Below are 130787 nucleotides of genomic sequence, written 5' to 3'. Positions count from 1 at the left end.
CTTCCTTTTTTATTTTTTCATGATTTACATTAATTTGAAAGGATATGGTATTTCTTGAAAAACATGCCAAGTGAAAAGAGCTTGGCACAAAAAGCCACATATTGTTTTATTCTGTTTATATGAAATACCCAGAATAGGCAAATCCATCAAGACAGAAATCAGATTAACGGTTGCTAGGGCCTGGGGAGGGGAGGTAATACTGGGAAGTGACTGGTTAATGGATGCCGATTTCCTTTTGGTGATGAAAATGTCCTAGAACAAGATAGTGTTGACAATTGCAGAACATTGTCACTGTATTAAATGCCGCTGAATTGTACAACTGTGACAGAGGAATTGGCTTCACTGTCGATGTTTATTTTTTCACCTTTTACGTTTCCCTTATGATTCCTCATGGCACATCTTGGTTATACTTTTTAAAGGTCCATATTTAATATGCTTAAAAAATTTATATAATTTTCAGGGTTTTTTTTTAATAGTTTTATACTTTGTTCCTTTTAAAAAGCAAATACAATGATGTGTTAGATCTAAGACTAAATAAATTAAACTAATGTATACATTTTGTATTCTTTTGTCTTATGGGCAAAAAAACATGAATCTTGGGATTGGCAGGTACTTTAATGATCATTTAGTTTCTCATTTTATATCTGGAGAAATCAAAGCTAGGTTGTCAACGTGTTCATTTATTCAACAAGCATTTATTAAGCGCTCACGCCAGGCACTGTGTAGTTGATTCTGGAAGGTTGCGACATGCTTAAAGTTACACAGGAATTACTACTTCTTCTTCTTCCTTTTCCCCTTTCCCTAGCCCTCTTCTCCCCTCCTATACCTCCTACTGTATGTCTGGTAACTATGCCAGACACATGGACAAAGGGACCAGTCCCAGAAAAGGAGATGCTTTAGACAGAGATGCACTTTAAATCGTTCTTCACCTAACTCTTCCCTAAACACTAAAGATATGTTCTTTATAGTACAGTAAAATACACATGACCATAAACAGTCCATTATTTGAATGCATTTATTAACAATCAAATTTACGTTCATGACTTTGGAAAAGAAGAAAGTGAAGGTTACCCCTACTGTCCAAAAGTAGAGCGTTCCTATGAAAAATTTGCAAGCTGAAATGGCGTTAAGTAAAGCAATTTACATGGAAAAGTTTTTAAACATTTCCAGACCCCCAAAGTAACCTACCAAATCAAAGCAAATAACACATAAAACCTAAAATAACACTAACATAGTAAAAGCAGGAATAGTGTGACAAATACACAGCTCGAAAAGTGAAAATGTATGTGCAGTTTCAATTATTAAAAAGACTGATTTCTCCTTAAGTGTAAGATGATGGAACACAAAGCCTTGTACACCCATCAATTCACACAAAGCAGTAGACTTTCTGTTTTATTCACTACTGGATGCCGACTAAAAGAATCCACTTTGCTCCTAGCAGAACCAATGGTAACTTTTAACAGCTTTCAAGATTCTTTCTCTGCATGTAAATAATATGAATGGTGGATGCAGGTGAGTTTAACACCTGTACAATATCTTTATTTCATTCACGATGAAAACAATTATATCCTTTCTCACATTAAGTGTAACACCTTTATGAGCTCTCTAGAGATTTTCTGATACCTTAGGACACATCTTGCTAACAGATGCACAAAATAAATCGAGATTAAAGCACAGATGCTCACAGACAATTCAAAGGGATGGGGCTTGATGCTGAGATGCTGAGTGTGGTTCCTGAGGAAGGAGCTTGTGGGGGACACTCACTCTTCGGGGTGCCGCTGCCTCTGTAACTGTGCACAAAACAAATGCCGAACGCTATAATCACCTTTCACCCTTTATTTTTTTTTGTAAGGAACAAAAAACCTTCAGATTTCTTTCAGTTAGCAGAAACAGGTATTGACACAGGTCTGTCATAAAAGCGACAGACCTATGGTGTAACCGACTTTCAAAAAGTGGGGGATACCTGTATTTTAACCCAATTATTTTATACTGTTTCTAAGCAGCTGACTTTGGAAAATTGTTGATTAAAATCAATGTTTAAAAAAGGAAAATCACTTTGCAAATAACTACCTCACATGTCATTTGGGGTACACATGCCAATTAAAGTGTGTATATGCTCCGACTTGAACAACAATAAGTATATTTCAATGGGCCTGATAGAGTGAGGCCGACAGTGTGAACTACACTCTCAGGATAAACAGTGCATAAGGAGAGACTTCCACTCCAATAGCTTTACTTCCTGCAACAGGGTCTAAAGTCAAAGAGAGTGGGGAGAAGGAAAATAATTGTGATAATGTATACGCTAACGAGTTTGTTGTGATTTTTCACTTTGGTGATTTCTTATTCATTTTGTGATATTTCTACAATGGGACTTCCTCCCAAACATATTGTTTGAACCGTATTTTCTTAATCATCACTTCTCCAACACTTTATATTCTTTTATGTCTCTGAGCCTTTATGTACGCTTTTGCCCAGAGTGCCCTCCCCCAACTTCTTTGCCTGGTTATCTTCAGTTAATTGGTGAGGATCTAATTCTGATGTTACCTGTTTGTTCTTTTTTTTTTTTCCCTAGATCATCCTAAGCCAATGAGTTACCCTTGTCTAGGTCCTCCCAACCCCATTTTTTCGATCACACCTTTTTCATTCATCACACTGTATTGCCATTGTCTATGCTGGTATCTGTACATTGCTACCAGGTCGGGGACACCTCTAGAAAAAAACCATGTCTTATTTGGCTTTAGATCCCTGTGCCTAGTAGAGGGCTTTAAACACAAGGCATCCAGTGGGTGTCTGTCAGACTAATCATAAAAACTGAATATTTTTTTAATGCTGTTTTAGTTAGCTTTAGCTACATAACATGCGACCCTAAAACTTTGTGGCTTGAAACAAGCTGGGCTAGTCTGGTCTGGCCTGACTTGGCTGATCTCTGCGTGGTTGACATTCGTGGTCAGCTGATGGGTCAGCTGGAGGTTAGATAATCTAAGACCTAATGACACCTCGGACAGTTGGCAGGCTATTGGCTGGGGTGATGGGAATGATTATGCCCCACGTCTCTCATCATCCATGAGGCTTGCCCAGGCTTATTTACATGGCGACAGCAAGAACAACAAGAGAAGAAGCCCCAGTGCTCAAGCCCTGTCCCGGCCACTACCTGTCACATTTGTTAATGTCCCATTTTCCAAATGGCCAACCCCAGACTCAAGTGATGTAGAAACAGACCTTACCTCTCATTAGGATGACCAGTAAAGTCAGCTTGCAAATGGGTGGGTTTATAGCAATGCGAAAATCATGTCCATTTAAATCTACCACAAATGCCTGGGCAATTGACGAATTTGATAGCCCTTCCTCCTTTCTTTAGATTTTTCTAATAAAAATCCCTGAATATTAAAAACAAGGGCCAATACAAAATCAGAATAACCTGCTGCTTTTTTTTTCTTTTTTAAAATTGGAAAGAGAATAAAAAAGTAATGAATTTTGTTCTCCAGAAAATTTACATAAGAATTTCTTGAGAGAAATTGAGTTGGAATAAAAGAATTATGTTCCTTAAAGTCCTCTACATTTAACTCCTTGAGCTCAAGGTAGTTAGGACCAAGAAGTTATCAGGTCCTGTAGCTTTTCCATAGTGGTCCCGTGTGATGCACAAATGATGGTGAGATTTTCTCTCAAGGATGCTTTCTGGGACAGTATGGGGTGAAAATACAAGGCTTGGAGAAAAGACACCAGAGTTGGACACTGGGGAAAAGTTTGGGAAAGTTCGAGAAAGAGAACTGTGGAGCAAAGAAAAGGTTGTTTTGAGAAGTGTTGATGTAGCTTATATCGTGGAATTTTTGTTGTAAAATTGCTTTGGCTCATGAACCATGCTTCTTTGAATGTAATTCAGAATAGGAAATGAAATACATAGAACACCAATTATGTTCCAGAATAATAACTCTGAGGATATAACATTGATTAATTAGGAGGTTTTGAAGGCATGTGATTAGTTGGAGAATTTTATGACCAAAATTCAAGTGTGGGACTATTTCTCAGTAGCCATGTAGTCTAAACGAGAGAACTTCGTTCCTGTGGGCTGCTTTAGCAGCTGCAAAGGGTGGCAAGCACCACGTGTAAGGACAGAAGTGGGGAGCTACACACATCAGAGAAGCAGCAGGAGAGGTAAGCGTTGCCGTGGAGAAGTGGCTCCTTATTATCCCTGTAATTTTTACAGGATCTGTATTTGTGGCCCATCCTTCATTGCTCATATCAGTAATTCATGTGATTTTTAAAATTTTTTCTTTATTGCCCTCGATAGGGGTTTATGCATTTTTTCAAAGAATCACCTTTAGATTTGTGAATTTTCTCCCTTGTTTGTTTGTTACATATTGTCGATTTTTACCTCTTCTCTTTATTATTTCCTTTGTTTCTACATCGTGTTTAATTAGGTCTTTGTTTACCAGCTTCTTACTGTGGAAACGTAGGTCGTTGATTTTAAATCTTTTTTTCTTTTATAATATAGACATTTAAAGATATAATTTTCCCATTAATCACTGCTTCAGTTGCACCCTACAAATTTCGCTATGTTCTATTTCATTATCATTCAGTTCAAAATATTTTCTGATTCCCCCTCAGATTCCTTCTTTTATTTATTTAGAAGTATGTTATTAAATTCCTAAATTGTGGGGATTTTATAAATAACAGTTGCTATCGATTGCTAATTCCATTGTGTTCAGAGAATATCCTCTGTATGATTTCAAGTTTTTGAAAATTATCATGACTTTTATGTTACGGGCCAACACATGGCCAGTCTTGATGAAAAATCTGTGTGCACTTGGACAGAATGTGGATTCTGCAGTTGGAGCTATAGCATTTAGTAAATCTCATTCAGATGGTACATACCCTACTGATTTCTTTTGTGCTTGTTCTATCAGTGATTAAGAGGAGGTGTTTAAGTCTCCAACTGTAATTGTTGATTCATTTCTGTTTTCAGTTCTGTCGATCTTGCTTTAGGTATTTTGCAACTTGTGATAGGTGTATACTCATTTGTTATTATGTCTTCCTGATGAATTGACTTTTCTCTTTATGAGATATTCTTTATCACTGGTAAAAGATATGCTATGGAAAGGAAATGCTATTGAAAATGAAAACTAGGAAAAGAGGAATCAGAAAGGAGGGGATGAGAGGCATCTTGTAATTTTTAAAAGTGTTATGAGTCAGTCTCCTTAAGAAAATAATATTCGAGCAAAAATGAAAAAATTAGCAAGGTGGCAATTTGGGGGGACAGCATTCCAGGCAGTGGGTAGAGGCAAGTGCAAATGCCCCTAGACAAGAGCGTGCCAACTACCTTCAAGGAATAGCAGGAAAGCCTGTGTGGTCGGAGTGGAGTGAGTGATTGGCAAAACAGTTAAGAGAGGCGAATAGAGAGTGGATCATATAGAGCCCCGAAGGGTTTTTGAGACTGGCTTTCAGTAAAATGGGGAGTCTTTACATGGCTTCGAGTATGACCTACTTCATGTTTTGTACTGAATATAGTTAGTAGTGGAACAAGGGATAGAATCAAGGAAACCTGTTTGTAGACTAGTGCAGTAATCCAAGCACAAGACGGGGATCATTTGAGCCAGGGGTTCACAGGGGAGGTGGCAAAGTACAACAGAAAAAGAGGAGTCGGGGATGACTTAAGATCCTTTGGGATGAATCAGTAGAACTTTTATCCCCATTTTACAAATAGAAAACTGAGACCTAGCTCAGTTCATTAGTAACTCCCCAGGAAATGAGTAGCAGGGAAGGTATCGTTTAGTGAGGCCTCTGTTAAGAAGAGCTGTTGCTGTGTCTGTGACTGTCACCTCGAAAAGGACACAGTGAGTCTTCAGTCAAATGGGATAGAAGCCCTGAAAGGCAGGCTTCAAATGAAGCATTTCATGAGGTGGGCGAAGGCAGCGAAATCGCTAACAAAAAGGGAATTCTTCAGTTAGTAACAAGGATGCTAAAATTATTTGAAACATTGCTTTAAAATCCATACAGATTATACTACCAAAGGGATAATGGAATTTATAAAGAGTCAATCTTGCTGATGCGTTACGGAGAAGCTACATCATGAATAATCTAGATATATTCATGAGAAGTTTTGAAAGTGAACATCATCAAAAATGCATTGTTGATGTGGGAACGTGAGATGAAAATGCTGTTCAAAGGAGATATTTTAAAATGTTAAGAAGATAGCACATGATAAGATAGGAAAATAGATAATACAGATAAAAATGAGAAATATTAGCCTCAAATTTTTATCATCTGGTGGTAATTATGCTTAATAATTTCATTTTTATATTTCTAGATTATTTCTAAACATATATTTTACCCAAAGGATGCTGTTTATAAATATTATTTTGTGAGTTACTTTTTCCTATCAGTGATTTCTATTTTCCATTTCGATAAATTTTTATCCCATCTACTGCCCGACCCATATTCATTTTTTTTCCAGTTATTCTGTACAATGTTCTTTACAGATGGTTTGTTCAATGCAGTATCTAATCTAAGCCCATACATTGCATCTGGTTATTATGTATTATAAGTGTCTTTTAAACTAGCATAATCCTTCTTTATGATACCGACTTATTGAAGAGTCCAGATCAGATTTCTGTGAGAACGATCTCCTCCTGCCTTGTCTGATTGCTTCACCATTTAACTTTTTTCTGTACCCCTTGTACTACCTGAAAACTGAAAGTTAAATCGAGTTAACCATTTTCGACTAAATATTGACAGGTATTGTACTTATGGTACCTTTAATACTTTGTTTTTAAGGTTAAAAAGGTTTCCTTTTTATGGTTTGCTGGGAGTTTTTAAAAATGTTTTTTATCCTTCAATTATAGTTGGCATACAATATTATATTAGTTTCAGCTGTACAACATAGTGATTAGACATTCATAATTTATATAACTTAAAGTGATCACCCCGATAAATCTAGTACCTGATACCGTACATAATTATTACATCCCCTTGACCATTTTGTAACTACTAATTTGTTCTTAATCCCTTCCCCTCGTTATGAAAAATTATATCTCTAGTTAACCCGAGTCTCTCATTTAGTCGTCAGACTCGACTTGACCTTCATGAAAATTTTCACCACAGCAACTCAGGAAAAATGAAAGGTCAATTCGAGTATTATATCCTTTGCTTTTCTTTTTCTTCTCTCTAGTAAAGGTGCATGTAAACAATGAAACGGTAACACCAGGAAGGGGAGAAGAAAAGCAAGAGATTCATGGATCTGTCATTCACAATTCAGATAGAACTCTTAAGTAATATGTACTATTAGGATAATAAACCAAAATAAATTTATTTTGTTATTTAAAATTTCAAAGTATGGGGTGACATTATTGAGAATGTCACAGTAAAGACTTCGAATAACCTTTTCTCTGTAAAAGCAATAAGAATACTGGCAAATAGTCAAAAATGACTTTTTTCAGAACTCGGGAAAATCACCAAAGATTGCAACAATCTAGGAAACATTTATTCAAGAAAAAAAGCTGAATTTCAATAAAAAATAGCAAGCTTCATGGCATTTTAATTTACCCAATTCCAGCTCTTTCTTTGAAATTCCAAGGAAATCTTAAAAACCACCAGCTTGCAATCATGCTGAAAACCAGCAGTTTAGCAGCATACGAAGGGATCAGAATGGGTTTGGAGGTATTTCAAAGACTCATTCTCAGAGAAATGTAATTACTTTACCTATCTGGCAGTTTCCTGGCAAACTCCACTTGCAATGCATGTCTTTATTCGAACCGATTCAGAGCTCACTCAATGTGAAGAGCCTTTACCCAGGGACATCTATTGAAAATAATCAGTGGTAGTTGTTTAACTTTGCAGCTCTGTGAGGCAGTGATAATGGCGGGGGGCAAGCAATAGTCTAGTGAAAAAATATGAAAGAAAAAGCTGAAGAACGCTGCATGCATAGAGGACTTTGTAAAGCTTTGATGTATTATCGGTGATCTGTAAGTCTATGTGCTTAAGTAGGGAGGTAGGCATGCTCAGGAAAGACCTGAGGAAGCCATGCACCCTTACATCTGGCTGACTTTTAGGCTCTATGCAAGAAGACTGTGTTGAAGTTATGTCCCAGCACACCTTTGAGAAAGAACCTAGGCAGTAAATCAAATCCACAAGAAGAAATAAAGAACATTAGTAAGGATATCTACATAGGTAAATATAAAAGATAGTATAAATGTAATTCTTGCTTGTAACTTCTTTTTCCTCTACAAGACAACTATACAAAGCGGTAATTATAAATGTGTTAATGGGTATACAATGTATAAAGACGTTATTTATATAATAATAATGGCATGATGGAAGGGGAGGGAAAGGGCATATGTAAGAAAGAGTACAGCTTTCATATACCCTTAATATTAAGTTGGTATTAATCTGAAGCAGATTGTTATAAATTAAGATTCCGTGTTAGTTTCCTAGGGCTTTCTTATCCAGTCACCACAAAATGAATGGTTTAAGACAAGAGGAATTATTCTCTCTATTCTCTCATAGTTCTGCAGTCTAGAAGTTTGAAATCAAGGTGGGTCATGCTGCCTCTGCAGTCTCCAGGTGAAATCAAGGAGGGTCATGCTGCTTCTGCAGTCTCCAGGGAAGAATGCTTTCTTGCTTCTTCATGGCCTCTGGTGGCTTCTGATTACCCTTGTCATTCCTTAGCTTGCAGCAGCATCACTCTAATCCTCACCTCTGCATCGCATGGCCTTCCTCCCTGTGCCTACTTCTGTGGGTCCTCTGCACTTCTTATAAAGATACCAGTCATTAGGACCCACCTTCATCCAGTCTGGCATCATCTTTGTTAATCAGTGGATAAACAACATGTGGTATGTCTACACAATGGAATGCTATTTGGCAATAAGAAAGAATGAAGTACTGATGCGTTCTATGTGAAAGAAGCCAGGCACAAAAAGCCACTTATTGCATTATTCCATTTATATGAAATGTCCAGAATAGGCAAATCCAGTGAGAAGGAAAATCGATTAGTAATTTCCAAGGGCTAATGTAAAGGGAATATGAGGAGTTACTATTTATGTGCATGGGGTTTCTTTTTGGGGTGGTAAAAAAATTTTGTGAAGGCAGGGAATTTTCCATTTAAGAATGTTATATTTATGGCGTAAGATATATCTCAATTTAAAATATTTATTACATAAAATTCACAGAGTTCAATATCATTAACCTAAATAGGTTTTGAAAGTTTTACTTGTGCTTTATTTTGTCTGCTCTTAATTTGGTCATCAACATTGTGTGTTATTACGAACAGAAATATTCAGAGCATTAATCTCTTTCATGTGCTGCAAAGTAGATCCACCGCTCATAATTTCCTCATCTATCTTTGCTTTCTTCTACATTAAAAATGTATCCGTGTGTAAAATTAAAAATAAAGCAAAACTGACTACAACATCACAACTCGTTAGCTCTCTCAATAATTCATAATAGTGCAACGGTAAATGGTTCAGCGATGATGGTCACCCGTTAACGAGTGGCCACAGAAATAGACTTGGGTTATTTACCACTTTCTTCATACGGACTCTAATATCCCCTCCTTTCTTTCTCACTCAACCAAACATTTCTGGAAAGCCAGCGAGTGGAGAAGATGTTTGCATAAGGATTAACTTTAAATGGTGCATTATTGTCAAACTTTGGATCATCTACACTAGTAGCAAATTAGTTAGAAGAGACACAGGAGCTGAGAACTTAAGGGCAGTGCAAAGTCTTAGGTTACTGAAATATTTATTTGCTAAAAGTGGTATCTCTTTATCGCATTATTGTATTCACATTGCCACTCTCTACCATTCGTTATCCAGCTCTGCTTTCATCGCTAGTCAGCACTTTCTCAGAGCTGCAGGCGACACTTCGGGAATGAGGTATGCGGTGGGCTCTGGGAACTCTTGGTGTTAAGGGTTGTGCGGGGACTTTCAGCTCACTGTTCTCACTGAATGCCGGCAGGGTGCTGCTGAGACCAAGCGGCAAAAAGTACTTTCTAGACGAAAAGCTAAAGGAATGGCGAGCTAATCTCTCTGTATTCCTCAATCGTGTAGAGTATTTCCATCCTTTCATTCTCAGCAAGAAAACCTGCTTCTAATACTATGGAAAACAGAGGCCTCAGCAAGATGACCCAGAATTTTCCTTCTTATATTTCTTTCTTTCTTTTTTTTTTTTTGCATGAGCACTCGTCTTTACTTCCCCTTTTTCTCTTTAAAATACTTATTCCTACCTGATTACAAAGTTAATCACTTGTACCCATTCTCTGGATTCCATCTTTCTCTCCTGCCCCTTAAGGGAAGTACCTTCCATCAATCAACATCGATTGCCCTGTATATTCAAATTCTATCTCCATTCCTGCGTTTTCTTGGCCTGTAAATATAATTATCTTTTACATCTTAAAATAAACAAAAACCTCTACCTGTGTTTCATCGCCTTCTCTTCACTGCCCTCCTCACTCACCTCCATCTTAACATCTCTTGGAACTTCATGTCAAGCCTCTTGAAAAAGTAGCTTCCTCTTACTCCATATTAGCCTACATCTCATTCACTAGCCACTTTGAGCAATTCGATTTACTGCATTAATGGCAAAGAAATCACTCTCAGCAGAGACCTTTTGAATTGCCAATTCTATTGAGATGTTTTTGTATACTTATTTTATTCCAACTCTCTGTGACACTTGAAACTCTTGCTTCCTACATCTTCCCTTATACTACTTCCTCCTACTTTTTCTTTAATTTTTTTTTGGGGGGGTGGGGTGGGGTGCTGACTTCAGCCAGACATTCAAGGACATGGACCACATCTTATTTGTTTTCCCATTACCGAGTTCAGTGCATCATATAGAGAAGACACACAAATATTTGTCAAATGATGACTACATGCCCCTTCTCGGTCTCAAGTTCCTCTTTAACACCAGGGCACACCAGAGTTTCATCCACGGTCCTCTTCTCCACTCATTCTGACCCTCTAACTGGACAATCACGTTTTCTTTTCACCTCAGGCAAACCAAATTTAATGACCTCTGAATCTAAACCTCTTTTAAACTCCACAGTGACTGGCCCAATTCAACTGTCTTCCAGTTAACATTTCCTGGATGGTCTGCAAATACCACTGCTTAACACGAATGAAGCTTTCCTCATCTTCCCTTCCGAAAGCACTCCTTTGTATCTCCTAGAGTGTTGCGATGATCAGTTGTTAGCAGCACAGATGCTGAGGCTACACCAGCACTGTTCCCATTCAGTTTGCCCTTGATGGAATTTGGTGGGGGTGCTTTAGTTCCTTTGGTTCTCAAGACATTCATGAGACAGACAAATCTTTTTCTTACTAATAGAATGCCTTTTCTAGCATAATCTAAATCCTTTCTCTTCTTTGCCAAAGCCTAAGATTTCCTCCTTAAATATTCTAGTTTGAGATAAACTAGAGCCGGAAGCAATCAGTGAGAAAAGTGTGTATGTGTGTGTGTGTGTGTGTGTGTGTGTGTGTGTGTACATACAACATTAAATGAAAAAAAAATTGAGGGGAGAGGATAAAAAAATTTCATTTTGCTACATGTATAAGATAACATAAAAGTAAATATCTATTTAGATACCTATTTGTTTAGAGATACAGATTTATATTGAGAATCAAAAGATTTTATAACTTATCAAGCACAAATGTAGTAAGTTTACATTACAATCACATTGCTAGCTCTGACAATTGACAGTTGCTAAATAATTTTATTTCCTAAAACACATTCAGCTAAATATTGTTAGCTTATCTGCTTGTCTAGAATTGCCTCAGATATTGATTATAAATAACCACTGGTTTAAAACTAACAAATCCAAAGTTTTTACCACTTATATGCTTAAGTAAAAAATAAATTTGTTGACAACTTATAGAATTGTATAATGAACAGGTCAAATATACCCTTGGTCCTAGAATATTTTTGTTCATTCAATGGCTTGCTTTGATACTAAACTCTCAAAGTGCTAAAAATTAAAAGATTAGCAATTATATTACCACATGGATGTATTGTCAAATATGCTTATAATAATGCAAAAAGTGCTCATGTGGTTAGGAGGTCAAGATGAACCAAAACAAAATTAGCTTATGATCTTGCATGCTAGAAATTTGTATCTATTAATTGTCCTGTGAGGTAAGCAGGGAAAGTACTGTGCTACTATCATTGTCTCTATTTTTAAGATGATGCAACTGAATCAACATCAAAGGAGGTGAGAATTCTTCAACTGGAGGTCTCATGAGTAGGCAGTACTCCCCAAAATACTTCAGTGACATTCAACCTTCCTCTGGCTTTCATTTTTGCTATGAGAAATCAGCTGTCAGTTTACTTACCTTTCTTTTGCAGATGACCTTCCTTTTATGTCTGCCCACTTTTAAGGTAAACTCTCTGTCTTCAGTGCTCTTCGTTTTCATTATGCTATACCTAGGTATGGATTTCTTACCTTTCCTGTTTGGGATTCACCTTAATTCTTGAATTTGAAGATTATTATCTCTCCAGAAGACATACTGTAAATAGTACCAAAGAACTGTGAATAGTAAGTAGAGGGAGATGTGAGAAAGAAAGAGGTTTAATTTTATTGTTTTAAGATAGAAGAAATAGTGACCTACGTGATCCAGTAAAGAGAAAATTGGGTGAAGCAGTGGGGAGAGGAGGGAATCGCTCTAGTGATGCTCTTGAGGAGATTGGAGGAGGTGAGATCATGCGGAGATGGAGGCGTTAGCCTTACGCAGGGGGACCGACATGTACTACGAGAGAAGGAAGGCAGAGTGTCTGAGTTCAGGTATGTTTTGCTGGGTGGAGGTAGAGGCGAGAACTTGTAAAATTTCCTTTGTGATTATTTCTATATTTTCAACACAACTTTTTCAAGTTTGCTTCTTCATATGATGCTATGTAGGTTGACATGAAAGAACATTTTATGTCGGAAATTTGTAGGAAGTTTAGAAAAAATGGTACTCATCTAGCATGGTGATTCTCAATGAGGTATGATTTTACTCACCCCCAGGCCCCTGTCGTTTTTTCCACTGACGTGATCTCTTAGTAGCCACTGTTCATACCCACTGTTTACACTCACATCCTTTGGGGCAGATCCTCCCTGCTTTTCCCCTATAACTAAAGTGATCCATCCCTTCTATCTCCAGACCCATTTGTGCTCTTCAATGCGCTTTCTCTCTCTCTCTCTCTCTCTCTCTCTCTCACACACACACACACACACACCCCAAAGCTACATTGAAAGGTCATTATTTATTATCTTTAGTTTATTTTTCTTTTATAATTATTAATCAACACACACATACTGAACAGAGCACATTTTTGCCATTTTTCTTAAAAAAAAAAAAGCTCACTTATTCTCATTTGGATTTGTCAATCCCAAACCTAATGATATTGTCATTTAACCAAATTTAAAAGACATTGAAGATCAAATCTTCACTGATCAGGCATCGAAATGATTTTCCTTTTGCAGAACTATACAATTACATGGACTTTATTACTTTGCAATTTTCAGAAATCAAGAAAAATGCTACCTATCCATTTCTTATTTTAAAGTAATATAAGTTTCTCAGAAATCTATCATTCTTGATTTTGGGATACTAAGTTAATAGTATTGTCCAGAGTTTCCTTTATATGTTATCTTTAGCTTAGCTAGCAATAAAAGAATCATATCTAGAGTCCCAGGAAAGCTATCGTGACATTTTTAATATTTTCCACTGAAGATATGGCTTGTATTACATTTGAGAGCTTATATGTAATTTGACTATTGAAAGTTTTTTTCTTATACAGTAGTATTTAATTTTGTATTTATTCTCAGTTAGGCTAAAGTTCATAATAAGTATAGATCTTTAAAGCATTACCTTTTTTTTCCCCAATAAAGAATCACTTTTAATATGTTGTGAAGAAACAAAAATAGCTAACATGGTTCAGCCATTTCAAAAGGATCATCTAGGAGTTAAAACCTCAGAAAAATTTAGGACAGAGGTTAAGGACATTAGAGGAAAATGGTGATTAACTTATGGAAATTCAACAGAATGAAAAAAAATGGAAGAGAAAAACATTGTTATGCATGATGGGCAATGAGAAGAACAATAAAAAATAATAATTTAAAAAACTATTTTCAATGCATCTTGAGAAGGTTAGGCTATACAGGAGCATTATTCCAATGATTTCAACTTTTCTACCTCAGAATAATATCAAAATCATATAGGATGAGCTAAAAATTCATCTACTAAAGTGAATTTTGTTATAGCAGAAATTGGATGAACTTGAGATGCAACTAGAAAAAAACTTACCTTTGTGGATTCGAGAGCTGAATTTCTTCTACTCGGTTATCTACACTATTGTGTTAATTGATTCATATCTTTTTCTACTTTTTTTACCTTTTTCTAAATTGACATTGTTTAAATCAACTTCCAAGATTGAAATGCAATATTTTCAAATAATATATATTTTTTTACTTCTTAGATTAAGTCAGTTTCTTGGGTGCTTAAATATTAATAATTAAAAAATAGTTTAGTAATATATTTTTAAAGAAGGTGCAGCTTCTTTATAAAAACATGGGCCTTCAAATCTCTACTTAGGTCATTTTGAATTGTTTTCATAACCTAATATCCTTAAGTCTCACCACTGTATTTGCTGTCTTCATTAGTTTAATGTTATGTGAACTGTAGCATCTTTTATGAGGTAGTAAAAAAACGCTGAAACCTCTAAATATTTTATAGAAAGTATAAGGGCTTTGAGTCAAATAGCCAATAGCCTTGAGTTCAAATATCTGCTCAACCACTTACTAACTTGGAATGTAGAAAAATTTACTTACCCCACTTGAGCATCAGTATCTTAACCAATAAATGAAATAATAATTTCTAGTTAATAAAACTAAGGAGACTTTAGATAGTATAACCAAAATTTGAGCTTCGGTGATTACCACAAGGTAGCTCTCATTAAATAGTCTCTTCTATTATTGTTACTAAACTATTTGAGAAAATCTAAGTATTTCCGAGACAGTGAGAATTTTACCAAAACATTTTGCTTTTTTATTCATATTTTTCACTTATGTAAACAATGAGATACATTATAGACTGTTTTATATAAACAAACACTAACCCTGTGAAATTTCTTTGTGTCTAAAATAGTTTTGTTTTGCATATTTCTGCTTGTAGAAAAATTTCACACTTTCAACTTTTCAAGTACAAATTGTCAAACAGGTCCTATGTAAGAGAACTGTTTTCTGAAGACAGTAAATACAAGGAAAGTTAGTAAAATTTTCCCTATATTACTTTCTATCCCATTGTTACACAGCAACCAGCTAAATCTCCTTTGAATACTAAATTACCACTGAGATTTGTGTCTGTTGCTAAATTGAAGATCAACTAACTATATAGTCGCAATTTCCCTAAGGGATACAGTTGAAACCTAGTTAATATTACCTTATTGCCACTAGGAGACCAATGTTTTGCCTATCCTCTTTAGGAATATCATTATGTGCTGTAATTTATGCATTATAAATTCATTATAAGTCTCTGAGACGGGGATTATAAGTGGGAATGTGTCGTGTAGCCAACGACCCCTCTTTAATTCCTGATACGAGCCAGTTCTCCAGCAGCATTCTTTATTCGCTTTGAGAGCATACACAAAAAGCGAGACACGAATAAGGTAACAGAACGATCTGCTTTGCCTGGGATGCATCTGGTTTACTTTTATGGTAAATCAATTAATTAAAACTTAATGATTCGTAACACCTCTTTTCATTCTCAAAATTGACCTGCTTTGAACAATTAATTATATAGCCACCCTGGATTTGAAAAATTTGGAGACGGTCCAGAAGAGGGCCAAGAAAAGAACAACAGGTGTAGGAAATAGCCTTTATGAAGAAATGGCGAAAAGAATTGGGTTTATTTATTTGTTGAAGAAAAGAGAATGCTCAGGGAGACAGCACTGCTTAAACACAGGAGACACTCTAAGAAGAAAAAAAAAGTCTCTGCCTATTTCTCCCAACCAGGGCTGCACAGAATAAAATTTTCACACTAGAGATGATCTGTGTAGGAAGTAGAGATTAGGAAGACGTACACACTGGATTGCACTCCTGGTGAAGGTTATTGTTTCCTATTTTTAATATTCTTGAAAGAACAAATAGAATATAAACAGACTTAATGTTTAGCAATTCTACTTCTAAGTATATACCGGAAAGAAACTAGTGCAAATCTATAGGCTGTTAATAACTTCAATGTTTGTAATAGGACCACAGGGAAAAAACTCATCTATCCATTAACAGTAAAATTTATGGGGTGTTTAAATATTGAAACACGCTGTAAACAAAAATAATTGAACCATATGTAGTTACATGCCACGATATGTATGTATTTCAAAAACATAATGTTGAGTGAAGGACCGGAAGTCACAAAAGAATAATGCGGTATGGTTTCATTTACACAAAATTCAAATAATAAGTAAAACTTATTTTCTTAGTATGTGTGCCCCAAAAGGAGATCCTAAATCAAAGATTCAAGTTCATGTATTAAGTTGAAACATGAAACTACTGATATTCAATCATTCTTGACCTATGACAATGGCAAATACAGTTAAATCAAATAGTTTATTTGGGAAGCAAAGAAAAATAGCAGTGGGGAAATAGATAAGGATGGAAGCATAAAATATATACAGGGTGTGTTTTCAAGCCAGTTACTGCTGTGGATGACTAGAGCTTAATCCATTAGGGAAACTCAAGGGACCAGTAAAAAGCATTCACCAGAATTAACTTATTTAGGTCAAAGAAGTAGAAATATTTAAACACAATTTCTTGTCAGTTTTTGCTGGAGAGCCGGGCCAGTGTTTGCAGAGACTCTGTACATCATTGCGATCCACCTTGCACATCTCTATCATGAGATCAGCTGGCACATATGTTCCCCAAAGCACTGTCACTCGTACAGGCTAGAACTGCTACCAAACCCTTTTTTGTTCTGGGCCGAACCCCAACTGGTAGTTTTACAAGGTACCCAGTGAATGGGTTTGAGGCACTGTTCCCAAGTGTAGTATGTGTTTTCTAAAATCCAAAGAGGCTAATGTCTTGCCTCTTCTTACCTGTAGGAATTGCAAGGTGCAGTAACTTGTCCTTTATTCCCAAGGAGCTATGCTGGCACAGCCCTGACCACTGAATCTCTAAACACTCTATTAGTGTGGCAGGCCCCTGAATCTTTGAAGGAATTATTTCCAACCCTTTGGTGTGCATTTGCTTTATTAAGGCATCCAGAGTGTTGCAACTTTTTGATCCTTGTTTCCAATTATAATGTTATCAAATATAGTGGCTGGATGTGATGTTCTGGGAAATATGCAGATGCTTGCAGTTCCAAGTTCAGGTGAGTTATCGTGGTCCTGGGAATACTGTGATGTAGTCTGCCTGTAATCTTGCATGTCCCATATAGTTTTTGTGAGGGCTGGATTGGTGAATTAAATGGAGATATGATGGAGACATGTCCCTGTGTCTTGTAAACTTTCGAGAGAGATTCTCATCTCTGACATTCCATCCAAGATGAGAGTCTGTCTTGCCTAAAGGGAAGGCAGTTTGAATGACACCCACCATCTCCTACCAACTTTTATAGGATTATGATTTTACCCTATGTGTTAGGGTTCATCAGAGAAAGAGAACCAATAAGATACATAGAGAGGAAGGGATTTATTATGAGAGACTGGCTCATGCAGTTATGGAGGTTGAGAAGTTCCATTGTATCATCTGTGAGGTGGAGATCCAGGAAGCTTGGTGGTGCGATTCAGTCCACATCTAAGGCATAAGAACCAGAAACACCCAGGGCAGGAAATTTTTGCTCCAGCTCAGGCGAGCAGGCAGGAAAGGGCACATTCCTCCTTCCTCTGCCTTTTGTCCCATTCAGGACTGAGGACGTGACCACAGATGATTTGATGGACTTATTGGACCTACTGTGAAATGGACATGAACCAGGACTCTATTTGTCAACTGACCTCTGACTGCCCCTTTTTCATGATATTTTGAGTTCCTGATAGTTCCGAGTCAAATCCTGTATCTAAGAGCCACGAAAAGATATAGATATTCTCCTTTCTGCAGTATGCTATTACTCAGGTATATCCCTTTGGCGAAAGGCTTTGGAAATCCGCATGTAAGAACTTGCTGTGACACTGAAAAGTCCTTCCTTGAGGGGTCATACTTTCCCTTTAATTGAAGGCATATCCACTTCTGATGTCAACGGCCTGGCATCTACTCTTCCAGAATCTTATTTTCCCATTGACAACGGAAAGCTCAGTTCCATAGCAGTGTCTTCCACCATCAGCCCTGGGCTCAAAGAAGAGCTTCCACGGAAGTTTCCAAAAGTGCTGGTGCCTCCCTCAGTAGTGGATTCCTTGTTGTTTTATGAACATTGTCAGCATATTCTAAATACATTCTAGCATGCTCGCCCCAGTAAGTCTTTTGATCCCATCTTTAATATTCTGCCAAAGCAATTCCAACATCTCTCATCTTTCATTATAGGCCATCTTTCTTCCCTAAATTTCAAGGAGCTATCTCAACAATGTACAGAGACTAGCTTCGAGAATCATTGCCAAGATGTTACATCCTAAGTCATAGGAAAGCGTCTTCAAATTAATAAGGCAATCCTTTATCCTGCTTATGTTTTACCCACCCACCCACCCCCCTCATTTTTCAGGCATATCCTTTTAGTTCCTGCTTTTACATATTAATTAGCCAAGCCCTGTAGTACATCTGGTAAATAGCTTGTTTCCTCTCATAAAAGAATAGTTCCTCTCCAATCAGGCTATGTTGAGGCATAATTCTGATAATTGCGTTTAAGCCATGGGAAAGATACGACTATGCTCCTCTCCCGGGTGCATTACTCGGAGAAATAGCTACACGTGGTGGAAGGACTGGGTAAGGAATCACAATTCCTTTTGTGGTGATTAATGACTAGCTTCTGCTCACCTGCTCTTGATATTATAGGTTATACAGGTTAAGCAATATCCTTGTAGGATGCCTGTCAGTTTTACTTATGATAAGCCTATGGCCTGTTAGATATCACCAGAGATCCCTGTAAGAATGGGTCTCTTGGTTGCATGTTTCTCAAACGAGGCTTCTTCATGATCTCTGAGCAAGGAGAGATCACTCTTCACCAGCATGAGGCAGTGGGCCATTTCTGCAGTCCAGAGGCTTCAGGACAGTCTGAAGGGTTAAGATTTTCGAGCACAGAAACCTAGGGGTTCCCACCCCTGGACTCTGGGCTTCACTCCTTCTTTCTTAGGACTCTGCATTTAGCTTGTGAGAATTGCTGGAGCTATGAACTTATCATTCTTTGAAATTCAAATATTTTTACAATTAGATCTTGTGTTTTGTTTTTCAGCAGTCTTCTCTCTTGGCTGTAAGCAATGAGAATCTCTTTCATGCTGTTATAGAAAGCCCCTGACTTTCAAACTGTGTAGTGTGTTGAATTGTGTCTCATAAATATGTTTCAATCCTAACCCCTAGTGCTTGTGAATGGACTTCGTTTGGAATCAGTCTTTGCAGATGCAATCAAGTTAAGATGAGGTCATACTGGATTAAGATGGGTCTTCAATCCAATGACTGGGGTCTTTATGAAAGAAAGGAGAGGGAGATTTAGATACAGACAGATGTGGATGAAAGAAGGCTATGATGGAGTCAAAGATTGGAGTGATGCAGGCCAAGGAATACCATGGTTGTCTGGCAGTCAACAGAAGCTATGAAGAGACCAGGAAGAATCTTCCCCTAGAAACTTCAGTCAGAGCGGGTCCTGCTGACATGTTCATTTTGGACTTTTAGCCTCCAGAACTATGAGAGAATAAATTTCTCTTATTTCTCTTGGTTTAAGCCACCTAATATGTGATATTTTACTATAGAAGGCTTAGGAGTTTAATCTATACCTCTAACTTTAACATTTTGTAATTACTATTGTCCCCATATCCTTCAAATGATGGATATATTACATAAATGTGAAAATGCAATCTATTCACAAGTGGGAGTCAATAAATATACTGCTCTACCACCAGAAATGGGATTCTTCTTGCTCTATGCCCTGGGAGTTATCCAGTTTCAGAATCCCATCCTGAGGAACTGCTTCCGAGAACAATTTACGATATCAATTATGTTAGTTTGGGTTCCCCCACAAAACGACAATGAAATAAGGACTTGAGTGCCTGTAGTGTATTTGGGAGGTAAAGGAAACACTAATGGAGGGGGAGGGGAGGGGAGGTAAGGAAGCCGGCTTCCACTGTGGACAACTAGAATTTAATTCTACTAGACATACTCAGGGAGCCAGTATAAAACAGCTCCCACAGCTATCCTCCTGGAAGGACAACGGAGAGAGGGTATATTTATACCGATTCTCATCAGCCATCATTTGAAGATGCTCCTGGGGTATTTTCCCCAGCACTCTGGAATGGCCTGCTATGGGCAGCAAAGTGGGCCCTGATGGCAAAGAAGTTAGGCACTGACGGCTGGTGTGAGTGGAAGTGGATGGGGCAAGGGGATCTGGGTGGGACACCAATACCCTCTGCCGCACAGCATTGTGGATGTATGAAAAGGAAATAAAACTATAAAGAGAAGTCAGAAAGTGATGATCACAGCACGAGTGTTTTCAATGTTCTTTAATACATATTATGAATTATTTAACTAGCTCTAGGAATAGTCCAGGTTTTCACAAGTAGTTTTTATCTTGGCATCTCAAACTATTGAAGTAGTAGCTGTGTCTTAAGATTAAATGGGACATATTTTCGAATAACCAACTTTCTGATAAACATATGCCAGCTAAGCAATCTGTGAACCTTAGCTAGGCGATAAGGCAATCTCACTTTTAAGCCCTTGTGTTTTAAATAGACTTCATTACTCATTCTTATAGCCATGCCTCCGTTTAATGTAGCACATTTATTTCTGAATTCTGAAAATATCTGGCTTATAATCCATATTATTGACAGGTCTTTCCTTCCATTACCATCATAACCTTTATAATGAAGGGACAACTTAATGAGCTTTATTTGCCAAGAAGATTTGTGTGAACCAATTGTTCTCTTTCTTAATGAAAATGTAAAATATATATACATATATATACGTATATATATGCATGTATGGTGTGTGTGTGTGTGTGTGTGTGTGTGTGTATAAATTCTTGAAAACAACCAAGTCCTTAAATCCTTAATGGTGATGGTAATAATGAAGATGATAATATTTACTTAGTGTTTATTATCTGCCAGGCACTATTCTAACTACTTTCCCATACAGTACCTCATATAATCTCCACACCAATCCAGTGAAGTAGGTTCATTTTTGTTTCCAATTTACAAGTGAAGAAAGTGAGACCTAGAGTTTAAGTGATTTGAATAAGATTATGTAACCAGGGATCATAAGCATAAGGAACCCAAGAAAGAAACTGTAGACAGAAAGGGCGGAAGTGTTGACCTCAGGAATAAATGGATTCACAGTCTTGAATACGGAGATGGTTCTGTCTCTAGTGCTTGCTTCTCTCGATGCATCAGCCTCCTTCTTTCAGACCGATTGTTCCCATGAGGCTGGAAGCTCAGCTGCAGGTAGCTCTTAGTTTTAGTCTTAGGGTCTGATGTTCAAAGAACTTTCCTTTTCCATTTGGGGAAGAAATTTTATGGGTTAACTTTGATCAGGTACCTATATGTTTTATCAAGAGTCATACAACCAGGCACATTCTCTTATGTATTGCCTATGGCTGCACTTTTGCTGCAATGGCTGAGTTAAGTAGTTGTAACAGAAACTACATAGCCTGCAAGGCCTAATATATGTACTATCTGGACCTTTACAGAAAAAGTTTGCTGGCCTTTGCCTTGGATCTATCACTATGGCAACTTGATCATAGCTCTTCGTATCATTGCCACTTCATTTGAAACATGAACTTGACTGTTTCTGTGTACAAGAAAATCAAGAAATCAATAAAGTATAAATTTTATACTAGTAAAGCAAAAGTTTACCTTTGGTGGAAAGACCACGATTTTATATTTCTTCTTTTGTTTTCATTGAAGTAACATTGGTTAATATCATTACAAAAGTTTCTTGCAAATCAGTATCCAAGTGCTTTATGGGACCTGAGCAAGATTGCCACAGGCATGAAGCAGAGCTTTTTTGTTTCTAAGATCTATGCAAAGGGCTTGTTTATCACATGACAAATGATGCAACTAAAGGCAGAAGAATCAGTTATCTATAGACATATAGTTTGATTCCTGGGCTTTCAATTCTAATCTATTGGTCTAGATATCTATCCAGATACTAGTACTGCACTGTCTTCATCATTGTAGCTTTGTATTAAGTTTTGAAATTTGGAGGTATGTATCTTTCGACTTTGCTCTTTTTCAAGATTATTTTGGTTATTGTGGACTCTTTGCATTTCCATATGAATTTTAGAATCAACTTGCCCTTCCTGCAAAATAAGCAGTTAAAGGTTTGATAGGGATTAGATTAAATCTGCCAATCACTTTGAGGACTATTGCCATCTTAAAAATATTAAATCTTCCAATTCTTGAACATAGAAGGTCTTTCCATTTATATAGAGCTTCTTTAATTTCTTTCAACAACGTTTTGTAGTTTTCAGAGTACAAGTCTTGCATGTTTTGGTTAAATTAATGTATAGCAATACAATTGATTTTGTATATTGATCTCACATTCTGAAAATTTGCTGAATTCATTTATTAGCTCTAAATTGTGTGTGTAAAGATGTTTGAAGTTAGGTGGGGGGATTTTTCTCAAGTAAAAGGGTGTGTGTTAGCTGTGCCCTGGCTAGAGAGGTAAGGAAGAGAAGCAAGACCAACTTTGCACTTAGTAGTAGGTCCTTATTGATGGGAAGCTGCTTATCTGGAAGGTAAATAACATATGATGAGGTTAAGGTTGATTTTGGACACATCCCAGGCCACAAAACTTCTTGGAAAATCCCAAAGGGGAGAGTGAGATTCAGAATACTGATGATATATGAAACCATTTACCTTGAAAGAGTAGTAGAAGATATTATGAAAAAGCTCTATAATTCTATTGCTCACGAACCCAAGATATCACTGATATTTATTTTCTTGAAGCAAATCACTCTTCTCAGTCATGAATTGTGCATATTCTGGCGGATGTATCATTGACACTTGAAGTTCCCACATAGTCCTTCAAGAAAAGGGGAAGTGTATCTCTGATAATCCTTTATGTTTTAGGAATCTAGATTTATAGATGAAAACAAATAGATGACAAACTTAAAAAATGGTTTTGTGAGGACATCAGTTTCCTTGTTTATCGAAGACACTGGAATGCCGAGGTCCTTCTGGCTCTTAAGATTCTGCAGTTCCAAATACAGGAGTTCTCTCTGAATTTTCTAGCTCAGGGCAATGTGGTAAACTAACTATATTAAACTGACTGAATATTCAAGGCATTAGTCTGGTAAAATAAATTGCGTTTTCATTTGATCTATGCAGGAATTTCTAAATTGAATCATAGACTCAATTGCTATTCCACCTGAGACAATACGAACTTAAACTACATAATTTTTTTGTTTTTCTGGTGAACTTAGTGGCCCTACAGTGACATTGTCAGAGATGGTCATTTATTGAAAATTAAAGATTCTGGAATAACAAATCCGTTCTCAAAGCAATAATAAATCGCATTTTCTAAAAAGAATGTTTTGCATCCCAAAGACATTTGTTTAAAAGAGCAATCTCATATACTTAATACTTTGAAATGTTTGACGACTGAATGAGATTATTAAATGTATGTTAGCCTTGCCACAACCATGATTGATACTGTTTGCCTGGTAAGCTTGTGGGTAGTGCACTCATAATACTCACTGCTGAAGGCAATGAGCAAACAGATGTAACAATTTACAGTGCACTTAATTTTTGCTGTTGTGAAACAGCATGATCGAGCTCATGTCTTCGTGTTGAATGAAGGCGCGTGAAAATGGTTTACCTTCTGATTTTAATAAGTTTGATATTCTCTCTTTGGACATTAAACGTCCATCCAAGACATTTTTTTTTCTCTTTTATTTTCCATTTCTTCTTAGAACTATCACAACATGCCAGTCACTTTATCCATTGTTTTAATTTCAAATTGTGATATGCGAAACATATAAGCTAAAGTGCATAGTTCGTCTAAAATGTAATTAAATAAGGCAATATAGGTGTTTGTAATATTATTATGTTAGAAAAACAATTTCTGGGATTCTTATACTTTTTTCCTCTCAAATTACTTTACCTTAAATGTGCTCTGAGATTTCCTCCCTCTCTGCCTTTGCCAATGTAGTTCTCTGACTTGAGATATAAGCATCCCCTCACCTCCAACTCTTTTCTGTTTTCCGTTTGTTCCAACTTCTGGTGACCTGATATCAGAGCCAACCCACCCAGGTCCCTGGTGCTCAGACCTCTTCTGACCTTTATGGTGCCGCCTGCCTCTAGTTGTCAGTCATTGCTCCGTGACAAGTAGTTTAGCATTGTCGAATTTAAAAAATTCTTTTCGTGTGCTGTAATTCAACTTGTCATGTGTATTTTCTCCAGCAACTACACTATATATTTGTGGGCAAGAGTTACATATTCGTCTGTGACTTCCATGTCACCTAACTCGATACTGTATACTCCAAAGTATTTGTATGTTAATTGTCAGATGTGAGATAGTCGTCTTTTTTTGAAGGATTCAAAAAAAAATTGAAAAAAGTATTCTTCCCATTCACCACAAAAAAGTGCAAAGCACTACCTTACATATGGTAAAGGGAGCAAATTCTCTTCTAGATTCTTAAGAATTAGGTTCATGTGCGTTTTCCTTTGAAAAGCAGGGGTTCAAAATTCAAATGACTTAACGGGGCCACACAAGCTGGTGTAATAGTCAATTTGCTTTTTTGGGGGGAGGAAATAGTTTTATTGAGATATAATTTATGTACCATACAAGTCACTCATTTAAAGTGTCTGAGTCAATGGTTTTTAATGTATTCACAGATTTCTGCAACCATCACCACAAGTCACTTTTAGGTCATTTTCAACACTCCTCTCCCCACATCTCAACTTTTACCAGCCACTCCCCATTTTCCCCCAATCTTCCCCTACCCTCCAAACTGAGGCAAACACTAATCTACTTTTCATCTTTGTAGATTTGCCTATTGTGGACATTTCATACGAATGGAATCATACAATACGTGGTCTTTTGTGACTGGCATCTTTCACTTAGTGTGGGGTTTTCGTTCAGCCGTGTTATAAAATATATTAGTACTTCATTCCTTTTTAAGGCTGAATAGTATTCCATTGTATGGATGTACCATATTTATCGATCTCATCATCAGTTGGATAGACATTTGGATTGTCACCAATATTTGCTATTATGAATAATGTTGCTTTGAACGTTCATGTACAAGTTTTTATATGGACATGTTTTTATTTCTCATTGAGGAATGGAATTGCTGGATCATATAGTAACCCTTTGTTTAACCTTTTTGAGGACCTGTCAAATTGTTTTCCAAAGTAGCTACACTATTTCACATTCTCACCAACAATAAATGAGGATTTCACTATCTCCACATCCTTGCTACCTTCTTGTTAATGCTATTATGAAAAACTAACAAACGAAAACTCTTGGAGTGTAGGGATAAACATAAACTTGGCCTTAATTTCGGGGAGATGGTTTGGGCCTGGTGGAGACCAGAGTGTCAGGAGTTCAAACCCATATGAAGGAGAGATAGGCTCCAGCTTTAGATTATTGTGCATTTGAGATTGTGGCCCCTTCTTGCCAAATCGTCTGGTTTTTCAAAAGAGGACACAAATTTGCAAGTTCATGTATGCCCGTCAGGTGTGGTCTGTTGTTTTGTGCCCTCTGTCATAGAGAATAACAGTAGTTTCTAAGGTCACAGACTAATGAAATTAAGTCACTGCAGTTACACTTCTTGGAAGGAACAACAGTTGCTGTTGTTACAATACCTCTATCCAGTGTGATACCTCTTTCTCTGCATCGTTCTTTTCCCCATTGGACGACTATAAATTCTGCAAGCCGTTTTTTTTTTTTTTTTTTTTTTTGTGATGCCATAGAGAGAATGGTACCTCACTTCATTTCATTTCATTTCTAGCTGAAATGGAAATAGAATGTGTTAAGTCAGGTCAAGAGAAGTGTTTCCCTCATCATCGTAGCCTTCTCTGGCCTCCTTTCAAGGAAGGAGGTGTTAGAATTTTTGTTTCCTGTTTCACTCATCATTCAGAATTCCCTGAGCTACAGGAAGCCTGTGAGTTTCTGGTGAAGTTCTTACGGAATAAGGTCTTAACAAGGAGGATTCTCCACGTGGCAGACCCCCAAAAGCGGACAATACCGTCACAGCAAATGTACGTAAAATCTAAACCACTGTTCTAAACCTAGTTAGATGCCTTAGTGTTTGTCCCAGCTGATATGTGTAATCTGTTAACCGCGGTAATTTTGTTAAGGGTCTGTCTCAATGAATAAAATATTGAGATTTGCCAAACTGTGTCTAAACAATTATCATTTAACTGTTTTGAAATACTTGGAGTCAGGGCTTTAGCTTATATAATGCCTTTATGGGACCTAGAAGAAGTGAAATATGTCACCTCTCAGCACCCACCACCCCTGTGGCTTTATATAAATTTTTCCCTATGGCACTAGGTTTATCAAGGAGCAAGTATTTTATGAGAAGAAAAAGGCACTAACAAATGAGCCTTTTGCACTCAGAGCAAAAGGCTTTGCAAGTGGAGTGTGGGCGGAGTGTCAGCCCCCACCGACAGCTTTGGTCCAGGGCTTTGTGCAGTACATAAGCTGTATGTACTGTATGCACAGGCCAGTTCCTGGCTGGAGAGGTCATGGGGTCAGACACTCCCGGATGGAAATCCTGATTCTGTCATTTATTAGCTGCATGACCTTAAGCAAATCAGTTAATGTTTCAAAAACCTGGGTCCTTCTATATAATGAAGATCATAACTATGTCATGGAAATAGAGAGAGGAAGAGATAGCTAACACAGTGCCTACGTCATGAGAGAGAGATGCTTGTCATGGGAAGTTTTTACTGTTATTACACATTGTTTAGAAAAAGTATGAAAACTTAGAACTAAGGTGCAAGGTTTATTGCATGTCTAATGGTCTGGAACGTTGTCCACCTAGCCCACTTGAGAATTATTTCATTATCTACAATATTATTCATGCCTTGGTTTATCTTACTATTTATTATTGATTAGGGCCCAACCTCCAAAGTTACATATTAAATCTTGTAGGTGTTTATCTGTTAAACATGCAAATGATTTCTGTCTGGTAGAAGAGATAAACCCAAAGGTTATAATTTTATGGCCCAGTGGTAAATCAATCAGTTTCATATTTAACCTAGTAATTTATTATTCTTCCAATATCTATACATATTATATGTTGAATTCTTTTTGAACCATCTTTACCATCCTGCTCTTTCCCTCAGTAATTTACACGAGTCATTTTGGAAGATTATACTTTGACATCTGTAGTGCATGCTTGAACAAGTACCTATCTTTGAATAAGTGGCTGGTTCCACTAATTAAAATATGAGTACACTCCTTCCTCTTAAACTATTTCTGCATTTCCAGAGATTCTCTAAGTTCCTAGTAAGATTTGGGGGAAGCCCAGGGTCTTTACTCAGCTCCCGATTTGTCCTTTCTTTCCTATTGAAGCTCAAGGGGTTTACACGGCAGGTTTGCCTTTCCAGTTACCACTAACCCTTACTTTCCTCTTTGGGAGCCTTTTTTCCCTCTAGCTGACCAGTAAAAAGAATGTTTTCCAACCAACCTTTTGCCTGACTTTCTCTCTCCAACTCAGAAATAAGCACCCCAAACAGTTTTATGTTTAAAATACTTTTAATATAAACATAGTGAGCGGTTAGGAAAAATAAGCGAAGAGAAAATTACAGAGTTCAAACTCTTAAACAGCTCCTATCAGGTTTGCTTCCCCCCTACTCCTTTCCTCTCCCCCACCTCAGTCTTCATTCTCCATTTAAGTATAAATGAGCCAGCTCTGCTTTCAGCTAACCTCTTTTTTTTTTTTTTTTTTTTTAAATCAAACTCTTTGAAAGTTCCCTCGGGAGTTTCAAATCATCCCTTCTAATCACCACTCTTATTTTGCTAAGGGTTGTGTTATCAAGGCCTCTACCCTCCTGGAGAAAGGTGTTTAACTAGGCTGCCATTCAAGTTGCCCCACACCTGGGAGGATGTTGTTACATCTGAAGGAAGCTCTAAGCTGGTGTCTCTAACCTCCGGGTCTGGCCACCTGGCTTGGCCTTCTACTTTCCCTAGGAAAAGTCAGTTAAGGTCATCGCTAAACAGAAAAGCCAGGTTGATTGACCTGTTGAGTGGAGATTCTCAACTGAGACGTGTGAAGAGATGTGGGCTTTACAATACTGGGTGCGGGGGGGGGCGGGCGGGGGCGGGGAGGATATGTGTGAGGAAAGGCACTAGACGATGCTTTTGAAAAGGCACATGCTTCTGGGTAATTTTATACTTGAAACATTCTTAAAAATTAATATTTAAATATATGGTAGCTGAAGGAAACTGGACTTTGGGTGGTAAACACACAATCGAATATACAGGTGTCAAATTATAATGTACACGTGCAAATTATATAATTGTATTAACCAATGTTACCCCAATAAACTTAATTTAAAAACATTAAAAAATTAATATTTTTATTGTATAAGTCACAGAGAAGGAAGCATGACAAAACTGGCTGTTGGTGATACACTGAAAATGCAGATTCACCATAGCAGGACGGGGTGGGAAGGGAATTACTGGAATCTCATGCAACTAGGAGACTTTTTATATGTATCAAAAAAGGACATGAATTTTTTAAATAGTTGAGAAATGTTGCGGGACTTTTGGACAAAGCCTTAGTACAGCTCCATTCCTTCTATTGCTCCAGATTCTTAAAGGATTTCAAGTAGCCAAACCTACAATTTTCCAATGCAGAGAAGTCAGCGGCAATATGCAAAAGTTTCTACGCCAAATTCAAATTATCTCTGGAAGGTTTTGTTTTGTTTTTTATGCTACAAAATTGGAAATAGTATATGTGACACATTAAACTCCTGGATATATTCTGATAAGTAATAAACTAATGGTCCCTGAAATGTTGGGATGAAATATGGTTTATATCAGTGAGTATATGTAGAAATACACAATATTATGAGGAAATATTTATGATATCTTACTGACGAGTGAAAGATTGCTTCAGAAAACATAAATCACAAGAGACTCAAGTAATAACAGCATTCCCTGAGGGGCTTCAAAAGAATTAATGTTTGAATTGGTATTTTTCAAGAAATATTGCAGTTATATATAAGATAACACTATAAAAATAAAATTCAGGGAAAAAAATTAGTTTGATCTTTAAAAAATATTATCAGAATTATGTTATTCTACTGGGCTGATACATGCTCTAAATTCAGTTCAATAGCATCAAGAATCTGACTTCAAATTGATTTAATAAATAATCCCTTTTAATTAATATCATGATTCCTTGAAATGTAAAAAGAAACCTCACATGGAAAAATCAACCAGGAGAAAGAGCTGGGCCTAAAACAGCTTAATAACTGGTAAAATTCTTCACCTTGGCTTCTTAAATCTGTGTTTCTATTACCAACAGGACAGGCACATAAAGGCATAAAATGACCATTTTTTATGACCTGCGATCAAATGCACTCTAAAAACAAGATATTTATGTCTTTCTGGACTCATCGATTGACTTGGATTGCCACTTATGATTCATCTGTACCATCATTTCTAAGGATGACGTTAATTACAGAAAATAATCATAGGAACTTTGTTATTTATTAAGGCTAAGGGAGATTAACTCATTTAAATATTCTGGGGTTTAGATGCTTTTTGTAAATGATTTTCCTTATCAGAAAGCACATATAATTAAATATTATTTATAAATATATCTTTAACTATAAGCTGAATGAACTTTAGCACTAGCTCTGTCCTTTCCTTGCTGTGGGCTATTTCTTGGACCTTCCTGTATCTATTTCTTCACATATAAAAATGGGGATAACAATAATAGTTACCTCATAGGATTGGTGAGAAAATTAAATGAGATAATGTGAATATGAAAACCATATGCTTGACACATAATAAGGGCTCAGTGACTATTAATTTTCAGAATTAATAAATTCAAATGATTGACAAAGTATGATTGAGACTTTGCAATATGTCCTTAATCCACATTTTGATTTTGCTCTCCTTTCTAGTTGCTTTTTGGTGCACAATGTAGCCATCACATTTGCACTATTTTTAAATCCATGCCATAAAATAAGCTGTTAGATATTTCGTTTAGGGGCTTAATGGGGTATTTCCAATTTCTTTATGAATTGAGTTTTGTTGGTTCGACTAGATTGTTTTTATGTGCGCAGGGAATATTCAAAGTTGGTCTGTTTTGCTTTTGATTTGGACATACTTTAACTGAACTCTCCCCTCTTTACATTCCCTGCCCATAAATTCAGCCTACCCTAAACCCTCAACAGATTAGTTTATAGCTTACTACAGTTTGCATTTCCTGAACTGCAATTTCTCTCCTACTCTTGAATAAAACTCACCTTTTTCGTGATTTTGAGTTTGCCTTGGCTTACCTCTTTATTTAGGTTGATAATGGACAGTACTCTTTGGAAGAGCTGGTGAGAATAATGCCATTTGGAAAGTACGCAACATAGGTAGCATGGCAGAACACAAGAAAATCCTGATTTGTCAGCTCGGGGGGTCCTTGCATGTCCAAATGATTCAATTTTCTAAAATTGGTCCAAGAATATTCTGTAAGAGAAATTTGAATAAATGGACTCACATGCCACTGTGCTTTAATGCCTGCTTTGCTAATGAATCAGCCGTGTTTGGCCAGCCTTAATGTCTTCACATTTTTCTTTGTGTTTATCCTTAAGCTTAGCAACCAACCAACCACTGAGTGGGTCATCAATATTTAAGAGTAAAACATATAAATTTACTGATTACTCTGCAGAAAGACTGAATTTGTATGGTTTACATTTTTGTACTTGTTTTACTTATGATATTCTGTGTGCAATTAAATTTTGGCTTCTTCTCCCTGTATTCATAAGCTTTCAAATATGTGCCTTTGTGTGTCTTTAGGTCACATGAGATTGCTATGTTAAAAGCTGATGAATATACACACATATAACACAAGAACAAGTTTGTTAAAAATTCAAAAATATCAAATATGCAAACAGGACACTTGGTTATCTTATAGCAGTGACAAAAAATTGAAGCTGTCCCCCCAATGTAGTTTTCTTTTGCTCGGATAGCTAAAAATCTTTTTTTTTTTTTTTACACAAAGATGTTTTTAAGTTGAAAAAATAGTGCTGACTTTTATGGAAAGCCGATTTTAAACAAAAGGTCTTATTTTTATGTCATTTAAAAATTATGAATATCGTACAATTACGAAAGAATTCTTCTATCTTGGGAATTTGAAAGTACTTACTCCAAACCCATTTTAGACACATTAAGAAATCTATATCTCTATATCTCTATATAGAGATATAGACCTCTCTCTCTCTATGTGTATGTGTGTGTGTGTGTGTGTGTGTGTGTGTATATATATATATATATATATATTTTTTTTTTTAAAGAAAGTGATCATGTGTCATTTCAGGTGTTGAATTAGACCAGGCGAAGGATAAGTATTGTTTTTGCAAGAGCTCTGGGTTTGTTTGGAATGCTGCAATCAGGGAACCTTTAAGGCCGGCAGGGTCTTTCAACCAGGTCTTACGCCCTCATTTTACAGATAAAGAATCCGAGGCCCAGAGAGAGTAAGTGACCTGTTTAAGGTCCTGAGTTCTCCAGACACCCGGTCCAGGAGCTTCCCCCAACTTCATCACCGAGGCTGCTTGCTATATGCCATTCCCTTTTTCTTAAGGAACCTCATAATTCCCAGTCTTTTGGAAAGAAGACGAGAAAATCGCAGAGCTTATGAAATGTTTTCCTCCCTTCCCAACCCCCGTTTTCCCCTTTCTTTCTTTCGCCGCGTCCCCAGCCGCCCCGCGGAGCCGCAGTGCAGGCAGAGGCGGCTGGGCAGCGGCCCGCCGGCTTCTCCCGGGCAGGCGCGTGGCGGCTCCCGTGACCCCTTCCTGCGGTCACAGGTCCTGGCCCGGCCGAGGCCGCGTGATGCCACCCCCAAAAGGTGCAGCGTCGCACGTGTCCCCGCCGGCGCCCGCGCCTCCCGCGCCGCCGCCCAATCGCTGAGGTCGCCTCGCGCTCGGGCCGCGTCCGCCGGCCGCGGGGACGCGGGGGACCCGGAGCCGCGCCTCCCGCCGCCATGCGGTTCCGGTTCGGGGTGGTGGTGCCGCCGTCGGCGGCCGGGGCCCGGCCGGAGCTGCTGGTCGTGGGGTCGCGGCCGGAGCTGGGGCGCTGGGAGCCGCGCGGGGCGGTGCGCCTGCGGCCGGCGGGCACGGCGGCGGGCGCGGGGGCGCTGGCGCTGCAGGAGCCCGGCCTGTGGCTCGGGGAGGTGGAGCTGGCGCCCGAGGAGGCGGCGCGGGACGGGGCGGAGCCGGGCCGCGTGGACACGTTCTGGTACAAGTTCCTGAAGAGGCAGCCGGGAGGAGAGCTCTCCTGGGAAGGTACTGGGAGCCCGCGCCTGCCCCCAGCGCGCCGCGGGGACCCGGCCCGCGCCCCGGGCCGCCCCTCCTCTGCTGGCCAGGCTGCCGCCGCCGCCGGCCGCGCCCGCCCCTCCCCACCGCGTCCTTGGATGTGCGCCGCGTCCCCGCCCCGCCCTCCGCCCCTCCGCGCCCTGCCACCTCTTTCCCGCCCATCCAGCACCGGAGCGTTTCCTGCCGTGGCCCGTTCCCTTCGTCCAGGACCCCCCGGGCCCGCTCCAGCCTCCCTGTCCTCTTTGCGGCCGGTCCCTGGACTGCCTGGCAGGTCCCGCCTCTCATGAGTTCTTTTCTCAACTCTGCTTTAATTATTCTTGTGCCAGCATTTTCTTGTCCTAGTTCACTAAAAAATGACCCAACCGGCGAAGCTACTCTTTTCGCTAATCCTAGGCTGCACGTACTGTATGAAATCCACTCCCTCTTAGATTTGAATATGAACTAATCTAAAGATGTTGAGTTTTTCTCTCTTTAGATTTTTCTTTATCCCAAGTATATGACAATGGAGGTATGCCCTGGTTTCTTAAAATAGAAAAACAATACATCCGGGTGGTAAAAAATCAGACAAATGTACAATGAGTGTTTCCTCCATACACCTTAAGCCCACACTGCTCACTATCCACTGTATGTATATATGACACCATTGAGTGTCGCTAAATATAGATGTATCTCATCTTTTAAATGGCAGCAAAACATTCCTCGTTTACCTATGTGCGTTTAGGTCGATTTTCGTTTTCCTACGTTATGAACAGCAATATCCTAATCGAACATCTGTATATAGAGTTACCTTTGAGCGTTTGGAAGTTATTTCCGTAGGGTCGATTCTGAGAAGCGAAATCGTTAGGTCAAAGTCTAGCCCTATTTTACATTTCAGTGAGGACTGCCAAATCATACCCTGAAAATGTTGATACCCACGTAGACTGCTGCCAGCGATGTGATTTTAGACAGACATTTCTTTGAATGAAATGTGCGAGGTAAAGGATCGAAGTGTGTTGATACTCAATAGTTGTCTAAAGTCAGTGAAGTGATGTCTCTTTAGAAGTTTATATGATAAAGATGGGTTCTTTAGTCCATAATGTTGCGGAATCAGCAAAGAAGATGAGTATTCTGTAGCATGTTATATATTATCCTCGTCAGGCTTGTGGTACCCCACTGGGTTTTACCCTCTGGTAGCACTTATTGTCCTTTGGAGTTTCCATGCCAGAACTGAAAGGCGCCCTCTTCAGTTTATACCCTTCTTTATTGGACGCCATTATTATCAATAATAGTATATGATTATTTTTATAATAAAATCATATCTGATACTTTTAATAAAAATAAAATGGTTGAAAATCAAGGTCTTCCTACTTCCCCTCCTTTTCTATTTTTAGGTTTTCTTAGTTTCCTTCTAAAGTTCTGAATAATTTGCCATATTGCTATTTCTTAATGTATCAACTTTAACTCTTTTGTTTTTAGATTTTCTGAGTTACCAAATAAATTATATCTGTTTTATTAAACTTAGACAATATCTATTGGTAGCTGGTGCGTACCCATAAAATCAACCTTACTTGCTATGAAATATGAGGGATTTAGCTCAAGTTCATTATCTCCCTTCCTCTGATGATTTTTATATCATTTTTAAATTATAGCTATTACATATATGTTATATATAACATGTTGAATTTTATATAATTTATACTCTGTTTTATAATTGTTACTGTGTCTTTCTGTTTTAGATTGATAGGTTGATTCTAAGAATTCTAAGCTAACAAAGGAGCATTATGAGAAGCAGTGAAACCAATTGTTAAGGAGCAAGAATTCTAGAGCCAGAATGCCTGGGTTTACTATCCTAGTGTTTGACCTTGGGCAAGTCACTTAGCTTAACTGTGCTCTTGTTAAAAGGACTAAACTGGCTAATAAATTTAAAAACCTTAGAATAGGGCATATATTAGGTGTTAAGTATTATTTTACTATGATGATTAGGAAATAATTACAGCAGAACCAAGTAGTTCAATTAGATTCATGAAAAAGGAAATATAAATCTGACATAGAACCCGTGCCACTAGAAGGAAAAATTCTTTTTTTAACCTTATAAATCATGCTCAGATTTTACTTAAAATGATACCAGAATCTGTTTTACTTCATATTAGGATGATAATGTTCTTCTACAACTTGTTTTAAAATTTCTAGTTAATTTTTTTGAACAGGAGAAGCATACCAATCCTCAAAATTTCCTAGCTTAATTGAACTATTTGATGAATGGATGTAAATTGCTTACTTTTTTGAAAACTTTTTTATTATTATTATTTAAAAGATTGAGATTACTATTCCAATTTTCACTTATAGCTTTCTGAGCACAGCTATCTGGAACTTTTTTTTTTTTTTTTTAATCGAACTCCTATGTTGCAGTTTTAGATTCCATTGTTCCTCTTTCTTGACTATCTTAATCATTTTGTTGAATTGTATCCTCAAATAATTTTCAAGACACAGTAAAACATCTGAGTCCTTAAATGCCTGAAAATGCCTTTGTTTTGCTCTCCCACTTGTATGATCATTCGTTAGACTATCCTAGTCTCAAAATAATTTTGCCTTTGAAGGCTTTGCCTCTGTACTTTCTAGCGCCCATTGTAGTTGATAATTCTGATGTAGGCAATCTGTTTTTTTAAATTCTTTTGAAGTTTTTAAACTTTACATTATTTTACTCTGATGTATCTGAGGGTTTTTATTTTGTTTATTTTTTTTTTATTGTTGTTGTTTTGTTCATATCACTAGACAATTGGTTGGCTCTTTCAGTTCCAGGAATAGTTTCTTTCAACTTGAACATTTTCTGTTACATATTTCTTTATTTCCTCCTCTCTGTTTTCTCTTTTCTTTCCCCTGAAACATCCATTAGCCATATAGTATACCTTTTGTTATAAATGTTGAGCATCTCTTAACATTTCTCTTGGATTCTCCATATTTTCTATTGGATGGATTTCTCTGAGTGTGTTTCTCAGATCACTGTCCGTTCTTTTTATAATAGCCATTCCATCATTTAGGCCTTACACGGGACTTTTCATTTCTGGCAACCATATTTTTATTCTCACACATTTTTTTGTTATTCTATGATTTTATGATTTTTTTTTTTTCCCTCCAGAGCTGCTGTTCTTCCTGTATGGATACAATTTATACCTAAATCTTTTTGAGGACATTAAATAGGATTGATTAAAAGTTGTTTTTTGTCTTGTATTACTTTTTTTTTTTCCCCTCTATGGTCAGTTGTTTTTTCATGCTATAGGTTTCCCTCAACCTTGGATGCCGTTCATTTTCCTGAAGGAAGGATGTGTTGATTAGCATAGGCAGCTGCGCTGGTTCTCTGTTGAAGCTGCTGATGTTCATACAAAGTCTCCTCTAACCAGTAGGACACTCACGGCAGATTTCGTGGAGGGTAAAGTTTCTCTCTTTGGAATATGTGGCTGGGGAAGCCAGCTTTAGTTCCCTGTCATTAGCAAAGTTAAAAAACAAAACAACTTTACTATGGGAAGAAATATTTTAGTGTATATTTTTTCCTGAATGGAGCTGGCTTTTTCATTTACCTTCAGTTCTATTGGTTGGGTCTGTAGACGTCTCAGGACCTATTCTGCCTGGATCTCTAGCTCCTACCCTCACACCAGGGCCCTTTCCAGGAAAACCTTTCCTCGCTATGTACAGAACACACTCATTTCATGTAGGGGATGGGGTAGAGGCAGGTGGAAAACCTTTTCTTTAACTCTGTTCTAGGCTGGCATCTCTTTTTTTGTTAGGTCTTCTCTTATATGTTGCACTTTGAGTAGAAGTCTTCGCTAACTACCTTCTTATTCTTTTTTATAGCATCTGCTCCTTTCTTAACACCTCTTATTACAGTTTAAAATCACATTAGTTAATTGGCTCGGACTCTGGTTGCAAGTAATAGCATCTGAGTGTGAACCAGCCTAAAGAAGAAATTATTGTTAACTTATATAACCAAACTAAAAGAAGCATGGGGTCCAACCTCTCTCTCCTCACTTGCTCTCTAACTCTCTCTCCCTTCCCCCTGGGTGTGCTTTACTCAGGTATTTGCTTTATTTTTTCAAACTAACTGACTCTGCCAAGCTAGACTTCCCCACGGGGAGCTCTAGGATTACATACTTAAAGCCTTTTTCAGAATGTAATATAATTAGAACCGCACAGTGTATGATGATATAGACTTTTCAGACTGGCTTATTTCACTTAGCAATTAAGATTTATCCATCTCTTTTTGTAGCTTGTTAATGCATTTATTTTTATTGCTGACTAATATTCCATTATACAGACACACCACAGTTTATTCACCTGTTGAAGGAGATGTTGGTTGCTTCCGGGTTTTGGCAATTATGAATAAAGCTGCTGTAAACATTGGTGTACAAGTTTTGTGTAGGCCTAAGTTTCGTTGGTTAAATACCTAGAATTGGGTTTGCTGGATCATGTGATAAGATTTTTTTAGCTTTGTAAGAAACTACCAGCCACCTTTCAGAATGCCATAGCATTTTTCATTCCTACAGCAATGAATGAGAGTTCCTGTTGCTCCATAGTCTCATCAATGGTTGATATATATATATATTTAATTTTAACTATTGTAACAGATGTATAATGGTATCTCATTGTTTTAATTTGTAATTCCCTAATGATAAATGATGTTCAGCATCTTTTCATATGCTTATTTGCCATCAGCGTATCTTCTTTAAGATGAAGGTATGATATATCCGAGAGCTCAGATTGTTTTCTCCATTTTTAAATTGTGGGGTTTGTTTTCTTATTGCTGACTTTTAAGAGTTCTTTTTATATTTTGGATACAAGTTCTTAAGAGATAGACAATTAGCAAATGTTTCCTCCAAGTCTGTGACTTGTCTTTTCACTGTCTTAATAGTGCTTGTTTCATTGCAAAACTTTTAATTTTAATAAAGTTCAGTTTCCTAATTTTTTCCTTTCATGGATTGTGCTTTTGGCTTTGAATTTTTTTTTTTTTAAAAAACACCTCATCCCCAAATCCAAAGTCACCTAGATTTTCTCCTGTTATTTTCTAGAAGTTTTATAGTTTTGCATTTTACATTTAGGTCACTAATCAGTTTTGTGTTAACTTTTATGTATGGTGTGAGGTCTGTTTCTAGGCTGTGTGTGTGTGTGTGTGTGTGTGTGTGTGTGTACAGATATCCAGTTGTTCCAGTACCATTTATTAAAAATACTTTCCTTCTTTGAATTGCCTTTATGGAAAATCAGTTGTCGCATTGCATGGGTCTGTTTCTGGGCTCTCCATTCATTCCACTGATCTGGGTCTGTTCTTTCACCAATATCACACTGTGTTCATTACTGTAGCTTTAGACTAATCTTGCAATAGTAGAGTGTGTTTCGTTCTCCAAATTTGTTCTTCAGTATTGTGTTGACTCTTCTTGGTACTTCGCCTTTTAATATACATTTTAGAATCAGTTTGTTGCTATCTACAAAAGAGCTCGCTACGATTTTGATTGGGATTGCATTGGATATAGCACGTGCAGATGAATTATCATGTTAATAATATTGAGTCTTTCAATCTATGAATATGGACTATATCTCTAATTAGGTCTTTTTTGATTTCTTTCATTAGTGTTTTTCGCATACAGATCCTGTACGTGTTTTGTTAAACTTATATATTAGGGATCGTGTGTGTGTGTGTGTGTGTGTGTGTGTGTTATTTTAAATGTTATATTGTCTTTAAGTTTCAGTTTTAAATTTAAATTGTTCATTGTTGATGTTTAGTAAATCCAATGATTTTTGTTTAGATGCTGGACATTTTAGTTTTATGTTGTTGCAGAGAGTTTGGAACTTTTCTCTGGCATTTATTTTGGATTAGCTTGTTCCTTTAGGTTTTTCCTGAAGGTTAATAAGGGCAGGTCTATAGTAGCGTTTACTGTAGACCTAGTTTTGTCCTACTACTGAACCATGGTCTTTCTACACTTTCTACTGAATGCTCTGTGTATTAAACAAGGTCTCTGCACTCTGGTGGAAACTCAAATGTGTGCCAGTTCTGTGTGAGCTCTGTTTTTTTCTTGGCATTTCTTCTTTGTATAACTCTGGTGAATTCTACCTTATGCATCTGCAGACTGGGTGCAGCCAAAGCATCTAAGAGACCTTTATACATATCTATGGACCTCTTTCTCTGCATGTCTTTGTCATCTTTGAAATTTGGCCCTAAAATTTCTAGTCACTTTGTTCTCCTCAAATTTAGATTTCTATTTCCTCAATCATGAGTCCATTCCCTGCAGACAGAAATCTCTGGCATTCATACTGTTCACCTTGTTCATTTTCCTTCTCTAAGGGATTATAGTCATACAACCTTTAGTTAGCATCTAACAATCTAACAACGGTTGTTTAATATATTTTGATATTTTTCTGGTTGTTGCTTTTATAAGCAGGAGAAAAAGTAAGTCTCTAACTGATTTTTAAAAGTTTGCAGGTAGCTATTTTTCCAGCATATTCTTATAATTTTTTACAAAGTAATTCCTGATTTTGTTGTTTATTTCTAATATTTTTATGTACATATATATGTGTATATACACACAGACACATAGAATACATATATTGAGTCTAATCTGTATCTTCCTTGCTAAAAGTATGTTTTCTTTGAGAGTATCTTCTTTCATTCTGAAGACCCTTCATTCTCTAATTATAACCTTCCATTAAATCTTGTCCCCTCCCAACAAATCTCTAGATCAGGCTTTATAGTCTTAACTTGCAATGACCAGAGAGCCAATCATCAAATTATTACATTTTTTACTCCACTCTTTTATTCTTTCTGTATAGACTATAATTTATCTTCATACCACCTTTTGCGCAACAACAACGATTGTGTTAGGGTAGAATGGACATGTGAAAATGTTGAATTTTTAAATAATCTATTATTACTTTTTACGAAGATTAAATCAACATACAACTTTATATCTTTAAGATAATATATTAGTTTACTAGAGCTGTGTTGCAAAGTAACACAAAAAATAATACAGAAATTTGTTGTCTCACAGTTCCAATGGCCAGAAATCCAAAATAAAAGTGTCGGCAGAGCTGGATTCCTCCAAGACCTATGGGGGAAGGATTCACTCTGTCTCCTTGACATTGAGATGACTCTCTTCTCCCCAGGTCTTCATATCATCTTCCCTGTATGGCCTCCTTGTCCAAATGTCTTCTTTTTATAAGGACACTAGTCGTATTGAATTAGGGCTCAACCAATGATCGCATTTTAACTAGAGTACTGCTGTAAAAACCCCCTCTCCAAATAAGGTTACATTCTGAAGAACTGAGTATCATGTCTTCAAAATATGAATTTTTACAGTACATAACCAACCCATAACAAATAGTAGATCTTTTTCCAATGTTTATTCCATTCTTAAAATTGTTCTTGACTAAGTTATTATAAGATGCTATTAGTTGTAAGTTATTATAAGATGCTATTAGTTGTCTTTGAGTGGAAAAACTTGCCCTATAACTACGTCATTGTTGTCTGTATTCTAGATAAAAGACATCAATTCTGAGGGTAATATGAAGGGACACCATAGTACAGTTTTATGTAGTTTTATGTAATATTGAACTACTCCATACACTGATCCCAAACTATAGCAATATTTCGAGTATATTCTAGGCCATGCCACAGCCTCCAGGTAAGCACTTGCATTATCCATTTCTGCTTGTGATTCTGCTTTGTGCTACGCCTTGGTGAAGACTGTGTTAGAGTAGAGGATAGATGGACATGTACTGCATAAGGCATATCATCCACATTCTATCCAAATTTTGTAAATATAATATACTCAATTTCAATTAGACAAACTGAGTAGAATAGAGGTCTCCTAAACATGACCTACATCTTTTGTTTTATTTGTGATGAAGTGAGAGTATTTCAAGAACATAGCTGTGAGTATGGTACTCAAAGGAACCATCAAAAACATCATTGGAGAGGTGAGTGAAGACTATTTCAACCAGTCTTTTTCTCTTGACGTTCTCTTAATCCCCCTCACCACTATTTTTCTTCCTAACATTCATTTAAGGTGTTGTTTCAGTGAAAACAGCACAAAGTTTGAGAACATCATTGAGAAGGGCATTCAAATAAAAATGAAAAGCATTATTTTCCCCCTGTTGGATCAAACCACAGTTTGCCATATATCCAAACAAGTTATGCTGAACTAAAATAATACAGGAGTAGATATTATTGCAGTTTCTCATTCCATCTCTCCCAATACCTGATCCTTGTCCTTTGCCAAAAAGTTATAATGGGAGCTGAAATGAAAATGTTTGCTGCTTTTAGATGATTTGTTCCTGTCCCCTAGGAGCGAAATGAGGTTCTAATTTTAGAGAAAATTAAAAATATATATTGTTGCATGCTGACACTGTAAGGAAGGAGAAAAGTTATGAAACACTTTTTTTTTTTTTTTTTTTTCAAAATGTGGTAGAGCAAATACAGTCTTAAGATTGCACCTTGGTGCTCCTATGGAGACAAATAATAAGGTGCATGCGACATTAGTACACAGCAGTATACCATATTCTGTGGCGTTTAGGAAAATAAAATACATGTGGTAGAGCTTTTATACTTTATTCAGGATATTTCTTTTTGTAAAGATAATGTTCATGAGTATTGGGGATTTGAGAATGACTGAAAAAAGATGTTTAAATTGGATTTGTAGGAAGCCAGAGAATGGAGAGCTTAATGAGGTGATAAAAGTCTGAGGAGATTTTAGCTTTCAGGGAAGAGACGAGTTCAGCTGGCAGGTCAGGTCTGACTGGCTGGGCCTTCACCAGGTATGAGAGAAGCTCTCTGTCTGTCACCAATGCTGATGCAAGGGCTTCCGTAACAGTAAGCTCATTCAAATGTTTTGTTATTCCGGCACCATGAAACATTTTGAGTTTTGTTATCTGGAAAATTTTGTCAGTTTTCTGCTCTGATGGGATCCTGGGCTGCGTCCAGCTAGCTCAGGTCTGTAAAACAGCCAGTGTACACTGTAGTGAGAAGCATAACATTTTCAATTCCATGACCTTCATGTTTTTAAATGTTAAATCATAATGTCACATTAACATAGAGCTTTATCCCAAATTTTAGCTAATTAAATCACGGAGAATCAGAAGAATGCTTACTATGGCATTTTCTTTTTCACTTTAGTTGTAGAGGGCTCTACACTGTTTCCATGAGCAAAGATAATTTTTATCATTGTTTGATCTCTTATTGCCACAATTTCTGGATGTTTTATTTGTAGATTTTATGAACTATTTGCAACTTTGGAAAAAGTTAATGTAACATTTACAGTCATTGTTTTTTTTTTTTTTTTTTTTGCCATGAATTACCAATATATTACCTTCTTCACTAATTGAAACCAATAAATATCTCTTTGATGAGTACAACAGTCATTATACAAACCAATTCTAGAATTGGAGCAATGTGGACTCCCATACATGGAAAACTTGGGGGCGGGCGTGGTTACATTTTATTTCCATGATCTTAGATTTGAACCTATTCTAAACACTGACTAGTTCTGAATAATTATGAGGAAGCATAGAGTTAATATATATGAACATTCTTTGTAAACGGGAGTAATAAATATTTTGTATTAAAAAATTGACTAAGGATTTTGTCATTGGATTATTTATGTTTATTATTTTTGATGATACCTTGTTTTATTTGCAATGAAGGGATAGCCCATAAAAATATTTATTAACAAGTACTTTAACCCAGAGCTGTGTATACATCTTTTACACAGACTTCAGTCTTTACTTAGTCTGTTTAGAAATTTGAATGTAAAATTTTCAGTTGATAATGTTTTCTTTTGATTGTGGTTGAAGAGATTTATTTCACACGGAGATATACTTGAGATTCATTAATGAATCAATCTCATAGAGTTCGAAGAAAGTAGAGAGACATAATCCAAATCAAACTTAGCAAGAGTAACTCCTGTAGGTAGTCTGCTGTTAATACAGGAAAAAATGCCCTGAATATTAAAATGTATTAATTTAGTAAAACCTCAAATTATAGTATTGTTTAAAGCCTTATTTTGGTATTAGCCATAGAAAAAGGATTTTTATTACTTTCCCTCTCTCAGTTAAGAAAAAATAAACCCTAACAAATGAGAATCAGTATTTGATTCATTCGTTCAACTCATTTAACAATTTTGAGGTTCAATTATCCACCTGAAATTGTGATGCTTGCTGGGATACAAAGATGAAAAATTCACAAGCTCTGAGTTTAAAACTCTCATATTCTTGCTGAGGAGGAGAAAAAGCATATTTTCAAGTAAGGACTGTAACAGAAATCTGAAAGTCTGTGTGCAGTGTAGTGGATGCAGTTTATCTCGGTGGAAATTCAGGAAGGGGGAAGGATTGGGGAAGGCTTACTAGGGCAGTGTTTTGAATAGGATCTTCTCTCATTGACTTCTTTCTGTAATTATGGAAATAAAAACAAAAACAAAGTTATTTTTCAAAATCTGTATGACATGAATTTAAAAGGAAGTTGACGCTCTGACTTTTACCTTCTACAAGTAGGAGTCATGAGAAAGGCTGGTAGTATTAAAGTGACAAGGAAAGAGCCAAAATCTAAGGGTTCGAGGTGCTCGAGCCTTTTGAGGTGGGGTCCCCTAGGAGTCCCGTGATAGCTTGTGGGGGGCGGGCTGTGTCGGTGAGAGGCCGATGTAGGGGCAGCTGGTGAGGGGGGTGGGGAGGAGGCTGGGGGCCTCCGCGGTGGGGCGGCGAGCGGGACGTTCTTCCTCGAGGCCTTGAGGACTTGGGCAGGGACAGCCTCTCTTGCTGTGTTGCTCCTCTTGAGCCATCTCTTTTGACATCTTTTTCTTCAATTCTCACTCAAGTAACGAGTAAATTTTCTATGTATAGCAGTGATTCCCCAACCTGGTTGTGCATTAGTATCACCCGGGTATTTAAAAACAAATTCTTAATTAAAATATTTTATCAATCGTAGTTGACATACAATATATTAGTTTCAGGTGTACAACATAGTGACTAGATAATTATATGTACCTTATGCCGTGATCACCATGATAAGTATAGTACACATTTGGCACCATAGTTATTTACAATATTATTGATTGTGTTCCCTATGCTGCATTCCTGCATCTATTAAAAATTTTTCTCCAGCTTTATTGAACCATAATAGACAATTAGTTGCTCATATTTACATTGTACAATTCAATGAGGTTTTTTTCAATTATAGTTGGCATACAATAATATACCAGTTTCAGTTATACAGCCTAGTGATCAGAAATCCAAATAACTTGCAAAGCAGTCATCCTACTAAATCTAGTAATCTAGTACCCCTCTTCCCCATACATATTTATTACAACATTATTAACCATCTTCCCCATGCTACACTCTACATCTCCATATCTATTCTACAACTATCCATCTGTATCTCTTAATCCTTTTGCCTTTTTTTTTTTTTGCTGTCCTCCCAACCCCCTCCCATCTAGTAGCCCTCAAAATATTCTCTGTATCTATGAGTTTATTTCCACTTTTGTTGTTGTTCTTGTTGATTTTGTTCTTTAGATTCCACTTGTATGTGAAATTATGTGATATTTATCTTTCTCTATCTGACCCATTTCACTCAGTGCAATATCTTCTAGTTCCATCAAGGCGATATCTTTTTCCATCTCCTTCCTTTTAGTCTGTGTGTGTCTTTTAATCTGCAGTGAGTCTCATGTAGGCAGCATATGTCAGGGTCTTGTTTTCTTATCTATTCAGCCTCCCTATCTTTTGGCTGGAGCAATTAATTCTTTTCCATTTTGAAGTACTTGTTGATAGGAATGTAGTTATTACTATTCTTTATTCATGTTTTTGGTACATGTTTTTTTTCTTTATAGTGGTCTCCCAACATTTCCTGTAATACCATCTTGGTGTTGATAAATTTCTTTAGCTTATTTTTGTCTGGGAAGCTCTTTATCTGTCCTTTGACTCTAAATGATAGCTTTGCTGGATAAAGTATTCTTGGTTGTAGATCCTGGGTTTTCATCACTTTGAATATTTTGTGCCAACCCCTTCTGTCCTGCTTAGTGTCTTTTGAGAAATCAGCTGCCAGTCTTATGGGTGTGCCCTTGTAGGTAACTAACTGCTTTTCTCTTGCTGCTTTTAAGATTCTCTCTTTGTATTTAACCTTTGGCATTTTAATTATCATGTGTCTTGGTGTGGGCCTCTTTGGGTTCCTCTCTCTTGGGACTCTCTGAGCTTCCTGTGGTTGTATGTCCTTCACCAAGTGAGGGAAGTTTTCCATCATTATTTTTTCAAATAGCTCTTCAATGTCTTGTTTCCTTCAGGTACCCTTATGACATGGATATTTTTACATTTAATTGTGTCCTATAGGCTCCTTAAATTATTATTATAGTCTTGGCTTCTTTTTTCTTGCCATTCTGATTGACTTCCCCTTCCTCTATATCGATGGTGGTCTGAGCCTCTTCTTTATCCACTCTGTTAATTCCCACTAATATACGCTTCATCTCAGATAACATGTTCTTCATTGACTAGTTCCCTTTTATTATTTCCATTTCCATTTTTATCTCTTTGTTAAAGGTCTCATGAATTCATATATACTTCCCCTAAGTTCACTTTTCATCTTTATAACAAGTGTTTTGAATTCTGCATCTGTTAGATTGCTCGACTCCATTATTTCTGGATCTCTGTTCCCTCATATGGTTTCTGCTTCTTTGTCTTCCCATTTTGGCTGCCTTTCTGTGTCTGTTTCTATGTACTAAGCAAAGCTCCTAAGTCTCCTGGTTTTATTAGTGTGGCTTTGTGCAGTTGGTGTCCAGTGGCATAGTCCTGAGAGGGGTTCAGCAGCAGGCCAACTTTAGCCCCATCCTGTGCCCCTCTGGGGCCACCTGTTATGATTCAGCCAGAAATCTACATATTGCTTATAGTTGCCTCAAGAAATCACACCAGAAAACGAGGTCAGCTGCGACCATTTTGAGTCTTGGCGCTGCAGAGGACACACCTGGATGTGGTTTGGGTGGGGCCACGAGTTGGGGAGGTGGAGTTTCAGGGAATCCTCTGGGCGGAGCGACCTCTGTTCTCCAGTTTGATGACATCTCAGCTATGGCGGTGCTGTGTCCGCACACTGGGAGCAGGGAGGGCTCAACAGAGGAACACTGGATCCTGCCGACACTTCTGCCAGGGAGCGAGCCTCACCTCTGGTCCTTGCTCCGACAACTCAGTGTCCCTCTGTAAGTCCATGGTGCCCCCCAAGCAGCTGACTGGGCAGTGGTGCTTCAGAGCGAGCAGGTCTGTCACAGCAAAAATCTGCTCGCAGCCCCGGCCCCTTTGAGAGGCGTCTGCAGCTGCCACAGCCTCTGTCCCACTCAGCCGCTGGGCAGGTCTTCATCCCCACCTACCTTCTACCGTTACAGGTTGATTAATTATTTCTTTTCCTAGTTGTAGTGCTTCTGTTCATCTAGGCGCCAGGCAACTTTCCTTGCTCTTTGCTCCACGTTTCTGTCACAACTTTGATGTAGTTGCCAGAGGGATGAACGAAGCCCCTTATCGACTATGCCATTTATTTTCCCTCCCTCCCACGTCTGTTTGTCATAACCGGCAATTTGTACTCAATCCCTTTCGCCTCTTTTACCTATTTTTCCAATCCCATCTGGCAACCATCAGTCTATTCTTTGTATATGTGAGTTTATTTGTTTCTTTGTTTGTTTAAATTCCACATATAAGTGAATTCATATGGCATTTAGCTGGAGGTTCCGGAAAAAACTGAAAATAAAACTATTATATGACCCAGCTTTTCTACTTCTAGGTATTTACCCGAATAAATTCCAAACACTAATTCAAAAAGATATATGCATGCCTCTGTTCATTGCAGCATTATTTATAATAGCCAAGACATGGAAGCAAACTAGCTGTTTATCAATAGATGAATGGATAAGGAAGATGTGGTGCATGTATAAATAGAATATTACTCAGCCGTAAAAAAGAATAAAATCTTGCCAGTGTGACAACATGGATAGACATAGAGGATATTATGCTAAGTGAAATACATCAAACGGAGAGCTTTTTAAATGTATACATTCTTGGGTCAATCATGGACTTACAGAATCTCCATGGGTAAAGCCTAGAAAGTGTGTGTGTGTGTGTTTTAACAGTTTTATTGAGATATAATTCACATACCATGAAATTCACTCCTTTAAAGCATAGAGTTCAGTGTTTTTTATTAAATTCATAAAGTCCTGTAACCACCAACACTAATTCTGCAATGTTTTTACCACTCCAAAGAGAAACACTGTACTCATTACTAATCAATCGCCAGGCTCTGGCAAGCACTAATGTACTTTGTGTCTCTATGGGTTTACTTATTCTGGATATTTTCTATAAATGGAATCATACATTATGTGGCCATTTGTAATTGACTTCTGTCACTTAGCATAATGTTTTTAAGGTTCATACATATTGTAACATGTCTTAGTACTTCATTCACTTTTATTGCTGAGTAATATTTCATTGTATAGATGTGCCACTTTTTCACTTATTCATTCATCAGTTAATGATGAATCACGTATTTATAATGCCGCTGTGAATGTCTGTGTGCATTTTGTGTGGATATGTCTCTTCACTTCCTTTGAGTATATACCTGGAAGTGGAGTTGCTGATGTATGCGTTAACTCCATAGTTTAACTTTTGAAGAACTATTGAACTTTTTACAAAGTGACTGCACCATTTTACATTTCCACCACGAGTGTATGAGAACTTCTGTTTCTTTACATCCTTGATAACAATTGTTATTAACAGTATTTTTTATTTTAGTCACCTCAGAGTACGTGAAGTGCTGTTAATGCGGTTTTGAATTGCATTTCCCTAATGACTGATGATGTTGGATGTTTTTTTATGTGCTTATTGGCCATATGTCAATCAGAAGATACACATATGTATTTGTATCTTCTTGGAAAAATATTTATTCAGATTCTTCGCCCATTTTTAACTGGGTTGTTTGCCTTTCAGTTGTTGAGTTATAAGAGTCCATGTTTTTAAAAAATCTACCTCAGGTGACATTGATACAGATAATTCTTGGATGGGCAATAGGAAACCATAAGGTGGGTAGCTGGCACACCTAACTTGACATTTTTACTCGGAAATGCATGAACTGGTTTGATATAGGGCTTTACTTTGTTGTGAACAAGTAAGGCAATATGGTTCAATGCTAATTTAATGGAATTAGCTGTTGGTACATTTATCCTTCCATGGCCAACCCTATTATTACCAAATTCATCCTTTCTGGGCACTACTATTAAGTGTAAGTGCTCTTTGAGCTTTTTCCCTCAATCACTTCTTATCTCCAGCTACATTCTTTCTTTGGAAGACCTCCTCCCTCCAGTCTTGTGATGGTATAGCTTTAGCTCTAACTTGTTCTGTCATCTATATAAGACTTCTACTGCTTGTCCTGTAAGTGCTTTAAACTCAATATATCCAAACTTCAACTCAAGATCCATCTTCACAAGGCTTTTTCTGTGATCCTGATTTAAAGACACCACAGTTCAGTCACTCAGGTATATGGAAATGTAAGAACTTCTTAGGCTGAATTGCCTGCATCATGAGTGTGTCGTGGGGTATGACACACATTCATAGGCCACAACTTTTGAGATTTTAATTTAATAGTTCTGGGATTAGCCAGGGAATACTAATTTCACAATTTTTACAAAATTTTACAATTTTGTTAATCAACTGGTTTTGGAGACCGCTGTGAGAGATTCTGCAGTGGAAATATTTCACTTCTCCCCACGTCTGCCCCAACCCAGTCACCCCTTTTTATTTTCATCCTGTTGCTCCTGCTGTCGTTTGGGTCCTCGGCATCTCAGTGGTCTTCTACGTGATTCAATTCCTTTGCATCCCTTCTCCATTCATTCCTTCCTCCACGTTGCTGCCAGAGTTACCTTCCTAAAATACAGACTGGCTATGTCACGTGTGAGATTAAAAATTATCTGATGATTCCTTATTTCCTATAAAGTGAGCCTAACCTTTTTAGTACGACCCTTTGAGTTCCTCACAGTCCAGCAGTTAGTTACTTTTGCCTGCACTTCTGCTCTTCCTAAAGGCAATCTAAGCTTCGACCACCTAGACTCTTTATTTTTCCCCATTTCATGCAACTCTTTGTTAATGCTGTGTCTTTTTCTTAAACTTCTGTTAAAATTGTGGCAGTGTTAGACCTGCTATGAAACATACTACATTATTCCATTGGCTTTGGTACAACAGTATGAAACCCAATCAGAGGTAATCTCTTTAAATCTTAAGAAAACCTTCTGACTGATGCACAAGGCTCACACATGCATTTGCACATTTCTTTAGAGTAGGGAACAAGGGATTAGTAGCTTATTTGCCATGGTCCATTAATGGCATTAGAGATAAGATTGCTTTCTTTTTCTCTGGCAGCCAAGTAAGTCATCAGCGTTGATTGGATTCAGTATGAAGGATTTCATCAGAGCCTCTGGTCAGAGACTTACCCTTCTACCTTTAACGTAGGGAAGGATCAACATGCACTCCAGCTGGTACAAGTTCTGCTGAGCTATAAACATAGTATGCAGTTTAGTGAACTCACATATTTTGGTCATGTGGATGATTGGTGCACTTGCTGGCTCCATTGCCCCCACTCACCTGGTTGTGGGTTTTATATACATATAAGTTTGGCAGCCTTGATGTGTTGATCCTGGATATAATTTGTGTACATCTGGCTCTGATACTCCCATCCACCTGGCTATAGTTTTGTGTATATGCACAATAAGCAACCCTGCCATGTTGCTTCAGATAAGATGGAGCATCCTTCACTGGACAGAGGCAGCTCCTGCTGTGTCCAGAATGGCACTTAGAGTCATAATTCATACCTGCAGACGTTAAATACCTTTTCTCTGTCTACTTCTCTAACATATACTCATTTTTATCTCATGTATCTGAAGTCTGTATTCTAGGGTCTCTAGCCTTCTATAATAACACTTTCTGTTAATATTTTTTAAAAATATTGCTTGGATTCTCACCCACATACTGACAAATCTGACCTCTATGTTACTCTTCTTTTCTTAGTATATTTGGAAAAGTTGGGGTGTGGCGTACCATTGCTATTTACCAATATCCATACCCTCTCCCCATGGGAAGATTATTCTTTGCCCTGTCGGAGGAGTAGATCTTTGTCATGTGGCCAGCTTTGGCCAACAAAATGTGAGAGGAAATGTTATGTGTCACTTCCTGAAGCTTTGCCTCACTCTTTTCTGTCTGTCAGTAGATGACTGTTGATGTTCCAAGTATTGATTGCTTTGTCTAAATGTCCCAGCATGAAGATGGTGACCATGTGAAGAAGAGCCCTTAGCCAATCCGTGATACATGCTAGCATGAGAGAGAAAGAAAACTTTGTTCTTCTATGCCACTGATAATTTGGGGTGGTTTCTTATCATCGCATGTCCCAGGACCTAAGATGATGCCTGGCATTTGGGAGGCGTTCATCAAATACTTGATAAATGAATGAACTGGAGCAAGTCACTTTCTTTTTAAGTGTCTCAAACTGGAATACTCATACTCTCCATCCTCCCATCTTCAGTGGTCCTGGGCTAGCAGCGAGTTTGTAGTACAGGGTGAAGTGCACCATTGTTTTAAAGCAGTAATTTTTCTATAAGATATTTGAGGAAAAAACCCCCACATTTTATGATTAAAATAGACGTGTGTATGATACGCGATGGGACATAAATCTTATACATATTTTTAAAGGAAAAATACAGGGCTTCCGAGACTATTTGTGACAGTAGGGCACTGCTTCATGCTATACTCCAAAGACCCCTTGGAAATGTGTGGGAAGACTTGATAATCTCCGAGCCTCTATGAAATACAGTGTTGGACCGGAGCAGAGAGATGTCAAAGACTCTTTAGTGGGGGCGCATGGTGTGAGCAGCAGTGAACTGGGAGCCAGCAGCCTCGGGCTCCAGTTCTTCCCTTAATACTTAATAAAATAAACGTAGAACCCTGTCGCGTCATTTAATCTGCTAGACGCTCAGATTCAGGAAAGGATGGACTCACACTTCTGCCATCTGTCCCATTGGATTGCTTTTTAAGGGATAATATTTTTGAAAGTATTTCGGAAATTATTAAGCTCTATTCCAATTGAAAAGTGATACAAAATTTTTGCCATGTTTTCAAATTTGAAGATTTTGTTTATACTCTAATTCCACTGGGTGGCAGTATTTCACTTGTACTCTAATTTTACAGTTTGTATATAATCTCATAGAAAAACATTTGATCACCATCGCATTCTCTCCCAACCTTGTTTTTCCCCTTCTCTATCTCATGCTCTTTCTGGCTCCCAAAAACAATTCTGAGAAGGTGTTGCCATTAATTTTTTTAAAGAAAGGATTAATGACTTAAATGTGGGGACAGTTTTTCTAAAATTTAGTGATGTATTCAAAATTTCATTAGGGAAGTGTTAAATAGCTCAAATGTGAACAAATTACTTTGATGTAGGTAATTAAAAACAGTTAAAAATCACCTGCAAAATCTTGCCATTGACTTCGCGAATGCTTTAAGAATTATTTTTTCAATAAACTCATGTAGACTTTTTTTTGACTGATAATACTAGTGATGTTTACTTTATCTTATGTATCAAAAGATCATAAAGTTGTTATGCTGAATCCTTTGATGCCTATGACAGGTTTGAGAAACATTTTATCATGGTTCCATATCAGTTTACTTTGTGTCAGAATTTCTTAGAGAATAAATTCTACAAAATGAGTTAAATAAGAAAAGTATACTTGTAAAGCTTTATAAGTAATTCCTTGCTAACTTCTGTTGATATTAAGGCTTCAATATAAGTGACAGCCGAGGTCTATTAGAATAGTCTTGTCCTGTAGCACAGAAAAAGAATTAAAATATTTAGCAACATAATGGATTGCTTGCTTTTACTTGTAAGGAGACTGTCAATGCTATTTTTTAACTGCCATAGTCACTACATTCTATACAAGAGAAAGTAGCAGCTTTGAAAATCAGGCTATTGAAAAGTTGTTTATAAAACTTCCTGTACACAGAGAAATTTTTATTTTTAAATGGCTGACACTTGATAGAAAATTTTAATTGTTTTGTGCTAAATAAATCTTTGCTGTTTTCAGGGAGAATAAGTTTTTTGAAAAATGGGTGTCTGACTTGAATTGGCATGTTAATGAAAATTTAATCTTTTTCTCTTAGTGGTTATAATTATGAACCACATTTCCTCTCTTCTGATATATAGAATAATGATAAGCTGTGTGCACCATTTTAAAAAATTGTGAGAGGATGACCCTTAGTTTCTAACTGATTCTCAAAGAGACTTGTGATTGACATAAAGTAAACAAACAAACAAACAAAAAACCCCGATATTTCATCATCATTTCGTATTTTTGAAGTAGATTTAAAAACTGCTTTAACCTCATCATGTATTAATCCTCATTTGCACAAGGGGTAAAATGGAGGAATAGTGTATCTTAGTTAAAGCAAAGGATTTTAGAAAAATCCCACAATTTTTTTTTGCGCAAATTAAACAGCAACTGGCTGGCTGATTAGTTAGGTGGATTCATTGCAAGTTGAACAACTGAATCTAAAGTGCTCTGATTAATAAACCAGGAAGAACGTGAGGGTGAACGCAAGTGGTGTGTCGAGTCACCTGTCTAGGTGCTTCCCTGCCAAAGCTTTGCATCAGTGAGTGAGGAGGCATGCTTCTCATGTTTGCTGAGAAGAGAGAACTGGGAGAGATAATTGCTATTTTGTCTGAGAGAAGCAACATTTAAAATATTACGTCTCAGTGACAGAAATAAACCAAGGAACTCAAGGAATTAATAGAATTTAGGCCTCGTATTTGCATTAATAAATGATTTTTAAAGAATAGAGAACTAGAGAAATTTGCCTTGAAAACAATTCATAAGAAAAAGATTTTTTGGAATTTTCCCATTAGTTTTGGTTTTAGGGAGAAGTTAGCACAGTTTGGGCAGAGACTGGTCAGAATTTGTAAACTAGGTGAGTTGCTGAAAGAATCAGTGATCTGATCTTTGGAATACACAACTCATGTGAAGTAACTCGTTGTGGTCTTATCTTGAAACATGTAGGTCTGAACAAAGTTGTTTTGTGTACCAGTAGTTTTTTTTTTTTTTTTTTTTTTTTTATGGATGAGAACAGAACTTCATTATATCAATATCCCACAATTTGTTTCTGTATTTTCCTTTGATGGACACTTGTGCTATTTCCATTTTGAGGCTATTATTAATAAAACTATACAAAACAACACCTTGAGTTCTTTTAGTGGTTTACCTGTTTTGCAAGTCAGTGTACAGTTTTGCAAACAGTCTGGAAGGACTAGAAGAATGTAAAAGAAGAATAGTCATAAGGGTTGTTATTGAGTTGTTATTGAACACCAACCACAGCGGGTCCTGTGTTTAATCCTTTAAATAGATTATCTAATTGAATTCCTTCGCAACAACTCTATGAGGTAGGTAGTAGAACCAGGATCCCTTTTCTTCACAAATGAGAAAATGGAGGCACAGGGTTGCTTTAATGATTTTCTATTTACAAGTGGTAAATAGTATAACTTGGAATGGCGTCTGAGTCTGAATGTTGAGTCCATCCATGGGCTACAATATACTGCCTTCCAGGAGAAGAGCGTTATAGAACCAACAGAGAGAAGTTTCAACAGAGAATGGGAATTATTAAATGCTGCAGGCATTAAAGGAAGATGAAAAATGAACGTGACAGTTAGGAGATGAGTTCATTTAAAGATTTTTTTTCCAGTGGAGTGTTGAGGGCAGATGCCAAATTGTAGTGCACCGAAGAATGAAAAGGAAAGTGAGATTGTTTGGTGAGGACAGGGCCAGTTAGAGGAAAGATAAGATTAAAAGAAATGATGATGGGGCAGAGACTATAGGAAAACCAGAAGAGGAAGGATTTGGGGAGGTTTAATGCTAGGAATAAAAGGAGGAGATTCTGTACCATAGCAAAGAGGTTGTTCAAGTCAAACAATCGAGCTTTAGACAAATAACCTCTCTCCGTGTGTCTTTCTGGCAATTTTTCAAGTTTTTAAAGTATGTTCAAATGCTTTTAGTTTTACTGTTGAATGATTTAAAAATAATTTACAATTAATAATTTAATACATCAGGTACTTTTGAATTAAATCACGTAGAGATGTGAAAAACTAAAGAATTGTGGTTTGTCTTCCAAAATGATTTGCTGAAAAAAAATGATGTGTTCAAACCCATCACAACCACTGTCAGTGTGGCCTGGTTAGCATCTGTTCTCCCCATTTTCCCTGGCTAACAGAATCCTGACTTGTTTTGGTAGAGGTGGGATGAATCTTTGTCACTCTAACTAGTATGGCAATCTTACTCCTTGTCTGGCAATTGGTCTAAGGATGTCTATGTCACCTAGTTCTGGCTAATGAGAGGTAAGAAGGCTTTTGTGTGAGGCAAGCTTTCACTTTTCTCATGAAAAGGAACAGAGGCTCTTCAGCCTTCTCCATGGCTCGGACTCCAGACACGATGCCGAGAGGTCACCCTCTGAATGTGAGGCGACATGCATGACAGTAAAGTCAACGTGCGAGGGATGGCAAAGCAGAACAGTTCTGGGCTACCTGGCTTTGCACCTCTCGTATGTGGGTGATAGACCTGTATTGGTGAAGTCACTGTTAGATTTTCTGTTGCTTGCAACCAAACATAGTCCTAACAGAAGGAACATCCTTCGGCTGTTTCTTATGCATATGTAGTTCATAGCTATGGTAAATTTTAAAATAATCCCCCGAATTGACTCTTTTATTTTTATAGCCTATAACGTCTCATTAAAAGGGTTTAAAAGAATCTAGCTTATCAATTTCAGAAACAATTTAGTCTTTAAAAATGATATTTGACTACTCTACCCTCTCTTTTAACCAGTTGGACATTTTTAGTTTCTTTTTAGTAATTAGGGTACTGCCTGCATGACGTTTGCATCAGCCATGTCTCCATTATGTCAATTAAAAAAAAAAAAAATATATATATATATATATTTTTTTTTGTCATGGAAGAAACCAAAGCACGAAGCTGTCAGAGATAGATTTCACATCACAACTAGATCAGCTCAAAGGAATATTTCATTAAAGCACTTAGTCCACATTCTAAAAAACCTTAATAGAAGAGAGATTTCATGCCGAAATGTTTCCTTACTATGAAACTTCTAAAATGTATGTCTGCTGGACTAGTTGGATTAGAATGGAGTTAAGTATAAAATAATCCTCAATATTCTTCAGCGTTCCTGGGATGAATATCGTAATTCTGTGTTCTTTGCATCTAAATGTGGGACACTTGAGATATGGCTACTGGGGAAGGTATCATTTTCTGTCTCAGCATTATATGATCTAAAGTAGACAAAGATAGGTGACATTGTGACATGGGAGCTTTTATTGTGGGACTCAAGGTATGTCAGATGAAGTAGTAAAATCTGTTTAGCGTTATATAGCGAGTCTAATACTACTATAAAAACTTTATCTGTTTTTACAGCGTGACTTGGATTTGTATTCAAATGATAAGACACAATGAAATTTCTAGTCAATTCTGGGAGTACTGTGGAGAGAAAAATGACCTGTCAATTTAACAACAAAGTCTAGACACTACTATAAAAATTGTTCAAGTGACATTAGGAAAGTCAACATTAAAATTGTCAGAGCAATTACATAAAATTTATTGAACACATGAATAAACATTGATGCATGTGACATAGAAAGTAAATGTGGCATCCAGCAAATATACCTAATTATGCAGAGATGGAGCGTTTTAATATGCTGATCTTCTTGTTTAATCCCTTGAGTCATGGCATAATTAGCTACAAAAGGATTTGATCATTTCAAATCAGGTGGTCAAATCATTGGCTTCATTCTAGATTATCCTCACATTGAATGAATTATTAATAATGCAGTCTTAGTGCTTTGAGTCAAGCCTATTAAGAATAATCTAAACTTCGGATTTTCTCTAAAAATTATATAAAAAGGAGGGCTCCATTATTGTATTCAACTTTAAAGGGAAGCGTAATTGCCTGGTAATGCTATTGTTTGGGATGTTTTTAAAGAGAATCTTTATTCTTTGAGATGTTTCCCATTTTGAAATATGTGTGTCATCACCAATCACTAAATGATGTAAGTCTTCTGCACTTAAAAAAAAATCTGGCTTCTTAAAATGGTTAGAGAAATGGTAATTCTGTTCTCTGCTTTTCCAATTTATGAAATCCAGATGTTTAACAGTGCTTCCTTTAGAATTCGGTAAGTTACATGGGTCTCCTATGAGCTCATATTATGTTGTCACTTTACCCACTGAAATAAACAGATTTGTTTTTATCTATTTCCTGCTTTGAATCATACTCATTCATATATTGTTGTGTTTTTGGTTATATATCTAACACATACCCTGTTGTCAGTCACAGCTTGTGACCTACTCCCTCTATCACAAACTCTTTCCCAGTAATTCTAGCTCACACAGGTGCAACCATCTACATTTTGAGTTTCCTACATTTGTGTACACGCTATAAATCTATCATAGTTTTCTTTCCTTGTGAGCCCATTGCTCCTGAAAATACATCTTGATATAGCATTCCAGTCATCATACATTGAAAATGGCATTGAATATGAAACCTGTTTGCAAACTTTGAATAATCTGTTCATTTATCAGTGTCTTATCATAGTTTTAAAATTATTTTTATCATTTAGTTTAATTTTATTTAATTCACTAAGTGCTTTGTGTAACCTTTGTTTACTCAACAAGGGCCCATTTATTGTGGGAATCGTGTTTTAAATTTTATTGGTCCACCTCAGTTTACCACAAGACTGGATATGTAAAAAGCTTTTAATATGTAGTTATTAATTGGATTAAACTCTAGAATATTTCACATATATGAGCGTATTAGTATGATTGGGCCGCTGTAACAAAATAGCATAGACCAGGTCGCTTAAATGACAGGAATTTATTTTCTCATGGTTCTGGAATTTGAAATCCCAGATCAAGGGCTAGCAGATTTGGTTTCTGGTGAGGACTCTTTTCCCAGCTTGCTGATGGCTGCCTTCTCGCTGTGTCTTCACATGACCTTTTCTCTATACCTTCCTGGAGAGAGAGAGAGATCTCGAGTGTGTCTTCCCATTCTTATAAGAACATCAGTCCTATTGGTTTAAGATCGGACCTTTATGATCTCATTTAACCCTAATTATCTAATTACCTAAAGGCCCTATCACCAAACACAGTACAATTGGGAATTGGAGCTTCAGCATGCAAATATGAGGGGAACAAAGTTTAGTTCATAATTTGATATTATTAGTTTTTTAAGAAAAGAACTATTGAATTTGCTTTTCTCACATGGTTTTTTTTCGTATCACATTTCTTCAACTTAGCTGATCTAAGCCTTCATTTCACCCATATCTTTCTCTAATCATGGGAGTTTTTCTTTCTAATATTTTTTGCTCTGTATGGTTTGGCAGGTGTTAATTAAGTCTCCTTAAAATTCTGAGCTGGAAGTGATCAAGGCTCCTCCTGGAGTTTTACCTAAAAGATCCCCTCTAGGGATCTGACAGAGAGTGAATTAAAGGCTAAGCTTTATTAATAACTCCCACTGTTCCCTTTTTCTTTCACCTTTGAGAGGACCAGCACTTCACACCTGGCTACTAAACATCCGTCTGAAGGACTTTTGTTGATTATTTCATAGAGTTTAAAGTATATATGAATGGTCTTAAGTCTGATTATTTATGAGAGGTAATGAAGCCATCCTCATTATGTACAAGGGGATGAGCCCACTGGTAATTCTGTGAAGCAATTGTCTTAGGCCGAGTGGCTTATTTTTGACCAAAAGAGCTGACAAGTTTACATGTTCTGTACAGATGAACAGAAAGGACGATGCTTTCATATCCCACATTTCAACTTACCATTTGCCATAAAAATAGCAATCACTGATAATAATTCATTTTCTACCTTGAAACACAATCGCACATGTATACACATGCATGCACACACATGCATGCAAGCACACACACACATGCACACAGATACACACTTGAGCCAGATGTTTGAGTCATTACCATAATTACCCTGTCATGTTCGATATTTTCTTTTCAGGCTCCAAACTCCAGCCTCCTTAACAAATAATATTATCAGATCTATTGTAGGAAAACCTTATTAACTCTAAATCTAATTTTTCTTTTCAGCCTTGCCAAGTGGGCCACTTATTTGTCTTTGTAGTCATTATTATTATTTTTAATTAAAACCCTTGGAGCTCTTTCCTGAATTTATTGGGCTATTCTCTCTTAGATTTTTCCTAAGAGTTATTTTAGCTCTTACCTGTAGGCATAGCACTCTTAACTATGTAAACCTCCTGTTATTTTAATGTAGTATTGCATAACAGGACCTAGGCTTTGGTCTACCTGAGTCAGTACAGAACTTTCTTTATACCCCTAGGTAGTCATTGATTTTCTAATTTTAATTAGCCAGATTTTATTATTTTTGCCATTAGCATGACATGTCGTGTACTTACATTTTGCATTTAAGGTGCGTATGTTCTTATCATTAAATGAGATAAACTTCTTGTAAATAAAAATGTTTGGTGTGTGTCATGTATTATTTATCATTTTCTTATTAAATCTCATTGCTTGCTTATTATTTTATTCTGGTGTACATATGCAGATTCTGAAAGCTTGTAAAGACTCTAATCGCATAGGTTAAATTTTAACTGTAGCCTTCCTCCTTCTGATATTTACGTGTGTGTGCGCGCGCGCACGCGCACGTGTGTATTTTTTTTTCAGTCCCTGTTCCTGTACATTGGGGAGGATAGAAGCCTCTCTAAGATGCCTGTGTAACAGGGGGAGGTTCATATCCTCATCGTTATCCTTGACGCTGTTTTCCTGCTTCTGCTCTGCTCAGCGCACACCCCTTTGTGTGGCTCTGCTCATGTTGCCCTGTTCTACATCAACTCAACATAGGCAAGGAGTTCAATTTTTAAATAAACTTTCATTAGTGGACCATCTCCTTTCTCTCCACACAAGAAATCTATGTGTGAGTGTAATAGGGTACATTGACGATGGGATAAGAGAGGGCTATTACAGCAGGGTGAACAACTTCGAATTAAGTTTTAAACTGCCGTTAGTTACCTGGTCTTTGGTGGTCTCAGGACCTGGATGTTTTGATTATCCACTTCACCCTAGTAGCTGGCCAGCTGGATTCTCTCTTTCTTCTTCTTTTTCTCCATCTCATCTTTCCTTCTCAATCTTCACACTGTTTTCTCCATCCTCTCCATCCTTCATGGCACCCATGTCCTATAGTCCGTGGTGCAGGAGAGTTCAGCTGGCTCCATCCCTCTTCCGAAACTCAGCAATTTTCTATTGTTGCCTATTCCAGTTTATCAAAGTGCTCAGCCTGAACAGGGTCCACCCTCTCAAAGAGGCAGTTGGTTGAACAAAAATATTTTTTAAAAAATATTTTGTTTTGTTTTTACCATTATAACAATATCAAAATGCCAAAAACTTGGTCATGATTATACCATGTTTGTACAGCTTTACGCACCAATAGTTTCTGATTTTGTAACAGATGGGGCATGAGAGAGATCCAATTTGGGTCAATTAATGTGTTAAAATTAGAAACGAATGTGTTGGGTTCAGAATTTATGTTCATGTGCTAGAAATAAAAACTGTACAGTAATTAAACTCCAAAGAGGATAAATTCAAATAAAATAACCTGAATAATTAGAATTTTAATTTTAAGTCGACTACACTATCCAATAGATATTGCTGTTCAATATAATTTCAAAACTTCTGACTTTATAAAAATAAATTCTTTTTAACCCGAAATTTCAAGCTTACAGAACTATTGTAAATGATACGTTAGTTCTGATTTTTTACATTCTGAGGTTCCTTCTCTGGATTTAATTGGAGTTCCAGAAGCAGATCTTTTATTCCTTCATGTTGACCCGCTTTATTCTAACTTGCCTAACGTGAGTTTTTTTTTAAAAATTATGATTCATTTGGAGATAGTTATGATTCTTGATATAAGTGACTTCCTATTAGAACCTGGACATTTTGGATATTATGTAATGAGACCCTGGATCTTATTTATTCTTTCTGTTTTAACTGGGTTCCTCTGACACTGCAACAGTAGGCAAGCGGGAGGGCCACCTCATCACCCAGGTCCCCCACCCAGGCTCCACTGACAGCTCTATGGATTGTACTTCTTATCACTTCTGACTGGGGTGGGAGTTCCGGCTTTCCAGTAGGCCCCCACCGATGTCTCCCTGGCTGAGAGAGATGCCCCGTGTTACTTCTTCCCACATGACTTGCCCTGATGGCAGGGGTGGGAAGGAGGTGAAAGTCCTGACTTTCTCCTAGGTCTCCTCTGACACATCGGTGGGAAGGGGAGGGTACCTTTTTGCTGCTATTTGTGGGTAGAAGTTCACTTCCCCACCTGGCTTCCACCGGCATTGCCAAGGGCAGTGTTTGAAGTCTTGCCGCCTTTGACACCACCGGCCTGGGGAAGGTAGAAGTCTAGCTTCCTCACTTGGCCTTTGCTTAAGTGGTGTTGAGCTGGGGTAGGGCAGTTATGTTATTGTCTAAAAGTTTTCTGCCTTGCTACGCTGTACCTTTCTCCTTTGTCTAGAAAGAGCTGACCGTTGGGCTTTCTTTTGTTTCTACTTATTGGTGTTACTTGGTTGCCGGCTTTTTCACATCCACGTCTGGGTTATGTTAGGCAAAACAATCAATCAATCTATCAATCAGTCAATCAAACAAACAAAAAAACAACTTAGGGTACTTACCACTGTGTAGTTCCTTAGTCCCAGTGTCCCTGGGTGGTCTGCCTGCTCCTTGCCTTTCAGAGTCTTCTTATGTTTGTGTTTATAGACCAGTGGTTTTTTTTTTTTTTTTTTTTTTTAAGTTGTACTTAGTGGGAGGAATAGGAAAAAGGACATTTACTCCATAATCCCAGATAAAAAAGCCATCAAAAACAAGATTTATTTTATTGTTTATATTTGCTCTTTCTTTAAAGTCAGAAGAAGACAATGACCAACTTTGTAAAGACACTGGAAAACAATTTGCATAACCCAGATTACGATATATGAAAGATTCCTTTAAAAATTGCCTAAAACACATATGTGTAAAAGTGAGTAGTTAAAGAAACTAATTCTAGGAATGAAGAATTCTTAGGAAGTTGATGTTATAGAAGGAATTTTTCTTGAACATTACAATTTATGTATAGTTGATATCCTCAAGAATTATATTTATTTAAATTGTATCATTTAAATTATTATAAGTGGGAGCCATAGATGTTATTCTTTTATTAAACTAAAAAGTATTACATACTTTTTGTAACAGATCCAACGAATTCAGAGTAGGTTCGAGTAAAATAGTACCCCCTTCCCAATTCCGTGTTACAGATGTAGCTACTGTTAATGTCACACACGCATCCATCCGGCTTTTAGTCTGTTTACACTTTGAGTCATGCTCTCCCACCTCCCAGTTTTCCTCCCCAGCTCTCTTTCTATGTCCTTCGTAAGCTCATCCTTCTCCATCCAGCTATTAAATGTTGGGATGCTTTCAGACTTGGTTCTAGAATTCTTTTCTTCTCAATATTGTTTTTTTGGGAGAACTCATCTAAATCCTTGTTTCAATTGCCCTTTACACTCAGATGATGCATAAATTTCTTTTCCTAGTTCAGGTTTCTGATCTGAGTGTCAAACCAATAATTCCAACTCTCCACTTAACATTTCTTTTTGGATATCTGAATGGCACCCAAACCCAACATGTCAAGTCAGGCTGATAATCTTCCCTTCCAACCTTTTCCAGATTTTGCATCTCAGTAAATAAAACTACTATATATTGAGTTATATTTGCTAGAACCTTACTGATTTCCTCTTTCCTTCACTTCTCATTTCTAATGAATCACTGAGTTGTGTGGCTTTTACCTACTTAATCTGCCCACTTCTTTCCATTTTTACCTCAAAGCTTTCATCATCTCCTACATGGGCTAATGCTGTGGATTCATTCCTAAATGGACTTTCTGCTTCTAATCTCATTGTGCTTGACTTAATTTTTTACTCTGTAACCAGAGAGATCTTCTCAAAATACAAATTTGGTTATTTCACCTGCCTGTTTAAAATATTTTAATTTTTTTTTATTGCTCATATAGTAAATACCTGAATCCTTAACATGACTTAGCACAGTGCCTGTCATATAGTTGACTCTCAAATATTATGTGAAAGAATATATATATAAGATGAATTTATATAGTTTACAATTTTTGCTATTAAAATAGTATTGCTACACACATACATATATATCTGTATGTATCTTTGTTCTTGCTAATATTTCTGTTAGGTATATTTCTAGAAGTGGGATTATGTTTTCATCTATTAAATATTAAGGTTAGTAGAGCAGTTGGTGTAATGCCTTCTAGCTATCAAGAGAAAAAGAGGAATCTGATCTAAGAAGATCAGTGATGATTTCTTAAGAAAGCCATCCTGTGCCTTCTAGCTAATGGAAGGGAATTATATTCTTAAAGAATTGCCCAATTACTTAAGGATTTTTTTTAAAATAAAAACTTTATTATGGTGACATTGGTTAACAAAATCCAGTAAGTTTCAGGTATACAATTTAACAGTAAGGTGTGTATATATTGCATTATGTAGGATTTTTTTTTTGAGATTTTATAACAAATAACTTCAGATTAACTATTTTGTAAGACAGAGCAAGAAACAAATGAGTCAAAATTTTATATTCACAAGAAATGTGACTTACTCGTATTTTTATTTTGCTTATGTTTCTTTTATTAATGATGACTATGGAAGTTAGGTAGTTTAAGGAAAAGAATAATTTGAAATGGGGTTGGTGACATAAGATGGGCTAATAAAAATAACGTATGATTTACAATTTTCATAGAAGTAAAGGATCCGCTTACTCGTGTAGTCGATACTGGGCAGGTAGTGTTTTCAGAAACATATTCTTCCATCTCTGCCTCTTTTGCTCTGCTCCCTGGAAGGAGGATGGTGTGTGTGTCGCTCATGAAATAGGCAGAAAGCAGCATGAAGGTATCAGATGCCTGAATGGTGGGCAACTACTCACTCTGCACTTATTAGTCTGTGATCTTGGGCAAGGTAGTTAATCTCTCTGTGATACTTAGTTTCCCTATCGGAAAGCAATACTAACTACTGATTTACATGCAAACTAGATTGGATGTGATCATTTGTTTTATTATTTATTAATGTATTTATTTGAAAATTTATGTATTGTTTGAGCTGATACCAAAATACTTTATTGCTGATTTTAGTCATAAATTCGCATACCAGAAAATCAGAAGTGTGTGATACGGGGATGTTAATGGTTTTAAGAGCCTTTTTCGACAGCTATCAGGGTGCAAAATAATTCTCAAGAGGCTCTAAGGCACTGAGAAGTACCACGAAATTCTGAAAAAGTTAATATGCTTTTGGAAATATCCATGTACTCAAAGGGAACATAGAACCCTATGACATCCATAGCTAACTTTTTACAAATTTCTACTGTTTTTCCTCTCATTCTAATCTATTTATACCGAAATGTGCAGATCAAGCAGCTTTGTATTTATTTTCATCTTACTACTAATTTTATGTCAGTTACTTTGTGGCTGTTTAAGCAAAACCTTGATTTGATTGCTCTGTTTGTCATTTCTTCTCGTTTTAGGCAATGGGCCTCACCACGACCGTTGCTGTACTTATAATGAAAACAACTTGGTGGATGGTGTTTATTGTCTCCCAATAGGACACTGGATTGAGGCCACCGGGCACACTGACGAGATGAAGCACACGACAGACTTCTATTTTAATATTGCAGGCCACCAAGCCATGCATTATTCAAGGTAAAAATAGCGCCATGTTTATAAGTGTAGAAATAGGACAAGAGGTAGCATTAGGACAATGGCAAGTATTTACTATGTTCAAAACTGCAATGTTTTCCTTCAGAGGGGTTTTAAGGTCTTTAGTTCTTTGAGGAGAAAAATTACAGTGAATCACTATGTGAGCTTTTCCGGTTCTAGATGTGAAGGATCCTTCATAAAGAATTCTTTCTTTGAAAACATACCATGGCATACTAGATAGTATAGTATACTAGATAGTAGTTAACCAATCTTTGTACTTAGTGGATTAAAAATAAAAACTGGATGAAAATATCCTAGATTGGTATCTTTTATCATATTGAGCAATAGTGTAACAAAAATAGTGTCTCCTTATAAAATCTTATTTAAATAAACATGAGCAAAAATTTAGACATAAAAGTAGATTGGATGTGATCATTTACTCTATTATTTATTAATATATTCATTTTTATTTGTGTTTGTTTAATTATCATTAAGCAAACAATATAAGCCCCACTGAAAATTTAAACACAGGAAGATGCTCAATGAAAAATAAAGTTCACTATTCTTTCCTTTATTCCCACTCATCAGACATAACTATATTTATTTTTCTGGAGGTTAAATCCAGGCCTTAAATAATATACATACAATTTGTTAATGTATTAATCCAAAAATAGCTATTGATTACCCTCTATGACATGAAAAATTTAGCCCACTTATATTTTTCCTCTCTCTCCATTCTCAGTCCCTACCAGACTCATTAAAAAAATTATTTTTTGTTATTTAAAAATTTTATTTTTTGACCCATAAGTTTTTGTCAGTGCCTCTTGATTTCCTACTGCATAAGATCAAAGATTTATCGCCCCTGCAATTTCCTCCACATCTACTTCCACCTGTTAACTCCTATTTTTCATTACTAACACGTTTTCAAGGTTTACAGAATTTACATTTAATTTAGTAAATAGAAATAGGTCTTGCACACTTTGATGATTTTAAATTTCAAACCAATATCCAACATATACAATATTATGTATATTGTTTACTTTAGAACATTCGGTGCTTGTACCATAGACAAAGAGATGCATTCTCATGCCCTTAAAAATCGTATTGCTTTGAATGAAAGGGAATTAATACTAATAGGGTTGTGATGGTAGGAGAGAGAGAGAAGGCAACTTCATCATAGTATCGGGGAATCAATGTTTCCTTGGACCTTTCTTATAAATTCACACTGGATGTTGGTCTTGCAGATGGGTGGGAGGCAAAGCATGAGGAACAGGTAAGCATGGTGTTACTGTTTACTGAGGTGAGGACTAGGAGATGAGCAAGTTGGCATAGGGGTTGAGATAAAAATTTCATTTTAGACATGTTACATTTGAAATGCATGTTAGAGTGTGGAAAAGAAATCAACATGATGTGTGAAATTTTGAGGAGTGGTTGAAAATGGAGAGATACAATAGGTGACATTCGAAGTGATGAGTCTAGATGAGATCATTTAGCAATTCAGTGCAATATAGAAAAGAAGTGAAAATACGACAGTGTAGAGATTAAAGAGAAGAGGATCCAGAAAAAAATACCTCTGAGAAGGAGCATCCATTCAGATGCTCTGACACTTAATAAGGAGATGGATGGGCTATTTTTCATTTATCCTGAATCACATTTACGGAGAACCCTTTTATATGAAAAGTTATGTCCTAGGCTGTAGGGCTTTGTTCTACTGTTTGACTGTTTCTTCCCCTTTATTGTCTTTGTTTTGTCAATAAAGACACTCCTTATATGGATGTTAGATTTTATGGATCTATATCCTATTCTAGACTTTTGAAAAACAATTTTCAGCTACAGGTTTTATTGCTTTACATTTTGTGATCACTTTATTTTTTTTCCAACTCAAAAAAATTTTTCCCTAATTTTTGGTAATTGTTTTCTTAATTTCCATAGCTTCTGACTAATTCTATTATTCTGTATTTGCATATTATTCTGTTTAATATGCAAAAGAATATTTTATATTATTTAATATTTATTAATTAAATATTTAATCAACAATTTTATCAATGATTAAATATTATTTTATATTTTAATATTAAATATTGACTATTTAAATATTACATATTCTTTCATCTTTTTTAGAATACTGTGGAGAATTATTGAAAAAGTCTCACCTCTTACAGAACTGCCTTGTTTTTTCCTGGATTAGTTGTTCTCTGCTCATTTGATCTTTCTCTTTTGTGATGTTAGTTTTTAAAATAACTGGTAATTCTTGTTGTTTATGTTTGTTCTATGAAAGAGCAGGTTGATTATTAAATGTGGCTGGCATGAGTTTCTTCTGCCATTACTAGCTTCGATACCTATGAGAGTGTTGGTGTAGGCTGTGTGCAAATAAGCAGGGCATGTCTCCTTGTGTAGATGGGAAGCAGACAATCAGTTTGACCATCCCTGTCACCACCACCACCTCCCCCGCCAGATGAAAAGAGGAGGACCTGTGTGGGCACCCTCTTACTCAGACGGCCTTTGCTTCTCAAGTAAATGTTTCCATTTTTAAAGACTTTAGTGCAGAGAGACTGTAATTTCTGTATCTTGAAAAAGGCTTGTTGCCAATTAAACACTTTTCAAGAGAAATAAATTAGACATTATAAACATCACAATTATACTGTTTTGAAAATGTTACAGTTCAAAAAATGAAAAAGCATGCTTAAACTCTCCAGTTCCTTTGGCTTCTAAAGAAAAGGTATACAATAATTTTCAAAACTCAAAAGTATTTTATACACTGTAAAATAATAATTTTGCACATTTTAAAATACTGTTTTATCTAGCACATTTTCCAAAATGAATGAAATTAATCACTTAGGAGAGAACGAGGGACTTGGATGGCAGCCCAGCTCTCTCATTTACTGTTGGGGAACCTTGGGACAATCCTGTAACGGTTCTAGATTTCAGTTTCCTGCTTTGCAAAGTGAGCTGGTTGAACTAGATGGACTACTAAAGTCAGTTCTGGGAATAAGCAAAGACAAAAGTTAATTTTTAAAAAATTAGGCTTATATGACATTTGCTAATATGTTATTTTGGCCTAATAGTGACTACACATCATAGCAGCTTCTCTGGTTTCAAATCTGGGGACCAATGTCTGCAATCTAGCTCTGCCTCTAGATAGTACTTTCCTTTATTTCTGTAGCTTAGGATGTACATTCAATCCAACTTTATAGAAGCTGTATTTGGAAATACACATATTACAGTCAGTATACAAATAATCTTTAGTATGTATGTATATGCTTATATAATGATATTTTTAGGTTGCTCATATTTATAATCAAATTTTGGCCAGAAATCTCTTTTGGAGTAAATAGAGAATAGCCATAAAATGCTATGTGCAATAGCACCAAATTATATTGCCCTTACCTCTACCACTCATACATCACAATCAAGAATCTGCTTTCAATTAGTAATTATGTCTGATTGAATGTGATTTTTCTAATAGTTAAAACCAAGACCATAATTGTTCCTGTTAGTGCAGGTAGGAAAGGAAAACACCAGGGTCCTTCTTGTTGAGTACTTCTGATTGGCCAATGATTTTTCTTGAGTATTCACTGACTGTGTGAGATTCCTTGGTGATTTCCATTCCCTATATAAATAATGCTGTTTTTATAAGGTCAAGGTAATTGATGAATATCCTCTTTTCCTTATGATTAAAATACATATTTTTATATGAAACATTTAAATATATTAAATAAAATAAATTACATATGTCACATACATAATTATATTGAAATGATTAATTTTCAACATCACGTCAAAAATATTAGTGGTAGATATTAACATTCTAATAGTAATATGAAATAATACAATCATACCCTTTAATTATTGTTTCTTAGGAGTCACTTAAAACATCTGCTGAAGTTCATGGGAAAAACAGTTTTTGCTGATAGTACTGCCGTAGAATCAGTACAGTTATAAAGGAAGCAGTTGGATTCTGTGCTGCCTTTATATTATCAACAGCATTATTATTTAAATTATAATTAAATTACCTTGGTCACTGGTGAACGAGAGAGAAGCTTGATTGAAGGCTAATGTATGATTGTCAAATCTCAGGTTTTGTTGATAAGAATGGTAGTAAGAAAGAGGAAATAGTCTATTATATAAATTAAGCAAATTGGATTCCTCTGTCATTATGTGGGTATAATATGGCAATTTTACTATAAGAATACTGATTTTTACTACAAAAGAGAGCAGAAAAATGAAGAAATACAGGGTGGGGGAAGGTAATTTATAAAAGATAGGCACCATTACAGAAAAAAAATGTTAATGAAAAAATATTAATGATCCTATAGAGTTGAGAAAAATTAATGAGAAACAGAAAAAAGAGGAGAGTTGGAGGAACAAAACTTTTGTGTAAGCAAGAATGAACTGAACCCAGGAGAACAAATAGTTCATCCATGATCGTGGGAGGAAGGCAGAGTATTTGGGTATAGATGCAGATAGGTTGGTGTAGTAGTGAGTCATGTGGAAGTCCGATTTTTGCTTTCTCTATTTCCCATCAGATGAGAGTAAGAAGAGAGAGAAGTTTTAGGTTTGAACGAGATAGATTGATGGGGTAACTAATGGAATGTAAATATACTGACTCATGAATTTTAATTTTTATGCAGCTCTCCCAATTTCAATATTACAGTGGCCATGACAACCAAAGAAGGGTTATTCTCTCATATTAGATTAATACTGAAGATGGAGCAATTTTGACAAGCTGGATAGCCTTTTTCTACAGTTTACTGTGTGATTCTAGTCAGATCAGAACAAAGTCTAGGTAACATGCTCAGATGGAATCTTGGTAGGTTAAGAATTATATACTATGTTTTTCTAGTTACTATAGTGGAAGGCGCGCTTCAGGAAGACCCAAGTAAATCTATTTATATTAGAGTCAGGGAATGCTTCTATCTTGTTTTCAGAGGGTTGTTCTATGTCTATCACTTTGCTGGTCATCGACTGTGACCATTTAAGTTGGTTTAAAAGGACTAATTTCTTAGATTATAGCTTTGTCTTTGCCTGAATAGAATGGAAGGATTAGCAAACCCATGGGGGAGAGATCAATTAGGAAACTAGTTAAAATGCCTATGTTCCTTACTATATATGAGATTCAGTTGTGCTGTTGACTATTTCTGTCTCATAAGGGCTCTATTATGACTTTCCTGTTCATAGATTTGGTTTTGAAAAGCAATGTCTCTATTTTCATGCTTCGATAAGTTATAAAATGTCTTTTCCATTTTTCTTTTACTGTCTTTTTAATTTTTCTCTTCGAATGTCATGTAGACTTTAGTTCCTGATAAGTAAATCAGTAGTGTTGAAAATATTAACTTAATTGATTAGCATGTGTAAACATTAGTCTGTAAAAATACTGGGTGTATCAAAACACACAGACACACATGTGCGCGCGCGCGGATCACATCTACTTGTATAGCCTCTCCATTTTATAATAAAAGGATTGTTTGCTACCCACAGGCCACATGATATGTTTGACAGGGCGGTAGGGCAGGACTCTAGGATATGGGAGTAGATCGTTGTACAGGTATTATATTGGGCAAGTAACCAGGCTATTGCTTTATAACTCTCAGCTACTTCTATGAGAGAAGCAGAATCTTACACAGCATCTCCTCATGTTGTAGAGAAGCAAAATGGGAAGCAAAGCTGCCAAGATTCAGCTCTAAGGTTGTAACAACTGATAAGGACAAGAGCTGCCATCCCCAGGTTCTCCGGCGCGTGCCTCTATTTCCTTCTCATAGGACGGGCCTTCATTTTCTTGTACCAGAGCATTCTACTATCAGCTTCTAATCAAAACACAGTCTGGACACAAACAAATGACCAAAAAATCCTACTTATTTCCAGTAATCAAATTTTAAAGTTTGTGTCATCCATGTAGGTCTATATAAGTTAACTATGAGATGGACCAGAAACCTTTATCTCTCTCTTAGAACTTCGTGCCATTTTTTGAAAAGTGATATCTATTCAGGCTTTTGCCTCACAGTTTAACTTGCCTGATCATCTGTCCCACCTTATAATCTTGAACTGTCGTATTAATTGATGGTCTCACCTCGCCTTCCCTTAGATTGCCGATCCTGTCGAAATACCCCGTTCTTTCATGAGATTCCCCTGCTGGCTGTTTTGCTTTTCTGAGACAATTATTATTAATCATCTTAAAATAGTTGCTGGCATTTCCCTTGCTACACCCTGTCCTCAGACATGTTTATTACATTCACCATTATGAATAGGCATATTGATCTTAGAAGAAGGCATTTTATGAGAGGATCTTTCAGTAGAAACCACATCGTGCTGTTTTTCTAGTGCTCTCCAGCTTAATTACACTAGGTGTGACTCCTCGTGATGTCTTATGGAAACTTAATGCATGAAGTCCCGAAGCTCAGAGACATATTTGCATTAAGTAGGAAGTCAGTAGAGAATTTATGTAAATGGTGACTTCCCCAAAGACTTAAATGTTTTTTTGGATCTTGTTTTAAAAGGGAAGAGAAACTTGAAATCTGATACTAAAATTATTAATTAATAGGTGGCTCCATGGCTTAATTGGTTAATGTGCCTGTCTCATAAAATTAATGCTCAATCATGAAAATTAAGTGTCTCAGAAATGATAAATTCATGAGAAGTATGATCGATTTGTAATAAGAAATTATGTTTGTATGAATTATTGGAAACCATTTTATTGTTCACAGTGAAATATATCTATATCTATAAAGCTATTTGTATGATTACAAGTAGTTCTTAGTTACATCCTAGAAATGTTAGAAAGGAAAACAAAAAAAGGAAGAATGACAGAATAAAGTGGGAAGAATGAAGAGACATCGACTCCTTTTCTGGACTTGGCCAGTTTTTGTTCAGCTCTTCTGTGATAGAAGGTGGTAACATGGATTATTTTTTTTTAATCCCATTTCTTTCTGAAGCATGCTCTGTCCCTTGAAAGCTCACTCTGAATAATTTGTTGTTTCTGATGTTACCTGAGGGGTGGAAATAGGGCCTCTTGTGTGTCTCATTGCTCATGGCCATGAAGATGAGTTTTTATTCCTTCAGATCTTTTCTGAGAAAACAAAGCCCAGGGATGCAGTGGAAGTGAAAGAGGCATTTTGGGAAAGATCAGCAATGCACTGATCCTCAACCAGCGTGACATCTGTTTACAGCTGATGGGGCTTCAGTAGCTGTCCTTTAATTCAGGATATTGGAACCGGATATTGTTAATTAAGTCAAGGCAAAGTAAAAAGGACGATGCGAATCTTATCATAGAAGCTGGATATATGTGTAATTAATTGATTATAGAAATAGATTTGAACGCCAGAATGCCAAGTTTCAAAACACACTTTTTTAAAAATAAGGTTAATATTATATTATTTCCTACTTAAAAAAAAACCTAAAAACTTCATTTAGAAGTTACGTTTCATTTTGATTATATATCATGTGCCCAGTATTGTATTAGATACTGTTAAATTTTTTCAACTTAAACACCAATAAAATTATATGGTATTTCTTTATATCACAAAAGTGTCCTTCACTTTGTGAAAAGATTCCCACATTCAGATGACTGCACGTTCCTGGAGTAGCTGAGCGGCGGCAGCTTCTCTCCCCGGCCTGAATTACCCACACCTGAGGAACGTTTCTGCCCTCGCCACTGCAACTATGTATGACTAGAGAAAATTAAGAATAGGAGAAGAAAAAAACCCTTCAAAACTGTAAACAGTAATTAACCTGCTAATTCACATTTCATAATGAGTCGTGAGAAGTTTAAACCCTGGAATTCCCTCGGTGCAGCTTGCAGGATGACATGTATAAAACTTTACCTACGAATGAGCGTTTGTCAGATTTCACCCTTATTCTTTGCCACTTTTTCTATTTTTCTATCTTTTTTCTATGTTTCCAGGCTGCTTCTCTCTCTGACCCCCCATCCCTACCCTTTCGTTTTCGCCCGTAATGCTGTGTGTGCTTCCGTTTCTCTCTTACCTTCCCTCAGGTTTTTCTTGTCGCCTTTTTCCTATCTTAATGTCCTTCCCCTTCTTTATTTTCTGCTTAATGCTTTATTGTCTGGCCACAATATGAGATTAAAGTGCATATTTAAACACATATTTGAAACATTTTGTACTTTCTGTTCTTAATATGGTCATCAGGTACCTTTGGTCTGTGTTCAGCCCATCCATTGAGTCATTTTTGAGCACCTTTTTTTTTTTTTTTTTTTTTTTGCCAGAAACTAGATACTGGGGCTACAGAGTTAAACATGAATTAGTGTCTCTTCTTCAGAAGCTAATGGTCCCACCGTAGAGACAAATAAAATATGTATCACTATGATGATCTTAATCCAATTAAATTACTTTTTACTTCTCTGTGATATTTCAACTTAAGTGGCCTTAAGTGATTTAAGGTCTTGAATCCTTGTTGAACTTTCTCCCTATTTAAAATACGACTTAATTACTAAAATTTAGTTATTTAATTTTCAGGAGAAATTTTTTTTTAATAAAAAGAGAGTATGGTACTTAAAATTTTATAAAGTAAGAAAATGAATAAACGTTTTATTTACCTCACATTCTTATTTTCTTATCTGCTAAAATCTTTTCAATAATTATATTATGGAAGTATAAAGTTTCAATAATTATACCAAGGAAGAAAAACCTTCTAGGTAAAAAGTACAATTCTATCTTTAAAATTGTGCTTTACATCTTTGTCATTATTAAAAAATAAGCTTTCATAGAGGGTTGGGTTCAGGACTCTTGCCTGGCACAAGTTCAGGGCAAATGATTCAAAGAGCAATTTACATGACCCCCTCGCTCATCCCACTTACTCTGTATAGTGTGAGGCCTGCCTCGCTGTATGAGGGGAGTCTGGTTGAGTAATAATTTTAGACAACATACAGAAATCTATTTGGTTAGCATTATAATCTTTTGGATGGGCACACACTTAAAAATTTTGTAGTAGAATTTTGACCTGAGACATAGAAGGTTCTAAGAAGTTACCTACAGTGACTTTTTTTTAGTTTGTAAGTCAAGTGACCGATATTCCATCACATCTCCTTTGGGACCCTGAGTGAGTTAAGGCCTTTTATGGGTTTTCATCCAAAGCATATTTGACTTCACGGGGATGGGGTTAGAACATGCTACCCCAAAATATGGCACCTTGGAACGTTAAGCTGAGGGAATTTGAAAAACAGCATGTACAGGAAGGGCTTTTCGACCTTGCCCTCAAGCAGGTAATAAGACCCTCGTGTCACAGGGGCTCTCCCTCTACCAGCAGGACACGAGCAGCCTTTCTCTGGAGGCTGAGGGGAGCGCACGTGCACAGGCCTCGACGAGTTTCTCTGTTTTATGCCCCCGGTTTGTCTTCCCGCGTCTTCCCGCCGATTTCCCACCCTTCCTCACACCTTCTATAAAAATGCTCAGGTTTAACCACTCCTTCAGGTCCGCTTTTCTTTACGAAGCCTCCATGCCATGCAAACATATATTAAATAAATATATGTTAACATAAAATAAAGTCGTGTGCCCGTCTCTTGTTAATCTGTCTTTCGTTAGACTAAAGTGCAGAGGCCCAGCTGGAGAACCTGGACAGGTAGGAGGTTAAACTGTTTCCCCCCTGCCCCCCACCCACTCCAGTCTGAAAAATCTGTCTGGAATTTGCATAAGGAAAGTATCTAAGCCTAAAAACAAGTATTTCTAAACACAATCGGAAAATGGAGAGTAAGGAAATTATACGAAGGCTTTGAATCCATTGCAAAATTAAGAGTTGGTATTAAATTTATTAAAAATCAAAACCGCTTTTGTATTTTGAATTTAGAAAACTGTTGTGGCTTTTCACTCCTTTAACTTATACAAGTCAAAATCGATTTTTCTACATATTTAGGTTTTTGAAATAGCATTATAAAGTATATGTCATCCCAAAGTAGATTTGTATTGCTTAATTATGAGTGGAATTTGAAAACAACATAACTTTCATCTGGAATTCAGTGTACTATGCCATTATAGAATAAGACTGAAATCTTTTAGTTGTACTTTAAATAAAAAGAAGTGAAAGGCATCTGTTGAGATTTCTGTTTTTAGAAATAAAAATAAGAAACAAGTAACTTTCTGAAACTCTCGCAGAGTTCTAGCAATTGTAATAAAGAGAAATAATGAGTGTGGGAGCAAAAGTCATCTACTGTGTTGTAAACGGTGAATCCAAACCGCAGATCTTCATTAAAAATGAGCCTGTAAATTTAAAAAATGCTGTAAAGTGCAAAACAGGTCAGTCATTTAATGGAACATATCTATAAATAAAATTCAAAATAAAGAGAGGGTAAAATATGACTTCACGCTTGGACAGATGCATACAGTATTTAATATCCAACTTTGGCTTAAAGTATCTCATCTCATTGACTAATTTCTTCAACTTATTTAAAGATGTTTGTCCTGGGCTCCTTTCTTACTAATGCAAAAAGCTTTCCTGGGGGAAAATCAAAATAGTAAATGTAGAATACACAAAAAGGTAGCTAGTGCACTGAGAAAAATTAAGGAAATGAAGTTTTATTCCAGAGAGTTGAGGGAACAAACAGTCTTACAGTCTACCAAGCTGACAGAATTGGGTTTTATCCCCTTAGGACATAGTTGAAGGGCAGCCCAGGAAGATGCATCACCTGAATGCCTGTGTGTCAGTCAGTTCAGCAGACTCTGGGGACAGAGATTGTAAATCTTCTGCTGTTTTAAAAGTGAAATGACAGTCTTGATTAGAGCATGAAATTGGTCATCAAAACGAACTTGGAAATCTTAACAAAGGGCTCCTCCATGAAGCTAGAATTCTAATAAATACCTGTCCTGTAGCAGCTTCAGACCACAACTGACCAAATAAGTTCTTACAAAAATGTTACTTATATTGCAAGTCAGATATCTGAGTATTGATCAAGTGCTTAAGAGAAGTCAGCACAAAAGGAGAAGGAGTAAAGGAAGAAAGGGAGTAGGGAAGAATGTAAATGAGAAAAGCAAAGTTCAGGAAGAAAAACTAAGTACAACCTAATGATGAGAAAAAATCTTGTCAGATAGGAAGTATAGCTTCCATAAAAAATTACACATGCCTGGAAAAAAAATCAGGATTCAATTTCTCAAATAAAAAATGATGGAGAATTTCTTTTGTATATTGTAGTTTCTTACTCTTTTAATTTTATTGTTGATTCTAAACCTATTGCAGCCATTCTCTAAAACAAATCCACTTTATTTTATTAGTGAACGGTGAAAAGAAAATTCTAGCATTTCCTAAAAAAAAAGAAAAAAAAAGCTAATAAACATAAGGAGCAAAAGAATATTTTGCCCTTAACAGTACAACATTGAATTGAGACCATTTTTATCTATTAGATTGGGCAAATTTCATGCTCCCAGTCTGTCAAAGGAGCGTCAAAGAGCCTTGTAGAGCAGGGATTTTTTTAAAAGTCTTTATACACTGTGCATGGCATTCTGAGAGTAAGAGCATAAATAGTTATAACGGGTCAAGAAATTATCTCATCCAGCTTCATATAGCTTCTTTGGCAACTGTTTCCCATGATGTTGACATCGTGTCATCATGCCAACATATCTGGATATTGATCAAGCCCCCTCTCCCATGGATGCTTCTCTGGCAATGAGGGTAGAGACCCTGTCTGTGTCATTCACTGCTGTATTCCCAGCTTGGTGCCTACACTTTGCTTATGTAATCGATCACTTCTTATTTTAGATGAAAGTTATTTAATGGGACATCTTAATGTTTCCATAAGAAGACTGTTAACTCCAGTGCAGGACTTATGTCTGAATTCAGCTCATATTCAGTCACTGCTTTTAACACTACACCTTGCACATAACTCATGGTTATATGTGTCGATTGAATGATGGACTTTAGGAATTTTAATGGCTCATTATCATTTGCCATCTAGGAACTTATTTAAACTTTTGGAACTCATGGGTAGGTTTTGTGTGGTGCCAGGAAGTGGGGTGGAGGAGACCACTGAATTGCTGCGAAGTCTTAGCATGGCTACCCGCAGGCACAATGCCGTCTTCCTTCTTTGATTCTCTAGAGTGCCAGAGTCTGACCATGTGTCATCAGTAATCAGAGAGAACGTTCTTCGGAAGTAACTAATTGTGAGAAGTATAATTTTCAGTGGACAGAGTAAGTGGGCAGATGGGAGTAGAGAAAGGTGAAGAAATCTAAATTATACAAAAATAGAAATATAAAATTCTGATATAGTACAGGGTCAATCAATCTCAAATCATAGTGGGAAACTTAGATCCAGCTGGTCAATCGTTTCATGTTTACTGTGCAGGAAAAAGTAGAGCAGGCCTGAGACAGCCAATTCTTCGAAAAGCCTTTTTGCACGGTTGGCTTTTTGCTGTTCTCTGGGAATTTGGCTAGGAAATGGTCCCATGTGCTGATACACAACTATCCTAAAATAATAATAGTGCCTCAGTGTGCTTAAAAGGTGCAAAGAATGTGTTTATGCCTAACACTTGCCTGTCTTCTGGGAGTATAGAATCTGGGTACGTGCTAGGCAGACGGCATTGCATACCAGCCCTCGATAAAAACAATGTGTCCGATGAATTACCCTGGTAGACAACAATTTCCATGTATTGTCTCAGCTTGTTACTGGAGGAATTAACACGTCCTGTGCAGTTTCCCTGGGAGGGGACTGTTGGAAACTTGCAACCGGTTTTATCTGGATTTCTCATATGTACCTTTTTCATTGCTGATTTTGCTTTGTATCCTTTCACTGTAATGAATCTTGCTTTCGGTACAATTATATGCTGAGTCCTATGAGATCTTTTAGCAAATCACTGAACCCGAAGTGGTCTTGAGAAACCCTGACATATCTACTTTGTAGGACTCAACCAGCTAATGATTTGTTTGAGCTAATCCTGCCCAGGATTTCAGGCTCCCAAAAGGTTCATCATGACATCATGACAAATCAGTAGGGGTGTAGATAGCCTTTTAACCTTAGGCCGGTATCTGGTCAGCCTGATGTGAATCCAGAGCATGTATGTACCTATTTTGTATGTTGGTTTGTTTGTTTTTTCTGTATTTTCTAAGTAATTTCAGTCTATATGTTGTCACATTAAAAGCATGTGCTCTGAGTTGGACTACCAAGGTTTTAATTTCCGATTTACCACTTCTTAGAAGTAGGATTTTGGGTACAATATTTAACTGCTATGAAACATCTGTAAGCTAAAGATAGTAATAAAACTTACTGTAATAGGCTATTGCCATGATTAAATGAGCTGACATAATGTACTGATTCTTTTGATTTGATCTAAATGGTTTTACATTTTGACCATTTCTTGAGGTTAATAGTATAAGTTGAGCTCTTCTATCTGGTAGACAACAATTTCCATGTATTATCTCGGGTTGTTACTGGAGGAATTAACATGTCCTGGGCAGTTTCCCTGGAAGGGGACTGTTGGAAACTTGCAACCGGTATCTTCTATCTTCAGACCTGACGATATATTGACGTGTGTGTGTGTGTGTTTGGTTTGGAGAGGCAGCCTGTGTCTGTGCTGCCATTTTTCCTAGAAATGAATTTACTTTTAGATGTTAAAATTTTTTATTAAAAATGGAACTACAAGGTGTTAATATTTAATTAGTCTTCTATCACATGTATATTTTTCTTAGTTCTTGAGTATCAGGAAAATACCTGAAAACAGTAGAAAAAAACATCGTAAGAAAGTGAATAAAATTTTATCGAGCATCTACTATCTGCTAGATACTATGCTAGGTAACTGCTTGCACTTTTTATGTTATTCTTCCAACACTCTGTGATCCAGGTGTTAATAACCCCATTGTAATGATGAGAAAACTAAATCACAGAGAAGTTAAATTCATTAACCACACTAATGTATTCAGTAATTTGTAGAACTGGGACTTGAAAGCAGGACTGTTTGATTTTAAGGACTGTTGTCCATGTCCTAAGTTGTCTCATTATAAAAAACATAATGAAAATAAACACTAATTACCAGACATTAAAATTAGGGGATGTGGAAGAGGACTCCTATATTTACTACATAGGTTTTTTGAAAGTGTTATTTGGCCACATGAATGGGGCCAAATTCATCATTCTTTCTGAGATTTCCACAGCAGAATTTATTGAGTTTTCTGTGGCTTCACTTTTATCAACCTAATAGACTTTCGAAATCTAATGCTTTAACTGGTTACTTCTCTACCCTGTTGCATGTTAATAGATTTCTGGATTTTCTCTGAACATTTCCTTTTCCAATATGGCAGGGAAAATAGGTTTCAGCTGAACCCTCAGACTGTATTTTTGAGTCAAAAAACTAAAGATATCCAGTAATAGCAACCATAAAAACACCTTCCTAATACTAAGGACTAAGCTTATGTCCTGCTTTATGACATAGTATTAAATTTCAGTATCATAAATTTATATATTTGTAACTTAAAAATAATTTTTGAACCAGCAAATGCCAATGTTCTTTTCCTTTTTTCAGTAGTTTTTTTTGGTTGAATCAGGACGAGTTCAGTAGAAATACCAACCAAAAGATTTTTAGCTATGCAAATCCCTGACACAATTCTCTTTTAAAGTTTTAGGAAGATCTAAAGCCTAATAAGAAACATCCTCATAAAGTACCATATTTCTTACAAATTTTGGTTCTTTAGATCTTAAATTATTATTATTATTGCAGTCATTTCATTTCACGAATTTGAAAATAGATTATGACTTGTAGCTCCCAAATATTATTTTAGAGGACTGGTGTCACTGTTTTGTGAGGTTTTTGATATTTGGGACTGTATCTTATTTACTTTTATACTCCTGCAAGCTATTTCAAAGCCTGGGTGCTGAGTACATACTCCAAATTTACTGAAGCATTCCTTGGGTTGTTTTTTTCCTTGATCATGGAAGCTACAACTCGAGTGGCAAAAAATCAGCTGACAGATTGTCGTGCATCTCGTGTCTTCCTTCTTTTTTTTGTGCTTAATCTGCCTACCTCGATGAGGAGTGTCCCGGAGGTCCGCGGAAACAATATCAGAAGTCTAGTTTGGACAAAGACTTTTCAGGGGGCGCATCCTTTAACTCTTATGTTTCGAGCTGTCAGAGATTATATGCAAAAATGGTAGGCTTGTCACATGGAGTTCTCTTTTTACTCATTATTAGGAAGGCTTTTAGAGATGGCAGACAATGCTGTGGAAAGCATAGTAGATGAAAAGTCTAGACTTCGTTCTTTAAGAGTTGAATGCATTATACAAATCGTCCCATATCTCCATGTTTTTGCTTCTGTTTGTGGATTAAGCAAGATAATAGTAGTTCATGAATCCACCATGACAGGCTAAACTAATCTATGTGTCATAAATCTAGATAGTGGTTCTCCTTGTGATGACTAGAAAGGAGTAGGAAAAGAACTTTTGTTTCCGGATTTGGGTACTGGTATATAGATATATTCACTCTGTAAAAAATTTATTGAACATTACATTTTTAATACATATTATGTTTTAGTAGAAAGGTTTTTAGAGTTCATGTGCCCACTTTTGCAAATACTTTTAACACAATTGATAGGGCACAAAAATCCTAACGTGTTAACAACGATAAACGGCCAAGATAACTTGTTGCAGCATTTCCCTTAAGAAAATTAGTGAAGGCAAAAAAAAAAAAAAAAAAAAAAAAGGGATGGTGAAGAATAGGCAAAGAAAAACAAATTTCTTTGAAGTCCATTAAGTGATTTTCAATATATCCACCTAAATGGAGTTTTACATCTCTGGTACAATACTTGTTTTCCTTGTTGATGTTCATCTCGAGAATATAATGAGACCAAATGGTTGTATTTGTGAAAGTGCTTTTTTACGCTTGTTAAAACATGATGAAAAAGCCACAGTAAAAGCAGTATAAAAGAAACAAATAAAGCCTCTTAAAAGTATACCTGAAGCTTCATGGGCCCTTGTCAGAAAATTGAATTACTTGGTGTTTTAGTAAAGCCATGGGGCCGTCCTCCATTTGTGACTCATAAGTATCATGCCAGCTGCCTACTTTTAATGGCATTGAGAAGAAGATGGATAGAACTTTCACATGCACACTGTGTGTTGGAAACAATAAAACATACACATCTTCTACAGATCTCTTTTGACCTATTTAATAAAATAGCAGAATCCCAAATTATCGGATTTTTTTTTTTTTTTTTTTTTTTTTTTTAGCATCTGGGTAGCCACGGGACATACTAATTGCAGGTATGTTGGTTGACAGGGTGGACATCAGTATAGCTAAGCACTCTCAATCACTGCCACACTCTTTTTCCTTTGGTTATTTTGTATTCATGACCATTCTTCTTTCCTGATGAAAATATAAAAAAATACACCATTTAATTCCTGATTCAGTTGGCTGGATGGAGAAGGCAGTTCATTAATACATCACTCAGTATTTCTGGCTGCAGAAATGCGATGCTTTGCTAAGCAGAGGAAAAGGAAAGCTTCCTTTACATGGATAGAAACAGGTGTTCTCTTAGTTGTCAAGTCAGCTCCCTCTGAGAATCTCAGATAAGTGGTCCAAATTATATCTAAGAGGAAAATTCACCACAGCATAATTTCTTTTCATCAGGGTGCCACAAATAATGAAAAGAAAGGAACAGTGGATGTATATTGTAGTCTACTTAATCACCATCATTTTAAAAAGCTGATGCAGAATTCCTCACTTTGAGACATTGTATAGCTTTGGTGGTAAATTAGGCATATTTTCTAAACACTAAATTATATTTCTTCTAATTCACATTTGGCTAAGAAAAGCTGACTAGTCTTTGTAGCAATGGACTCCAAGAGATAAGGTTTGCAGCTGTCATTTCAAACAGTGCATTTTTGTCTATTCTTCAGTAGGCTTCCTTTCCATTCATATTGAATGAATCCCCGTCTTTATCTTTCTTGGTAAGATAAGTTTCATCAGTGTTGCTATCTATGCAGGATGCAGGCAGATTCCTTACTTCACCTTGTCCATCCCCTCCCCCACTCCAACCCAGAGCTAAACTTGTAGAGAGCAATAGATTATTAGTATGGGTAGAAATAGTAAAACTTTGCCCAATAATAAACTATTACTTTGCACAGTGCCTAAGAAATCCTGGTCATCAGATTTTTACACAGCACTTCTCTGCATTTAAGAGAAGTTCTAGAACTGAAAAACTTCAGTTGAGGCATCATGGAAAATCTGAGAATAAAACTAGGTTTGTCTACAAGCTCAACCATTGCTTCGGTATGGCAAATTGCTTACACTGTACATGCCTTGGTTTATTCATCAATAAAATTAGGATAATGATACCTATCCTATAAGAATCAAATAGTGTAACACAACAATTTTTTCCAGGATTGTATTTGATTAACACTAGTGATTATAAAGGAAATCTCATATTTTGGGAAGGATGCGTAGACTGGTGATGGGAGAAAGTGTCCATCCTACATCAATGCCTTTCACTAGGGTCAAGGCCTTCAGGCCACCTTCTGTTTTTCCATCGTTTTCTGTTTTTCACCCATCGGCTTCTCTTCCTCTACGATCCTCACTGTTTATCCTTTTCAGCCCGTGCTTTGAGGCCACACTCCTTGGATCTCGCACTGATGACTGTTTCCTTTCTCCCTCTAGCCAGCTGGTTCAATGGGATAGAAAGTCCCACTCGTGAAATAAAATTTGTCTTGATGATTAAGTTACTGTGGGGAAGAGCTGCAGGCTTCCCAGGATATTCCACATCTAAGGCAGGGATTGGAAAACTTTTTCCGTGAAGGGTCGGACAGAATATTTTTTAGGCTTTGTGGGGCATATAATTTCTATTGCTGCTATTCACCTCTTCGGTCGTAGTGCAAAAATAGATCTAGACAAATGTAAACAAATGAGCATGGCAGTGTTCCATGAAGACCTGGTTTATAAAAATAGATGGTGGGCTGGATTTGGCCTACGTGCCATAATTTTTTGAGTCTCTGAGACATTGAGATGAATTGTACCATACTAGAGTTGAAAGGGACATACATCATGTTGTCTGGTTTTCTCCAAAGTGTGCTCCACAGAGAGCTGTTCCCCTGTAACCAAAGGTTAACTGGTCATATATCTGTTTGAAGTGCTACATGGTGTGTCTGTCCCCATCTTAGAAGTTCACCAACACATTAGCCTCCTCAAGGCTCTGACTTCTTTTTTTTTGGGGGGGGGAGTGTAAATATTAGTAATAAGAACAATAACTAATGCTTTAATAGTTCTTACGATGTGCCTGGGACTGTTCTAAATGCTTTTGCATGGATAATTTCACTTAATCTTACAACCCCGTGAGGTCTGTGGTATTGTTAATGCCATTTGATAGTAGATGAAACTGAGGCACTGAAAGGTTAATTAATCTGCCCAAGGTAAGATAATTAGTGGAGCCTGGATTGAAATTTAGGCAGCCCCTCTCTAGGGTCTGTGCCCTCAGTCACCCTTCTACCTCCTCATAACATCTAGACAGACACCTCTGTGAAATAGTGTGAGCTGAGAAATTGCTTCTTTAATCCAGTTCTCTCAGTTTACACATTAGAAAAGTCTAGACTTTGCAAAGGTCACAAGCATAATTAATAACTGAGATTAAGTCTACAAATCAATTAAATCACTACCTGGTACTTGAAAAAAATGCTTAAATTAATCCTTTATAAAGACAGAAAATCCTTTTAAAAATGAGTGATCACTTCTAATTTCCCTTTTTAATTCAGGTTTTATAATCAATTTCAGTTAATGGGTAAATATACAGTTTGATTTTCAAAAGGTAGAATTCTTTTCACTTTTAAAAATCTGTCAGGCAATCCCCTATCAAGGGAAAGATGACAGGTCTTTATCGCCAACTCTGACCTCTCTCTCAGGCTCTGTATCATTAGAATCATTTGAGATGCTTACAAAAATGGTACTGGGCCCAACCCCACTGCCTCAGACGTCTGTTTTAATTGAGGATCTGGTTTAAGTGTTTCTAAAGATGCCTCCAGGAGAGTCTAGCATGTAGCCGAGATTCCGAATCACTACTGTAAAATCACATTTGTTATTGTCTGCTAAATCTGTCCATTTGTATTTCCAGCTAACATTTAAAATACTACATGTCATGAAACAGAACTTATGACTATGGTCCATGGGTTATAATTAAGAAAAATGTGACCACATTCCAAACCTGAGTGGAATCTTATTATTGCAGATAAATTGTACTGGCAGCTATTATATTCAATCAGTTTTATGTGAGTGAAGCCTTTGGACTGACATACATAGCTGCAAAACTGGACTGACCAAAAAACTCATGGATTCTGATAGATTGCGGCAAGTCTTTATGGCTCAAAGTCTGGTCTGTACCTTTTATGTGGCTGGTTAATGTCTGGGACCTACTGTGGAAGAAACAAGTATTTTAGAGGGTTAGGTTTTGGCACCATTCTCCATCTGCTTACACACATAATAATTTATAATGGAAGAATTTAGAAAAGAAATTATGTACAGTAGAATAATTTAGGATACAAATAGACCATCTATGAAAGCAAATGGGATAGAAATTATCAGGGACTTGAGACGGTCTAATTACTACTATTGAACACCAAATTCGTCTTTAAGTTTTCTGGCATTTCAGGCAAAAAAAGGAAACATGCTGAGTTATATAATTTATATTCTGGCCCAAAACAGCTTTCACATTTGTCTGCAGAGAAGGTTATTTTGAACTAATTTCAAATAGTAATTTAACACATATGTCTTTGGGATAACACAGTTGAAAAATATATTCACCAGTTTTGAAAAAGCCGTGGGGATGTTGTTCAATTGATGATAGTTGAATGAACCAAGCAGCTTGAGTTAGTAAAGACATTTCTATAGTTGTTGATTTACTCATTCATTTATTCATTCAATTACCTATTTGCTTTAAAGTGCTAACTATATGCTGGCTATGATGTTAAGTTCTGGGAAATTCTTCTCAAGCAGCTCACAACACAGAGGAGGAAATGCTCAGTAAAATCAACAGTTCAGAGTCAGAGAGGCCAGAGTAAAATAAAGGTGTGTGATCATTTGTCCATGTTATAGGATCACAAAAGAGGAGGAGCAAAGTGAACCAGTAGAGATCGGGGAAGATTAAGTAGGCTCAATCAAATAGATGAGCACTGAAAATGGAGTCCAAAAAGAACAGTGGGATTAGAGGCAGGGAAGGGAGAGTGCTTGACACATCAGGAGAATTACAGATAATCTCCCCTGAATCGAAGAGTGGGATGCAGACTGGAGACATACGGTGGGGTTATTTTCCAAAGTGTCAGGCCAGAAACTTGAGACTTCATCCTAAAGTGATGGGTAGTCACCTCAATATTTTAGGTAGTGAGTCATATGATCAGATTTGTGTTTCAGAAAGATCACTCTAGGTTCATGGTTGACGGGAGACAGACTATGAGGTCTCATATAGGTCTCAAGGAGCTATTGGTGTAATTCACTTCTTAAGTGTTGAGGATATGAAGAAAAGCAATGGTAATGGAGAAGAGAGGATAAATTCTACAGCTATTTCTTGACTGTAGGAGAGGAGGAGGAAAGTACTAAGAAATGTTTCCTGGCTTAGGGGGCTCATGATACAATTTATAAAGATCAACAACAATAGAAGAGAATTAGGTTTGTGAGTAGGGAGCAAAATGTGGAAGAAAGTGAAGAGTTCAGTTGATACTTTTTGAACATTGAATGTAGAATTCCAATAAAGCATTGAGGTCTGAACCAAGGCAATAGATTTGTCATTTACCAGCATGTAAATGGCAATTATAGATGGCAGTGTATATTAGTAAGATGAAGAATATGTAAATTGAATAGAGACCAGAGTTTGAAGCTCTGAGAAATGTTCATACTTAAAAGGCTTAGAGAAGACACTGAGATTGTAAAGGAAATAAGCATAATAAGAGTAAACTGGGAGTATGTCAGATCATGGACGTGATCAATAATATGCGTTACCTCCTAGTAGTGTAATTTGAGACAGAGATAGAAAGTATTCAAACTGCCTCTGTGAAATATAAATTGTGTCTGTTGAGACTTGATAGATGTTGGGTCTCTGGCTACTGGACTTAATTCTCTTAATAGGAGCCTATGGATATTATTTAAGGGACAGATGATTTGGATATCTGATATGTTTCAAAATATTTGACATCCAAACATTTCTCCACACACGTAAGCCCAGTTGTAAATACAGAATAGTTTTCCTGAAAAATATCTCGGAAATATATAAGCACTTGCATTGCACAAGGTGGAGGTGACTGTCTTGAGCTATGAAACATGGAAGAGGCAATTTTAGCTTAAAAAATTTAAGGCCAATTTGTACCAACTAAACCCTCCAATGAATAGAAACTTACGTATGCTCAGTGGATTGGATGGTCTTTAATAAAACCGTATAGTGAAAGTCCATGCCAGAATGAATTAAGCACACAGAAGAGCACGCGTAGCTGAATGCAATCTCATGATGGTTAGGGTTATTTGAGATTTACCAATTTTAATATGACAGTTATAGTTTGGATATGATTGATACTTAATTCTCCTTGTGAGTTGTATTGGAATACGTGTCCAACTATTTAAGACCTTTCCTAGTTGGAAATACATTGACTAGAGTGAGCACGACTGACCCTGGCCTGTTCTCCCATTTCTCTGGATCCTCAGGATCTGTGTAATGTAAAGAAAACAGAGGCCTTTTTGCTTTGCACATCCGTATGTAGGCTTACTGACTGTCGTGATTTCTCTCTGGGCATCATCAAATGAACTATATGTGCCCCAACTCCAGGCTGAATGAAAGAAGCAAAACGTCCCAGGGATTTTGGAGGTCCCGATATTGCAGTATTTTTAGTTGTGCATCTCTCTTTGTCCCCGCCATGCTAACTACTCACATCCTAACATCTCACAGGGGAGAGGAGGTGTTTATTGTTTGCCTTTCTGGATCCTTACCTAATTTCTGACACCTCCGAGTGCAACACTGCTAATTGCATTTCAACTCTTTAAATTCCTTGGTGTCCCATAAATTTCAAGTCTTATGTGTATTTTCCCAATATTCAGCATCCATATGTAAAACCTCAAACTGCATATTTTAAAATATAACGCAGAAGGGAAATTTAGGTTCCCATCAAGAGGCCAATGAGCGTTGTAAACAAGGAGAAAAGAGGAACATTTTAGAACCTAGGAAGGTCGTTATGTAAACACAGCCATTTGGATTCCTGCAGATGGGAAATCAAGAAAGAGGGCTAAAGAGATTTTAGAGTTTTCTATAATTAGTAGAATTTTTTTTTTTTTTTTAAAATAGCAAGGCTCCCTGAAGGATTAGCTTTGGGCCTCTAATATTAGCATAGACAATGGAGATCAAATGCTTGTCTTTTTGTTTGCCTTACCAGGAGATGTGTTTTGTTTATTTTTCAATGTACCTGAGTGTTGTGTATATTAGAGTATTACTTGCTACCCAGAGTGTGTTTTCAGGGCCAGCAGCATTGGTATTACAGAGGACCTTGTGAAAATGCAGAATCTCAGGCTCCAACCCAGATTTACTCAGTCGCTATCTACATCCTAACATGATCCCTAGATGATTCATCCACACATTAATATTTAGAAACACTAGTCTAGATGAATAATAACCATAGGACTATCCCAAATTATTATTTTTTTGTAAATAAGATTATAAAGAAAACACATAATATGGTTTAAAGTACTTAATAGAATCCCCTTTCACACCAAGAATTCCTTATATTTCAATAAATCAAATGATCGGTTAGCAATGATGAAGAATTAACATAAAAAAGAAGAAAAATCATGATTTTTTTCATATTCCAACTCTCCTGTTTTCTAAATTCATTTTTGGTCTAGAGCTGAAATAAAAGCCCACATGTGCAAAGAGTAAATTTTGAAATACTTCTTTAGTGAATTGATTAAATAAGTAAACCAGTTCCATTTTGTACCACTTTTTCTGTAATAGATATTTCCTGAATATGAATTAAATCTAATTGATAGGCAATGTAGCCTCTGTACAAAAATTCTTACATTAATAAAAACCCTATCTTATTACCAGTACCATAATGGACATAAAGATTTGAGTGGAAAACCGAAAGGAAGTTTGAATAGAATAGGCATAATGCCTAGTAAATAAAATGATGGTTAATCTGAAATTTGTAAGAATATATAGGAGAAAAATCTAGAGATATAGGCTTTATTGAGGCCAGGCCTGGTTAAGAAATTGTAGACGATAACATCGCATTAATAGACTTGGAGTCATTTTTGAATCTTTTCTTTTCTTCCACCCTTTCATCCAATTTTTGCACAAGTTCTGTTGGTTTCTCCACCAATGTACATTTTGAGTTAGTCCACTTCTCTCTATCTGCACCAATAAGTGTATTCCAAGCCATCACTATCCAAAAGGTCCTGCCTTTTAAAAACTCTAAAGTAAGCCCATGTCACTCCTGTAATTAAAAATTCTTCATTGGTTTTTCATTGCTTTTATATCATTATTCAAATTCTCAAGTACATCAGTAATGCCTGACATGGTCTTCTCTCTCCGGCCCGTGCCACACTTCTTCCTTGTTCACCTCACTCCATGTCTCTCGGTTTCTCTCGGTTCCTCAGGTATAACTCACTCTTTCTCACCATTAGAACATTCTATGTCTTGCTCATTTTCCTAAGTCAGGTTTTAGCTTTAATGTCACCTTTTCAGAGAGGACCTTCCTGATTGTCTTATCTGAAGTCTAGCTGCCTTATGGTTCTCTATTTTTAACTTTCTGTTTATCTCCTTGATAGCGCATTACAAATTAATTTTATAAATTTTATACATTTCATATATTTATTTGCATATTGCCTGTCTTCCTCAAATAATGTAGGCTCAAATGAGGGCACACTTTGTCTCGCTCATCATTGATTGTCAAGTGCCTGGCACAAAGCAAACATCATTACATACTTATTGAACAGACAGAATGACTTTAAAACAAATAGAAAAAAAAATTCACATGTTTAATTTTTTACTACTTCCTTGATCTTCTGTGGTTCCTAATTTATTATGCAAGTGATTAATTTCAAACAAATCCTTTCAAATTCATTATGAGGAAAAATATCAAAGATCACATTTTATATTTTCAAGGAGTACTCAATATTGGAAACGAAATTAACATGACAAGAGGATATTTTAATGGAATATATTGTTGACATTTGTCTCCAGGTAACCATTTGAGGCTGCTAGACTAGTTATTTGGCTCGATATTCGAGTTATCCTGTGATGGACTTTAAGAAAGTGAAGCATGCTGCTTGCTTTATTTACCACCATAATCTGTCAATATGGAATGTAAATCAAATTTTAGGACAATAAATGCACAAAAACAAAGAAGCCAAACTCTCTGAGACTAAGAGTCTTAAGAAGTTATGAGTCTGAGAGACTGTTCTTTTATAGATTTTAGACGATTCTCCATGAGGTCCATTCTCCAAAAGCCAAGCAAAGGGGCCCAAGACTACTGTATTTATCAAAATGAGGCACCTCAGAACTTTAGAACTGAGTTATTAGATCATGAAGGAAGACAAATAGTCCAGGGGGTCTTGATCACCTCTTCCTTCATGTTGGAGGTGCTCAGATGGTGATTGAAGGACATGAACGTAGGAAAGAGTGTGGGTAGTATTGAGTATAAGAGGGCAATTTAGGAACCACAACCAAAAGTGAGTTGTATTTGTAGAATTCCAAACATCAGGATGAAAGGTGAAAAATATCTATTAAAATGCTTTATTTTAAGTGGACCTGATGATTGAATGTATATATTTTCAGTCCAAATGTTTAGCCTCGTATTCATCTTCTGGGGCTGCCATAACAAAGTGCCACAATGTGGGCAGCCTAAAGTAACAGGAATTTATTGTCTCACTGTTCTGGAGGCTAAAGATCTAAGATCAATGTATCTGCAGGGTTGATTCCTTCTGAGGGCTGTGAGGGAGAGGTCTGTTCCTGGCCTCTGTCCTTGTCCTGTAGATGGCTGTCTTCTTCTTTCATTCTCACACTGCCTTCTCTTGGTACATATTTGTGTCCGGATTTCCCCTTCTTGTAAGGACATCAGTCATGTTGGAGTAGGTCATACCCAAATGGCTTCATTTTTACTTGATTACCTCTGTAGAGACCCCATCTCTAAATAAGGTCACATTTAGAGGTGCTGAGGGTTAAGACTTCAACACAGAAATTTTGAGGAAACACAATTCAACCAATAACAGATCTTCATAATTAATTTAATTGTATCACATTTTATAATATGGGAAATAAAAGAACATGTGTCAAAACATTTGGTTCACATGGTTATAAAGGACATAATAACATATCCAAAAAATTTAAGAAACCAACGGCACTTTAGAAATTAACGTGTACTATATATACATTATAGTCTATGACCCATGAGCAAACTATAATAAAAGTATTTTTTAATAAGAAGTTAATTTATATCACTCTCTAAATTGGAATTTGTCTTCGAGCAGTTATTCAGCTTTGGCTGAAGTCTGTTATAAGTACCCTTTGAGTTAGAAGTTTGACATTAATAACTTAAAACTTGACACCAGGGGGCAAATTTTCTGCAGAAGGAGCTATATGCGCTAATGAAGCTTGGAGCTTACTGGAGGCTGATTTTAATGCTTCTCTTGCTTTCTCATTAATGATATCTAAATTATAAGACTGTTAGACTTTTCGTTCTTTACCCATTATTTAAGAGCCAGATCACTTTTTAATTTCATATCGAATTTCTCATAAGATATTAAATAAGGTAAATGCAGCACAGTTATTCCAGTTAGGAAATGTGCTAATCATTTTTGCTCCTAAATTCTTTGTAAAGAACCTCAGCAAAATCCGTTTTCTCCATTTTTGAAATGGTGCTTGGTGTGTATGGCTAAGAGGAGGCACTGCAATTCAATAGTTGTGGTCTCTTGGTGTGAACAGAAATAAACAAAAGCCTATGTTTATGCAATGATGTCATCATTCCTGTGGGTTTCTTAATTTTTTTTTTTCTATAGACAAGAAAATAATGCTAATTTTCACCTTCTGGGAAAGGTTATTCTGCCATTTCGTGATAGAACCTGTGATGTGGGGTCCATGGAATGGTCTCGTTTCCTGACATCTCCTGTCTTTTCCACACCCCTCCTCCTGCCAATACCCTTTTGCAAAGTGCATGGATGCACCTTCTGCCTGATGTACTCACTGCCAGTGAGGCGTCTGTTGACAGCTGAGATATAGCAAGCTGCCTCTGATTCATATGCTTCGGTAGACATTTTACCACTGGCCCTGACCTGACAGGTGAAGCAAATGCTGTAGTACTGTGATGTGATTACCTGGAACTACAAATCCAGATTCAGTCAAATGAATGAAATTGATTTTGATTTGCAGTCCAAGTCAGTTTTCAGAAATTTCAGCCATGCGTTTTATAACTTTAGCTAAGTTGTAATATTCCTAGGATGGATTTTATTTCAATCCAATCTTGTTGAATTTTAGTGGCAATAGGCAAAAGCCAGGTTAATAATTTTTTTTCTACAAATGTACATTCTTAATGGATGTAACAATATTGAACATTTGTCATGACTCAGGAATAGATTTAGTGTTGACTTTTTAGTAGAAACTATGCATTAAACACACGGGCACACATTTTGAAAACTACTCTTTCGTAACTGTTTCCCATTCCTTACTCTGTCTAGAAATCATTTGCAGTATTGGGAGAAAGGTAAGGAATTAATTTTATATGTACATGTGTAGAGCTGAGCAAGTCCACGTCCTCCCACATCCATATTTTTTACTGCTACTAAAAAGAGTATTAAGATCTAAGCTTCTCCTACATGTTTAATGAGATCTGCTAGGCGAGAGTTTCTGGAATCTGGCTGCATATGTAATATACATAGTTTGGTTAATTTCTAAGGAAAACTAATCTACAGGATTTTAGACCTCACTCCAGAGCCACTTTATGAGTATATGGAAGTTTTAATAAGAGTACTACATGTGACTTGAATGCAAAACCAGGTTTGGGAACTTGTGGTCTTGGTTGGCTGTGTGTCAGTAACCATTTAGTGCAGTGGTTTCTCTTTGACCTTTCCAACTAATCTATAGTGGATCTGCCAGAAAGCTTCGACATAACTTAAGGTTCAGAGTGAGTTATTCATAAAATTTTTCTCTGGACGTTTTACAATGTGATTTACAATATAAGCTCTATTTTTCATTCCCTTATTATGTCTTTGAAATGCAATATGCCTTTCATTAAAACTACCTTTACAGAAGATTTTTACTCCTTACATTTTAGCAAGTTTCTTTTCACCTTTAAAAAAAAAAATCCCGATTTTTAAAATTGTTTAATGTATCATGGACACCAAAAGAAGATTAAAACTAAGACGAGATGAGTAAAATTTGATTTTTAATGGTGTCAAATTATTCTCTTTTTAAATGGATAAGTAAAAGTTTAATTATTGTTTGGAAAATACATCATGCATCTTATTACTTCTAATATATCATATAACTAGAAATATATCACCTACTATTAGAGACAACAGATTGAAATAGGGTGCATATAAAGGGCACTTCAGCTGTCCGATTATTCAGAATAATCGATTTGTATATTTCTAATAAGCCCAGTATTTTGTCTCCATATCCCATAAAATGGTTCAATAAATTTACTTTATAACTTTAATTCTCATTCTTCAGTACAGTGCTTGTTTTCAGAATTTATCTTTAGTTATCTATCTCCTGGGTTCAGAACACCTTGCTTAAAAACTCAGAAATTATTTTATACTCATTTCTTAAACATGGATTCTAATTTATGGCATTTCTACAAGAAGAATTAATTAATTTATAATTAATCATAAATTTCGATAATTTCCTATTATCAAAAATTAGAAATAATTTGATATAGAGACTAGTGTTTATATGTATGTGAGAGTGTGTGAGTATACATTTCAAGGGCTTATTTCCCTTGAAAAATTGATGTGGGAAATATTTGTGTTAAGGTACCAACTTTGGACCTGTTTATCTTTGACTTATTCTGAATTTCCTGAGGTTCCCAGTTAGTTTAAATATATTTGAAGACCAGGGCTGAATGAGATGATAGAATAACACCTTTTTAAGCAACACAATGTGATTCTATATACTGATTCTACTTTCTAACATTGTAGGCTCAAATGTTCTAATTTATACTTTACATATCTCTATGGACTCTTCTTTGGTCTTTAAGCAAATCCTGCATGCTAGCCATTTTATCTTGTCATTTATTTACTTGCTAAATACTAAGCGCTACCCACACAAACAGTATAATATTTAAGTGAACTCTCTGGGTAATGTTTGGAATTTAGCTTTTTTGTCGTGAATATTCATTTTAATATTTTACCAGTCTACTTCAAGATTTTGCTAATAAAAATCCATTGTTATACTTCTTGGTTATTAAACTGGGGTGTCTACTTCCCTCTTTTCCGGCTGGAGGTACTTTATTTAGTATGTTCAGTTAAACCCCAAAGCTTAGGTATGGCAGCCAAACACTGCTGCCTAGCAGGCATCAACAGGTTATTGGAAGAGGAATTTTTAAGGGGTAATGGAAGGAAGAATGGAACATCTAGACAGAGGTAGGTCCCTTCTCACTCAATAGCCAGAGGGAAGCCGCAGTGACCCAGCAGGCGTGAGTTTTCCGTTCCTGCAAATAATGCATACGCAGATAGCAATGTTCTGGGTAAGCCCACCTCTTTGCCACTCCGAAAGTGTCCCTGTTGCTGCCCCTTCTCTCGGTGCACTGGGCTTCATGGGGCATCTGAGTATTTGTGGTCAGAGATGAAGAGGCTTTCGGATCCTATGCTCTGCTTGACAGCACCATTAAGTCTTTCCTGGGTTTCTAACTTTCCTCTTTGTTTTAAATTGTATTCCCTTTATTTTTCCATAATAATCCTCAATAATTTACAAGGAAATACCCAACAAGCCAGTAGACTGAGAACTCAAGCAAAATAAAAATTTGTTTTATTCTCTCCTGGAGGGTAAGTAGGATTCAAGCTTGAGAATGATCTCGTAAGATATTTTCATTGAGGATGGGCAATATCCACCACATTTGAGGATTTGTCAATTGGCTTCTTATGTTAACTTCAACAACAACAGCCAAAAGGAAAAACAAGCTGGATTTCATATAAAAATAGGGTGAATATTTTATACTCTGCAGCATTTAAGTGAAGGATAGACAGAGCAATAAAAGTTACTTGAATAGTTGTTGCAATACAGGATAAATTACTAAAATAAGTAAATTATATTAACTAGACATAAACTTCACTTGCATATATTGGGCATCCACTAATGTCAGTCCTTTTCCAATACCTTTTATAATTTTGTTTACTCCTTAAAAAAATTTCTGTAAATTATCTTTAGACCCATTTTAAAGATGAGCACACCAAAGGCTCAGAGATGATAAATGAGTTGGCCTAATGTCAGGCAGTTACTACCAAGTGCTTTTAAAAATATTGTGCTAAAGTGGCATCTGAACTCAGAGTTTTCTGGCTTGTGTTTAGTGCCCTTTCCATTTAACACACTAAAAATTCTGTCATGCTGTCCAGCTGTGTAAGGAGCTCGATTCCACTTTTATTCTCCTAAACCAAGGCTTTCTGACATCCGTAGTACTGACATTTTGAATGAGATAATCCTCTGCCGTGGGGAGCTGTCCTGTGCATTGTAGGACACTTAGTTACATCCTTGGTCTCAATCTACTAGATGCCAGTAGCACCACCTCATATGACAATGAAAAATGTCTCCAGAATCATTGCCAAATATCTTTTGGGAAACAAAATTGTTCCTAGTTGAGAACGATTGCTCTAAACTCAAAATGAAAGTAACTAAATAAAAGCGTAGTCCATCTGCTCAGTTTCTTTCCTGCATATTAGAGACTTTAAGCAAAAATTATTTAGGCTTTATATTAGTCTGAACAAGTCAGGTTATGCTGTGGTAACAAATAAAGCCAAAATTGCCTTGACACAATAAGCCATTAGCGCTACAAGGAGGCTGTCCTCCTTGAGGTAGCTTAACGTTCAGTCTTCCAGCAGCACGGCGTCCACGTGCGCTTTCATGATCATTGCAAAAGCGAAAGAGAGCGAGAGAGAGTGGAGAATCATGCGTACAGTCTTAAATATGTCCCTCTGGAAGTGACACATGTCACTTCAGCTCATATTTTATTGACGAAGACAAGTTACATGACGATGTCTAACAGTGAGGTAGAGAGGAAGTTTAGTCCTCCGTGCTTAAAAGGGAGTACCTGGGAACGCGGGTGAGCATCCATAATATCTACCATCTAATGTGATAGAGTTATCTAATAACTACTGTCTGAATGCCTTGTAATGAACCAGTGAGCCTAGCAAAGTTCTAGGTGATGTGATTCAAGTAAAATTTAAAGTATCCATTAGTTCAAGAGGGAGTGTACACATGTGAAATAACTGGTGAACAAGGCAATATATACCATATACTATAGATTATAATATGCATTAAACTATTAATTCGTAAGATATTTACATTTTTATGTTATTTACATTTTATCATTTTAAGTCTTCCAATGAAAGAGCATGGTATGTCTTTTGGGTTCTGGGACTCAGTTCCAACATGTGGTGGAGAGGGTGATTCCCCTACACAGTCAAGCAATTCTCTGGACACCAGCATGGTGCCCTATGAGTCAACTCAATTCTGACACTATCTACCCAGAGATAGCATCAGAGTCCATGGGTTAAGGTCCTGTCTTACCAGACTTACCCCGCTCCCCAGAGGCCCCCCTCGCTACTTCAGATACCAGTGCAAGTCCAGACTGTTACCCTGTACTTCTGACCAACTGCCTATAAATCAGAGATTCTCATGTTTTCCTTCTTCCTTGAGTCTGATTAATTTTCTAGAGCAGCTCACAGAACTCAGAGAAACATTTTACTTACTAGACCATCAGTTTATTATAAATGGATGTAACTCAGGAACAGCCAGATGGAAGAGATGCGCAGGGCAAGGCACACAGAAGGGGCACAGAGCGTTAATGCCTCTTCCAAGCACTGTCCCCTGTCTCCACGTGGTCGGCAACCCCGAAGCTCTGAACACCAGTCCTTTTAGGTTTTTTTATGGAGGCTTCTTTAAATAGTTATGTATGATTCAACCTTCATCCCCTATTCCCTCCAGGAGGTCCAGGGTGGGACTGAAAGTTCCAACCCTCTAATCACATGGTTGAGTCTCCTGGTAACCAGCCAGCATCCTTAGGTGCTCTCCAAAGTCACATTATTAACATAACAGAAGCCACTTTCATGTCTCCCAACGCTTGAGAAATTCCAAGGGTTTTCCGAGGAGCTCTGTGCCAGAACGAGGGAGGAAAACCAAATATATATTTCATATTTTAAATCACAGTATCACAGTGTATCTATTTATTTGTTGTTGTTTTAATGTCCTCCAAAAATATTTCATAGTTCTTTCTGGTTAAATGTATTTGTACATTTTTTAAAAACTTTGATAATTTTTTAAAATTTGATAATTTTTAAATGAGAGTCCTCTCCCACCGCCATACACATACACCCCATACCCCACACCGCACGTCATTTCTACCTGGCTGTTGCAAGTACAGAGAAAAATTGTTTAATTTTTCTATATTTTCCCTCATCCAGATATCTTACCCTTAATATTTTCAATACTTTGTAGTTGACCCTCTTTGAGATTGATTCTCAAGGTTCGGCCCCCGAATTAGAATATTTAGACACAGAATTATACTTGAAAAAATAATAATGTTTTCTTTTTTTTAAGAGGTAGTTATTTTTCCTTCTAGTTAGCTTGTAGCATCGATGAAACAATATTAGATACTAATGGAAAGAATCTTTACTTTGATTTTATTTAAAAGAAGATTGTTAGTTTCTGGTATTCAGCATGTTTAAAAGGTCTCATAATATTTGAAATTTTTATATAGAGTTTTACACAGAAATGATTGCTGAATTTTAGCAAATGTTTTCTAGAATTTATTACTATAACTATAGGACTTTTGCTTTTAATTTGTTAATATTTATGTTGGTTGGTTTCCTAATGTTGGACATATATAAGTATAACTTGGTAGACCTATTTTTATATGTTGTTATTCGGCTTGCTAATGTCTATTTTCTGGTATTCTAGTTAATTGAATTGTTTCCCTAGTTTTTTTTTTCAATAATAGTTGTTCCTGTGCCAGATTTAATAGTTAATTGCATTTTAATACTACATGTTGTATACAGCAACTCTGATCTCTAATCATAACAATAGTAATAGTTGACTCCATATATTATCACTAGAATTCTACCAAATATCTGGCTTGGTAGCTGCCCTCGCCAAGTAGAACATGTAACCATCAAACTGAAGCATGAATTGGGAATTACAGCTGTAATGAATTTCCAGACCGAATGGGATATTGTACAGAATTCCTCAGGCTGTAACCGCTACCCAGAACCCATGACTCCGGACACTATGATTAAGCTATACAAGGAGGAAGGCTTGGTCTACATCTGGATGCCAACACCAGATATGAGCACTGAAGGTAAGCGTCATAAGAATCTTTCTGGCTCCTTGTAGAATGCATTTCAGAGAAGCTCTTGCTATCTGCTTATCTGCCTGCCTATCTATCTATCTATCTATCTATCTATCTATCTATCTACTTCCTTCTCCCTCCCATGCTACCTACCTACCTAACTACATATCTATCTACCCTATCAACCTATCTACCTACCTTTCTGTCTATAATTGACCTAATTATGGATGATAGATATTGAATAGTGATAAAGGTTTAATATATCTTTTGATATCCTGGCTGAAATTCTATTTAACATGGGCCTTTTGATTGGTTTATTCATTAAACGTGTATTTATTGTGTATCTACTGTGTGTGTGGCATTATGCTGGTGGCTGGGAATCCAACAATGAATTAAGACAGGCATTACTCCTCATGGAGCTTATAAATCTTATAAGGAAGTCAAGCATTAATCAAATGACTGCAAATAGAAATTTAAAACTGTGATGAGGTTTTTTGTTGTCGTTGTTAGAAAGACACATAGATACTGCTATGAGAGCATGCACAGGCAAATTGGACCTAGGAAGTGGAGTCGGGGAGGGTGATCTTGGGAAATAATGTTTGAATTAAGATCTGAAGAAAGAGTCGGCGTTGGGAGTGAGCTGGGAAAGAAGTTCCGTGGCAGGGAGAGCAGCTTGCGAAGAACCCCGGTTGCGGGAGAGCATAGAGGGTTGTAGGAACGGGAAGAAGGCCAGTGTGGCCGCAGGTCAGAGAGAATGAGGGAAGTGAGGCTAACAGGATTTGGGTCACAATGAGGACATTAGACTTTATCCGAAAGCAGTGAGAAGCAGTTGAAAGAGTGGGAGGCCAAGAGATGCCAAAATAACTGCTTGGATCCTTTTTTTTTTTCCCCCTCTAAAAGTGCATTTTGATTGCAGTGTCTCAGACTGGGTCTGGGGACACCAGTTAGGAGGTTACTGCAATGCTAAAATGAGAGATAATGAGAAAGATAACGCAGCTTTGGGTAGGGTGGTAATAGTGAGGCTGCATTTATTGCACAAGTATGGGCTGGGCAAGTCTTTGTGAAGAGAGAATTATGGGGTGACTTGAGTGCTGCCGGGGTAACAGAGAAAAATAGGGCATTGTTTTGATTTAAATGGTAAGAGACAGTAAGACTAGTCCAAAACTAACTGCAGTGCAGAGGAGAATGAGTCATGTGCCCTAGGGGAATTGTGGTGTGGGAGGAGAACATGAACGTTGTGGCATTTGAGGTGGGCATGACAGGTCAACGTGGGGGCAGAAGGGCCTGCCAGGTGGATAAACACCATAAGCTGAGGCACAGAGGCATGGGGTTTTAGAGGAATGATCTGTATTTCAGCCCAGTTGTAGAATAGGGTCTTCGTAGAAAAAAAAATGGAATAACCTAAAGCCAAAGGAACCAAGTGACACTAATAATATCACTTAGATGTCAGCAGGGGGCAGCAGAGAGCTATGAAAATGGCACAGGTTAAGGGAGTTTGGCCAAATGGCTATTTTTGGGGAAAGAAGGAAGGTGGCGATGCCTAAGGAGGAAAAGTTCCGTCTTCAGTCTTTTCCCCCCAAAAGTGCGCTATGTATAAAATAGTCTTTTAAGCAATTGCATGCATTAATTCATTTATTTCTCACAATAAAAGTCTGGGTATATGTTGTAGTTAATCTCCATTTTGCTGAGGAAGAAACTAAAGTACAAAAAAGTTCAATAACCTGGACAAGGTAAAGAGCAGAGACACGGCCTGGGTTTCATCACAGGTAGTCAGGCTCAGAACACTGCCCCAGACACCACGCATGCTCATACGACGATTCATGCACGTTCTACAGACCGCCACACTCTCAATCCATCATAGTCATCATCAGCTGGAAACTGGCAAAGTCGTAAGTTTCCAAAGAGGTAACGTGTCTCCCCATAGTCTGTAGTTCAAGATGTGGATGGGGAAGAAAGCCCTTGAGAATCACAGGTCGCCAGGACCCTGACCGCCTTGGCTCTTTATGAATCTCAGGCGGTCCTCCTGGCCAAGCTGGACGTCTTTGTGGGTCTGCATCTGAATTAAACTGCCCCTGAGGAGGAGGCGTAATTTTTTTTTCCTTAAGGAGGATATAGTTTGGTTACTTCTCTTGGTAATGCTGATACAAGGAACTTGATTTAGGCACGAGAACTTTGTCTTTTTTTTTTAAGAAAAAAACCCCCAAACTGTTATTTGCACAGAAGAGAACTGATTGAATCTGTATCTCATTTGTCCCTGTCCAGCTTGTTTCTCTGGTTTCAAAACAGAGGAAACTATTAGGATAGTGTGCCTTTAGCTTCCAGAGAGCATTTTGATTTTCACTTTTTTGATTCTGATTTTATAGCATTGTTACCCAATTGGATTACTATGTGAGATGAGGCTCAGAGAAGTTGAAATAAGTATGCGAGCACCTCATTTCACCCCATGCAATGATTGCTGAATCCCTAATGACTAATTGAAAATTTGCATGATAGTTTGAGGCATGCAGAAAAGCCTGAGGGAAAACTATCCTCAAAGACCCACTGTAGTTGTATTAAAAAAATTTTTTTGAGGGGGTGGGTCACAGAGTCACCCTGTTCCAGTCATAACTGTGGAGCATCCTCCACACTGAGGCAGTTTAACAATACGAAATGACAGCAAAATGAAAGCTCCCACTTGAAAAAGGCCAAATCCCATGATTAAAATAAAGAGATTCTTTGGTTCAGCATAACCTGGGGGAGTGATCAAAGGGTTAATGGCCATTCTGGAGCTGCTAAGGAATTTTTGACCAATAGATCAATCTGTGTGGCTTACAGTATTAGCACAGTGAACATATAGATTGATTCTGTTGAATATTTTTAGAACTCCAGAGAAAAATCCATCTGGACGTGTTTTGAGCTGCAGCATAATGCTGTCAGATAAAGTCTGAGAAAGAAGACAGTTTGTTAGGACTGACTGTCACCGCTGGTTGTCACAGACCTGTTACAATCAATGGTGCCATCGATCCTTATCTTGTACATTTTGTCATAGGCAGAGGGGTTGATCAGGTTTTTTTTTTTTTCTTTTTACATAATTTTGGTTTGTGTCTTTCACCTCAGACAGAAAGAGCTCCCAAATCTAGCATTCACCTGAAAAAAAGCAAATCCTTCGATTGCTATCTACTTTTCCTTCACACAGGAAGGACTTGGGTCGTGTTTAGTCCTCTGCCAGGGCAGAGCTTGAGTAACCAGTGGTCTGCCCTGGCCTCCCAAACGAGTTAACGGGCCGCTGAGTCCTCAGCTACCCCTCTGTTGTCACCGTCTGAGTTATTGTCTCTGTCTGAAGACACTGAATCCAGCTCTGCCAGGAGGCAGAGACACTGACCTTGGAGCCACAGCTTCTCGGTTTGAGCCTTGTCACTACGGCGTGGGTGTGTGATGCTGGGCGGGCTGGTTCCTGCATTTGGAAAATGTCTGCCTTACGGGATTGTAATGAATGGTAGCCTCAGATGATGGATATGAAAGTGCTTTGAAAATCACAAAGTTGGGACTAGGGTATTAGTCCCACATCCTTCAGTTTCTACCAAAGGATGTTAAAGATAATATGACCCGTATGTATATTACATTGCAGAGGTAGAGAAGAAGATGAACTCAAATAGAATAATAGTATATTCGGCCACAAATCTGCCCCTGGATTAAGACAGGGAAGACAGTGTGTATATGTGCCCGTGTTGGAAAGGTGGGAAGATTTTCGGGGTCACCCTTAGGTTAATCCTATCTATCTTTAGGGCCTCCCCTCCCCGCATTTATTTTAGGCCGTAATGTCTCAGGCTGCCCATTGTACCCTGGTCTCCTTTCTCACCACTTTTGCTTGTTCATGTCATGCTTTCAGGAAGCTTTTGATCATTTCAGAGTTCAATTAGCCTGGAGGAGGTGGGACCAGAAGTTAGATGAGAGGGGTCTAGTCGTGTCCCAGATCGAATCGGTATTAATGGGTTTTGTTTTATTTTGTTTTAATTCATGTGCCTAACGAATGTTTTTTGAGCATCTAGTGAGAGCCAAGGCCCATTTTAAATTCCAAAGTAAGAATCGCAGATGGTGGAGTGTTTTGTCGGACCTGCACAAGGTTTCAGATTTGCAACTTAGTTGCCAACTAATTCAAATTTAAAATTTAGACTATTTTACATAAAAAAAAAACAACTGCATTTCTGTCTTGCCTTGAGGTATTATTGCTTTAAGAATGAAAGCTTTTTATCAAATTAAGTTCCATATGGAGCCTAAATGTATGAGATGTAAAAGTCAGGGCTCTGGTTGACACCGGCTTCATTGTGCAAGCCTGGATCTTGGGGGCGCTCTTGTTATTCCTTGGTGGGCTCCATATTAGTTCAGCCTCCCTAGAATGGGTTTTCAAGTAGAGGGACGTGGGCATGTTAGGCACACGTGGCCCTCTAGGGTTGGGGCAGAGGCGCTAAACTCCAGGCAGGGTGTTATTCTCCCACAGGGGTGAAAGCAGAGCATGGCTAGGCAAGTGGGGTGCAGTGACTGAAAATTCACGTTGACGGCGTGGGGTCCAGCAAGTACCATTGACCATGCGGGTTCTGGAAGAGAGAGATCCAGAAAGACCAGAGGTTTGGGAGTCTGCCCAGCTGGGTTTGGGTGGCCGTTAGGGAATATCCTCGGGAAAATCTCTGTGCCTCAGTTTCCTCAGATATAACTGAGGGTAATGATGGTACCAACCTTATAGTTGCTGAGAGGTGGTTGTAAAAGAGCTATTGCGTGCATAGTGCTTAGAACAGCACTTGGCAGGTAGAAAGGGCTCGACGAGTTGTCATTAAAATGGAGTAGTGTGCAGTCCCTGGGGATCAAAATAAACGAGGACTCCGGCCGAGTCCAGGCTGAGACGGACCCACCACTTCTCTGGTGCCCTGTTTTATTATGTATTCATTCTTAATGTTATTTAGTTATTTGTTTGATAGTTCTTAAGTGGGACGGCGGAGTGATTCAAGGAGTCCACGGGTGTGTGAAACCTGCGTTTAAACTGGAGGCCTCGGGGTACCCGGCAGCTGACATTTCCCTCCTAGGATTACGTGCCTGAGATCACGAACCTCAGATGAACACGTATCCCTTTTCGACTTCTAAACTGTCTGCATGCCTCTTGGAGAATCTTTTACAGATTAAAAAGGAAGCGGGAGGTGTCATGTCATTTGCTGCAGACCCTTCCTCGTTGAATGCCTGGCTGAGAGCAGGTCAGGGAAGCGAGCCAGCCGGGGGGTGGGCCAGCTACCCTGACGCAGCAAAGGCTGAGTGAGCACCAAGGCCCGGGACCAAGGCTATGGCAGGTTATTTGGATACTTGGCATTTGGATGAAAATCCACTTTAAAAAAACTCCTGTTTATTTCCTGGCAGTGTCCGTGGTAGTTGGAGAGGTAGCTACGAACAGGGAACTTGACAAATGGTGGGGCAGAAAGGAGCAGGAAGAACGCCAGCTTCCTGGGTCCACCAGCCGAGTCCCCTACTCAGCTGTGTCACTAACCGTGAACCTCCAGCCCCTGCCCAGTGGAACGGAAGCCCTGCCCCTGAGCCAGCCTCGTTCTGTCAGCTGGGTTGCTCAAGCTTACCTTGGAGGTTTTGCCTCCCCTGATCCCCCAACTCAAATAGTGGACCAACCACACAAGACTCTCCTTGAGACACACAGTGAGACATTTCTCTGGCACATACGATGTCCTATACCTTGTTATAGCTCCAGTGATATTTTGCTGCCTCTAGGAGGGTGCCATGCTTCACCCAGCTGTAACCTTGGATCACCCCCCAAATCAAGCACAGGGGTGTAAATCAATGAAAGCTTGGATGCTGAGAAATCAGGCAGCACGTAAGAGCCTCTGTGCCTCCAGTTCAGATGCCTTCAGGGACCAGGCAGGCAACAGGCATTCGGGAGAGGTGGAGCCTCAGCAACCTGCAGCTGTATGCGCTGCCTAAAGGAATTCCAGTTAAAAAAGTCTCTGAACTGCTGTTGTGGGGCCCGCGGCTTTAGATCCTGTAGTGAGAGGGATTAACAGGACACCAGCAGCAAGTTAGCATGTTATCCTGGCTTCCGTGTAGATGTGCCGCTCGTATCTCAAAGCAGGGCGGGTCTGAAGCTAAGGTAGACCCTCCCCTCCCCCGGGTGGAGAGATACCTGAGAGGGAGTCTAGCCACAGTGGGGTCTTTGGTAACATCTGTCTTTCTAAGGTGCTGATGCCAATCTCCATGTGTTGTGTTGGCTCCCTCCGGGGCACTCGAGTTGTCAAAGAGGACATCTACAAACGGAAGTCTACACTTACCTGAGTGGCTCTCTGGGGGAGAATTCTGGGCCTTTGTGAGGATCTGCAATGGCCTCCTGTGAGGGACCGGGCTTCCCCCCTTCTCCCGTCATCCAGCAGGGCTGGCGCTGCGAAGCTGTGGCCCCCAGAGGACACTTCCAGGGCCATTATATCTCCATGTGGTTGAGGACAGAGAGCAGCTAGAGAATGTCATATGCTAGGTACCCGGTTTGTGTGTTTGTTTGTTTATTTTAGGCGAGGCAACCCTTGGTTGACCTCACAGATTGCAAAGACCTTGTCGGCTTACAATCCCTTATTTTTTTACTTACACCTACAGCACCTGGTCTTCCTAGGTGGTCTCCCATCCAAGTACTAACCAGGCCCGACCCTGCTTAGCTTCCAAAATCAGACCAGATCGGGCTTGTTCAGGCTGGCATGGCCGTAGACAATAGGCACCCAGTTTAGTTTCCCTCTTTCATCCCTTCTTGAGGTAATTTACACTGACCGTGCTCCACCCCTATCCCTCAAATCCACTCAGTATCTTTGCTCTAAGAACCTGTGAGCAGAAACTCCTGGTATCAGGAGTTGGTTTTAGGGGGATCCCCTCCACTAAGATGGAGAAGCAGGTGGCAGACCGTGCGTGTCCTTGCCCAGTGTGATGAGAAGACATTTGAGCCATCTAATAATGGAAATGGCATTCATGAAGCTGTGGTAACTATAATCACAGTATAATCATAATTGCCCAGGAAAGGAGAAACCGAATCAGTTTTAACACACACGGAATAAATGAACAATTGATTATCCCACGCGCATCGGTTAATAAGTTTGCCATTCCGTTGGACAAATGAAAATTAGCATATGTTGAATGAATAAGATTGACTCCTTTAATCAATATGGACTAATTCTATTTTACATTTATTTACCTGGAAGATCCTTTTGGCTTAAAGGAAATTCAGGTGGCAGGACCTGTCAGGTTCTCTTTGAAATCCTCTAAACCTCTGCTGGATCTGTACAAACCGTTCCGATAGGTGTAAAAATCCATTCTTCTGATGATAGACAACAGTGAACTTTTTTCTTTGAAAGGAAATTGTCACCGAGGCGGAAGTCACTCAAGGGAGCAGCCAAAACCAAGCAACGGTACGGGGAGCTGACCCGTCGCCTCCGCAGCGCCCTTTCCACTGTATGATTAGCTGGTTTTGATACTGTCTCTCCTTTTCCTTCAAAACGAAGGAATGAAGCAGGCTCTGTGTCGTCCCTGCCTCTCCCGGCATCGCGCGGCGATGATGTCACGGGGCGCGGGAGGAGTGGTCATCGGCGGCGGTGCCGGGGCTTCGTTGTTCACGTGTCCGTGCTGTGCTTTCTCGATGCCAGGCCGGGTCCAGATGCTGCCCCAGGCGGTGTGCCTGCTGCACGCTCTGCTCGAGAACGGACACACCGTGTACGTGCACTGCAACGCGGGCGTCGGCCGCTCCACCGCGGCCGTGTGCGGCTGGCTCCAGTACGTGCTGGGCTGGAATCTGAGGAAGGTGCAGTACTTTCTCATGGCCAAGAGGCCAGCCGTGTACATCGATGAAGACGCCTTGGCCCAGGCGGAAGAAGATTTTTTTCAGAAATTTGGGAAGGTGCGTTCTTCCGTATGCAGCGTGTAATTAATTAATTGCCCAGGAAAGGAGAAACCGAATCAGTGTTAAGACACATTGCATCCCAATTTTCTTAGGAAGCCTGGGGGTGACAGTAGTACAATGATCTAGAAACAAAGGTTTTACCTGAAGAGAATGGTTGCTGGCTTCTCCCCTCCACCCGCCTCCTTTAGTCTGGGGCCGACTTACTATTATGCTTTGGTCAAGCTGTATGGTCTTTGAAATATTTTGCAAAGGAAGTTGTGAATGACGTGGGAGAAGAGGCCACACGCGGTCCGGCTGTGCCGTGTGGCTCTAGCATCAGACAGAGAGGTAATGCATGCAGTTCGCGCCGCCTGCGAGCGGACCCGCCCTCTGCTTCGCAGACGCTGCGTTTATTGTGTTCCAAGCTGATACCTGCACCTTCTTGCTGCCTTGTAACGTTTCGTGCAGAAGAAAACACAGGGGGTTGTGTCGATTTCATCACTCGTGGGTGTGTGTCTGTGTCTGCAGACACACACACACACACACATGCAAATTTTCTGCTAAAATTATAAAACGAGAGCTGGTCAGTTGCTGAAGAAGGAAGTAAAAAGGTAGAAGCCTGGACTGTGACAAAGGAAGAACTCAACATGACCAAAATTGATGGCTTTCTAGACCTTGTTTTTGCACACTGTTTCACAGTTATCAGAGTCTATTCTAAGGCATCACCCTCCTTATCTACCCACAACCCTGTGTGACCCCCAAAGCGGAGATATTATCTCTCTGTTTGTTTTAATTGAGGCTCCATGAGCACAGACGCTTGCCCAAGGCCGCCCGGCTAGTCGGAGAGGAGCTGGAGTTCCACTCAGTGCTTTTTTCTCAAAACAACTTGTTGCTTTGCCAGCAAACTGTAGTGCACTCCGTTTTTCTCTCTCTCAGAGTAAGGTTGATGTTTCTGCAGCAGTTTCTATGGGGAGAAATGGAACAGTGTTCTGATCAGTTGCCAAAGAATTTAGGAAAGTAGTTGTATTTTGTACCACTTATTTTAAAACATGGTGGGCTGTCTCAAGGCCAGAGTGGCCTCAGCTATAACTCACAAGAGGGGACATGTTACCAAAAAAGCCATAGATAATTGTCCCACAGCTTGGGAATGATCCTGGTTCCATTTAATACAGTTTAATACTCAGTTTAATACAATGCACAGTTACTGTGCCTCCAGAATATGCAACTCCCTACCTTACCCTAGATTCTACAGTAAACACAAAGATGAACGAGGCTTTGCTTTTAAAAAGCTCATAGCCTGGAAACAGCCCCATGTTCAATCAAGTATAATGCGGGACGGAACTGTGAATGACATGCTAGAATAGGGGAGGGGGAAGTAACTTTTATTGGGTACCTCTTTTATGTAGGGTGCTTTACAGTCATATCCAGGTTAATCTCGGCAGTACCCTACGAGTGATGTTTCATTATCTCCACTATATAGACGAGGAAACTAAGGCCCAGAGAGGTTAAATCAACTGTCCAGGATCCCATGGTGAGTAAACAGATGAAATGAGGTACAAAGCTAGATTTGTCTCACTCAAACCCCATATTTTTCCTATTAAACAACAATGCTTATTTAGTTTTCTGCTCCTTCTTTTCTTCCATAAATATTTATCAATAGATATTAGAGACTGATTTAGGAAGTGTAGGGGATAAGAAGGATGTAAAGTGGTTTCCAGTGAAGTTCAGAGGAGGAGAAGATGTCTAATAACTGGGACTCAGGGGAGAGGACATTTGATTTGGGCAGAGAAGGCCGGACAAGACACAATTCTCTTACAATTTTACAAAGTTACATTTATAAACTTGGATTAAATAATATGAAGTCCAGCTTCCTTGCCAAAAATAACTAGAGATAACTATTGTATTAAAGCAATCTCTTTATAGCCATGTGTTGTGTAAAATTTAATCTTAGAAAATGCAATATTTCTAATTATGTACGTGTGTGTGTGTTGTGTGTGTGTGTGTGTGTGTTGAATTTCCTTAATGTCTAAGAAGTCCAGTTGTATAATTTCTACTACAGAAAAACCTCTTTGGGTGGATTTTTCCTTTTTTGCTCTAACAGGCAAAATCATTTTATGGCTATTAAAGAAAGTTTTGGAATAACCCCTCTCGTCTTCAATAAATGGGATGTCCAATATATTTCAAAATCACCTGGAAGTTTTGCTAAATAAAAGCATTAAAAATGACCTCTGTGTACAAGATTTTTAAAAATGTTATTAATTTTGTCTGAAATCCACAAGAACAAACTGTGTCTTCTTATTTGTAATCCGTTTATTCCTTTATTTTTCAAAGGAGCAAACCAAGATCCAGAGACATCAAATGACTCTTTTGTGGCAAGAAGTTTTAATTGAGAGTCAGAGGAAAGGGATAAGCTAGGAAGACCGGTCAGGAGATTTAGGACTGTGTTGAGGAGTCACTGGAGAATTCATGGCAGTGAGAGCGGACGGGGTCGTTAGTGAGAAAGAATTGGTGGGAGGATTAATGGAAATTGGAGTATGTGGAAGAAAAATAGCTAAAATGAGAAAAGGCAAAGTGAAATTTCCAAAAGAAGAAAGCAGGTGTTTCCTTTTATGAAGAGAGTATCGAAAGGATTGAGAAGGAAGGTGTGGCTATAGAAACAAGAGTGTCACGGTCACGTTCCCGGGATGGACGGTGGTGCCAGGCATTCACCACAGCAGGAGAAGGGCCAGCCAGGTGTGACATGCTGACCAAGTAAGAGGCTCGTCTGTGCCGTGGCTCATTATTTGCTTGGAAAAAAATTCGGTAGCAGATGGGACGAAGAATAAGGGGGACAGGCTGATGAAGGCACCTCTCGTTAAAACGCTAAGATAATATGGCAAGATAATATGGGGAAAAGGAAGAGCCACAGCAACAGTAACTTAGCTGTCCCCCCTCCCTCATCTGCTACTCCCAAAGTCCTTCCCAATTCGGTTAATGGGAACGAGTTTCCAGTTGCCCAGGTTCCAAACCTCAGAGTCACTCTTGACTCCTCTCTTCCTTCCACACGTCACAATTTAATCCGTCAGGAAAATCTGTCACCGATCCTGTCCAAATATCTGCAGCCTAACTGTGTTTTCCTTCCTCCACAGAACGATCCTGGATAGAGCCCAGTTAGCGTTCTCTAGACCGAACTAAGTCGTCTCCCTGTTTCGGCCCTTCCCTCGCCCTCAGCCCCCGCCACGGTCATATCTACTCGCGCACACACTGGCCGGTGTGGTCCTGTGAAAGTATGCGTCAGATCACATCAGTCCCCGTGTTCATAGCCTCCAATGACTTGCCATGTCACTGGGGGTAACAGCCAGAGCCCTCCGAGGACTGACACAGCCTGGTCCCCTGTTAGGTCTCTGACCTCGTCTCCTACTGCCCCTGCCTCACTCTGCTCTAGCCACACAGTATTCCAGACGGGCTCCTCCTTCAGGGTGTTTGCCGTTCTCTCTGCCTGGAATGCTCTTTCCAGGTATCCACGTGGCTCACGCCCATCCCTCCTCCCATGATGCCTCTCTGGACCACACTACTAAAAATTGCCATACCTCCCCCCCACACACACCTTTTCCTTCATTCTGTGCTTCATTTCTCTTTACAGAATTTATTACTGGCCAATGTTACATAATTTACTGATTTGTTTTACTGTCTGCTCTCTCTCCCTGCAGTGTAAACTTCATAAAGGTAAGAATTTTATATCTGTTTTATTTGATGATTCGCCTAGAGTACCCATAATGGAATCTGACATGTAGTTCAGTGCGTGAAGGGTAAGAATAGCTAATGACTATTAAAACCATACATGTTTTATGTGTTGTTCTCTAAAGGCTTTACATATGTCAACCGATTTAATCTTCCCAGCAATGCTATGAAGTAGATATTATCCTTATTTTACAGATAAGAAAACAAGAGGCATAGAAAAAACACGAACTTGTTCTAAAGTGAGTAAGATAATTTCACTCCCGGTTTGGTAGAGTAAGCTCCTGATGAACCATCTGCGTAAACTCTGGGCACACTCACTACATGTGCTAGTTTGCTAGGGCGGCCGTAAAAAACTACCACAAACAGGGGGCTTAAACAACAGGGATTTATTGTTTCACGGTTCTGGAAGCAAGAAGCACAAGATCAAGGTATCGGCAGGGTTGGTTCCTTCTGAGCAGTGTGAGGGAGAATCCACTGCAGTCCTCTCACCTAGTTTCTGGTGGTTTCCTGGCAACCTTTGACATCCCTTAATTTTCAGGAGCATCACTCTGACCTCTGCCTTCATCTTCACATGATTTTCTCTCTGTCTCTCTGTCTCTCTCTGTCTCTCTGTCTCTCTGTCTCTCTCTGTCTCTCTGTCTCTTTCTCTCTCTCTCTCTCTCTCTCTCTCTGTCTCTCTGTCTCTCAGTATGACCACACCTTAACTAATTGCATCAGCAAAGAGCTTATTTCTGAATAAGTTCACATTCGGAGGTGCCAGAGGTTAGAACTTTGACATATGAATTTTGAAGGACACAATTCAAACCATAACAGTACCGAAAAGAACTAACTGAAGACTATGGAGCATGATAAAAGCAGGCAGATTTGAAGAGATTAGAAAGTTGGAAGAAAAGACCAGAAAGGGTAGAGTTTTCTAGTTTTACAGATTTAGCCTTATGTCAGGCCACAACTACAGTGTTACTGAGACAGGAAAAATGCTGACAGAAAACCCTTTCATCCTTGGTTCAGGAAACTGGAGCTGAGCAAAATCAAGCATTTCCCTGGTGATGGAGATTTAGTTCAGGAAAAAACATGCGAGTTACATGAAGAATTTCAGGGGGCTTCTGGATAAAGTTTTTTCATTCTTAAGAAAGAACAACAGAAAGAGACACCCTTTCTTCCTTTGGTGGAGGTTTTGTGTAGATATGTGATCCAGGCTAGTGGAATGATCTTCCTACCAGCCTCAGAACCGAGCTAGCATGAAAGGATACAGAAAGGAGAACTGGATTTGCAGCTTCTAGATAAGTTGACCCTGAGATCCTCCCAACTTCTCGACTTCTGGTTGTGTTTGGCTACGTATTTGTCTGTGTTTAAGCCAATTGGAGTTGTGTTTTTCATTGCTTACAGCTAAAAGCATTGTAATTGGTACACCACCAATATGTAATTCTTATCTTAAAAATAGCATTTATTTTGTCGTAATTTATGGCATTAAAAGTTATTGTGATTTCTTATGTCATTTAAAGAACATGTTTTATATTTGCTTTTACTAGGTTTCAGAGGGCAGTTCTTAAAAAGGGAAATGGATGCTCTTGAATGATGATCTGTAAATTAAAATGTTGTAATGGAGAAGAGTAGTGTGTAGTGTATCTATTAGACTTCAGAACATTTGTATATTTGTGATTCCCAATTATTTTCCTTTGAGCAATGGTTCTTACCTACTCAGTGAAAGTCAACCCAAAGTGAAAGATATTGAAAACTATTTTTCTTGGCAATAAATAAGTACACTGCAAAGAATTACACCTTTGGATCATCTCGTTTCTATGTGAACCAGGTAATCTTAGTATCTAGCCAAATATCTAGTTAAAAATGAATGGACTGGGCTGGTCTGAAATTTATGACTTCATTTCTCTGAGTATAAAGATTTTTTTTTTTTAAAGAGAAGAAACATAAGAAAAAAGTAGCATGTCAAAGAAGCAGAAGTAAAAATAACGGACTTTTCACAAATGAAATTGTTAGCTCTGAATATATAAATTGGGTTCTTACATTTTAAAAGTAGAATTCTAAAAGAAAGAAGAAAGAAAGAAAGCAAGAATTCTCTAGTAGAAATTTAAGTGAGAGAGACTTTAAAAGATAATTATTATGACAATATTCAGTGCTTCTACCTGTATACTTATAAACTCAGACCAAGTTTTTATCTAATACAACTTATATTCAAAATCTAACACAAAACACAATCAAAACATTCTTTAGTTGAATAATTAGCTAATTTTCCCATGTGAGATCATTTCAAGGTTTGGTAAAAATGTATTTGTATATTTCATATTATTTGTCTTGTGCTGAGAAGCTCTTTTATCATCTTCTAAAGATGTCCCTTTTGTTTTTTTTGTTTATCTTTGATTCCTTAGCATTAGTTTAGAGTTGACATAAAATATGTGGTGAGTATACATTATAGCAGGCATGGAATAGTTAAACAGTTAAGCTGTACTCTCCTGTAGCTACAGGATATGATAGGATATCCAAGAATCTGTCCAATGCAAAAAAAGCTCTAAGTTCAAGTACAGTCTGGGAGTTATTATTTGGCTCCAAGGACAGAAACCCTAGAACAAAGTCCAGAGACAGCTAAAAAATAGTCAGAGGCACACAAAAAATGTGGGGCATTCAAATAAAAAGACGGGAGGAATTTTTATTCTGTAATTGTATCAGGTACTATACCAATATTACTAAAGGAAATACTGCTTAGCATTCAGTGAATACGACTGCTATCATTTAAAACCTAAACTATAAATAATTTGTATTAAATGATCCGGCATAACATCAGAGTAGTATGGATTACAAAAGAGAATGCCAGAATAAACTGAACAGTGAAAAAACAAAGAGTGGAACCTAAAACCGAATGGAACCGATAACTGCTACTGTCACAACTTTCAAGACTTTCATCAATTTCTAGTGAGAGAAAACTCAGAACTCACTGAATATAATTTAGTTTGCTGGATATAATTAATAAATGAAGTATGTTTTTTTTTATTCAATAAAGATCCTTATTGCTGCCTTCTTAAAGTTAAGTAACAAATCCAAAAATGGATTTATGGTCCAGACAATTTCAGTGAATATTTTGTATCCATTGTGGACAAACAAGGTGAGCATCCCTCACGTTACAGAATGGCGTTCAAAGCTTGTGCCTGTTCAGCAACCAATCACTTGTTTACTGTGATTACTGATGTATTTTGACTTTTTTTATTTCTTTAATTTTTATTTCAAAAGTTTCTGCTCTTCCTATGTTTTATTTTCTCCTTTCTCGCTTTTATTTTTTTACTTTGATTATACCTTCTCCCTAACAACAAGGAAAGAACTTGAATGTTGACTTATAGCCACTGGTCTTTACCCTTCCTTCATGCCGACATTATTACAATTATAGTTATGGGTTGTTTTCGATATACTTTTTCTTTTTGTATTCTTAACTTTAAAAAGTTTGTTAGAGAGAGCAAAGAAAGTGTTGGTGAGGACATTCTTCATTGCCAGACTGACAATTACCACCTCATCTCATTTTTGCTTTCTTGTCTGTCTCAACTTCCATCCTAATTGAGAACTTCAAGCCCAGTGACTTTCAAGGTTCCAATGAGCATGTTGTTCACCTCCCTTGCAGAAACTGCGTCTCCTTGTCAGGTGTTCTGCATCACAGCTTTCTTTCCTTTAGTTCATCCGTCAGCACATCCTTTCACACTGAAATATCTTATTCTTTTATGCTGAACTATCTTAGCTGCTGATAATTTTTCTTACCTCTCTCTTCATTGTTACAGGCAGATTTCTATTTTCAAATTTCATATTATAATTTCCATTCCGATGTCAGGAGGAATAAGGTGTTTGTCATTTTAAATCGGAATTTTCTCAATCATCATCTATATCAATGACACTCACATCTCACTCTCAATTTTAAAGCTCTCTCTTGAGTGCCAGGCCCATGTATCAACATTTGTTTCTGAATATTTTTATTTGGGCATCTCCCAGGATATCTTCCAAACTCATTATACCACACACTGAAATTTTCTTTTCTTTCTTTCTTTCTTTTTTTTTTCTTTCTTTTTTTTTTTTTTTTTGCCAAACTGCCTGTGCTTTCTCTGCTGGGCAGAGAGTAGCAAGACTTTCCCCCCCAGTTGCTCAAATCAGAAAACCGAATGTCACGTTTGCCGTCCTACCCTCCATTTACCCCCCTCCTAATCACTCGACAAGTTCTTTCAAGTATACCTCCTAAATATCTCTTAAAATGCAACTCCCAACTATCCTCTCTGCCATAGATTATTAAATCTTGACTTCTTATTACTATTCTTACCCTCCTCCAGATCCTTCTTTATATTGCTACCAGAAAAACCTTTCTGAAACTCAAATATGGTATTACATCTTCCTCGCTCGACACTTCTCAGTGGCTCTTCACTGTTCTCAGAGAAAAGTAAAAAAGTTCCTATTGTGACATATGAGGGCCTTTATGCCCTAGACCATGCCATTCTCTCTAGTCTCTCTGTTATTCCTCCAACTATCCACCAAGAGTATGCTCTAGTCACAGTGAATTACTTCAATATTCTATGACCTTTTTTGCCCTTTGCTTTTTGCACATATTTCTTCTTTTGCCTGGAATCCTCTGTCCTCTCATCTGTATCTGGCCACTCATCTTTTGGGTCTCCATGGTCACTCTCCCTCGTCTTGTATCTCAAGGTTGCCCCTCCCAGACAGTTTCACAGGACCCCATGTTCGCTGCTTCTGAAGCACTTAACAGCTGGTACTATAGTATGTTTAGGTCAGATCGTAAATGATGCTTAGCAATAATTTTTGCACATTTTCAGAAATTATTTAAGTCCAATAATTTTTTTGGATTTTATGCTCAGATCTGATTGTATATTTTAATTTACAAGGCACATGAAGAAAACATTTTATGAGAACTTTTTTTTCATGTAAGTTAATGATTGGGGTAATTCACTAAACTACTATCAAAGGCTTTTGTTTTTTCTGTTTTTGCTTTAAGCATTTTAACAACTGTCTATATATACTACTAGCATGTAATGATATTTAATCATAAATATCATATATCAACATCAGAAAGCCATGATCTTATAAAATGCTATATTGCATTTTCAACCCTATTTCTTGCTGAAAATTGCATTTATTCAGTCTCCCTTTGGTTTGCCGTCATAGGCTAATACTGGTGGCTTTCAGAAAAGCCTTATGAAATACATTGCTATGTGTACTAAAAATTTTGTTGTTTGTATTACATTACACAGTATTCCCCCAATGAATGATCTCATGGAAGAAATTTCCTTCTGGCCAAGGAATTAAGCAAAATTGTTATTTTCCTTAGCAATAAAAATAATACTTTATGTAGCTACAGAGATTACAAATAATTATATTTTCTTCTCAGTAACAAGATTATATAGTACAAGTTTCTTGAACTAACTTTGTCTTTTATTCTACCCATTTTTATTCCATTGCTCATTCTTCTTAGTTATTTGAATTTTATTTTTATTTTGCTGTATTGTTTGATTTATTATAAAATGTCATATTTAATTCTTTTTGGAGAAAGAGAGGTACAAAAAAACAGAAATAAAATAGTTGCCATGTGAAGCACTTTCACAATATAGAGGCTGACATTGTGAATGTTTTTGGTATAAATGTCAAAAAAAAGGGGAAATGTCATGAAATGTCACATATGTTTCAGGATAAAATTCTATCTTTTGGAAATACAGATACTCTAAAAATAGTATCATTCACCAACTCACGGACACAAATATCAGAGGATTGTCTCAAACTTACAAAATATGTCTATGCCTATGCGTTGATTTGATTAATAGATGCATTCTCATGATTAAGCAAGAATGAGCTGGAATCAGGTCATCATCATAAGCTTCCTGTACATCTAAAACTTTACAGATGGAAGAATGTGTTTTTTTAATTTCTGATTATTCCAACAATTTGCCTCCATACTTCATAATAAATGGAGTAAGTAATCAGATGTGACCGCCTGTTCTTCCTTCGTATATTCTGTTGAGCACATGAACAGCTGGAGTTCTCAGAAAGTCATAAATAAAACTCACAACTAAGAGATTAGGCAAACCGAGTGACCTGTTGCATTTCAGATGCCTGATAAGTAGAATTCTCTCTTCCGCAAAAACTGTAGAGTTCATAGCCAGTATTGTTATTAAACTGGCAATTTTCCCTTTTGAAATCAACAAATTTTAATTTTTTTCTTATTTATAGCATATTGTTTTCTCCAATGGTAATCAAAACAACTCATTACTTAAAAATATTTATATTTCTGTACACGGAAAATTTTTGAGTATTTTAAATATATTAAGCTGGTGATTAGAAAATGGAGATGACACTCTTTGGAAGATTCTGGATTGTGACATATATGAACCAAGTAGATAAACAAGCAGTATTGGAGTTGTGTAAAGAATATTTATTTTATCATTTAGGTATTTAAATAGTTCTGAATATTCATGAGGAATAACAATTAATATAAAACAAATCTCTTTTGCAAGGTGATTTTAAAGTGTCTCTAAGCAAATGTCCTAGTTTAATTTAAAGCATCTGCCAACATTCTTCCTCCAGGAATTACTTTCACAAACATATTTGTTGTTAGTGCAGGATACATTTTATCCCTCAGTGGTCTATTTTCTTTCAGACAAAGAGAACTTTTGGCCTATGATATATAAATTCTGATTGTCATGTTTAATGACAGAAGTAGAGGATACATAAACTAAATCCACATTTTAGTCACGAGTCAGTTTCCCCCAGCTCATGATAGAAATGTTACTAATAAGATGTTTTGCAAAAAATAAAAAAAGGAGAGATTTGCTTTAGTGATAGTTCAAATGAAAACAGTTTAGGGTATTTAAAGGAGCCAGCAACTTGCTGTTGCTGCTAAAAAGGCTAACAAAATGATGGGGTGATTTGCTACACACAAAAATATACAAACGAGGAGTACTCAGGTCCTGACCACACAAAGTACAGCGCAACACTTTTGTCTTGACCATTAGTCAATTAAAGGATTGTATTTATTTCTATCAACAAGTTTGAAGTAGAATATTGACATTTACAGATTCGACAGTTTTCCAAAGAGAATTTCTAATTTCTTCAGAAGTACAGATGGAGAAACAAGACCCAGAGGTTTTTTTTTTTTTTTAAGTACTAGTAATTTCATCTTTTAAGCAATTATGCAAATGTTTACCATCTTCCAGTGTTGAGTGGGACTTTGGCTTATTTAGTACTCACAATGGCTTTGTTGAGTGGATGTAATTATCAAAATATAGAGAAAGGAACTTAAGGAGATTGGCTTAGAGTAAAGAAGACTATGGGAAGAAATAACACTCTTTAAATATTTAAAGGATTGATACATAAATAAGACAGTTATCTTATACTTACTCCAGAGGGCAGAAGATTCATGGTTAGTAGTTACAAGGTGGTAGCTTTCATCTTCCTTTAAAAAAGAACTTTCTAAAGAGAGTTGGAAAATGGTAAAACAAATTACTTTGTGAGATAGTGAGCTTCCTGCTACTAAATGATTTTAAAACAGAAGTTGAAAAACTCTCCAAAAAAGGTTCAAAGAGGATTAAATACTGGATATAAGATTTGATTTTAAGACTTCTGAGATCCCTTCCAAAGTTAACAACCTATGCTTCTAATTATTCATGTGTGTTAACTGTCCATTTCTTCTTTTCCCTTGAACATTAAAAGCTACAAATTAGCACTTACCAAGGCAACCAAAGGATATGGGAGGCAAGTACAAAAGTCTTAACAATGCTCAGAGAGAAAACTGAATGCTCAACTGGCTCTTGCCACTTCCAAGTGATACTGGAGAGGTTAGGGTAAAGAAAATGCACAGCCTAAATAAATAAGCATAGACCTTCTGTAGCTATTTGGGGGATTTCACATTATGCGTGTAGGGAATTCTGGAATAACCCATCTGGAGCCAAATGGAATGAGCTGTGGATAGTTCTTCAATGAAAACTTTAAAGCAGAAAGAGGGCCTTAGCAGGAGGGAAGAGGCCATCTTTGCCACTGGAACCAGCCCTTAAAGTCATTTAGAGTTCATATAACTGTCCTGATTAGCTGTAAATCATGATCTTCTCCATGTACTTTCCATGTAAAGAGTTTAATTCAGAATTCTTCAGGAAGATCACACTTTAAAACATCTCTAACAAATTTTCAATCTAGTGTCAGTAAAAGAAATTTAAATCTGACCATTCCTGGCCAGTTCTAGTTCATTGGTTGATAATTCTATGGGCCATGTCAAGATAGGTCTATTGACTGGTCAAGTCCTGCTCCGTTATTTATTTTTATTTTATTTTAACTTTAAGCATGGAGTCAGATTAAATTAATTGACTCAGAGTACCACTTTAATAGGCATGCCAGGATTACCTAGACTAATTACTTAGTCTTCTGGCTGAATACCACCCTCTCTTTTTATTGGAAGAACTTACTTCCTTTTAGCATTTCATAGGAAAAGAGCTGTTTGCTGAGAGGATGTCTTAGCGAAGTACATTAAAGAGGGTACTTATGAATATGATCACATTTCTCAAATAAATAATCTCCTGAGTAATTTTCTTCCTATTTTCCCTGCTGTTTGATTTTCTTCCCTTTGACATAATTTGCTGCCTGTTCGGGTAAGGCAGTTAGATATTTGTGTTAAGTAGGTATTTGTTTCTATCCTGAAGTGGAGGTACTTAGCTTGTGATGGGAGCTGGCTCTGAGATGCTCGTTCTGAGAGTAACTCTTTTTTGGTTGTGCTGTTTTCTCCATGGCCACACTTGTGTCTATTTCTTCAGCATTGTTTATGGCTCTCTGAAAGTACATCAAACTTCAATGGGCCCTCAAAGAAGCATTTCTTTTGTACCGTCTGTTGTTTAAAAATGTGTTGTGTTGTTTTCTTCTTTATTACCGGTGGAGAAGAGAGATGATCAACTAAAGAGTTAATATGAACGTTTCCTTTCATTTACTAACTTCTTGAACTCTTTATAAGGTGACATGTGAGAAATAATTGTGAGAGGTAACAGAGATTTTTCATATTAGTGAATGCAGAAAGCACTCATTTTACAAAGAAAATGAAAAGAACATTAATGAAATAATTTATTGAGTGTAATGTTGATGATTCTAGCTTTAGAAGGTGTGTGTGTGTGTGTGCATACCTGCTTCAGTACGTGTATATATAAAACTATTTTTGAATTCTGTATACTTGCTTCCCCCTGCACTCAGAAACAATGGACAGAGTACCCAACAAGCAGGCAACTGGTAGTGACAAAGGTTAGGACAGACTAGAAGCAGAAAAGGGTTAAGACAGTAAATGTTGACCCCATATAATAGTAACCACTTTGAAATACAAGAGTAATTTTTTTTTTACCTGCTCACCCTCTTGATTTATATTACCTTGAACATAAGACAAATTGGTACGGAGATCCCATGTCAGCTGAAGATGCAGGAACAAATACGTGTCTCCCCACATAGTCCCTGCTCTGCCCCACTGCCAATCAGAGCAGCTATGTCCTCACCTCTATCCCATTTCAAGCCACAAACTAGTGTCATTTTCATGACCCCTGCAGTCTTCATTACGTTCATGCATTTTTATGTTTCGTGCTTTTCTCTCATATCTGTCCCACTCACCCCTGCCCCGGGTTACTGTCTGCCCCAGGAACTTTTTATTTTGTATCGTGATCAGTCTCTGTCTGGACTCCCTGTCTGCACCTGTTCTGCACTTACCATTGTCATCCTTGTGGTCAACACTATTTTCTTCATCTATCGCTTAGTCCTTTTAAGTTCTTCCTAAAACTCTCTTCCCTATCTCCCCTCAAAGCCTCAGAGTGTCTTGTCGCTGACTATGTCCCCCAGAACTCTGCAAGAGCCACATACTGTACAGCAGAGCCTGTCAGGGACAAACCTTCAGCTTCATTTTCTTGGTTTCTGTTCTGTGGTTCATGGGTGTTTAATCATGTTAGACAAACCTGGCCCAAATGCCTAGGACACAGTCATTCTAGTCCGAATGCCAACCCTTTAAGAAAACAGTTTGACCTGTCTCTAATGTCAGCATAGCACATTCATTGTAGAGTTCTGTATAGGCCACTCTGTTGCAGGGCATATGTGTGTGCTCACACACACATGCAAGATTGCAGATTTTGAGAGGACTCAATCGATGTGCTCATGTACATAGCGTCCAGCAAAGCATCATGTGTTAATTAGTATGTAATTAATTCTTTGGGATAATGATGAAAGGAACATGAGAATATCACCTTGGCTGGCACTAGACATAACAGTAACAAGAATGGTTTAAAATGAATTCGGTTTCATAACAATTCTTAAAGTAGGTACTATGATTGTTTTCATTTGCTGATGGGGAAACTGAGGTACACAGAGATTAATACCTTTTATAAGGTCACACCGCTTCCGAGTGTTAGAGACAGAATTAAAATCAGGCTTTCGGATACCATAAACCCCACTTTTAACCTTTATGTCATATTAATATTATAGATGATTTATTTTTTAAATCTTTATTTAAGACAACCCAAACTATATTCACGTCTTTAATAGAAAAATAACATGTACAACATTTAATAATAAAACTATAGAGAAATATTTATGTTTTGGCATAGCTCAAATGGAGTCTAGTTAGCGAGTTAGAAATGTTTTCCACATAACTTAATATACTATTTAAATGTGAAAAATTTAAATAAAATGTAAAAATGTGCTTTCAAAAGCATAAATTATTTACTTATACCAGGGTATTGAGTATTATTTTTTCCTATATGTAAGAAATACAAGTGGGAAAAATGAATGATGATTTCTAAAAAAATAAAATAACTTACACAGTTAAGGAATGTCAGGTTAAATTATTATACATGTGTGCTGCCTACAGAAGTTCACACGGGGCACCAAAATAGCTGAATAGGAGACACGAGACCCGCAAACAATTGTTTTCTTTTCTTGTGGAGTCAAACTTTTCCGGATTTTTTTCTGGATGTGGTTTTCATTTTCTTCTTTTTCTCTCTGGCGAATGTGGACGTGAATAAGATTCTAGACTCTTGGTCAAGGAATTATCAATTGGCAGAAGTAAATATCCATAGCTAGTCACTTTGTTTGAGAAGGACCCCATGGGATAAAAAGCTGTGAGATGAGTAGGTAGCATCAGACATGGCTTCCTTTCCTGTATATTATTTTTTCACAATTTCTTCCTGACTATATTAAATGTGCCATCGTTTGATGCGTCACTCTTCGAGTTATTTCTTCTGAGTCTGAAAGCTGATTTTTTTTTTGTTTCTTCTTGACCATGGAGAGTTTTATCTTATTGTTTTAATCTTTTTTTTCATTTTAAAGGACGTAAATGTTAAAATATGATATAAAAACCTGACACCGAAGAAAACCACACCCTTTTTGTATCTGGAACAGGATTATAAGCTTATGTGTCTTTTCCTGCCTGACTACGCTCTCTTGTGAGTGTCGGTTTTCTTGAATTACAGCGATGTGAGTCTACCTCTGAGCAGTATATATTCCTTTTGGAGACTTGCAGTCACATAATCGCATTCCTACCTTTCTCTGTGGTTGAACTTCGGCATGAAAGATCCCTGTATAGCACCCCATTTCAGAGAAGAAAAGAGGCTGATGGAACAAAACGGCCTGAGGTTAATACACGTTATGGCACAGGACCAAGTACCAGGGTTTAGTGATGTCCAAAGTTAGGGCCCTAACTTTGTTCAGAGTATATTTTTCTATGTTTCTATAAAAGACAAGGAACAGGAAAAATAATCCTTTAAATACTCAAGTGAGAACATGCTAAGCCAAAGGGCAGTTTACTTGCTACAATATGGCATGTTGTTGCAACTGGAAATTCTGAGAAGTCTCTCAAAGAAAAATAAAGTACAGGTGGGCAGTTCAAGACACTTTCTGACTTTCAGAAGCAACTTTTTTATAGTAAGTAAACCACAGAAATATAATCTGTTCCTGGCATTATTGTGAATTTAATTTTTGCCAACCTCTTGCTGCACTTGTTCCTTTAAGCGCTAATTACTCTTTTCCATTCCATCTCTTACTCTTCCCACCTCAGTGATGCCAATAAGCCACAGTGCGAAGGTCAGGGACTCTGGTCCACAGGCCTGCCCTACTCAGGTGTAAGCCATCTGTTCTCATCTCCCCAGCCTATCTGATGTTCCGTCCTTCTGGTGACTTACTTTCATGGTTGGTCAATGACTGTACTTTAAGTTCAAGATGCAACACGACTGCGTAGTAAAAGTTTGGTAAATTTAGTGCTCCCCTAAAAATTAGACACCCAAAAGGGACCTGTTTTTACCCTGCAAAGATCTCCAAAGAATGAATCCCAAATAGTGAAACATCTGATCTTAGGATGGTCTTGAGAGGCCAGTGATTCTCATTTTTAAGCTGAGATCTTTTAGCAAACCATCTCCGTACTTACATTTATGGTTCCAATGATCATTTGAAAGAAGAAGTTGAAAGGAGTTGGAGGTCATATGCTCTATTCTATTTTCCACAAAAGAAGTAATATTGTTGACTAAGGGACGTATTTTGCATGAGAATATAAGAAATAAAGTAGCTATTCTCATTTACCCATTTTTCTCAAATTGCCTTGCTTTTCTGCTTCTTTGAAACAACTTGATGAACTATTTGGTTTATGAAAATTATTCTCAGGCTCTGTAGGAAATGACACTAACTACTGAACATTTTTCAGTAAATTAATGTTCATTAATTATTTATTTTGAGGATTGTAATAAAACTAAATGGGGAAAGTTTTCTTCATGAGAAAAAACATTATTTCACATTGAATAGAGTTTTTCAAGATATTCTTTAGTGTCTGGGTTAGATTTTCCAATAAGTCACATTTTGTAGATTCAACATAAAATTTATATTTGTAAGAGCAGGATAAAAGCTAAAACTGAATTATTGAAATATACATTGTCTTATTTTTCACCAGAAATTGAATTTGTTAAAAGGGAATATTCTAAATGGTCCAATATGCTCTAATGTCTAATACATTTTTGAGTATGGTAGTAAATTCCTAAAGGAAACTTTCAAATTTTGTATATAGTAATATTATCCAGCAGGCATAAAAACATTGCTCAAATTCCCAAGAAGTACAAACTATTTTATTCCTCAAATGATAAGTTTAAAAAATACACACACATTTTAGGGATTTTTTTTTTTTTTTCGCATAGCCCCAAAAGAGCATAAACTCTTTATGGTTATCCAGTTTAGCTTCTGTGAATAAACAGGTTTTTGTTCATAATGCTGTTGGGTAAAAATCAAATAATTGACAAACTTCCATCCTATATATTTTAATGAAATTTCTCCCCACGTCTTCAAATTTATCCTTTTATTTTTGTCCTTTTACTTTTCATTCAAATTGCTTAATAGATATTGTTAGTGGTTTGAAATATGAGAAATATATATGAGAATGTATTTTTTTTTTATTTAGAATCATACAACTTTTAGTTTTTAACTGGAGAAGATTTTAACGGATCATTTGTAGAATAACTTCTTTACCAACAAACAAACAAATAAACAAAAATTGAGTCTCAAAGAAGCTAAATAAGTAAGTCATCTGAATTCTAATTCTCAGAACATAGATTGGTTCAACAAACATTTATTGAGTATTTACTGAGGTTTTTTAAATAATTGAGAAATAATGTCAACCTTCTAGATGCTTATAACTTATAAGAGTATATAGACATTTAGATAGAAAATATAAAATAGAATGTGTTAGGTATGGTAAAAAAAGAGAAATGCAGGATGAAAATATAAAAGAAAAAGAATTGATTTATTTGCTAAGTGCTTTTATTTTTCTTCAACTAACATTTATTTGACACATGCTAAATGTCAGGTGATAAGTTCTAGTGGCATAGTCCCTGATTTCAGGATTCTTAGTCTTTTGGGGGGGCAGATATCAATGAATTAATCACATAAAAATTATACTAAAAATTAAAATATGTGCTTTGATTGACATTCTAAAAAATCACATAATGAAATAACCTGATTGCACTGGGAGTTCAAGAAAGAATTCCCTCTCATCCAGTTACTGAAACAATCTATAAGTTGAAGGGATCAGGCTTACTAACAGGTAAGTTAAAAAAATGTATTTTTTTTTAGATTTAGAACAACAGATTCTCTTCTAGGTAGTTTAGTTTGTGCAGAAAAGGAATTCATTAAGGGATATTTGGGAACTTTCCAGATTTGGAGGTGTCACAGCCAGAAATGACGCCCTAGTTGCATCCCTGGGCAGCTTTAGCAGTCATGCTGCTGTCTCCATGGCCGAGTTCAGACACTGCAGATGCTCTACCAACAGGAGACTTGGATGCCAGCATAAAGACTTCCATAGCTCTTTCTCTGAACCCAAGCCACTGGATGTCTCTGGTCACTCTACTAAGCTGAATTCCAGGAGGCACTCACTTCTTCATTCTGCTGCCTTTCAGAAAGACTCAGATTTAATCATAAGATTATGGAACACTTCCCCTCACATGCTCCTAAACACCACATCAACAGGGCTCCAATATAAGACGAGTGGATTACAGTCATGTGCCGCATAAGGCTGTTTTGGTCAACAATGGGCCACATATATGGCCGTGGTCTTCTAGGATTATAATGAAGCCAAAACTTCCTATTGCCTAGTGACATTGCAGCCCAGCATTGTGGCGAAACACATTATTCACTTGTTTGTGGTGATGCTGGTGTAAGCAAACCTACTGTGCAAGCAAAGTCTAGACCCACTGTGATGTTGAAGTTACTGCCAGCTCTGGGTGGTATAAATAATTCAAGAATCATTATTACATAATGTAAAAGAGAATGGTGAGTCTGTGAGTGCTCATGTGAAGGCAGCTGAAGAATTTTTCGAAACTCTACATAAGCTGATGGTGGAGGAAAATTCCTTGCCAGAGCAAATATTTGATATGGGTGAAACCTCCCTAATCTGGAAAGGGGCACCTGAAAACACTGTCATCCGTAAGGGGGCCAAGTCAATGCCAGGTTCCGAGGCTTTTGAAAACAGGATAACAGTCTTGCTTGGGGGAAATATTACAGGCTACAAATTGAAACCACTTGTGACCTGGCATAGTGAGAACCCCAGGGGCCTTCAAGCTTATCGATGAGCTCGCACTACAAGTGCACTACGGGAGCAAAAATATGGGAACCAAATGCACACGTGGCCAGGGAAATACTCAGGGTTGTGAAGGGACCATGCAAGTGAGGAGCCTTCGCCCTAAGCTTCAGTAGCTTCATGACAATTCTGCTTCATTTTTGGAAGGCAGCAGCATGAAGAAGCAGGTGCCTCCTGGAATTCAGTTTAGGAGACTGACCAGAGACATCCAGTGGCTTGGGTTCAGAGATAGAGCTACAGAAGCCTTTCTGCTGACATCCACGCCCCAGTCCTTGGGCTGGGTACTGACTCATGCTTACAGTCGTTTGCTCTACGTAGGTGCTAGAGGCATATTATTATTATTTTTTTAAGTTTTATTTTTCTTCTTTCTTGTTTGTTGTGTAGAGAATTCTGGGATAACATTTCAAAGATTACTCTCCCATCCTTCCACTAGAGCCATAAGGGGATCTCTTAGTTTGTCACCATGAGAACATTGTGAGATTCCTGGAGGTAAATTCACCAAAGTGGGAGGGTTGCCCAAAGACTGTAGACCCCAGTTTCTCATTCTCATTCTAGTTCACATTCGAACTGAAGCAATTTGCCAAAATTACTGTTTAGGTGTTCCTACAGTGTGTGGCTCTTGCAACATCTGCTCTGTGTGAACAAATCTTGATTGTTCTGTATTGTTCTGTCTCTGTATATTTCAGCATTCCCATTTGCCCTATGATCTCACTTCTCTGATGGAGATCATTGATTTTTAGTTCATTCAGCTTTTTTTTCCCTTATTTTTAAGAATGTGAGTGACAATTTCCAAGCCCTTTACCAATCAGAACTGCAACTGGAAGTTGATATTATTTTTTTTAAGTTTTATTTTTCTTCTTTCTTGTTTGTTTCTTTCTTTTTTACAGTTTGAATTGTGACCATGCACTGCTTGAATAACCCAGATATTGTGGTCTTCTCATCCATTAAGTTGATTCTCTTTTGGACTAACATCAATCAGTACATGAAACTCACATCCTCCATTAGTTTCCCATGATATCCAATTGCACTTACCATTCATCATCATTCTTTTCTTTTTCTTATTTTTGTAGTCCTTACTTAAGATTTATAGAAGCACTGGAAAGGATGACGGTCACACACTGTACATCATGCCTCAAGACAAAACAACATTAAACACGTCTCATACAAAGTCACTCTGCCCTGTTGTTACTTCAGATATTCTACTTCACCATCTGCTGGACATCCTACATATCCTCTCCAGCAATGGTACCCAGTGTCCATTTCTCCAGTAAAAGCTGGGTTCTGCAAATAAAGTACCTATTATCTTGTGGAGGTAAGCACATTTGTAAATGAGAAATGAAATAATGTCGAGCTCTGTGCATTTGCACCCTGGACCATAATTTTCTCACCAACAGCTACTTCCAAATAGCTCTAATCCATCTGCACTCTCACAGAATGGAGGGCTGCTTCTGTAAACCAACTCCAGGCTGCATTGACAGTCTAGAGACTTGGACTGTCAAGAACAATACCATCCCTTTCCCTCTGGCAAGTTTCTTTGCCACCAGCAGATTTTGTGTTCCTGTCATTGACACACCCTTTTTGAGATGTCTAGATCTTAGTCTTGGTTGAAGAGAAGGTCCTCTCCTAATGATTAGTTTGCTTATCTTCTATTCTTTCTTAGCCCGGGGGTGGGGGTGGGGAGGTAGTAGCTTTTGCATCTATTACCTGTAGACCCCATAGAGTTTGCCTTCATCTCTTTTAGTAGTTAACTACATTCTAATAATTAATAATTCCTTATAGTACAGTTTCCCTATTCAAATAACTGCAGTTTCTGTATCATGATGGACCCAGTTTATTTGTCATAAAATATTATTCCCGAGTCTTTACCTGTTTCCCTCTGATACTACAAATTTAAGTTTGTGTACTATAAAAATATAGGTCATAGATTATATTTTAGTCATCTTTTAATCTTTAACATCTTGCACTATTACTGGCATGCAATGAGAGGTCAAAAAGAGTTTGGTGAATGAACAAATGAATAACAGTAATGATTTTTTTATCAACAAAGTGGGAATGTTTCCATACACTTATGAAACAAAAGGAAAAGCATTAGAATGATGAATGCCAATTAATATGAATTTTCCTAAACTTTCATATGTTAAACAATTTTTTAAACTTTCCCCATTTAAGTCATTTTTAAATTAACTTTGTGATTAGTAATGAAAACTGGATTACAGTCTTCTGAAGAACATTTTTCAAAAAACAAGAAAATGAAAATAACCCCTCAATTCTCCAAGTTAAGCATGTCCCACATGAGGAATTTTAATTCTGTTCTCTAAGGAATTAATTTATCAATTGCATGATTTGTCTATTCTTGTTAAATGATGAATAAATAGGCCTTTATAGTAAAACTAATTTGTTTTCCTACAGTACTCATGGTTTTTATTAGGTTCTTTTCAATATTAAAAATGTTAAACTGTGTGATTGTTTTTTCCCCCAGAAGATACACTTATCAGTAGTATACTCAATGAGGTCTATCTCTAAAATTCTGTATTTGGCAATGGGCACACATTATTAAGGTATTCCAGGTTCTGTGTAATTCATTATGGTTCATCAGAGAAACTCATCCTGAGGTTTTTGGTGTTAAGCGTCAGCAATTAATAAGCATCCTTTTAATACATTTTGCAACAGATTGAATGACAGCTAAATCTGTAAGTGGTTTTCCAAAGAGACTATTACTATCCAATTTCTGCAGTTATAATTTTCTTTTTAATTCAGAAGTTTGACTTATGAGATTTCATCAATACAATTCTATTTTTAAATCTCTCAATCAATTGAATTATAGAGAACAGAATGGATTTGTTTAAGAAAATCGGCATATCCTTTAAGGTTTTAGATATTTTGTTGTTTTATACCTCATCAATAGTTCCTTTAACCTAAATTCTTTTTTTTTTCTCCACTTGGGGATGAAATGAGTTGAATTAAGTGAGAATGATGTTTGGTAATGACAATTAGATTGTTTGAATTGGGTACTCAATTTGTGTGATACGTTGCAAGGAATTATAAATCAGGTTCCGGCCCCGGCTTCACCTGTTTGAAAAAAATGAATCCCTTCTCTTCCCAGCTTTCTGTGCTGAGAGGATTCTTATCTGCAAAGTCAAAGAACAGCTGTTTACTAATGGATCACAGCAGGAGAGTAAACACAGCAGTCTGGGCAGAGGATATTTTTCACTCTTGTGCAACTTGTTTCTCAATATTTTGTGCTCTGTTGTGGATTATAAAGTGTGTATGTGAGAGTAAACATCAAGCAATCACTCTTCCTCTCCCTGCATGAGGAATAACACTTTGAGGCGTATTAGTAATTCATATATTCTGAGCCATGTGCAATGCAATTCTTTATTGAATAAAATGAGTACAAAATAGAAACATGAATTGGGTTTACTTTTCTCATTAATCATAAAAACAACATAGTAAGATTGGAATGTTTCTTTCAAATGGGGCATCCCTGTTTTGTCTATTTCTGTATTCTACTATGTTATTACCAATTACTGCATGCCTTCCGTAATCACACGGCTACTGCAGTAGGCTAGGTGAGACATAACAGTGAACCGAAGGAGAAGTGATTGTAAAAATAACATTTCAAGAAGATAAGGGTTTCAAATACTTGAGAGTGGTCATCTATAAAAGGAAATGGGAAAAACAACACTCGCTGGATTTGGCAATTAAGAGGTTTTGGTAATGCTGCAGTCAGGTTAGGAGCCTGTTTAGGCTGTTGTTATTACATAAGTAGATATTGGCTGCACCAACTTTGTAGAGTCGGGACAGAGTCGATGCCATTTTGTCTTTTTTTGCTCAATGTGAAAAGCATTTAAGAGAGTATAAATTTTCCTGAACAGCATTTCAGCAGTTCATACATCATTCGGTTTTGGAAACTCCATGCCTGTGGCTGCCTCCTCCTCCCTCAGTTTCATCGTATTGGCTGTGGCGGCACCTCCGGCGCAAGCTCGTTTAGAGTCTGGGTACCAGCTTGAACCCCCCACAGGGAAGCAATTCTTCCATCAGAGGCCTCTTACCGTCCTCATCATACCACTCATTTCGGCATGATTTAAATATGCATTTGCCACCGTCTATTATTCGCCTACCGCAGGTGCCCTTATCAGAGAGGACCGGGCTCTCTTTTTCTTCCCTGCAGGGTCATGTTGGTGTTCTGACATTTGAAAAGGGAAGGCACAGGGGAGGTGGGAAACCAGCTCTTGACATGCCCTAAACAGAACTCTTAGCACTAGATTAGAAGTCACAGATCCCAGGCTCTTTTTGTGGCCTTGCCATATACAGGTCATGTAAACACAGATAAGTCCCTCAGTCTCTCGGCGTCTCAGAGACTGTTCGAGAGCGAGATGACAAAATGAGAGTTTCGGCCTGTTGAAGAAGTCTTACGTCTGTTCCCTAGATATCATCTCGCTTTCAGCCCCGAGGGAATATCTGAAATGCAGAACTGTTTCATTTATTATGGAGCTGTATTAACAAGTTTAATTAACATAATTTTAATTAACATAAAATGACATTAGTTATGCAGCATCCTTCCTTCATGCTGTCAAACTCTTGATCTGTGAGTCTGGAGGTACGAATATGAAATGCTTCTAGTCGACAACGAGGGTGAATGGCTGGATATCACACCACCAGGCTCTGTAGACTATACTGGGAAAAGTCGCACATTGTGGGCACTGCATAGAGGTAGAGGATGATCAGGTGTCAGACTCTGTGGGAGTGACCACTTGGCTCTCTCTGCAAGGACCAGCCATTCCCTGGTGTCATCTGGCTTTAGGATGCAATATCAGTATGATGAATCAAATCATGGGACCTGTCTCATCCTTCTAGTCAGTGTGCTTGGTTGGGAAGAACAGGATGAGGCAGACACAGTTAGCGCCCCCTAAATTCTGTGTGCTTTCCTTCACTTCCCAGGTTCCGTTGCAGTGAGATCAGGGCCTTGTGGATAGTTCTGAGCAACGAGTTAGGAGAAGACCTATTGGTGCAACTTACCGCCTAAGGCAGTTAAGAGCCAGCCTGCTCTCACCAAATTCCTTTTATTCTGCCTTGGCATCATGCTACAGAAAGTAGAGCTCCAAAGATGGAGCTGGCTTCCCAACCTGCCTTTGCCTGACCAAGAAATAAATTAGCCTTGATTGCTTTAGTTCATCTAAATTTGGGGGCTCATCTGTTCCAGTAGCTAGTGTTAATTGACACACATTTAAAGCAGCGTAAGAGATATGGGAGAGTGAGAACTTGTAGTCGAAAGTTATCTAGAAACAATCTTAAGGAACGGTATTCTAAGAGAACTTTACAAAAATCAATTGGTCAAGAAAAAAAAAAAAAAAATACTGACCCATCCAGTGAGATAGTGAATTCTGTACGAGTGGCCACAGTGTTTAAGAAGAGCTGGTGCCCCTGGTGGTTGGGAGGCTCATGCCGATGGCACCTGTGAAGGCTCTGTGAGCACAAGACGGTGTTAACGGGCGGGTGATGAGATTATGAAAAGTGTACCGAGCATGTTTTGCCTTCACCAAAGACTCACTCTTTTGTGATATGTTTCTTTTTTTTTTTTTAGCTATTTTTTTAAATTCATTTTTTGAGGGTGACATTGATTAATGAAATCAAGTAAGTTTCAGGTGTACGATTTAACAGTAAGGCATATATATATTGCATTGTGTGTTCCCCTCCCATAGTTAGATTTCTTTCTGTCACCACATATTTGACCCCTTTAACCCCATCTACTTCCCTCCTCCCTCCTCCCCACTCTAACCTCTGGTAAGCACTAATTGTCCATGTCCATAAGTCTCTGTTTCTCTTGTGATTTCTGAAGAAGAAAAGACTCTAGGCTTAGTTTATTGGATTTTCATTGTCCTTTTATACGACTACTAAACCAGAATGACTTTAACATGGGTACCAGGCACATTTGTTCCCTAATTTAAGATTTCTTCAGGCTTTAGGCTACTCCTGCCTTTAGGATTATTGCCAGGCAACAGCCTAAAGCTGTTGGTCTAAATCACCTCCGAGAAGCTCATCCTTAAAAGGGTAAAACTTTAGTAGTTTCTTTGACCCCATTGAAAATCCAAAGGTTAACTAGCATTTTGAAAGGTGGCCTGAAGGACCTCTAGAATGTTCTTTGCTGTTTAGGGTGTCGGCAATGGCTTTTGGTTTCTTTCCTTTAGGCCACTTGCAAGCAGCTCACCTTCAGTAACCTTCACTGGTTAATGCTCAGGAAAGGAGTTAACGTGGTGGTCCAGGTGATCACCACTGAGCAGACAATCACTACTCCTGTTTTCACCTTGAACAAGGTGCTGATGGGATTGCGGGGTAAGGGATCAGGCCGGGAGCTGCACAAGGAAGTAGAAGAAATTCAAGGTAAAAAGTTTTTTGCAAACGTAACGTGTCTAAATAAGAGAGCTGGCCATCAACAATCCAGGAGGGTTGGTCCAGAGGGTTGGTTACCGTTTTTATTTTAAAGCAAAACAATTCTTCAAGAGGAACTAAGATGAATGTAACGTTAGTAACAGAAGAAACTTAAGAGTTTTTCTAGTCCGAATTCCCCAATTTTCAGGGGTTTGAAAACCGAGAGTCCAAGATATGAAGTGTTTTGCTTAATGTCACAGAGTCAATGGCAGAGCTAGGACTAACACTCAAGTTTCTCAATTTCCAATCATTGCCCTTTGTATTATACAACTAATATGTTCCTCGGAGATGTAGTATGCAGATGATTTTTGGCAAAACTCATCCAGCCTAGAAAAATATGGCTTCAGGTTGTGGAGTTATTGTGGCATTCATTTGTTCATTCATTCATATATTCATTCATTGTTCTTGACCTCAAGGAGTTTCCATTCTTACGTGGAAATAATATTCATTGATCCAGACATTGATTTAGAGAAGAGATTTGCATGTTTCTTTCCTCATTAAGCACATTAGTGTTTTACGGGGCTCACAAAGCACTTAAAAAAGCAGCAGTAACCCCCAGTATATCTCATTCCTGGTCTCTGTTTCCTGAGGTGCAGTGGTTAATGCGGCCGTCTTTGCCGCATGAGCTGAGAGGATTCACCTACTCCTCTCTTCTGGAGTTCCTGAGGGGCAAGGAAGATGGAAATGATCCTCGCAGGATCTTTCAGGCAGGTTGATGCCCACCCTTCTCTTAGGACTCCATGGGTTTCAGAGAGCGGGCCTCTTTCCAAGAGAAACAGTGCTCTCTTCCTTACTATAGGACGTTCCTTCTCAGGCTCCTGAGCATCTGTCAGGCTCAGAGAGCAAAAGTCTCGTGCAGCCTCTCTTGATCTAGGGTTTGGCAGCCACCTTACTGTGAGGGCAGGTGCATAGTTTAAAATCATAGTTTTCCAAGAGTCTCAATTTGAATCTATTATTTAGTTCATGTTGTTTTTTTCTCATCTAATCATCTCCTCCCCACTGCCTCATGAATAGCCAGCTCGTCTGAGCTCACCGAGGAGGTTACGGCGGCGTGGGGTCCTGCTGCGAGTCCTTACTCATATCTAGTGCACCACGTAATGTCATGTTGCCATGAGCACCAGTTGTTAGCGCCATGTGTTAGGAAAGTGACACTTTGGGGGCAGAGCCGAATAGCAGGTAAGTTAAAAAATGATGGGATCATAACATGGGCACTCTACTTGGACGGGTGGCTCATCTGAGGATGTCAAGATGAGAGAGAGAGAGAGAGAGGAGAAAATCTATAAGTCAGATGCGCTGAGGGCCGAGGCTAATAAATGAGACTGAGGCAAATGGGAAGCTTGAGGACAAACAGAGAAATCAAAGTTCAGACCAGTGAGAGAGAGAAGACAAGCAAGAGTCTCCTGTAAGCTGAAAATAGTATGGTATTAAGGATGAATTTAAGATATAAGATGAGACATAATTGGGAAAAACAAAATTTTTAGGGCTAAAGACAAATATATTTCTCATATAGAGTAATTGCCTTCGAAGGCAAAATTTGCAAGATTCTCAGAGGACACACATATGGTCATAGACCATCACTGAGGGTGATCTGCCTACTTCATTACAAATGGAGGAATCGAATGCTGATGATCAGCGACTTTTTGTCACCTTGCCTGAGTCACAAGCACAGAAGCAATATTGTGATAATAAGGAACATGAAATTTAATCATTTCGAACATTCTAGAAATCACTCTGGTCATAAAAGTTTTTTTTCCAAATGGAAAATTAAATGAACGGGAAAGTATTACATTATATTCTTATTAAAGGAAAAGTTGTTTTG

General features: G+C 37.5%; 1 protein-coding gene and 1 pseudogene across 1 annotated transcript; one reads left to right on the top strand and one right to left on the bottom strand.

Annotated features, from left to right (window-relative positions):
- Positions 1-32221: 32221 nt before the first annotated feature.
- EPM2A (EPM2A glucan phosphatase, laforin) lies at positions 32222-105932 on the top strand. Its single transcript, XM_016160279.2, has 4 exons — positions 32222-32547; positions 63230-63404; positions 95596-95837; positions 103475-105932. The coding sequence occupies exons 1-4, from the start codon at positions 32247-32249 to the stop codon at positions 103750-103752; spliced, it is 996 nt and encodes a 331-aa protein (XP_016015765.2). The 5' UTR covers positions 32222-32246; the 3' UTR covers positions 103753-105932.
- On the bottom strand, positions 102432-102550 carry LOC118606764 (annotated as a pseudogene).
- Positions 105933-130787: the final 24855 nt, after the last annotated feature.

Source organism: Rousettus aegyptiacus, unplaced genomic scaffold (assembly GCF_014176215.1).
Source record: "Rousettus aegyptiacus isolate mRouAeg1 unplaced genomic scaffold, mRouAeg1.p scaffold_m13_p_1, whole genome shotgun sequence".
NCBI lineage: Eukaryota > Metazoa > Chordata > Mammalia > Chiroptera > Pteropodidae > Rousettus > Rousettus aegyptiacus.
The sequence above is the reverse complement of the archived record's forward strand: the minus strand, read 5'-3'. Positions and strand labels throughout refer to the sequence as shown.

What these genes read in the sequence shown, in the direction of transcription:
- EPM2A (XM_016160279.2), top strand. Translation starts at nt 32,247, where the DNA reads ATGCGGTTCCGGTTCGGGGTGGTGGTGCCGCCGTCGGCGGCCGGGGCC. An exon ending in AGGAGAGCTCTCCTGGGAAG is followed by an intron (nt 32,548 to 63,229) that starts GTACTGGGAGCC and finishes TTCTCGTTTTAG; the next exon opens with GCAATGGGCCTCACCACGAC. An exon ending in ACCAGATATGAGCACTGAAG is followed by an intron (nt 95,838 to 103,474) that starts GTAAGCGTCATA and finishes TCTCGATGCCAG; the next exon opens with GCCGGGTCCAGATGCTGCCC.